This window comes from Plectropomus leopardus, chromosome 1 (assembly GCF_008729295.1).
Source record: "Plectropomus leopardus isolate mb chromosome 1, YSFRI_Pleo_2.0, whole genome shotgun sequence".
Taxonomy (NCBI): Eukaryota; Metazoa; Chordata; class Actinopteri; order Perciformes; family Serranidae; genus Plectropomus; species Plectropomus leopardus.
The window spans coordinates 26,744,305-26,888,483 of record NC_056463.1 but is presented as its reverse complement, the minus strand read 5'-3'; the positions used below and the strand labels follow the sequence as shown (position 1 = coordinate 26,888,483).

The 144,179-nt window shown below is 39.5% G+C and overlaps 4 protein-coding genes across 10 annotated transcripts in view; all 4 read right to left on the bottom strand.

Moving 5' to 3' along the window:
- Nucleotides 1–5,581, bottom strand: part of fbxo22 (F-box protein 22) — a 9,060-nt gene extending 3,479 nt beyond the window's left edge. Inside the window, exons 1-4 of the mRNA XM_042485997.1 lie at nucleotides 5,405–5,581; nucleotides 5,003–5,135; nucleotides 3,715–3,802; nucleotides 2,220–2,318 (exon numbers count right to left, since the gene is read on the bottom strand). Of these exons, the coding sequence (XP_042341931.1) occupies nucleotides 2,220–2,318; nucleotides 3,715–3,802; nucleotides 5,003–5,135; nucleotides 5,405–5,535 (451 nt within the window). The 5' untranslated portion in view covers nucleotides 5,536–5,581. The remainder of the gene's footprint in view (nucleotides 1–2,219; nucleotides 2,319–3,714; nucleotides 3,803–5,002; nucleotides 5,136–5,404) is intronic.
- A 2,020-nt stretch (nucleotides 5,582–7,601) lies between these two features.
- Nucleotides 7,602–21,370, bottom strand: LOC121960605 (tropomyosin alpha-1 chain-like). Of its 6 annotated transcripts, XM_042510666.1 has the most exons (10): nucleotides 21,046–21,367; nucleotides 20,427–20,552; nucleotides 16,689–16,822; nucleotides 14,685–14,802; nucleotides 14,412–14,482; nucleotides 14,194–14,269; nucleotides 14,016–14,078; nucleotides 13,276–13,345; nucleotides 12,532–12,610; nucleotides 11,907–11,992 (listed from the first exon to the last, which is right to left on the bottom strand). In XM_042510666.1, exons 1-10 carry the CDS (start codon nucleotides 21,157–21,159, stop codon nucleotides 11,989–11,991), a joined length of 855 nt encoding a protein of 284 aa, XP_042366600.1. In that variant the 5' UTR covers nucleotides 21,160–21,367; the 3' UTR covers nucleotides 11,907–11,988. The 6 variants fall into 6 exon arrangements, with proteins under 6 accessions (XP_042366527.1, XP_042366679.1, XP_042366364.1 ...); XM_042510593.1 differs by lacking the exons at nucleotides 11,907–11,992; nucleotides 12,532–12,610 and adding an exon at nucleotides 7,602–8,295 and having other exon boundaries at nucleotides 21,046–21,368; XM_042510430.1 differs by lacking the exon at nucleotides 12,532–12,610 and having other exon boundaries at nucleotides 8,304–11,992; nucleotides 21,046–21,370.
- A 5,088-nt stretch (nucleotides 21,371–26,458) lies between these two features.
- tln2a (talin 2a) lies at nucleotides 26,459–134,951 on the bottom strand. 2 transcript variants are annotated; one of them, XM_042510228.1, is made up of 59 exons: nucleotides 134,823–134,951; nucleotides 106,052–106,099; nucleotides 86,819–86,990; nucleotides 85,898–85,995; nucleotides 84,938–85,067; nucleotides 84,023–84,175; nucleotides 82,129–82,271; nucleotides 81,700–81,827; nucleotides 81,339–81,402; nucleotides 81,123–81,227; nucleotides 76,900–77,055; nucleotides 75,310–75,411; nucleotides 74,702–74,778; nucleotides 71,272–71,452; nucleotides 70,977–71,090; nucleotides 70,650–70,758; nucleotides 69,791–69,999; nucleotides 68,423–68,521; nucleotides 67,536–67,703; nucleotides 65,787–65,921; nucleotides 65,282–65,441; nucleotides 63,100–63,266; nucleotides 59,840–59,968; nucleotides 58,582–58,695; nucleotides 58,206–58,319; nucleotides 57,616–57,750; nucleotides 57,063–57,191; nucleotides 56,807–56,909; nucleotides 55,181–55,389; nucleotides 54,060–54,179; nucleotides 53,292–53,489; nucleotides 52,995–53,134; nucleotides 52,246–52,339; nucleotides 51,938–52,027; nucleotides 51,685–51,807; nucleotides 51,444–51,587; nucleotides 50,289–50,450; nucleotides 49,899–50,039; nucleotides 49,582–49,763; nucleotides 48,070–48,202; nucleotides 47,337–47,438; nucleotides 46,758–46,928; nucleotides 45,586–45,732; nucleotides 43,243–43,344; nucleotides 42,734–42,853; nucleotides 42,279–42,425; nucleotides 40,668–40,834; nucleotides 39,568–39,751; nucleotides 39,277–39,402; nucleotides 37,623–37,739; nucleotides 36,805–36,990; nucleotides 36,581–36,688; nucleotides 35,811–35,916; nucleotides 34,805–34,810; nucleotides 34,287–34,411; nucleotides 31,537–31,725; nucleotides 31,261–31,443; nucleotides 30,980–31,105; nucleotides 26,459–29,356 (listed from the first exon to the last, which is right to left on the bottom strand). In XM_042510228.1, exons 3-59 carry the CDS (start codon nucleotides 86,952–86,954, stop codon nucleotides 29,228–29,230), a joined length of 7,635 nt encoding a protein of 2,544 aa, XP_042366162.1. In that variant the 5' UTR covers nucleotides 86,955–86,990; nucleotides 106,052–106,099; nucleotides 134,823–134,951; the 3' UTR covers nucleotides 26,459–29,227. The 2 variants fall into 2 exon arrangements, with proteins under 2 accessions (XP_042366162.1, XP_042366248.1); XM_042510314.1 differs by lacking the exon at nucleotides 34,805–34,810.
- Nucleotides 134,952–139,246: 4,295 nt separating this feature from the next.
- ddx28 (DEAD (Asp-Glu-Ala-Asp) box polypeptide 28) lies at nucleotides 139,247–141,353 on the bottom strand. Its single transcript, XM_042488211.1, has one exon. The coding sequence runs from the start codon at nucleotides 141,174–141,176 to the stop codon at nucleotides 139,476–139,478; it is 1,701 nt and encodes a 566-aa protein (XP_042344145.1). The 5' UTR covers nucleotides 141,177–141,353; the 3' UTR covers nucleotides 139,247–139,475.
- Nucleotides 141,354–144,179: the final 2,826 nt, after the last annotated feature.

Sequence of the window (144,179 nt, the reverse complement as noted above, 5' to 3'; positions counted from 1 at the left end):
TAAGTATGCAGATTAAAAACTAAACACTCGAAATACTGAAATCAGGTTAACTGTTTAAGGTAACCACACGTTTCCAGAGTTTACATTAACTGTTTTGACAACTAGTTGAGTTATCGCTGCAGGGAGGATGTGACCTTTGTTTGGTTTGTTTTTTTTATACTTACTTTTTTTTTAATTTATTACACTTGAAGCAATCGCTATTGGTTATTGCTTCTAGTGTTAGTTACAACCACAGAAAGCAGACAAAATGTCTGAGGCATCACTCTAGTTTCCAGACAGTACTGTTGCTTTACTGTTGCTGCCATCTTGGAACCAGAACATTTTAATTTGACCGAAGCAGATCAAACCAGACGTGACAGGAGGACCAAGGCAACTACTGCTGCTTAAAGTGATACTTTCCATGAAGAAGAATGTTTTACATGTCAAACAGGAAAGCATAGGTGTAAATGATAAAATGGATAATGAAGACTTTCATTTAACTATAGTTTTAGTGTCCTGGTACTGTGAGTGTTGTCTTACTGTCGTACTGTCATGGCTTACAGGGGCGCTTAAGGATCCACTGTTTTCCTACTTATTGGAACGTGTCTACACAGTTCTTTTACGGCGTTAATATCTTCTGAAGAGCCGTGATTCTTGTTAACTTTTATCATATTACTATGTTTGACTTTGATGTCATATTTTTCGTTTTGTTTTTTTTAGTCTGGCTTTGGCATTTACTTGGGAAGCGGCATCCAGTGGCCATGGCAGAAACTGCAGCTCAAGGCACAATCATGTCAGCCTCGCTAATAAACCACAGTTGACTGACGCTGGGTTAGATACAATTTTTCAAAACTCAGGACAGCATTCTTATTTTTTTAATTCTTTAACTATATTTTTATTTTGCTAAATTATCTATGACCTATATAGATACACCTAAAATACCAAACAAAACTACAGGCAAGATGGTGAATATAATTGTATAGGTTGCTGAAATTGAAATTAAAACTGAAAAGAAAAAAAAACTCAGGTTAGCAATGCTACAGAAAAACTTCCGCAAGAGGAACAGGTCACTGGTGAAACCTCACCAACACTAACTGGAAAACACCTAATTTGATCTTTGCTTATGATACAAAACTACAATCTCAGTAACCTCAGTAAGAGCAGCAAAAGCATCAGAAACATCAGCCAGGTATGACTGCACTACCTTCAACACACGGCACTGAAGGCATTTCTAAATGTGCTCAGCTGAGAGAATTTAGGAGACGGATGAGCTACTGTGCAGATGAGAAAACATTTTGTGCTGTCAAATTTATAGGATCATGAGAGAGGCCTAAAAACCGTACACCTTATAGATGTTATCGTTACATTTTTGCTGAGCTGGCGTGCAACTGAATTTGTGCATTACAGAAACTTTTTACTGTATCCAAAATGAGCATATACACCGCATTAGTATCTCATTCATCAAACTCCTCCACTGTTTCAGTTTATGAAATTCATATAAAGCTCTGCAGATGTACTTTTCTGAGGTGTATCACAAGTCATCATTTTAAAACTGCGCAGCCCCACTACCGACATGCAGAAATAATTAGATGTGCCCGCAGCTATATGGCAGACTTATCACAAGTAATCTAAGGACTCAACCTTATCCACCTTACATAAAGGTTTCATTCAATTGAATTTGATGTACGTGGTGACCTTGTGGTGACCCACAGCTGCAATATCACAAAATGAGTGTTATCACAAACAGCTGAGGCTGCCATTAAAGCTGATAGACGACGGGAGCCTGATAAGCCATCATCTTGAGGAAAGAGAACATGGCTGATGGAGAGTCACATCTCCGCAGGGTTGTGATTATATGGAGAAATGGGGAGCACAGCACCAGGGAGACTAGGCAATCTATCAGAGGCAGAGGCAGGGAAGTGCCAGCCACCACTGGTGCTTTCCAACGAGGCAGCAGCGGTGGGGATTAATGCGTACGCCTCTATGCTGAGGTGAACTGTTCCTCTTTGATACACCCGAGACACCTGGTTAGCTTTCATATTTTTCTACCTTAGTACTTGAACATGCTAAGGCCCCATATTTGTACCTGCATACATTTGAAGCTCATTTAATTTTAGTATTGAATTAAATGATTCCCTGTATGCGGCTATCCATGCTTTCATCACAGGGTGAGGTGCGGATTTGACCTACGTCTCAATGAATAAGGAAATGTAAGAGAGTCAGAGAAGAGGAACACTTACAGACTATGCCTGGTGTAGAGACACCCATGATGTCACAGCCTTTTGGGAAGAGCAGGTTCAGTTCTTCAACTATGTCTGAACTGTGGCGACTCCTTTTCGCTTTAGGGTGGTTAAAAAAAAAAAACATGTTAACAAAAGCAGAAATGGGATACACAGAAGACAATAGAACAACAGAAAGCCAAGCAGCCCTACAGAACAAAAGCAAGACGAAACTAGGTTAGAGTTAGGATCAAATTAGCACAAGAGGACAAATAATGCAAAATGCCAACATAGAGTAATACAAACAATCATACCAAAAAGGAAATAAAATAAATAAAACATAAATATGACAGGTGATTTTTTTTAAATGATGACATCACATCAAAGCAGGTCTATTAACATGGGTTTTAAGAAGTGATTTAAAAGAAGTCACTGGTTCTGTAAGCCTTATCTCCTCAGGCAGGTCAGTCCAAAGCCAAGAGGCTCTTATGGCATAATTAGTGTGGAGGATATATTAAACTGCAGGTGGCCAAAGCAACTAAAACAAAAACAAAGACTTATGAAAATGACTAACATCTTCAACACATCTTTTCTTGTTTTTAAGTAAACTTCAATGACATAAGTGCCATGATCCTCTCTAAAGGGGAATTTGTGTTAAAAGTGCAGGTGATCAGTCATAACAATAACTGCAGAATCATTTTAATGTGTCACAACGACACATGCTTCTAAAGCTGCAGTGACAAACAGGAACAATCGCCACAAGATGAAACTGACCAACAAGGTACAGATCATGAGCATGACCTAAGTTCTCAGTTCTGCTTTTGGGTTGTCTAACGGAATTCAGCATTGATCTTGATTTTGAATGTGAGTGTCTGCGATAAACTGAAGGTTAAAGAGTTTCCCTTGTGTGGAATGAGAAAATTCTCCTGCTTCTTAGGCTCAATAAACTCTTAAAAACCATCGTGGATCAGATGAAAGTGCATCATCACAAAGCTTAAAACAGCTGTTTTTCGTGACAGCCATGCTACAAACATATGATTTTTTTCTAGAATGACTTACTGCCATAGATTAAACTACCCAACAATAAATAAAGTGATTAAAATTAGCACAGCTTACCAAGCCTTCCATCTACGGCAGTATGATGCAACATAGACATTAATGCAGCAGCTTATTGATCCCAAGCATCATATATAATAGTAAAACACTGTCAGGGAACACTTTATTGCAAAATGAGTACTATAACTCTCATACTTTCAGTAAAAGTTGCCAATAATACAAACTTTTAATACAGTAAGGCTTTGGATGCAGGACTTTTACTTCTGGTGGATTATTTTCACAGTGTGGTATTAATACTTTTTCTAAAGTAAAGGAACTGAATACTGCTTCCAACACTACTTTCCACTATCACAATTTGAACAATTATGTTTGAGAAAGATGGGCACTGAGTGGGCATACTGTCTCTAACAAACACAATATAACAGTGTCTAAAAGCACTGAGGACCAATATCATACCAACCTTTATTCTGTCTGTAGCAATAAGCTTGTCCATTGAATGCCTCACAATCCACTAACGCTAGAACTGTTTTGGGCAGGAGGAACACTTTCTAAAAAAAAAATCAGAGGAAAAGAACATGGGTTAGAGATTCTGCTAATTGCAATCTGGCCACAATACATTACCCAACAATAAACCACACCTTACTCGTCATTTTATTTAAAAATGCATAATAATTTTTTTTTTTTTTTTTTATCAACTCCTGAACACATTTTCAGGTTTTTACTGTTGAGCTAGAAGAAGGATCATTTCTGGATTAGCAAGTGGGGGGACAGGTTAGACTTGTTATTTGTTTTGTCTTTAAGTCATAACCAAAAACCACCCAGGCACTCTTTTGCAAAACAGTGTGCCTTGGTATTTTTTGGTTAAGACTTACTGACAAAACCAATAAAAAGTCTAACCCCTTCCTCCTTTTTGTTGATTTTTGTCCTTGGATCCAAAGAACGCCTATTTATGAGACCTACATATGTGAAGTAGCACTCCTCAGACGACATACTTTATAGTAGGGGTCAACAGATTAATGGCCTGGCCGATTATTGGGGCTGATATTTGGCATTTTGCTGATTATCTGTACCAGTATTTAATTTTAATGAATACCAATAAAATGCATTTATTAAAAGGTGCAAAGTAAGTGTCAGCATGGGAGGAACTTTTACTTTGTTTACCTAAGGGAGATTTTTTTCTTTAATTTTCACTTGACTTTATAAACACAAAACAAAATACATTAGCTAACAATATACCACACCTTATTAGTCATTTTATTCATAAATGCATGATAATACATTTTTTTAGTCATCTCCTGAACTCATTTTCAGTTTTTACCGTTGAGCTACAAGGGAGATCATTTCTAGATGAGCAAGTGTGGTAAGCATATGACCAAAAGAGGAGGAAGTGGATTGACTTAAAAAAAAAATAATAACAAGGCACACTTTTGCAAAATAGTGTGCCTTGGTATTTTTCGGTTATAACATACTGCAAAAAATTAAGAAAATAAAAATAAAAAGTCTAACCTCTCCCTGCTTTTTTGGTGATTTTTGTGTCCAAAGAGCACCTGTTTTTGAAACTTTTATATTATAAAGTAGCACTCCTCAGCCAAAGTAAATAAGTTAAGCAGATTTTTAAAACAAATACTATCGTCAGGCTATTTAGAATACAAATTTTAGTCAATATTTTCCACATCAACTCTGACCGACACATTCGCCAGGTGACGTTTCAGGTCTTTTAATGTCTTAAACAGTCTCCCGTGCTTTACCTCCACTTCGTCAGCCAGGATGCTGCTGAGGACATGGGCGTCTGTGCTGGACGGTCCACGGGCTGACACCCAGGTGAGCTGCTGCTGAGTCCTCAGCACTCTGCGCGCACAGTTTCTCCACAGTCTGCACACACTGATGACAAACACAAACAAACACTCGGCTTCACCAGCTAGCTCCGCAGAAACTTGTCAACAGAGTTAGCTATTAGCTTCTGTCAGAGAAACAGGGCCGGGTAGCTGAACGCAATTACACACTTTGAGTAAAACAACTCCTAAAATACTCTGGCTGCCATATTAGCTTTCTAACTGTCCAAAATGTTTTTAAGAAGTAGTTTCACTTCCAATCGACAGCCTTAGTGTTAGCTAAGTTAGCTGTTTAGCATAAACATGTTTCTACTATACCTTGCGATCCGGAGAAGCGACTTGGTTGGTACGAACGTCAGAATTCGCTCAACCACTTCTGCAACATTGCTGAGTATGTATGCAGCCTTGCTGTCTTGTATAGAAACGGTAAAATCTTGATTTTCACCCATATTTTGCTCTCAAGTCGTGTCGAGTCTTCCAGCACGGCTGCCCAGCTGTGAACTTTCACCTCTGCTGTTCTTCCGCTGCTGCCGTTGTGACACAGCGCCCCCCTGCGGCGAGGATGAACCACTGCAGTTTCTAGTTTACCCCTGCTGTAGTTTCTTGTTCATTGTTTTGGCTGGTAGTAATGTAAGAAAGAACATATCTCTGTCACACGCTATGTCTATTTCTGCTGATCGATATTTTAGGAATTATAGGAGAACTGTGTTTGTATATTATGGAAACTGTGTAATCAGGGTCAAAGGGTTCAGATGACTTCCCCTCAAGGCCCGTGCAAAGGTCTATGCTGCACTGGCCATGTTGGAGTCTGATCAAGGACACGATTTGGAAGATTTTTTCCCCCTGTCAGTGATATCTAATGGCTGGCCAGGGTGTAAGAATTAAATATATACCTGGGTTAAAGTAAAAACCGGGTAGGTAAATCATCAGATATCTTTTTTTTTTTTTTTGGAATTAAACAGGTGAAAGTACAGAATGGATAATATGGGATTCACGGTCAGACAATGATTTATGTTCATTAAGAATTATTTGTATAAAACTCAAAGTCTAGTGTCTGCTATGAATTTGTTGGAAATGTGATTGAATCATTCAGTGGTGAACAATTTTATGTTAAGGTTCATTTCTATTAATAGGATGACCATTTTGTTTCTTCACCATGTTCAGTTATACCATCAAGATTAACTGTTTGTTGTTATGTTTATCTGTGGTATTGTCAGTGTGAAATGTAAAATGCTCAAACATTTACCTCTTTAGCACTTTTAAAGTTCTTTAAAAAAAATAAATGATTTCAGAGAGGAATCCCTATTGGTTTAACAGGTTACAAATCATGTCCACACTGAGACCATAACCTGTGATAAGAGGTCATAAGTAGACATTGTTTCATGTTAAAGCATCACAAGCACAAAAAGGCTGGGAACAACTGCCTAATGATACATTAGAGTCAGGTTTCACCGCACTGGTGGTGATCTGCATAAAAATAAGTTTATAGTTCAAGTTGTCCACAGCACCATGGTATAGCTCTTATTTAAAATACAAGTGACAATACCACTGTGAAAGTTTAGTGCTTTATTTTGCATTGCCTAAATAAATGATTAGCTTTTGACATCGTTCATTCACCCCTATTTTGTCTTTACAGATTAAAAGTAGAATTACTGTCTTGGGGTTGTATGCCTCCGTGAATCACTCATGTTGCAGTTACTGTTTACATCCTTGTCGATCCAGACTCTTATGTAGCCATGACAGAGGTCCTAATACGGATGTTGCTGCAAACTAACTTCTAACTTCTTAAAAAAGGATGCTGACATACACTTTTAATCCAGCAGCACAGTTCTTTTTATTTCTTGATATTGTAGGATTCCATGTTTTTTTATAATCCATTTTAAAGTGAGATTCTCTCATAAGCCTCTAGGGTTTTTCTGTATCTAACCTGCACAATCTGCCTCTGTTTTAATGTTGTTGTTCTGTTTTGTTTTTACTGCGCAAATAAAAGAGAAAAAGAAAAAGAATCTATAACAATCAGTTCAGTTTCAGTTTCATCAACTAGCATCCAAATGTCTCCCCTTCTGTTCCTGAGTTATGATGTTGAAAAATGCTCAGGAAAGTATTATATAACATCATTTCACAGTGAAGTTGATCTTTGACCTTTTAGAAATAAAATTTCACCACTTCAATATTTTATCCTGTTAGACATTAATAAAATGTTTTCAAAATTAGCACATGAATTCTAGAGTTATGGCCAAATACATGTTTTTTGAGGTCACAGTGACCACCTTTGACCACCAAAATCTAATTAGTTCATCCTCGAGTCCTGGTGGACATTTGCAAAACATTTTAGAAATTCCCTCAAGGCATTCTTGTAATATCATATTCAGGAGCATTGGATGAGGGACAGACAGACATTCATGCATACGAACAGACAACCCAAAAACATCATGCCTCTAGCCACAACTGTTGACGGCATAGAGATATAAAGATACCAAAGAAATATTTGCAATGAAGCCAGACTAGAAATAAATTGTACTAGATCCAACCGTTTATTCATGATCTTTACATTTCCGAGATAAAATGGGAGAGACAAAATCAAACAAAACGGTTTCTCTACATGAACAGAAAGGTGAGTACAGCGTGCACACGTTTTTACTTTGCTGATTCAAACAGTACATTTAAGCGAATGTGCTAAACTGCAAGTGTACAACATTACTGACACTGAATAAATGTTTACCATACAGAAGAAACAAAGACACACAAGCAACTTTACAAATGTACACATAATAAAAGTCCCTTTAATATAACCATGTCTAAACTTATGGCTTTGCTGACGAAGATTATGTGCTGTACGTTTCCCCCAAAGAAAGTGCAAATTGTCCCAACATGTACATGTAAACTTATTTAAGATGTGCAGTGAATTTTAACTGACCTCTGATTACAGTGTGTAACAAAAACAGTGTAGTTTAACTGTAGCTCGCCGAAGCCACGTGTGCTACCTTGGAGAGCTCATTTCTTCATGATGACAAGGTCAGAGGACTCGTACAAACATAAGGCCCAATGTTATCTGCAGCAGCCGTATATGGGAGCCAGCCATATTCAGAGCAGATGAGTCAAGGCAGGGAGAGGAGCAGAGCTGGGTCAAATGTTAACCATCTCCATTAGAGTCTGATCCAGCATCTGCTTTAAGCTCAGGCCCTCTTCTTTAGCTTGTGTGAGTTTATCTGTTAATACAGTATTGCATCGGTTAAAAATCATAACAGCTCAAAGATGCACAGAATATAAAACAGACAAAGCTCTAGCCCAGGAAAACAGTGTTAGACGTGTGCTGGATGTTGTTAAAAACCATATGAGTGTGAGAAAACTCACCGTAATATATTCGATAACAGCAGTTTGCATTCTTTAAGTATGCACATATCTACTACTCTGATAGTGTGAGCCAACTCACTGTAAATATTAAACTCAAGCTATAGACAGGGCTGTAGTCAAGACTGTGTGAGCCGGTTTTAGGACAAAGGAATTGTGCTTTGCCAGGTCTGCGGTTTGGAAATGGTTCTAAACATTGCTCATGTCTGAGAGTATCAAGTCGAAGCATCCTCTTCAAGCAGTGTCAGGTCATTCAAGAAAAGAACTGTGAGCACCGATTTAACTCCAAACTAGAGATCTCTATGGAAACTCTCCCCATTAATATTTCACAGGTTATTTCCCTCCACAACTACCCCTGATGATGTTTGTCCGATCACAACTCTGTTATCAAACAGGCACATTTTCATTTACGACTACAACCTATCCTATCTCTAACAACTAGCCAGCTCGTATAAATAAATATGGCGTGTGAATTCCCTCAAAATGTCCCAGTAGTCTGCTCTGCATCCTTGTGGCTTCACACCAAAATATACTCCTTCACCCTGTGTTTCTATTTCAACTGAAGTGAAGGTTTGTTCAGCGTGTTCATACTCACTGCGAGATCAGGGGCAGTCTATCAAGAAAATTACATCTATTATTTATTTTTTAAAAAAGGTGAAAACATTGGCGTGTCCTGACTGAAATGCTACAGATAGAAAAACTCCAACAAGCAACAAGAGAGCAAATCAAATCTGCATGAGCACTGAAATAAAGGGCAGTTTGGTTTCAGACTCCCATCTTATAACCTACAGCTTAAGGCAACTTAGATTTAAGACTTTTTAAGACATTTTTAATTCCACTGCTAATTAAATTTAAAACTAATTTTGCAATAACCAACACTGAGAGAAAAAAACATGAACAAATTACTCAGGGTTAGGGACAATTTCAGCCAAAGGTTAATGCAACATAAAGCACGACTTCTTTTGGTAAAGTTAAAAGGTCAAACTTGGCGTGGTTCTTCTTCTATCCTGATCTGTGTGACATTAATGTGAGAGGCGAGTAAATTATTTAAAAAACAGATATTACCATTTTTTGGTTTTTTTGGGGGGAGGATTTTCAATGATTCATAGTATCCTTCTCCTATGTCTTAGCATTTTTAACACTCTTTAAAGATTGATTTAAGACATTTTTATGCCAATTGAGGACTTTTTTTTTTTTTTTTTAGATGGATTTATTTAATGCCTTTAAGACTTTTTAAGGATTCATACTCGTCCTTTTTTAAGACTCATTAGCAATTATAACATCACAGAGAGGGATTCGAGGATTTTCAACGCATTCTCTGGACCCCTTGCAGCACACTCAGCCTTCTCCAGCTGTTGGTCAGAGGTGACCTCACAGCCTTCATCCCATGAGCAACAGCAGCATGCCGATTTCAACTGAAGTGCTACAGCCCTGTCCATATCTGAGTAAACACACCAGCTTTTCATATAGCGAGGCTGTCCGACCTCCCGTCTGAAACTGCAGTTGGAGCATGCATAATGTGAAAATCTTACATTGTATTCCCATTTTGTTGAAACCATTACTTGGTTTAAGCTTTGTGTCATAGACACTGTTGTCTATACTTTTTCTATATCACAGCATTAGACAATATGCCTGGACATTTGAGATTCAGAAGAATGGAAGCGTACGAGAGCCCTTTCCAGCTTAGGCCTCGTTTAAGGCTACTCTCAGTTCATTGGTCAGAAGGCGGTTTTTCTCAAGCTGCTTGTATAGATGGTCTTGACAGTCAGAAAGCAGGTAAAGAGAAAAGGGAAAGAGACAGAAGGCAGGTTAGTACAAAAGACAAAAAGAGTTAGTGCTGCTTTAAAGTGAATCACAGAAGCGTCAACTTTGTACTCAAGCTGTTGAACTGCTGATCTCATGGACGCCAAACTAAAGCAATAACTTACTCCATTTTTCTTTCATTTACATTTCCAAAAGGTCTTACAAGTGGTCATCAACCTGCTTTCCTGGTTACCATGGCAACATCGCCTACTAATTATTCTTTTGGTTGCTTTTGAGCTTGCGGTAGCCTTTACTGAAATCACTGTTCTGTTCCCCTGATATGAAGGACAGCCTGAAGATAAGACTATACGTAAATGACCAATTCATAATCCGGACTCAGAGACAACGACTTTCTGCGTAGCGACTGAGGTTACGCTAATCATTCTGGAAACTGCAAAGCTAAAATTAATTTCAAAGGAGGTATAGCCAAAATTAAAATGGAGCTTCCGTTCTTTAATGAAGCAGTGTGAGAGATTTCGTGGCATCTAGTGGAGAGAACTGCAGATTGCAACCAGCTGAAACTTCTCCCATGAGCCCAGCGTCAACTCCTGGTTAGAATTCCTTTGGTGTTGATTGTTCAGGAGGTTTTTACTACTTTTTCACATTAAAAAACTGTGTTTTCTCTGATGCAGTTTGACATGGCAGACAGGCTGTTAGCCCAGCACCTAATAATGTGTGTTCACCTTTCTTTGATAATTTAAGATTAGGATGTTCAGGAGGGTTGTGAGCCTCTTCCTTTACGAAATAAATGGACCCGTAAACACACTGAGTCAAGCAGTTTCACCGTTTTAAAAATCAAGTGTTTTTTCAACACTCATCATGGAAAGGCTACTAACTACGGTGGCTGACATGAAAATGCAAACTGCCCTATCTAGAGCCGTTGTTTGCTTTGTTCAATTTTGGGCTACGGTAGAAACATAGTGGCCCTATGTAGATATAAACAGCTCATTCCAAGGTAAATAAAGCAATAATATTCCTATCTCTAGGTGATTATACACAAAAAACAAACGCATTTTATAGTCCATTGCTGCCAATATATCCATCCAAATCCTACACATTGAATCTTTCAGGGAGGATGAGCCACTAAAGATCACCGTTAAGAGGTTTGAGTCAGTGTCTCTGGTGACGCAGTTCATCATTTTAGCTACCAAAGTGTGCTCAAGCTATTAGCTTGTGAAACTTTCAATTACAAAACATAAAGCAGCTGCACAAATGGCCGAATAAACTGTCTATCAAAGCGGGTAACCTATCACAACAGCTGCTTATTTTACCATATTCTTCTAATTTGAAAGGACAACAGAGGACACCTGTTGTATTTCCCGTGATCACTAGACGGTTAAAAAATAAGAGAATTAACACCCTAATACTGCCATTATAACAAATCTGTCCTCTCAACAGAAAAAGGAACAGTGAATGGGAGGGGAGCCTTAAGAGTTTATTCAAAAGCTACTCAACAAAACAAATTAAAAAGACATAAGACAAAAAAAAAAGATAGGACAAATGGAAATGAAGAAACATTGCAGGAGAAAGGGGGAAGGGCTGGCATAGATGGAAGAATGTTTATTTTAAACAAAGCAATACGGCTCAAAAGTCTGTATGAGAGATGAACAAATGGATGGCGGCAGCGACAGCCCAGTGTGCAGAAGTGACGGGGCAGTAAGGAAATACAGAGACAGAAAGTCGGGCTGCGCTGCACAGGAGAGAGATGATGACGTTCAACCAGCTTCTGAGGTGAGGGGTGTAAAAATTTAGCTGTGAAAAAAAAGGAGACAACAAAAGTGTTGGAGATATAAAAAGGAGGAATGGAAGATAAATGTCACACACAACAAAGAAGGAAAAAAGGATACAGAAATGAGAAAAAAAAGCTAGAGAAAGTGAATCTTAAGAACAAAGTGGCAGTCTATCGGGAGGGTGAGAGAACAATGTTACTATGAAGTGTGGTTAGTAGGCAACGAAAAGAAACCTAGCCTAAGAAGCAAGTCAAAATATATCCAAAACACCTTAAGTTCTCACAGACAGACAGACAGACAGACAGACACACACAGACACACAGACAGACACACAGACACACACACAGACACACACACACACACACACACACACACACACACACAAGGTTAGACCAGCAGGAAAGGAGAATTTGTTGTTGAAGTCAGCCCGTCTACAATTTGGCCAAATACAAATCACTGCACTCAAACATGCCACAAGAGGGAGCTATTGTACATTGGTAACAGTGGTTAGTGGGGTTGAGCTCTAAGGCACAACACAAAAACAAGCATATGGTGAATTACATGGAGGTCATGTCGTTGAGGGCGTGGTCCAGCTCCTCGCTGATGGCCTTGTACTTCAGTTTCTGGGCATACAGCTCATCTATTGTGTGGTAATAATTGTGAGGTGGCAGTGAAGGATTTGAAAGTCAAACGCAAAGACAACAGAAAAACAATAGTGTCAGAGAACAGCAGCCAAAAAAGGGGAAAACACAAATAGAGAAACTGAAAGAAGCAGGACAGAAATAGGAAGTGCACATGAACAGCTGCTGATGTTGTGTCAGATTCCTGAGGAGTCACTGAGAAACGGCATCACATGTTCCATGACCCTGAGAGGACTGCTAGGGACGAGCTGGCCTTGAACAGTCACTACACCAGAATGCCAAACAGCATTGTGGTGAGAAATGTTGCCAACATGAATAATATCACGCCGGCTTCTGTGGATCACTGCTTTGTTTTTTCCCCCCCAATAGACGACTGACAGTGAAGATATTTGTCCTGAGGTCTATTTAACACTCTGTTGCCCTGATAAATAACCTCACATGGCACCAGTGTTTACAAAAGAGGCACTCTTTCTTTTACGAGCATCCCCTTAAGAAATTAGAGAAAACTGGTGTTTATTGTATTATACTGTAAGAAGACTTTACAAGGAAAGCTGAAAACTGCCTGACAAAGATTTCTTTATGTTTATGTAGACACCCCTACATTTCTTAAGAACTTTATCTAATGCCAAAAAAAAAAAAAAAATCAAGTGGAAACGATTCATACCTTCCAAGTCATCAATGGTCTTCTCAAGCTTGGCGACTGATCTCTCAGCGAACTCAGCACGAGTCTCAGCCTGAGTGGAGGAACACAGTCAAACATTAACAAGTCACATTATGCATTTACATTAACAATTCACATTAAGAGCTTTACATTACTAGGCACAGCCCTACAAGCATAAAAGACGCTTCACTGCTGTAAAAAGAAAACATAATATCACTTCTAATATTTTAAATCATCAGTGTCAAGCTCTGCAAAACTGCAGAATACCTACATTAAAAAGTGCAGGATGATATATATATATATTTATGTATTTATTTATTAATTTGTTCAGAAGTCTCACTAGTATATTTATATTTAGATAGGAACGTAGCTATTTGTAAATATGTAGTTTGATCAAATGAATGTACATGAGTATATGAGTATATTTATATTTTGTACATTTAAAGATATATTATTGTATATCAGATGTATTGAAACAGGTAGTATATGTATACATCAGTACATATATGACATGATTAGGATAACTTAATTATTGAGTAAAGGGGCAGGATTAAATAAGTTTACACTTACTCCTACTCATTTTCACATTTAAATTGAGGCACTTTGTGGATGGAATTTAATATGTTTATCTTCATTTTTTTCCTTTTGTTATTCATATGCTTTGAATGGCTGCTTTTGTTGTATTTTCATGTTAAAAATAAAGACATCAATCAATCAGTTTTGCAGACTGAAGTTTAACTCACCTCCTTCAACTTGTCTGTAAGAACCTTGATCTCCTCCTCGTACTTGTCCTCCTTCTGTGAGTACTGTGGTTGTATACAAAGGCCAGAGTGAGACACATATACACGAGAGTTTTGAACACATTTCAAAGGTTTATACTGTGGATTATTTGTAGTGTATCGTCCTGGGCAGCCACCTTACCTTCTCTGCCTGAGCCTCCAGAGACTTCAGGTTGTTCTGTACGGTTTTCAGCTCCTCCTCAAGCTCAGAGCATTTGCTATCGATTTATGGTCCCATTGAACAAGCGGGAAGATGCCACAGATAAACAAAGAAAAAATACAAACTGTTTGTCTGCAATATATCTTTAAAAGTTTGGACTTAGAGGAACAGATGTAGAGGAAGGGGAAGGAAGTGGTTACCTCTCAGACAGCTCAGCGCGCTCCTCTGTACGTTCCAAGTCACTCTCAATGATCACCAGCTTACGGGCCACCTGAATTCACAACACAGACTTTAGTTAAACGATCAGCAGTCGGACGGAATTTCATTTCTTCTACAACCGTTACTTTTATTGATGGCTCATGGCAATAATATGTAGCTGACTGAAAGTGTCCATTGTTGTCAGCTGTTACATTTAGCTAAAAGAATGTGGAAAATGCAGAGCCCAAAGTTCAGTGAACAGCTGAGAAACATGCCTCCTCGTATTTGCGGTCAGCCTCCTCTGCAATGTGTTTGGCCTCCTTCAGCTGGATCTCCTGCAGCTCCATCTTCTCCTCGTCCTTCATTGCCCTGTTCTCAATGACCTTCATGCCTCTGAGGGGAAGAAAAGAGTATGGCAAAAATAGTAAGGCACAACAGCGGGCCAAAATGTTTTGAGAAATCCCTGATAATAACAATAATAATACAATTATGACCGACAAAGATAAGAAACTCCATTTTAAGTGGCTTAAAATAAAGTTTTCACAAAGCACATGGTTCCTACTGACGCCACACATTGGTTAGAAAGTGGTCTGAGTTTTAAGACTGCATACACTTTAACATACATTCACACATCTGGACAATCTGTCTGGATACTTAACAGACACAGCAGCGTGCCATTTTGTAAATCAAAGTTTCATCCTGATACATTATTATATGGATTCTTCGTACAACAATGTGATATTTGCTGATATTACAAAAGTTTGCCATGATACAATTTCAATTCAATTTATTCAGGGGCCTGGGGTCAATATTACATGATTTTCTTGGCTGGCATCATCTGCCACGTTATAATGTTTAGGAAGGAAGGACACTGTGACCAAAGATGTACCACGAGAATTAACAAATGAAGGCGTATCTTTAAGATGACTTTATGTTTCAATGTTTTTACTATTATATTATCATTACACCCCAAGTGGACTACACTATGTACATGATGACTATGTGTAGGCAGTCATGTTTGAATAAACACCAAATACTGCATGACACACACCCATAGCGAGGAGTTTGACTGTATTATTCCTGCTGCAAGAGCTTGCAGTTGTCGTAAATCTTTAAGTTACTATCAGAATGCTACAGCTCTGCTTTCCAGTATTGGTCGGGATGAGTTTAACTGCAGAAATGTGGATATCTAAAATTATGCAAACATGTTATTATGCAAAACATCATCTAAGAAAACTAATTTTCTATCCTCGTTGCTATTCAGTGCCACACCTCTGAGCATTAGTGCAATATGACTTCTAGCCACCAGTGGCAGCACTGACTGCAATGTTAGGGGTGGTACTCCAACAGCATGAATCAGGTGCAAATTGTGATTTTTTCTTTTTTTTAAGCAAACAGTAGTTTAGCAGAATCTAACATGTCAGAGCTAGAGTAATAAATCTTGCTTTCTTATTTGTTTTAAAGGCATTTAGAGGCAGCATGATCACTCTGCTCCAAAAGTTTGAAAGGGCATGTGAACTGATGCAGTGGAGTGACTGAGGACTGGATGTCAAAATCCTGTCCTAACCCCTCACTCTTCAATGAACAGTGCTATACAAATGTCTTAGGCCACCTTAAACTATGTTATTTTAGTAAGGTTACAATGATCGCACATATTTATTTCTCAGTAGTCTCTTTACTAAAATACACTCAGAACATACAGGAAATATGTATTCAGTATTTAAAATGCAAATATTCCACAATAAAACAGCTTCATCAGGCTAAAGTTGCAAGTATTTAGTGCAACCTCCCTTTCCACTTAGCATGTCATGAACTCTCTTGAGCAGATAATATGAGATTTACAATAATAATCTTCCGGTGTATTTAAAACATAACGTTTTTCTATGGTTTATGATTCCATGTGCCAAACTAAATATCAACTGCAGTCTGAAGAGGCCATTTTGTTCCACCGTTTTTGGTGGTTTAATGCACTGTATATGTTCTCTGTATTTTTTTTTTTTGAATAAAGATACTGAGAAATAAATATGTATATACCCCCATTAGAACTTTACAAAAACAACAAATCTATGGTAGCCTAAGACTTTTGCACAGTACTGTATATTTCACACAAACACTGTGAGATGATGGAGAACAAAAAACCTGACAAAATGCGAGGTTCTGTATATGAAGACTACAACCGTGACTTTCCTGTATAACACCAAGCATTGACAGAGGGGCTGGCTCATGAGCAGACTGTGTTGACCAAGACACGTCTGTTTTCCAGGTGCAAAGGTACCCACCTCTCGCTCTCATCAGCAGCCTTCTCGGCCTCCTCCAGCTTGGTCAGTGCCGTGGCCAGACGCTCCTGAGCACGGTCCAACTCCTCCTCAACCAGCTGGATACGTCTGTTCAGGGAAGCTACATCACCCTCAGCCTAGGGAGAACACAACACCACAATCATACAGTCAAATCAAGTTCATTTGGATAGGCCAAAATCACGTTTGAACTGGCTCACAACACCATCCCATACTCTCCAAGGAGGGGCCTGGGCTGGGTCAGAGACAAGCCCCAAGGGAGAGATGCAGGCTCTGGTGTCCATTTTTTATATACAGACTGAGAGAGGGTGGCATTGTTCCTCTTTTAACACACATTTTAATCTTAATACATGTTAGCAGTGCCTGTAAAAACAATTTTAGACCAATTTATCAACCCTTATTTACAGTCGAGCCTGAAATATCCTATCACTTTGTTACAGTATCTTGACCCAAGAATAAATTGACCGCAAAACATGGTTACAATTTTGTATTTTGAAGAGAGAAAAAGCAGCTTCCCTGTGCTCCTACTAGCTAGTAGCTGCGGGAGTTTTTGGTGTCAGGAGCTGAGGTGCTGCAGCAACATTAGCCTCATGATACTTGTTAACAGAGCTGTTTGTTTATTCGGGGCGAGTCCGGGTGGTGTCCTTTCATCAACACAGCGTTTACTCGCATCCCACAGTGGGCTAATCTCAAGCGTGCATGCATTTGAGCATAAACCGTCGCTGTCTGGGCCTAGCAGCCACGCTTTTTGACCAGATTTACGCCTAATGCCGTCGACAGCCTGGGGACTAATTGCCTTAAATAATTAGCAGGGCGGCTTACTGCTTCCCTCGCGCTCCGCTCCTGGTTCAGGTCCCGCTGTAGTAACGCTGCCCGGTCCTCCGCCGCATCGGCCTGGTCCTGCAGCGACTTGATTTTCTTTTTCACAGCTTCCAGAGAGCTCCCACCGGCCATTTTTTGCTCGTTTTTTTGTGTCTCAGCTAAGCTACTTTTCCCTCGGGTCGGTGTCGGCTGTCTGCTTCAGCGCAGACACACACGCACACACACACACACACACACTTGGAGATGCGGCGCGTTTGATCCCTGCCCCCACCGCCTTTAATCAACCGCTGATGAGGATTGGGACGTGCCATCCATCCCGGAAGTACTTGATTTTACACGCAAGTAATAAAATGTATCATATGAATAAAAACAATGTATCAGTTGTGTTTATTTCCAGTTTTTTTTTCCTTTTCAAAGTAGGTATTATCATTTTTTTTATTCTTTCTATCTGTTAGGTTGTGTAAACTCATGACGGGTTTTGAGGGCATCCCCTCCTGGTAAATTGAGCTGACCCTATCAAAATTACAGCCCCAAACATTTCTGATTCAGCTAGTGAGCCAAGTTTCTACCCTCCTCATGTAATGTTGTCAAGATTTCTTGACTTGGATGAAAAATGTGCATTTTGATTTAACCCTTTTGAAACGTTAGTTTTATTGTACTGCTTTCAGATGCCTTTCAAAGATAATTAGACCTTTAAACACCAGGCAAATTGGTTTGATTTCTTTCAAACACATGGGGGGGAAAGGCAATAAGCAACGTGACAACATGACTCACACAAATTCCACGAAATTAGTAGATTTTGGAATTCATTCAAAAAAAGATAGGGAAAAAATAATTTTACAGAACTATTATATTTTTATGATTTTAATTCAGTTGATTTCTTGTTTCATTTTATTTTTTTTTAAATTCATTTATTTATTTGCTAATTTTCAGGTGATTTTAATGTTCTTTTTACTAATTTCTTCTTAAGTTGCTCATTGCTTTTTGACCCATGTTTTTGAAAGAAATCAAACCAAATTTCACAGGTTTCAAAGGGTTAATAAATCTGTGACATTTGTTATAGAGACTGTTCATTATTCATGAGAGGAGATGGGTTGTGCGAAACTGGAGAGGCACTCCAATTTTTGTTTGTTTGTTCGAAGCACTGGGGAGGTAGACTGTAAATGGTCATATAATATATATATTTTTAAATATCCTCAGAACCCCCAAAACATGCAAGTGGGTTTTAAAAGCTTTTTTTCTTTACAAATCTCCAAAATCACACCATTTATCACAGCCATAAACTGTGAAATATGGTTATTCATGGTAAAGGGAGGGTCATGCAATTTCCCTCAGTCACCCAGGGAGGCTCGAGGCAGGGTCATGTTGTTAAAATAAAAAAGTCACACTGCTGCCACCCACCTATGCAGATAAATTAAGTACAGTCTGGTTGAGTTTTTCACATTCTATTCAATTTTAGACAGATTTGGAAATATATATTTTAAAGAATACTGGTCACGCTGAGAAATCAATCTCAAAGATTTTTTTTTTTGAAAGCAAACATTTCATATAAACAAATCTACACATAATCTAAACAAATCTAAATTTGCCAAATCATCCCCCTGTTGACAAGTAGTTTTTTCGGATAGATTTAGTCTAATGCAGTCTTTGAAACATGTAAATAATATATATGTATCTATCATATATCATTATAACCCCCCATTCATGAACCTGTCTACATGATTTTAAAATACTGTCTCTGTCTTGTTGTTTGTGTGTGTGTGCGTGCATGTGTTTTATTTCCTTATTTTTCAATTTTTGTCTGTCACTATTGTGTCATTGTATTATTTATTTGATAAAGTTTACTTTAAAAAATAATAAAGTCATGAGCTAAATTACAACTGTGTACACACAATTAATAGTCTTATTAATAAACACAACATAAATCTTCTTCTCTCTAATAGTAATAATAATTATGTTCCCCAACTGTTCTGTCCTGCCCTCTTTGAACCTCACCCACTTTGTTTTCCTGCTACAAATGCAATACATGTACATCGTGCTGCTAACACTGCTGTCTGCAGACACAAGACACTTTATCTACCATTATTAAATTCCAGTGCATTTGTTTGTATTTATCTATTTATGAATTGCAATTTAATTATGTTTCACTTGTATTTGGGATTCCAAGTTATTGAATAGAGGCGCTTCTGTACTTACTATTTGTCCATGGTGTACTTTGTACCTCTGTTTAACTGAATGTGTTTCATTTTGTATATGTACTCAAAATGTATATTAAGTCTAATTTTTAGGCTTCTTCTCTGATCTGTGGTATGCATCTGTTTTTGTACTTGTTTCCTTTTCTGTACGTTTCCCTGTCAAACACTCAAACAACAAAGTCCATATTGGGAAACAAAGTTTATGTTATGTCATCTTGTACTTAATTCATCAGTTACTATCAATCAAGTGTAACTGAGGCGTAATTGGTGTAACATTAAACTAATTCAATAAAGTGGTAACTATATCAGGATCAGACATAACTGCCAACTGAAACCAGAACAACCACAAATCTGTCGAGGATTGAACACACCAGAATATTCTTGTAAAATGCCCCAGTGAAACCCTACACTGGTCCTCAGATTCATCCAAATGGCTGTGGAATGCACTGGTAAGCCAGTGAGCAGTGACCTGACCATATACAGCACAAGAGCTAAATTTAACTATCCATATTTTCCTCTTATACTGCCCATTGGTCTCCTCTAATTGATTATTGCATAATTTAATCATCAGTGTTAATCTGTATGGGGGCTGGCAATCTTAATTTCCTGAGGGGACCCAAGAGGTGGTTCAAGGTCAAAACATTAAGTAATGTGTGACTCATTGGGGCTTCTCCACCAGACACTGGTACTGTCAGCCCAAACTCACATCTGTGGCTTTCTTCTCAGCCAGTTCCAGTTTCTCCTGGGCATCCTTCAAGGCTTCAGAGTACTTGTCCAACTCATCCTCAGTTGACTTCAGCTTCTTCTGCAGTGCGACCAGGTCATCCTCAAGCTTGATTACAGAGAAACGAGAGGAGATTTACGAACACATAGACAGCCAGTCATCATTACTCTCAGACTCAATCACACCAGGTATGTAACACCTCGCAGTACCAGTAAACAATCTCTAAGGCGAGAAAATAAGAAACGTTTGCTTTGCATAATAAACTCTATGTAATCCATCAAGAAATACAATCATTATAAGTTGTCAGAACATGCGTATTATTAGGCATTACGGCTAAATCATGAGGAATTCAACAATAATTGTAACATATTCCCCTTTTGTTGCCAACTTCGTGCAGCCCGATTATGATTTAAAATTAAAAAAAATAAAACAAGCACATTATTAAGACTTTCAAAAGTTAATATAATTACATGAAGACAAATGTTTTAGCTTTTCAGTCACCAGACAGGGGACATGCAGGGACCCCGTAGCGCCAGGCGCACCGTGCCACTAGGCACCGGTGCGTAAAAACACCAGAGCGCGTTTCACACTGGATGCCTACCTGTTTGCTCCTGTCCTCAGCTGCTTTCTTGTCTGACTCGGCCTGCTCAGCTCTATCCAAGGCGTTCTCCTTGTCGAGCTTGAGCATCTGCATCTTCTTCTTGATGGCATCCATGGCTGCTTAGTGTCGGCGGTGTCCGCGCAAAACCAAAAACAAAAGAAACTGAAAGAAACGATGGGAGCGTCTGAACCACACTGAACGCCAAGCTGGAGTGCGAGCTCGCCTGGATTGTAGTGAGTCAAATATGTAGTTTGGCTCGGCAGTTACTGGATACCCAATACTTTTTTGGAAACAACTGCAGCTGTTTGTCAACGTGGGATCTGTCTTTTTTCTGGATCTCTTCAGTGATTCGCCCTTTCATGACATTTGACTACTTCTATGACCAAACATGGGTTATAGACGTCAGGAGGGCACACCCCCCTCACAACAGGACTTCTCAGTCCACTCCTATTTCTAACACCATCCAAGTGACAGGCAGGAAGAGGAGTGTCAAGACCTCAAAGAAGTAGTAGCTCTTCTGAGGGGGTCTATTTGGGAGAGACATGTTGATATTTGTGACCTTATTATCACCCTGGAAAATAAACTAGAGAACACGTGAGAACAACAGGCATAATTTGAGTATTGTCTTACAATAATTTATACTTTTTACATCTAACTGTGCCAGAACAAACATTAGACACTAATAAATCATGCGCTGATAACAAATTTCAGCATTTCAACAGAGCTAACAGACAGAATTGTAAAAGCACTCCATGCATCAGAGCTATTCATACAAAACAAATATATCTGATTAGATAAGCCCCTGTGAAAGTTTTTCTCCCTCTGTGGGGTGTCATATTAGCCAGTATGGCTTGTTTGTCTTCCAGGGATCATTTCAGCAGCTCCCCTCTCAGCATACTTCAACATCCGAACAGCAATCAGATAGGCTTTGCTGTCTGTAGAGGTATATCATCAAGCTCGTCCTGCTCCCATCTGAGCAATGAGAAATACATCTCAAGTGGGCCGCAGTGGATATAGTGGCGTGCACAGTGGAAGATACAGAAGCTGTGGCATTTCGACAGCCCCCCTCACTGCACCTCTGCGATAGTTCACAGGGTCACTGGCACAGCCGCAGCTGTCACACACAACCTGTGGTCAGGACGAGTAGACAGTTGCTCAATAATAGTTTACAATTGAATACAGTAGTACATGTTTATACATGTTGGGGAAATTGTACTTTGAGAAGAAGAATCAAGCTCCAAGTATGGCTAAATATGAGTTAATGGGCGAAATTAAGATACATGATGTACACACACACACACAGTGTTATGTAATACTATATGTAAAAGCTGTGTCTTCTTGTCCATGAGGCAAAACAACCCACACTAACAGCATTTTGTTGTTCTCTACAGAGCCTCCTTTAGCTTCCACCCTCTCCACCCTCGTCTCCACTGTTCTGCTTGTGTTATGTTGAGAGTGTATTTTTGGGATCTTGCTGTTTGAGGGCCACCTGCTTGACTCTGTCCATGGCCCTTATAGCGACTCCCACCCTCACTGAGCCTGATTTTTACAATGGGGGCATTAGCTTTCTTTAACAGCATATCAGTGTGGTTCCTTTGTGAAATTAATTTTTGGGGAAAAGAAGAAAAACAAGCAAAGTAAACAATATATCAAACCAAAACACATCATTACTCCATAAGTTTTGATCAATCACACATCAAAATAAATCTCGAGGTAACAATAAATGTTTCTTGGTTAGAACAGCTGATACAGAAACACTCTTGGAGGATCTAACAAATTGGTCTCAAAGTGTTTTTGTAACTAATGTTTTTTTGTTTTAAGATTATTTATTCATAACATCGACTTTTTACATGAAGTTTTTTATGCCTTTATTCTGTGTTTTTTTTCTCCTACAGTTTATTTCTTTGGTGGTCCAGCCCAATGGAGCTTTTTAAGGCAGTCAGCTGTCACTGTGTTGTCATCCCACCATGTGTTTTGTGAAGTATTAAGCAGCCAGCCAGGCATGCCTGTCATATGCAGAGATCAGAGAGGCTCATGGCGCAATCCATGTCACCCTAGCACCCTGGATAGATAGAGAGATGAACATCGACACATTGTATCTGTCCAACAATTAATGATATACTCAGATTTAGATTTAGGGCTTTAATTCAGGGGTCTGTAAGTAATTCTGAAATATTTAGGCCTCGAGTTCTCTATTGTGCAAACAGAGGTCTTTTTTATTTTTTTATTATAACTCAGTTTGTGATTTTTACAGTCTCTTCCCATGGCCATTGTTCATCGACAACATGTTTACAGTATTTTTGGCTGCAGTAAAGACTGAGTGGTCATTTTCATGGCTTCCTCTGAGCTTTTTATCACATTGCTTTATTCACATGTATGCAGGGGAATGTGGCATTCTAAAATCTATTAAAAATGAGCTCCTTTTTTCGCTTTTAATTTCCAGACTTGAGACATCAGTGTTTTAATTGGTCCTTTCATTGAAGAAATTTTTCACTTTGTATCAAATTTATGCTGATGGGTGCCGTAACTGAAACAACTCTCAGAATTCCCACTATTCCCATCATGCAGGGAAGTATGAGCCCTGTAACAATGATGTTACAGCTTTTTTAATAGCCACTGTCGAAGTTTAAAGACCTTTGAGGTTTTATTTCATTAGGTGACCATTGTCTGTTGATGGCTCTGTATGCATTACTGATTTATGTTGTGAACAGAGCTCATGAATCTAAATACAGTCTTTGTGTTTCTGTGGTGTTTCACAGCTCATAGTTTGGTTTCTCTTCTGTAATTGAGTGACTGCTATCATTCAAGCTTTATTTTGACAGAATTTTATCAGTTTCTAGACCAAACAGAGAAAGCACAGTTGAGTCAAACCTTGCTGCTGTGGTGTCAGGCCGCAAATAAAGCCCAGAGCTGTTCATTATAGATGTGTTGAGACAGCTGGGTGAGCAGCTCCCAGACAAAAATGGGAGTGCTGTGATGATTTCATTGTTAGTGTCTAGACTGGAATTCCTCACTTCTTCCTCAATAATTAAAGCATCGAGGAGGAAGTATGTTGTTCTATGTAATCCATCTGAGTCAAACTTCATCTCTTACTGTAATTCAACCTAATGATGCTCAGAAGGGTTTAGATGTGCGGAGCTTATTGGTGAGGTCATGTAAAAATATCATGATGAGTGTGTTTAGTCACTGTGCACCGTCCTTGTTACAGCATGTCATTGGTGTGTCATTTTCCATCGGTGGAGTAACACAGCAAACGTGTGTTGTGACAGTGGTGTTTTTCATTGAAAAGAAAAAGTAAAAATTTGGCAGTGACCATGAGAACACAGAATCAACGGGCTGTTTGCGCCTGTGGCGCCTACAAGTCCAGGCAGGTAATCTTAGAATGAATACACTTGTCTTCAGTGGATGAAGCCTGTAACCTTGCTATGTAGCATGCCGCAGTCATCAGTAACTGTACCCGCTTTCTGACTTTTATTATAATTAGATTTAGGGCATTAAAAAAAATGGATGAGCTGTCTTCTATCAGCTGCTTGTCCACATTAAATTAAATGCCCTCGTCCCTTTAGCCAGGGTTTTTGCTGTCTCCCCTGCAGCCAAGTTGGTGTAACATGCTTCTTGTTAAGACTCACATCTGATACTAACTGGAAAAAGTTGAAAGAGTTACTGAGAGTGCTATAACTTGGAAGAGCACATTCGTGGTAGCCGAAAGAACTAACTTTAGGAGAAAAATGCAGAAAAAGGATACCAGGTTTAGAAGCAGCGTTGGTAACAGCTGTGACACAGTAATTGACATTGCCGCCTCAAATTTTAGTGCCAGACAAATTTAGCACGGCTCTCACTTCATAGCACGGACTCAATATAGCTTCAGGTTTAGTGCTGACTCAGAAATACCATCTTGTCCTGACACTTAAAGAGACCTTGTTCGGTTGCCAGCACACACCTCTCTGTTATTCACAGGGACTAGAGAACTTATAGTTCTGCATCCTGGGACTACTGATCCTATTGTGAGAGGATGTAACAGACACACAGAGACTTGCAGGTTTCATATTTTAGCTATTTGGCCAACTGTCAAATTTTACTTTCTGTAAGTTCTATTTGCCAACATAAAAGTCTGAATTCTTTAGGATGCCCCAAAACTAACATTAATGAGTAGAGAACTGTGTCCCTCTTGGTCTGGGTATTGAACCTGAATACATTTTACCAACTAACACTGACGGCTTCATCACATTGATCTATATTGTTGGTTGTTGTCAGGTTGCTAAAACCCCACAAATTTGCAAAGGAAAAACATGTGGACATGACCCTAATGTCCTTATGGTAGCTACGGCCATCAGTGTGGTTACAGATATCTGAGCTTGTGAGGAATGTGTTTCAGATTATGTGCTCCAAATAATGTTTGAGTTTGATCGTCATATTTTTTTATTTTTTTTAATTTTTTTTATAACTTTTATTTATAAAGGACAAGTCAACAATATTCAGTGTATATAAGAGTGTGTACAATTCCTTTTTCCCCCTTTTTTTTTTTTTTTTATAGATCGTCATATTTTTAATGACTTTAGGCTCAACTTGACAAAATATAAAGACTTACATCTTCACTTGGATTTTAACACCAATGACACAGGACATCATTTGGACCTGAGCCTTTTGACTTGAAAGTACTTGAAACATTCCCTCAAGCTAGTTTGGGAGGATAAAGTTACAGACAAGACACGGTTCCCTGCACTTCAACCCAGCAGCATGCAGCTACATCAGCTCAAAGACAGAGGACTGAAGACATTTTTACAGTATGAGATGAGTTGAGCCCAAGAAGACATGACAAAAAACATACAAAATCAATTCTGTTGTAGCACTTGTTAAACATACTTTATGCTGTGAAACTGCAGTGTCAGCACGACTTTTTAAATTTAAGATCAGTTGCACTTTTTTTAACAATAAATATAAATGAAATAAAAGTGATTTTTGCAAATGCAATATGTTATTTCTGGCATTGCATTTGTTGAAGAGCGCATTATGACTCATTTAGGACTTAAAACTCAAAGTTTAGGACTTGGGACTTGTCTTAGGACTTGAGACTTAGTTGTAACTTGCAAAACAGTGACTTGGTTTCACCTCTGGTATAAAGTTGGATTCTTTATTTAAAAAAATGAAGTGTTTGATTTTTCAGGTTGATTGCATTATAAGTAATTTTTATACTAAAGGGGATTAATGATATTTCTGAGTTCAAATTTACATTCACAAGATTCAGTGCGGAGGAGGACCTCACACAGGAAAATGATGAACAGGAATGCAGATCTAAAATCTGAAAAAGCATCTATAAACCAAAAAGGATGTATGAAGGATGTAAATAACAGCCTGTGTAAAATGCACACACATTTCCGTCTCTGCTACACAAAAGGAAACTTGACACCCAAAGTTACATTGAAATGTTTTATTTTCAGTGAATACAAAAAATAGTTTTATCGAGGCCAGATAAATATCTTTTACATCGTAAGTTATCGCTTATCTTTATTGTAGTAACTTCATAATTTGATTTTAGTTGAGGGAGGGAAAAACATACAGACCACTTCAATTACTCCACATTATTGAAATGCGTCACAACATTTTAATGGTGACAGATATATATCAAAATGTTCTCAACACATTTATTTTTTTAATAGAGGCTTAAAAGCACGAGGAGAAAAAAAAAAAAAAACGCCAATCCTTAAAATTTCAGTGACTTCATAGCGTACAATAAAGCAGTTGACAGACCAAAATCTCCAGTCTGTCGTAGTTTAGAAGCACTGTGGTACATGCCCATGGAATGCAGTACAAAAATGTGTCCATATATATATAATATACATACTTATATATACTGTATAGTGATGGTACATTTTAAACAGCAACACATTTTTTTGACTGGCGAACAGTTCCTCTGTCATCCCCAAAAGGCCTTACATGTGGCAGAGAGAGTTAAAGAGAGAGATAGAGGGGATGCATATGATTTAGCACTTAGAGGAACAGCACTTTAACAAGTGGGACAACTAATGTTAGAAAGCTCCCCATGGACATGAACCTACATTCCCAAACAATTGCTCGTCCAGTACCTTCTACTGACTGATGAGGTGAAGCTGTCACTCAAGCAGACCAGACAATGTATGGGCTACGGACTAAGGCACTAATAATAACACTACAGACTTGACTGATGAGTAGTGGACCCCTCCCTCCCTCTCACGCTCACACACAAAATACAATGTGAGAAAACACCTGCATTCAAACCCAACTGTTAAAAAAAAATCTGAAAGTGACCGTCTTTATCCATTTGCTATACTGTCTGGAGGTCAGGATCACTCAGTGCATCATTACAAGTTTAACTCTGTCGCTGTATAAACAAAGAGATGCATCTGAAGCACAAAGCCATGCATTTTCACAGCAGGACCTAATCTTACTATATACTGTAGTTTAATATTGAAACACAGCTCCTCAAGTAAGATAAGGGAAGCAAACACACTACAATCAAACTCGGTAAACAAAAGGGCTTCTTCTATTGCAGCAAGTGGTATATTCAGTAAAGTTGCACAGAGTACACATAAATCCAGAGACTGATGGACCAAAATAAAAAGCGATGAACTGCAGTGATTAGTATTGCAGTCATTTCATTTTGACTTCTTATTTTAAGATCAATTCTGAAAAAGCTTTTATTAATTACATCTCGCTTATTGCCAAGTTATTTGCAGATTTAGAATTTTGCTTCTCTCTGAATTTACAGAATCTGAAATGAAAGGACTCAAAATAAATCCCTGGCAGTGATTTAGTATTGCTGGAAAAATCATCAGTAATGGTGGGACAGAAAATCATAAAGGAACGAGCCTAGGGAGCCGTAACCATCAGACAAAGCACAGACGCAGCACTGCAAGGCATTTAGTTGATTCAAGACGTCTGAGGTATTTACATGTGTTTTTAATTTGCATGTAGCCAATCAACCTGCCCAGTTACTCTAACCACATATACCTTTACTTAAAAGCAAAATGAGCACACAGTTATACAATATCACCTCCTGTATTATTACTATAAGTTTGCATGGTGTAAGGGAAACCTATACTGCCCCCTAAAGCACCTTTCATGTTATTGCATCACGATCAAATTCTGTTTATAGTGAAAGTAAGTCTGATTACCTGAAAAGATGAGGAATAAAAAAGATGTTTGAAGGATTGGGGAAACACTCTATACACAGGTGAGACCACTTGTGACCCCTCTCTGCTAAAAATACTTGGGAGTAGTTAATATTCCTTCTATGGTAGTATGTCGTCCCGTGTTCACATGGTAATGTAAAACATTGTACTTGAGTCTGAGCAGCTGTACGCAATGACACAAGAGCATAGATGAACATGTAGAATTTTTGCACTTTAAAAAGACATTAGAGGCCATCAATATCCTCTAAAAAAATGACAAGAAAGAGAGTAAAGATGCTTATATCACTGTCTACTTTAAAGAAATTCCCCCAAAACAATATGTCTGTAAATGAAATTTACAGTATGAAACACTATTTTGCACCATCCTTCCTTAGTCTTAATGTCCACTGAATTTAAGTCAAGACACATTACAGGATTTAAACAGACAGTAAGGTGCCAAATTGGAGCATAAAGGTCAACATTCACACAAAATCAGAGTGCTGTGCTGAAATCCTTTTGCTCTCTGAGTGGCGCTGCAGTTGAACGGCTATATCACATGACTGGCAATACAATCATTCCTTCATCTTAGAAGTTTATGAACTAGAGCTGCAATCTGCAAAACAACAACAAAAAACAAACAAACTGTAGCTTATGGGCAAACAAAGCATGTGAGCTGTGCTGTTTGTCCCGAGCGTGTCACATTCTGGATCAGATTGGATCATTCAAAGTAGTTTTAATGCTATACATGAGGACAAAACGCAGTTCTTCAGTCGAACTGCCGCAATCTTTATGTTGTTTCCAGAAAGTAGTCAGTTCCATACAGTAGTATTTCAAACTTGCAAGTAGTTGACTTTGAGATTTTTCCATGTGATGTGGACTCACTGCAGACTTGGGCATTACTGGTTTGTTAAATCAGTCACAACATTTCTGAAGTCGCTTTAGGCCACATACCTGTTCAAGTGTGCCATTAAAAGGACACAAACTTGCAACATAAACCTTCGGACGTATGCAGCAGTGACAGTAAGCTTGAAGATTTAGTTGTCGTCCTCTCGTAGTTCGGTGGGCAGGAACTTGTACTGCTGCTGCCTGATCTGAGCCAGTTTCTTTCTGGCTTCTTCCAGCTCTCTCTCCTTTCTCAGCATCTCCTCCTGGGCTGCAATGATCTAAACAGACAAAATAATAATAATAATCAAAAGCATTTAACATTTAAAATTTTATTTTTATATTCAAATCTTAATTTTAAAAACTGTCTTAGTTCATGTAGTCTGAACATGCCAGTGGCAAAAACAAGCACTTCTGTGCATTCTGTGAACGTGCCCCAAGTGATTACACTGCAGCCTGTTTCGCTGCTGCTGTCTGCAGCACTCTCACTCAGTGCTGGATCAATTTCAAAATTTGTTCTGCCCGTTAGTCATTTAGACACAAAATATGGGAAAATATGGACTAGGTTGGAAAATACAGAATGTACGCTTAAGTGACAATATTTGATTTATGGTAAATATTAACACATTAAAGTCTGCTTGCCATCTCTCAGTGAGTGTGTTTGTGTATGCATGCATGCAGTTTACTAAGCTTTAATTCCCACATTTCTAAAGTTACAGATGCAGTATGGAGTACTGGATAATGTATTTTCTGAGAACATGAAGAGACAAGAGGAGAAACAAATTAATCTAGGAGCCGCAGGTGTTTCAAAAGTTGATATACTTTTTCAGAGGAATTCAATCAATGCTGCTAAATGTCAGTGCACAAATAAGTGTGACAGCGTGGCAAAGGCAATTCAAGAATGTGAGAAACTGTTTGAGCATATATTTGAGGACAGACAATATTTCAGATAGTATGTTGTTTAACTATGTGCAATCTGGTGCTAATAAATCTAAATAAAGATTACAATACACCTGATAATACATCAGCACTAACCAGTGGTGGACGAAGTACACAACTCGCTTACTTTAGTCAACGTATAGATACTCTTGGTCAAATGGTACTCAAATATATATGAAAGTTGCTGAGTCAGATTATTACTTGAGTTAAATTAATGTGATACTTTCTTACAAAAAAAACTTAAGCAATCAAAGTTTTTTTTTTTAATCTCGAAGCACTGTTGTATACTGTCACAATGCATGTGCAGATCCTAATGACTGTAAAACAACACTTTGAATTCACTGACGTTCGTGTAGAATCTGTAGAATAAAAAGCTTGTTGAAAATAGATACCAAATTCTTGTGGGCCATGATGAAGTTTCTGTGTGGTAAAAAGAGCAAACATTTAAAAAGATACAAATCATTTTTCATCTCATAATCAAATCTGAGGTATGACCATGTGTGATCCAGTGGGGAGTCTTCAGCTCCATCTGCTGCTGAAGCCATGATTAACAACACATAACTAAATACAGCTGCCTGCTGATGACCTCTCCTCTCTACCTGTCTCTACAGACCAGCGGCTCAATCTGGGTAGTGCATGTACTAGGTAGATGTACGGGGACACCACTTCGACAAACAAACCATGTGCAGAACTGCATGATCACAGTTTATGACCCTTCTCATTTTAGAAAAGAAAAAAAAATCATCTGCTGACTCCACAGCAAATTTAACTTGTAACTGAAGTCTTTATAGAAATGTAGTGGAGTCAAAAGTACAATATTTGTCTTTCAAATGTAGTGGATTCAACGTAATAATTTTACAAAAGTACTACTCTAGCAAAGTACAGATAGTCAAAAACTGTACTTAAGTACAGTACCTAAGTAAATGTACTTCATTACATGGGCTGATGCTGCACAGTGTTCTTACCTGTGCTATTCCACCCACAAACTTCGTCTTGACCACCACGTTGTCTTCATCCGCTTTGTCAAATGCTGCCTTCTGAGCGGCACGCACCAAGTTGTCTGATGCCTTCTTTACTGCGTTGCCAGCAATCTATAAGAGGAGGTCAGTTGAGAATAGCTTATAGCAGCATATAATGAGAAAGACTATGAACAAGAACACTGAACCTGCTCCACATCGTGACACTTCTTTATTAAAGCAGCTGAACTGGACGGTGGTATCTTGTCTGGAGTGTGTCTGTACTGTACCTGTAGTCTCCTCATGGCCTCAGAGTCCTGGTCAGCCTTCACCTTACAGGCCACCAGCAGCTGGGCAGTGGAGGCTGCCACCTGTTTGGCTGAAGAGATGAGCTTCTCCTCGCTTGCGTGACCTTGCACCGAGGCGTTGGCTGCCTCGCACAGGTTGCTGGTCGCTGCTGCAACCATACGTGCCTGGAGAAGAAAAGGGCAGAAAGAAAACTTTTGTTGGTAAAATTGTGGCTAAAATTATAAGCTAAGAAAAATGAACTTTGACTACACACTTACAGCAGAGATGAGCCCCTGGGACCACTGTCCGTCATCCACAGCATTGGCAGGGATGAGGCCCACTTTGCCCTGAGCCACTAGCTCTCTCTGAGCAGCTGAGGCTGATTTGACCAAAGCGCTTGTGGCTGCTGCAATGGACTTGGCTGCCTCCAGGATCTGCTCCTCGAAGTTCAGTGTCTCATCTGCTTGCTGAGGGGGAAGGAGACCAATCAGTCAGACAGGATCCCTCAGAAGGCTAAAGTTTGTTAATTTTACTAGGATTTAAAGTGAAAATCCACATCAAATCATCACTGATTGCTCTGAGATGTGACTGGTCAACTCAATTTGTTGTCACTGAGAGTGATTTTACTTTGGGATATAAAAAGCTGCATTTAATCTATGATATACTGACACATTTGGTGACTAAAAGAAATAAAAGATAACTTCCAAACAGTCAGATACAAAAAATCTTTATAACTAAGCCGATAAGGAGCCAGATGCAACTGAAGACGACACAAGACTCTGCACGAAGATTATCTGTCAGTATTACACATTCAGTCATACCTAATTCTGCCTGTTTACACACACACGCACACACACACACACACACACACACACACACACACACACACACACTTTCACACACAAACACATTCATACCACAAGTCTGTAGACAGAGCGGGACACTGTAGGAATATGTTTGATATATAGTTGGGACTGAATAACAACCTAATATATCAAACATATCAGACAGAGCCCTGCAGAGAAGGCCTCCGGTGGTGGGGGCAGGAAGGGAAGGAGGGGAGGGTTTAACTGGGAGCCAGAGGACATATACTGGGACAGGCTTTAGCTAGTACTACCACAGATGGACGGATGACTGGAGGTGGAGGGGGACACATGATAGATGTTTTGTATGGAAGAAGGAATCATAATGGGTTAAAAGGTGAGCGATTGTTACGGGAAGCTCAAATTAAGAGATTCTGGTGATGTCTTATTCTTAAATCGAGGTCAAAGAAAATTTGATGGGAAAATGTAAACAGGGAGGAGACGGCACAAGACACAGAGCACCCTTTCTGTGAATGTCAAAAATGTTTCATTTTGTTACTGTGAAAACGCATTCTTAACATTAACACCAAAAACTGAATATAAAAACCACAAAAAACAACATAGATGTTTACCAACAAGCACAGAACACTGATCAAGTCATGCTTCAAAGCATTCTAACAAAGGAAAAATCATCAAATTTATACATTATATTCAGGGTTTGTCACATTTTCATGGACAAAATTTCAAGGATAAACTTTTCAAGGGCCTATAATAAAGATTTTTTTCTTGCCCTACTTGCCTGGCATTTTTTTTTAAACACACCAGATTTACAATCTATTTAAACATTAGTTCAGCTGGCTGGCATACAGTACAGGAGCGACAAAACCAGGGAGTAAATAATGAAACCTACAAAACATCATATGTTACATTACTTTGAAGATAATCCATAGTAGTTTACATAGTTTACTGTAACAATTTCATTACATACAACAAAATTATATGATTTTTCCAAAATTTTCAATGAATTTTGACTAATTCCATTACTTTTCCAGGCCTGGAAAATAAGATTGTGAAATTCCATGACTTTTCCATGTTTTCCATGAACCCTGAGAACCCTGTTTATTTATCTAATTTCCTCAAGTTAATTTCTGAAAGCTGGAATTTTACTTGTAATATATTTTTACATGAATTTGTATTAACAATAACTCCCTGATAAAGCACTAATAAAATATCACATAAAGGAAGCCATCTTGCAAAATCTTTTTTTTTTTTTTTTTTTTAAATTTTTTATACTTCAAGTATATTTTGCAAATGATACATTTAGACTTCTGTACTACATCTGTATTGATGTGAAATGCTGAGTGTAGGACTTTATCTTGTAATAGAGTTTCTACACTGTGGTGTCGGTACTTTCACTAAAGGATCGGATTAATTTTGGGATAAATCAAGTTGTCTGAATCTGAATCTAATTATTTCACTGGGGCCTACCATCTATATATTTTTATTAACCATTGTAATGAGAGCTTGTGTTTTAGGAGTCATAATCTCATGTTATATACTCTTTCATAACAAACATTTTTCTTCTGTAGTTAGGAAAGCCTCTAACACAGAGTCCTAGCCTAGTTCACCCTTAAATCAAATACACTTTATTTTCAGCTCTTATCTGTAGTACTTTTTTATCAATCCATATTGTTTTTGTGTGAGCTGTGGAGGTGTCTAACGTAGAGATGTCTGTCTTCTTTACCTGTAATGCAACTAGATGGAACTCCGCTTGTGGTGCTATATGTTGCATTGTCACAAGCACAAGCCTCTTGTCCATGAGTAGATGCATGGTTCACTCTGCATGGTGACATGGTTGGTGGGTGTAATTTGGTAAAAAGAAAATAGTTCCTACATGAGAATGCTTATAACAAAGTCTGTGGGTTATCTTGAGTAACCGTGTTGTGATTTTTTGAAAGAGACACTACTGTTGAGCTTTTCAAATGTATTTTTTGGTGCTTTGAGCACCACAAGTCGAGAAGCATTTAGTTTCATTATACTGGAGAGAAGGCAGACATCTCTGTGGCCGATATCTCCAGTACTTGGTCATTTAGACCAAAACAATCTACACTGGTACATAGCACTACAGGTAGGGGGAAAATTTGTATTTTTGATGTTGTTGTGTACTGTCCCGTCTCCAAACACTGACAAATACGCAGATAGTTATCAGCCATGTGGTCACCCACCTTGGGTTTGGCTCGGGGTTTGAGCTGCTCCAGCTTCTTAGCTGCCGCTTCAATAGATGCTGCTGCTCCGAGCAGCTCATTTTCTGCAATCACTGTCGGATCTTCGGGATCCACCCACTCTGAACCTGAGATGTGCATGCAAACACGCAATTAAGATTTGAACTAGGATTTCAAAAAATACTTCACAAACTGGTCTGTCAAAAGATCATGCCACACAACAACAACAACAACATCACTGTGATCACACAGAAAATAAAGAGTGCCACATTTCACTGCATCCCATGCATAGCTGATGAAGATCACAAACTGCCATTCACTGCAATGAAGATGGAGTGATTTATTCAAAATAAGACAGCACATGAAACGAAGCGCAATGGATGAAACTGACTCAATGTACTTGAGAAGCCTGACAGCAGCTGGATTTCAAAATGAATCAATGTTAGTGCTGAGGAGAGAAGGTGTCAAACAGCTCACAACTGGTGGAATAAGTCACAGGTCAGAAAACAATGCTAACTTACCTCCATCTGTAGCAAGAGAAAGAGGACAGGGGTATTACTAAAGGTTTGTTTAAAAGAAAGGTTTAGCTCTTATTTTGGGAAATAAAGCTTATTAAAGATGTGGTAGCCTCCTACTGGGGGATTATAATAATGAGTGTTTTTGTTTGAAGTTTCATTAGTGAAGAAATAAAAGTTATTGATGTACACTGAAAAAAATATGAACCCAATACTTTTGTTTTTGTTCACATTTTTCTTAAATTTAAATTAAAAAAATCTAAGACTTGCACACAAAATCTGAATAAACAAAAGCCTTATTTCTCTCAAATTTAATTACAAATCTGTTAAAATCTGTTTTACTGAGCACTTCTGAGCAGCTGCCCACTCAAGTTAATTACAATAATGAACTGCTGTCAAGTCAAGACCCTGAAGATAACGCAGAGCATGCAGATGAGCCCCCCCTTAAATGCTTTCTACAAAAATTCTTTGGTTGTTAAAACCAGCTGTTACATCATCTGTTTGGGTGGCTGGTTTCAGATGATCTTGTAGGTAAGATGCTGGATGTGGAGGTCCTGGACTCCTGTGGTTATAAGTGGTCGGTAGTTGTAAGGTTGGGAAGGTTGGATGTACTGACACATTTTCGGTAATAACTTTGGAGACAGTTTACAGGAAAACAAAACTTGATAAAAGTCAAAACTTGTGACACCTGCAGCACTGTGTGTGATCAAACTGTATATTTTAGAGTGGCCTTTAACTGTGACCATCGCAAGGCACATCTGTGGAAGTAATAATGCTGCTTAATCAGTATCTTGATATGCCACACCTCTCAGGTGGATGGATCATCTTGAAAAATAAGAAGTGCTAACTGACATGAGTTTATAACAAATTTGTGACCAAAATCTGAGAGAAATAAGTCTTTTTGGAGCATAACAAAAGTGTTGCCTTCATATTTTTGTTCAGAGTAGATTTGATTCCATCAGGTAAAACACTGTGAAAGGAGTCAGTGTGTGAAGTGTGTGTGAGCCATTACCTTTCATGGCCTCAGCGGTCTGGATGAGCTCTGTGACAGCTCCTGCTACTCGTTTGGAGCAAACTGCCAGCTGCTGCTTCTGATCTGCAGTGGGCTTCTGCAGGACCTACACACACAAAAACAAACACATAAATGACACACTATTCTGAGACAACAGTCGTCTCAGTCTGAGGAAGTGGTTTCCACTGAATTAATCATATTGCATTTTTATTAGCCCCCAAAACTCTACTAGATCCACAGTTGACTCTAATCTTAAAAACTCTTTGTGGCCAAGCATTTTTTCAAACCAAAACACTTTACCAACGGCTACCTTAATGTCCCAAAATTCCTCAAGATACCAAATGAGTTAGGCTGAACAGCAGAGAAATGAATATAAAATGATCCGGATGGAAAATCTAGTATGTTTCCAGTTTATGTAATAGGAACACCTTAAAATAAAAGGCATCTTGGGTTAAATTATGATTTAATTTCAATGAGAGCATCATACTGTTTCAAAGAGAAGTCAAAAATATCAGATAAAAAAAATATGTGCAACATATCTGATAACATTCATACAAAGTGTACCGTCAAATTTGTTCTATAATTGAAAGAAACGTAAAGAGAAATGAAAGGGGAGAATAACAATTTAATGATCAAAACCAATCAATAAGCCATTATGACCACATAATATATAGTATGTCTCAAACTGTCTTACTCACGAATGCTTACAAAGCACAACATAAAAGCCTCTTACTCTCTCACTGACAATACCGACACAATGTTCAACCTACCATTAGCACTTGTTCCAGTAATTCGATGTATCCAGTTGTACACTCTGATCCAAACATGAGTGCTCTGTTCTTCACCTCCTCACCGACCTCTGGATGGTAGGCTGCTTGCTAAAAAAAACAGGAACATGTACGCTCCACATTTAACAGGGATGTTAAACATCAGGTAACCACATTAAGACATCACACATGTATGTTTTTATCTACTGGTACGGTGATAAAAGAACCTTGCAGGTGGTGAGCATGTCTGAGATAGCTTTGCGACTGAGGTTGGCTGTATGGATGATGTCCTCCTGCCGTGCAGAGTTCCCTGCAGCTACTGCTTTAGCAGTTGCCATGGTGATGCCCTTAGTCATGCGAATGAACTCCTCAGGTGTGGTTGTCTTGTTGGGAGCATCCCTGGATTGAAACACCTGGGGATGACAAAGTGTGTGGGAATCATTTGAGACTGGTAAAAGCATAGCTCCAGAAGAACAAAAACGCATCACTTTGCTGTGTCTACCCCTTCACATTTTCATGATCAGATCAGTTTTAGACGAAAAGCCAAAATATTGCTCTTGAATCAAGCCCTATACTCATCGGACTAGTATCAGCAGAGTATGCCCTGTAATTTAGAAATCACCCCCCCATGTCTCTGTTACATGTGGCACATTAACAGGAGATAAGCAAACTCTGACTTGTCCCCTAAAAGCTGGATCATCTGTGAAGAATGTGCCATGACAGCCTAAAAAAAACAATAAGAAGACTGGATTAGACCTTATTAGGTGTCCTTATTTTAATTAACCGGATCCCATCTAGGTAAAGTAATTGACAAAACCAGTCTGATGCTCCTCTGACAGATGTGAGTGTGCTCTATATGTGAATGGTTCTCCCTGCTGTGTAGCTGTGTATTACTAGAGGTCTACAGGTAATACCTAACCTGTGCGATAAGGGTTTAAGACATCATTAAGCGTCAATAACTCATATGTAATCCTTGTAAAACTAGTGTCACTTCTTTGCTGATATCCAGCATCTATCCATGCACATGCCCTCTGCCTGTTCTCACCGCCAATTCCTGTTTGATGCACTCAATTGTGGCCTCCAGCGCTCTGGTGCCACGAGTGGCCTCGTCCTCTACGGCTTTTACTGTCTTCAGCAGGGACGTCACGTTGGTCACCATCACCTGACAGGAAAAATCCCCAAACACAAATAGTAAAAATAAAATAAGATAATTTACATTAAGTGCATTCTGATAGGTGGAAAAACCTTATTATGTCCTGAATTTAGGAGATTCACTAAAAAAGGGATGAAAGACTTTTTATACCTATTTAGGTATCTCCTCCTAAATTTAGGAACCCTGCAGCATCTACCTGTAACCCCCCACATCACTTTCACTGCTGTGTGGAAAAGTCTGTTTATTTGTGATTTTAACTTGACTGAGAAATGACCAAACCACCCTGAGATTTTGTACCCTGATATACACTCTATCACAGCATGATAAAATAACATGATTACCCTATGTCCAACCCCAAACACCCTGAGTCTATGAAAGCAAAGATGTTCATTCACATTGACATTTCACAGCAATGAGGATGGAGCACTGGAGCATGTTTATAGGTCATCACCAGTGCCACTAAATTCTGCGTATCAGAGTAGATGACCTGGTAAGTCTAGTTAAATTAAGTTTAATAGAATGGAAAAAATGGCAGTTAATATCTGTAATACTAAGGCCATAAAAATGAGAGAATAAAAAAAGGAAGACTTGGGCAATAACAACTGTATATTGCCAAATCCAGTCATGGTTTAAACTGCAACACAATAAGACAGTGGCTCCCGCTAAAAATGTCTTACATTGTTAACATATTTAGCAAATCTTGCCCTTCCATGCTTGATCATAAGCCCCTAATGTTTTCCTCTGTGGTTGGAGCATTGCACACAGGAATATGAGAGTGCATAACATCAAACTCATAGATAGGGGGCGCACAGCACTCATGCAAAAAAAACACTCTCAAGACTTGAAGCTAAAATCTTACAAAAGACTGACAAGAATCTTTATTCATCTAAGGTCCTAAAATGCATGTGAGGCATGTTGTTATCTCTCCATGACTCCATGACACACTGAGCTGCCACAGACTGTGAAACTGACATTTTTTTTCTTTTTTTTTTATAAACTTCACAGCTCGAGGTGATAATGAACACTCAGCAGTGTGTCATTGGTGGATTATGCAGCTTTGAAAATTTACACTACATACTGTATGTGCTGAAGCCAAGAAGGATTCAGATGGTTTATATTGGACAAAAATATCCCAGTTTCCTGTTACCCGGAACATCAATTTCTTAGCTATTTACATTACTGAGACACAGTGTACAGTTTTACTGATGTGGACAGGTTTCAAAATGACAGGGGGTGGGTGCTTTAGCTGATTAATGGCGCTGCCCGAGGAAGAGGAGGATGTCTGCTATGCATACATACAGAATGTGAAATTTTTTTAATAGACCTTTTTCATATCAGGTGCAGGAGAAAATAAGACTTTTATTATCAGTGGGGAAAAAGAAAATAACAGCCTATCAGAAAACAAATTAGTATAGCTGATTATGCTTTCAGCTTTCTAAATCTGAGAATGACACACACACCATATTTAACAGTTTTCCAGCCCACTGGAGGCCCTCAAATTAGATGACATAGTTTCAGGACTTGTAGACTCCCTGATGCCCCTCACCTTGGCAGCGCTCTTCAGCTGGTACATGGATGGATCATCTGCTGCCTTGCCAGAGGCACACTTGGTGGCACTAATGAGCTCAGCCAGTGCCTTGGCTACATCCTTGACAGCATTTATCAGAACCACCTAGTGAAAGGACACACAGATAGGCACCAATTTATTACAACGCAGCCCGGGAAAGAGAGAAAATTGCCATTCACAACTCAGTCTTCCATATCTCTGATAACAGGCACGGTGAGTAAAGGACAAACAGAAAGCTGAGGGAAGAAAAACAAGACAAGACTGACTAACCTGCGTCTCCGGATCATCAGAGCCAATACTGGCAGCTCCCAGTTTGACCACATCTGTGAGCTGGGTAATGGTTTTGGCAGAAGACTGGGCGGCCTGAGCCAGCTTGTCCTGACCGGAAGCCGCGCCGGACACCAGCATCTTTGTGTCCTCCACCAAAGCTTTAGCTGTCTTCAAAATGTTTTCCCTGAAAGAGAAGATGAGGAGGCAGAAATGAAGGAAGGAAGAGAAGAAGACAAAAGATATTCTTTGATGAATGAAGCCCTGATCGGAAGAAATAATATAAATGTGTGAATCACAGTCATGAAAATGATGCGCAGTGGTGCACATCTATTGTCATATCAAAGACATTTGTACATCAAAGCTGTAGCGGTAAGATTGTGTCATGAGTCAAGTCTGTTATTCCTCTAAAATTGACAAGAGAAATTGAAGGAAACTGGTGCCAACTTTGGTCTTGATTTTTAAGCGAGCTGCGTGACATAATCTGAGATAAAAAGTGATTCTATTCCCTTTCATCCTTCCCCTGCAGGGCTTCTCTATATTTCTGCTTTCATGGTTCTTCAGTGAGGTACAGTAAAATTTCACTAACTATTATCTGTAAGGATCTAGGTTAATAACGTTTGGTCGTAGCTGCATGTAATGCATCAGGCCCTGTCTTGGGTCATTAGATATGCAACTCTTTGAACTTTATTAATCAAAACTCAATTTATCACAAGTCAGACAAGAGATTATGGACAATTTTACTAAACATTTGCACAATAATGTGGGATATCGTAGAAGGAAACCAGAATTATTTCATACTTTTGTATTTGGCACCACAGGAATCCTGCCTCTGAGTGGTGTCTTTAGTCTAACAGCAAGAAGGGTAAGAGATGTGACACTTCCTCTATCTCTCAAACCCTTGGGGTAATTTGTAGTTTCTAACTCCGGAGTCTTCATGCCCTCCGTTCACCAGCTAATATGTCATTGTGTCAGTTTCAGATGAAAGATATCAACAGGGCAAGTCTTAGACTCCAGTCACATTTTGTACTTGTAGACTGAGTGATGATCCAAACAATTGTATTTACATGCAAACACAATCGGGCAACATTTCCAGCTCTAACCTGTGGTCAGCGAAGGACTCATCATTTTCTGCATTGAGCGTGCCGGCAGAGGCGAACATGATGGTGGTGTCCAGATCGGCGATGATGCCAGACACTGCGCTGGCTGCCGTGATGCAAGCCTGAGTGCCTTTGTTGCCTGCCTGCAGAGCCGAGAGCACCAAGGACACCTGAGGACACACACAGACATCACACCCTATAATCAAACAGGTGGGGATGTACGGGTATCTTGACCTAAGACAGAGAGTGCATTTGACATACCTTAACTGTTAGATATAATATTTCAATCAGGCTGCTTTTCAATTTCTGAATTAGTTTCTTACTGTAAAGAAGTATTATTATGTTTTAGTCAGCTCACGTGGAGGTAAACACATCTTCACTGGTCAAAACTGGGCGAAAAATAAAAACCACGCTGCTATAGATGAACACTTCCATTTTGCATTGTATGCATCTCCTTGGAATGTGATAAATAATGCATTCAACTGAGAGGCCCGAACCACCAGTCGCTAGAGGATTTAAAATTTGCTGTGACAGCAAAACAGCATGTCAGAGCAGAGCAATGCACACTGCACCACATCACTCACTCGGTGAAATGAGTACGTGTCACACTGGTTTCGACTCCATTTGTTTTCCTCGCAGATGCCTGAGTGGCAGTAGAAATTGATTAACTGATGTTTCCGGACTCCTGCTACTAAAGGAAAAAAATGACTTGAATTCTAACATAAAAGAAATGATGGGTTAGGAGATTGAAACAGAACAAGTATAACATTTTACACAAACAACTCTGTTGCTTTCTTGTCATGAACAAAAAAAATATAAACCCTTGCTTTATGATAAAAAAATGGTCTTAGTTTGAGAGTAGTATTCATGCAGCAAATTTCAGGAGATTCCACACTAGTAGTACCTTCAGAGAAATGTTTGTATGCACAGGCCACATCTGTACGAAGTTGCTAGACTGCCTGGATATGATTGGTGCAATACTTAACCACGAAGTATTAAAACAGTCCGCAGAGTTATGTATTTTGCCATGGACTACAAATTAAACAGTCAGCCTGTATAACTATAACTGTCAAGTATTTATTTTTTGTACTTGTGTTTTTCTGGATATACACTGTTTTATGTATTTGTACATACTGTATATATTGTGTGATGTATTTGAAGGAACTTTGCTTTTTTTTACACCTGTAATACCACAAGACTATTTTGTGATCCCACCCTGCTATTTAAAGATGGTGCAATGTTACACCAAACTAAGTGTAAAGAAGAGCATGAGCTTGAAACGTCACTTGTGGATTTGTCAATAAAGTGCACATAAGGGAGCTACAGTGTGCTGACTTTTTTTGATGTTTTTTTACTGTTACTCTTGCGGCCCAGCACCTGCATTACACATTTTTTGACGTGCAAGATTACTATGCTACTATCTTTTTCATGTCGAGCAGGAAAACCTCCCTTAGTGATTTGGTATTAACATAATTAAGAAAAGATAGAAGATCAAAAACTCAATATAGGGTACAAATAAATTAATTAGACATTAAATGAAACAGCTAGGTACATTTCTTAAAAATAAAAGACAACAAAATTGAAACCCAAATGTTTTAATGAACAAGACGATACCTTCTCTGTGACTGCACGGGCACATTCAATGAGCTCTCGTTTGGTGAAACCGTCAGAGGGCGTGATCTGCAGAGCCCCCGCCTTTTGCACAAGGAAGATGCAGCCATGTCCGAGCTCCTGCACTCGAGTCTTGATCTGGAAACCGATCTGGATAACGGCACACACAGCACGATAGAAATTCACTGAGCAATAATAATTTTTTTAAAAAAAGAGAAATCCAGTTTGTAAGAAATAATTAAGATAAAAATCAAAGACCGTAATATAAACAGTTACAGAAAAAAATGTGTCTCAGCGCAACCGTGACATATTCGCTGTGTGCTAATCGTTCACAAACCATTTTATTTAATAAGCATGCAGCTATAAGAGTTAAAATGACAAATCCGACACACTGACATTGCAGAGCTGTTTAACGAGAAAGACAATTTGTGTTTGGGTGACACCCAGGCCATCCTCACCTCTTCTGGCTCAGCTGTGTGAGCAGCCAGTCGGCCCTGAACGGCCAGCTGGCTGTAGTCCGCCGTGACATGAGAGGCCAGGCCTCCCAGCTCTTCTGGACATGTCACTGATTTGGTCATCTGAGGTATAAACACACACAGACTGTCTGTCCAAACTGACACACCTTCACTTTCAATAAACTGAACACACAGCAGCTGCCTATACTATAAGAATGTGCTAAATGTGTTCTTTATCAAACAAAAAACACAGTACAAAATACACAAAATTAGCAGTTAAGAAATCTTCGACAAAGAGGTGGTAATGAACACAATTTCAGCCAACAGCCGTGACACCATCCACCTCTTTGTTCTACTTCACATAGGAAAGATTTATTTTGATTTCTTTGACTATTCTAAAAAATAAAACATTGCGTTTTAGAAGTTTTTCCATCTAATCAACAATAACATATTCACAAGTCATGGCCATATTTCCAAAATATCACACTGAAACAATTATTTTGAAAGCTTACCATTTCCTGAGCAGTGACAGCAATAGCCTTTGAGTGTTTCACCATACTGGTCTGATAATCCACAAATGAGCCGTCAGGTTCAGGCGGTGTACCTTCATCCAACTAAGAAAAGACACACACACACACACACACACACACACACACACACACACACACACACACACACAGAGTTAAATTTTTATCTAACGAATTATTGGTTTGTCCTTTACAAAAGGTAAAAATATCTCAAAACATGAAGGCAATCCATCATTCAGCTCTGAAATTACAGCGTCATATTCAGTCTAATCTAACCCTCAATTAGAATAATTCTGCCAGGTGCACAGGCATCAGTTCATCTGCAAACCAACATTAATGTAATTTTACATTCAAATAAACACTCGGCATGAACAATAAACACTCATTATAAATTATCCATCAAATCCACTCTGTAATTACAGCTTTAAAATAGCATCAACTATAAAAACATTTGATCACCAGCTTGCAGTGCATACATTTTGTTTCCAGCATTTCTCAGCAGTCAGCGTCAGGGCAAAGCTGAGGAGACAAGAGATGACGCCATATGGGGAAGAGCATGCTGGCGCTGAAATCAGTCTACAATATCGCAAGTACATGATGTTCGCTTAATGCTTTGAACCCTTAGTAAAACATTGGCTTGATTTATTTCAAAAACATGGGAAGAGGCTCCAGGTTTCAAAGGGTTAACCCACTGAGTGAGATAACACCTGAGACTGTGCGGTCTTGAGTAAGTGACTAAAAGTTCAGCAGAAAACCCTCTAAATCACCTCTGCAGAGAATGACCGTTGTGTTGACGGATTATCTCCTTTTAATCACCTACTGACATGCACGCACTGACTGACACGTTGACAAAATACACACAGAGATCCAAAATGAACCACTTTCATTAATTATTCATGGCGTGCCACAGAAAGGTGATGCAGAGATGCTGTTCCCTCTGGTGACCCACACCTGAGGCACTTTTTCAACCCTGTGATAAGTCTCACTGAGAGAGGTGATGAGGATTTTAATTAGTTGATGCTATTCTGTCTGTACTTGAGATAAAAAGTTTTTTTTCTTGCTTCACACCTTCTGTGTTTGCCAATAGTTTGACTGTTAATTGGAGAGATGGTCTAAAGGCCTAACACTGGCTGTGTTGACAGTCAATTTCCCTCCGCTTCCATGGCTCGTGTTTTTTATTCACATGCTAATCAGTGACTTTTTTATGGTGCCTAGAAAACACTGAGGTTATAATCAAGACGTTACACGCAGGAACAGGAAATCATGAGTTTAAAAAAAAGGAGAAAAAAGGAAATCTATAAAATCAGTTCCTCTGTACTCACTATCAACTTACACCACATTTGTCACACTTGTTTTCTCGACAGTATTTTTTGGCTCTTTCCATCATGTCCTGTGCCAAAGCAAGATATTTTCCGCTATGCAATTTTGCCAACTCAATAAGATTATGCTGAAATGATAATGTGGTGTGTAGTTGCAGGCAAACAAAACATTGTCCTCACTTCATTTCAGCAGTCTGCGTAGCAAGAAGTTGGAAAGGAAAACCAGAAAAGCATGTCGGAGATTTTCTGCTCAGCCAGATGCCACAAGGTGGGTTTATGGAGGAGATGACTGCCTGTAGCTAGCTTAAAAAAAGTATTTTTCTGCTGAGAAGATGGTATTTTAACAAAAAATGTAATGCAAAGACTACTTGAAATTCATTCATCATGACCAGAGAAGCCAGAGGAAAAGGGTTTCAGCATTAGCTTTTGATCAAGATTTGAAACCGACAACTGCCAGAATGCACCATGCCACAACTGACCGATAAACGCTCCTGCTATTGACACCGGTGGCACCAAAACATGTTTCTGAAAACATTTTTAGGCAAGAAATAGAAAATGCAGTAATAGAGACGTTTTGATCAGAGTTTGGTCAGAGTTTGAGAGACAGAGGGGGGGCAGCTTTCTCTCTTGATCCGCTTCTATACTCTTTGTGTTCATGGTGGCGGTGGCCATTCAAAAATGAGTAAATACAATCTCTGTTTGAGTAACAGACCTAGATCAATTCTGCAGATTTTTGCTGGCAAACAAACAGAGAGATCTTGGCGCTGGTAAGACATGGTTCATTTATACAAGCTACCTGCATTGTTATAATACAGAACTCTTTGAAAATTTGCAAAGTATCCATTTAAATTTTTTTAAGAACCACGCAGTGTGAGTTGATTTACCCAGTCACAAACCTGGTATCCAGGATAAAGTGACAGCCATGTCCCAGTGCGTTATAAGCACCAGTGTTTGCCCTGAAGCTGAGCATCCAACATCCTGTGAGACACACCGGCCCAGCAGCTCTCACCTTGGCCATGGCCTCAGCGATGGACTCCACCATTCCTCCCACCATTCCCACTTCACTGGCAGCCTCATTCAGCGTTACCATGATGTCATCAACCGCCTCCTTCATGAGCTGGGCTGCCTCCGCTATGGCATCATGGGTATGGGATGCCTATGAAGTGTGAAACCATGACACAATTAAATATAATATATTAGTAGTATTATTGTTATGCACCATAACACCAAGGCAAATTCCTTCAGTGGAGGAAGAAGTATACAGATCCTTTTCTAGGTAAAAGTTCTAATACTACACTGTAAAAATACTCTGTTACACGTTAAAGTCTTGCAGTCTGAAAATGTCAATTCAGTATAGTATGCAAGTAGAATCAGGAAAATTCACTAAAAGTAAATGGAATTAATACAAAAAAATGCCCACTGTAAGTGTAGTACTTTTATAAATTATGTCATTAGATGATTATTACTTATGCATTAATTTAAAAGCAGGATTTTACTGTTGTATCAGCTCATGTTGAACTAACTACTTTCTATTTTCTTTATGGATTATTCAGCTAGACATTTTGTCCATTAATCGATTAATTGATTCCTTGTAAAAACAGTGAAAATAGTGAGAAATTCCATCACAATTACTGCAGTCAAAGTAACTCCTTCAAAATGTTTATTTTGTCCAACCAAGATACCAAACCTTAACATAAGTACTAAAAAATTACAGGTATTAATTATTTAAAAATGATGCAGCAAATCCTCACATTTGTGAAGCTGGAATCATATGTTTGTTTGATTTTGTTAGTTTGTTTTTTGCATGAAAAATCACTAAAATGCTCATCAAAATGTTGCTGTACTGTTATAAACTGTTGGGTAGTTAAACCTTTAACAAAACATTTTAATTCCTTATCTCTTTGTGAGCAAAAATCTTATTTTTTAATTTTACTGTGGCTCAAGATATACATTTCCCTCTGATATGTAGTAGAAAAAACTATAAAGTGAAATCTGTATATTAGTACACAGCTTGAGTAAATGTACTTAGTTACATTCCACCACTGAATCCCTTCTAAGCAAAAACCTACTTGGCAATAAACCTGAAATAAAACAGTTAAATAAATAAATAAATACACAACATAAAATAAGAATGCCCAAATAACTCTCCTTGGGGTGGAGCAGTAAGCAAAATAGCCCTACCTTTGGGTTTCCTCCACCCTCCTTAGCAGCGTAGAGCATCTGCAGGGCAGACTCAGCCAGGGTCTTAGTTTGGTCCAGGAAAGTCATCTGTTGCTGGTGGTCCATCAGCTTGGATGCCACGCCCACAGAGGCCTTGATCAGCGGTTCAAAGTAACGAGCCAACTGAGTTACCTGAGGCAAAGGGTGAGAGTTTTTAATGAGGTCTGTGAGAACACCACAGTTCCTCAATTACAGCAAATGCCGCATTTTCAATGGGCAAGAAAAATAACAGTAAGTTAATGAACACCATCACTGATTAATTTTGGAGAGAATAGAACTTTTAGAGATATCAACTGATTTAAGAAACAGCATTGCCTACTATATAAAAAATACATATACATATATACATATAATAATATATAATACTGGTAAGATATTGGTAGAGACCTTACTGTAACAATTATCACAATCCTAATTTGTCCAGACGACCCAATACTAACATGTCAAAATGTGTGATACTGCTGCCCAAAAAAAAGGATGAATGTGCTGCTCCACAGCAACAGTATTTAAGTAAAGTAATTAAGTCCCTGCCCTATATACCTTATGTCCTAGTTGGGAAGCTTCGCCCCTGGCAGCAGTGGAAACAGGGTCAATTAAATGGCCAATTTCCTGCACAGTGGACGTCAGCTGCTCTTGCAGCGCCTGAAGAGAGGAAATAAAAAGAAATTAGTCTTTATCTTGCTTTTTTCATGTGAGACAGAGGTACATTCAAATTAGTCATCTGCTAAAAAGCACCAGGAAGGGAACTAAACAGGAAAAGATTTGCCCCAAACTGCTCTAGCTTCAAATATGTGAGCTAGAACTCTTCATAATGCAACAAAACTGGTGCAAGTGCCAAATACTGCTCTGCGTCAAAGTATACCATTCTCAGGTATAGGGGCATACAGATACAGTGGGATCTATACTGTACTGCACGTCTGCTGCTAGAAGCACCAATAAAAGTACTTGTTTTCACTGCAGATAGTTTTTGTTTTTAATGAAAATCAAATCCCTAATATCTTTCTAATGAGACATGTGTGACCTAGAATGGACAGAAATCTAATTAAAACCACCAATAATAGATCCATAATTTAACAGAGAGACACAAAAAGCAACACAAGGACTAGAAAAAGAAAAATCAAAAACTGTAAAACTGAAAGAGGAAAAAAAATAAAACAAGTGACAAGATAAACAACCAGACAAGGACTTACAAATAGAGACAAATGGAAACAGAAAAGGATACTGGCAGTTGTCTGTGGAAAATGTCAAGATTTTTTTTCTGGTGGTTGCTTACCTCCAGTGAGATGTCGTCCCTGCTGGGTAAGTTCTGGCTGACTGCTGCCAGAGAGGCCTGCTCAATGTCCCGGATACATTTGTTGATGTTATCAATTGACGAGTCGCACTCCCGCTGGCCTGGGGCCTTGTCCCTGAGAATAAAACAGGAACAGGAAAAGCAATAAAATGGTTGGAAATAGAAATGAGAACATAAATAAAAAGATTATATATAGGGGAAAAAATGGAAAGAGAGGGCAACAAAGAAAGGAATAGAGATACAATGGAAGACAAAAGTGCAAATGTTAACATAACACTTATTAAAACACAGACAGGTTCCGGGATGTCTCTGTAACATCTTCTCTGCTGGCTCCCTCATCTCATTGCTGCTCAGGTCACACAACTGAAATGTGGCCTGTAGGGTCTCGTCACTACACAGGGAGATCAAGCTGGGCAGCCAAATTAGCTTTGAAGCCTCTGAGTCGTCTGGGGCACCGGCCACATGGGCTGAATAAGTTAAGTTAAACATCCATTTCCATGCATGGCAGCACACTGAAAGTGAAACTAAAATAAAACCTCATCTGTGTGTTTAATGACACTAACAGAGTTATGAGGACAGCTATTGTGGGATGGAGTGCGTTCCTATTTGTGTTATTTGGCACAGTGTGTCACTGAATGCTATTAAACCAGCTCTAGTACTTAATTTGCAGTCTAAAAGGGAAGACTGTGATAAGGACATCGACATCAGAATTCAAGATGCTATGCTGGCTGTGTGTGAATGCCAACGTGCAGATGTTCTGAGCCGAGCAGGGACCTTAAAATTCAGTGCGTTTGACACCGGGAATTAGTTCCTCATGGGCATCAGTTTTGTTCTGATCAAGGTCAGGTACAAAAGCTATGAAAGAGGAGATTAAAAATTTAAGCTGTGGAGGTAAAAGAACAAGCATTTGTCACGCCATGGCACAGTATTTGGGCATCCTGTCTCAAGGACACTGCATTAGTCTCAGAGACATTTATAGAGCAATATATGAACACTGAAATTAATCAAAACTTAATTATAATTTACACCTCCCATAATCCCCTTTGTGTCTCCAGAAATAACTTCACTTCACTTTCAAGGAAATAGAGTACAGTGGTTTAAAGATGGAGTCATGAAAATTATATTTTGGTAATTTCCCACAGTCACAAAAACAAGAGTACTCAACAAAATCACCATCTCTTCAGTCACTGCTCTTACGTAACTACCAGTGAAAGGTTAAATAAACAAAATATAACAGCATACTAGTTCATGAGATTTCAAAATGCAGGTAGGAGGATTTTGTCGCCTTTGACAGTCATGCGAGCTGTTTTCCCTTTCCCTTTCCAGTCTTAATGCTAGGATATATTGACCATACTAACAAAACAGTGGTATATATTTTCTCATAAATGCAATTTCCCGAAATGTTAACCTATTCCTTTAGATACTGTATTTTTGTCACAAATTTCTTTCTTTGGCGCTCATTTATCAGATGTAAATACATTTTCGCTCACTAACCGGATGGCTGTGATGAGACTCTTGATGGAGTCGGACACAGTGCGAGAGTGACCAGCCAGAACAGACCAGGTGGGTGGGTCTTTGGGGTTGATAACCAATGAGCGTGCAGTCTTCAACAGGTAGGTGGAGCTGTCAAGCATGGAGCGTGCTGATTGGAGGATGGGCTCCTGTGCCGCAGAGCCCTATATAAAAATAAAATGAACATCAGTAAGACTGTAGAAATTATTGTGTTTTTTTATTCTTTATTTTTTTTTGGTACAGTATTTGGGTTTTTTTTCCAGTGTATACAGCCAAAATTAATGTTAAAGTGGCCATACCTCGTTGCTGATTTGAGCTGGCATGCTGGCAAACTCTGGGTTGGACGCAAATGTTGTCAGGTTTTCCACAGCCTCAATAAGTGGAGCGGTGGCAACTCGACACTTGTTTCTGTTCTCATCTGAGAAATCACCATCTAAAGCCTAGAGAGTAAAAGAGATGGAATATGAAGGTTCATGACAAAAATCTGATTAAATATCTAACCCAAAAGTCAAGAGTTAAACAAATCCCTGACATTTAACAGAAATTATTTGTGGGAACAAATATGAGCTGATATGAATCATTCAGGTTTCAGAATTCATCAAAATCAAAACTACGTCCAAATCTATACTATGACGACCCAATTAGGGTACAGAGCCAACCTTTAGGCAAGACAGGGAAAGAAATCCTACCTTGATGGTTTTGACCAAGTTGGCAGTGCTGTTGGCGACCTCTTTGGCAGACTGGACAAAGTGCCTCTTGGCAACTGGGTTGGTTGTCTTGGAGGAAGCCAGACGGCAGGCGTTGCACAGTGCCGAGGTGTGCTTAGCGACTATGGTGGCTGCAGAGAGCACCTGCCACATTACACACAACAAGATGTAACACAGCCATGTTAAGTCCAGCGTTTGTGCCAAAGACATTTCCACGTATAAAGAAATTTACTCTTTTAGCATGCACCTCCTGTTAAAGAGTAACTTCTGTTTTTTTGTAACCTGACCCAATTTTCCCCTTGGTTTTGTCTCTGAGTGACTGATGCAGACAACAGTTCTTGAAATTGTAACAGTTTTGGGGCGAGAAGGCTGCAGCTGGGCAAACCAGGCTGCAATATAAACACTCACGGCATTTGTGCACTGTCAATTTACTTCCCTTGAAAGTGCTTGTTTTCATCACTGACAAGTTAAGATTATTATTTAAAGGGCCTGACAACATTATGGAAAGGATCCTAATAACGACAGACTTTTTTGTTAAAGAGTAACATCCTTTTTGTTTAAGCAAAATTGCCATCCATAAACACTATAATTAGGCAAAAAAGTGTTGGCCTTTAGCAAATAATGTTGAAGAAAACAAAGGTGATAACAAGTTGAATATTGTACTTTCAGACCTTTCAGACTACACAAATTCGGGTGCTATAAAAACATTGCTTTGTCAGCTTTAATTGTTTGAAGACATTTTAATTCTGTTCTGTTGTTATGGATTATTTTCTTTTTGAACTCTTCCATGTAACACAAGAAGTACAGCTGATTTAAATGTGCAACATGTCAAAAGATGTAGCAGCATGAGAGAAGGATTCAAGCTTATTTCCATATAAAACCAACATGATGAGAAATCTGATTTTTTGCTGGGCAATAAAACAGCCAATAATCATAGCTATATAAAATTCTTAAGGTTTTACCATTCATCCATACAACACTCCTGACCTGATAATGAATCATACTCTGGAACATCTCTGCAGAAAAGCTAAGAAACTCATCTGATGATACTGCCAACACCTAAACCTGTTATATTGTAGATGAGACTGACAGGTTTTTGGATGCTTGCTATGATGAAAACATTGTAAGAGCATGTACCTGTGAGGGACTGCTGTCTGGATCGACAAGATTCTGACAGGCCATCTGGATCGCCTGGTTGGCTTTGGCAAACTGGATGGGATCCACCAATCCCTGGTGCCCTGCCTGACTGTTAGGATCAGACACACCCACCAGGTAGGAGGCCTGAGGGGGAAAAATAATCAGCATTCACACAACCAACAAAAGGTATTATGATTTGATAGTTCATGTACTGTGAAAGTTGTTTCTCAACATTCTGTACCTGTCCCGCAGCTTCAGTGAGGCCACACAGAGCTTTAGAAGCTGATCCGACACAGTCTCCAAATGCCGGCACATCTCCAGTCTTGCAGTTCTGAGAAATACCTGCCATAGACTCTCCCAGGACCTGGACCGAACAGAGGAGCAGGTCAGCAGAACAGAGAAGAAAGCGAGGAATGCAACGGATGCTAAGCTCTCTGTGTGTGTGCAGAGAGCTCGGCTGTTTGATCAATAGGCTGTGTGATTTGCAGGCCTACCTTGGAGTTCTCCATAACGCTCTCTATGCAGTCGAAGTAGGAGAGGTCACTGACCGGCTCGTTGGGATTGTCCAGCATCCCTCTGACAGCCTGGGAGATGAGCAAGGAGTTTGAGTCTTAGATCGTATTCGACATTTTCTTTTTTTTTTCCCCCACAAAATCCTCCCTGGCTATTGAGTGAATTAGAAATTTATTTGGGTATTACTCAGATAGACCATAGGTAAATAAACCTAGATTAAAACTCCCCTCAGTCCTCTGTTGATGTGATTGCTGATTGTTTAATCACAAGCTTGTAAAGTTGTATTTACCTCCAACTCTCTCAGGGCGTTGTCACATTCCTTCTGGCCAGGAGCCTGCTGCGTACACAGCGTGATCAGCTGGTTAATGCTGTCAGTCACTGCCCTGAAACAAACACATGAACAGAAAAATAAATAAATCACACCCTAGTCATTGAAGGTGAGAAGAGTTGGTGAATATGCAGACTTGGACATGTGTGAGCACTTTTACTGGAGGTGTGTGTGTGTGTGTGTGTGTGTGTGTGTGTGTGTGTGTTAATAACGAGGCCTGTGCATCCATCAAGAATCTGTATGCATGTGTTTGTGTGTGCAAGATTATGCAGTTTGTCAGCAAATGTTTGAAATTCTTATTAGAACTTTAACAAGTCTTTTTGAACATTTTGAGGCTGGCAGCTGCAATCAGAACCAAGCCTTTTATAAAGTTATAACTTTCATCTTCAGTCGATGACTGGACGCATTTTGCTGACAACATCAATATCATAACAATTCACACTTTCTTTGATAAATAATATTACCATAGCTCGATATGGTGAATAAGTTGTTCACTGCCTAGTGGTGTAAAACTACTGTTTAAACATAGAAATGGATTAAAATATTACAAATAATATAATATAAAACATTGTTTAAATATTCCATTTACAGTTGTAGCTTGTTTTTATATAATACATGGAGTAATCTACATATAATCTATGGACATTTTGGATAAAGGAATAACAAAAAAATAATGTGTATGTTTGTGTTTATGTGGCTATTTGTGTTACCTTGCAGCAGCAGCTAGCAGGTTCTTGGCATTTGCTGCTGCAGGGTCCACAGACAGACTCTTGGCTGCCAGCAGCAGCTTGCTTGAAGCCATCGAGATGTTCTTCAGGTTACCAATCACCTGCACCTGGTCGTCTTTTTTCTAAAAAGACAGAATTATAACGTCATAGCAATTTGTGAAGTGACATGCGTTTGAAAAGTTCTCCTGCTGTCTCAACTGAATGGAAAGGCTGATATGTCTGTTAGAGCACTTTTAAAAGACTTTGATGTTCTCGTAAAACCGATATAACGAGACTGACCTGGGTGTGACCGGCCATTTCTATACCAGCGTCCAGGAACTCATCAAAGTCTTCGCTGAACTTTCCAGAGGCCACTGCCAGCTGGCTGCTGGAGCCTCTGGAGGCATGTACCACCTCGCCTGCTGACTGGTTCAGGTCTGCTGCTGTCTGGTTAAGCTCGCTTTGGGCCTCCTGAAAGGACTTGGAGGCTGGAGGGATCTAAACCAAAGGTACAGAGAAGGAGTCCACGATGGAAGAGAGACACTTAACTATAGGTTAAAAAAAGCTAGATAGCAATTACATAAATAGCAGGTGTGACAGCAGCCACAACTGCAGTTCATTGTAAACTGTGTATAAGCACTCAAGTTATCTAAAATAAAACAGAAAAAAATGGTACAATTAAAAAAAACAACCATATCAAAGCTCTGTTAAAATTGTTGCAATAATGCTGAGTATAATAATGACTGTGTCTGAGCTCAGAAATTTGTGAGCTGCGTAAATTTTTTAAACAATATAAAATAAAATCAGGACACTGCCCCTATGTGTATACCAATGATAAAATGTTAGTATCCCCGCCTTGTCAGACTGTGACCTTGCTTAACAATGCGCTTGAAAATAATAAAATAATACCTGAATTTTTTTCTTTCTAGCAGTCAACTTTATTTTCAGCTTTTATGTCTCATTAATTTTGATACATCCCTTAAGGATCGTTTTGCTGGGGGGCATTTACAGACATACATGGTGCTATTTTCGCTGGCAGAGGTTTGCCGAGTCACGGACCAAACTCACAGTCTCAATCAGCAGCTTCTTGCTGGCCTCCCCGATGCTCTTGAGAGCCATGTCCACGTCCTTCTGGCCGGGCAGACAGTTGACGCAGTTATTCAGGGAGTGAGACACAGCCTTAGCCACCTGGAACACACAGCAGGTTCAAAGAAGACTGAGTTAGAGAGGTATCATCTATATGCAGCATCTACCGTATATGCAGCAAACCAGGCTGAGCTAGAAATCTGAAATTTGCAACTTTTTTCTTTAATTTTTATCAGCCTGTATGTTTGTGTGACATCGTAAAGGCTGAAACAGAAGCACAAAACAACATGACAGGGACTTCAGTGAAGGCTTAGAGCCCATATGTTAAAAAAGCAGCACAGGCTTCAGTTAGTCTTATATCCCATTGCACTTTCAAATGACAAAGTAGTATTATATTAGTTTTTGTTTTTTTTTCTAAAAAGCCTTATTTGTGTTTTCTCTGCATTACAATTTAGTATTCCTAAGCCAGCTAAGATATTGTCCATGAGAAAATATTTGCCAAAATATATTTAGCAAAGAAAAAAGTCAGGCAAAAGAGCTGATGTTTCTTTACAGTTTACATTGCTGCATGTTTAATATCTCATAAATAAACCAATTCAGTTTAGCCACCTTTAAAAGTCACTTTTTAAAAAAAAAAAAAAAAAAGTTTGACAATTCAAAGGGCTCTATAAAATGTTTAGCATCATTAAACTTTCTGTTTTAGTGGAAATTCAGGCTTCCAAGTTAAAACAGTGTATTTGATGTGTAATGAATTGAAGATGAAACCACAATAATTAAACATTCATCAAACTATATGTGGTGAGCAAAACATTATTTCCTTTACTGAACTTTTTGAGGGTGGAGATAAGGTTAAAGAATATGAAAAATGACAGTTCAGTTGCAAATGAATCAGTGCAAACAAAAGTCTCGCAGACTCAAGTTGCAAGACTTTTGTTTTGACAGCTGGCAGGAATGTCTTTGTAGTGGCCGGTGCTTTAGTCTGACAGAAAGATGAAGGCTGGACTGATCCTCCAGCCTGCAGCATAAAGACTTACTCGATGCGTTAAAAAGGACAGACATGCAGAATAGACTCCATAGTCCCAAGCGATCCTGAATCATCTCACCTGTGCCAGCCTCTGCTGACTCTCGGCGTCTCCGGGGGAAATCAGTGCCTGCTTGGCCTCATGAATGAGAAGTGCAGAGCCCTCCATAACGTCACGAGCTGAGTCCAACATGGCGGCAGCAGCTTTGGGGTCTGTGGTGGAGGCAGCAACGCCGCGGGCTGCCTGAGCCAGTGTTTTCAGGGCCTGAGCTGTCTCCCTGGCTGCTATTCCTACACACAGGATCACAGGTAACAAAAAGTACAGATGTAACTGATGACAACTACCATCAGGAAAGTAGCTCAGCAGAGACAGAACTCAGAGATCATTTATACATATATGACACTTTTTTACAAGATGATGTCACTAGCATGTACTCATTTCAAAATCTCAAAGACTAACATCCATACTTCTAAACAGAGTATTTACTCATTAATGACAAATATGTGTCAATAAGAAACAGAGAAAATGTAATTTAGTCCAAAAGGAAACAACAACAAATGTCTCATAAGAAATTGGACATCCTAACTACAACTCACCAGCTGAATGGGATAAAACTATTGGAATGAAGCCATATTATATGTAGCAGTGAACATCTATAAAAAACATTGAAGTAATACTTCAGCCACGAAATAATCATTTGTATACACATTTCTCACCCTGTGTTACATTGAATTCTTGAGGAAAACTTTATTTTTCTGGCATGCCTCTGTGGTGAACGAGGAATCCAAACATGGTGATCATTCTTGATGAATTGCAGTTAAAAGGGGCCGAGTTAAAAAATAGTAGAACTATATCAAAACGTTAGTTTACAAATGTCACACAACTTGTGCAGTCTCTTTTATCCAGTCTTTTGCTGAGGACACATGCATTTTTACTAAAACATTACTATCTTTACCAAAACATTACTATTTGAATAACTTCAGCACACAAGTAGAGCGTCTGCTTACTTCATCAAGAATTTGATCAGTTTTTAGATTCTTTATTCACCTTAGAGGCATGCGAGAAAAGACGTTTTCTTTATTAATTCAACGTAATAGATCGAGTAATTGCATACAAATTTACATTTACATTACAATTTACATTTTGTGGGTGAAGAATTCCTCCTTTAATTGATGAGTTGTATTTCACTCATCACTTTAAAAAGATGATGAAAAGTCTTTGAAAAGCAGTTTTACCACTGAAAATAACAAAAGCATTCAAGGTTAATGTGTTAAAAATGGCCTTACTCTATTGTACCACACAAAGCAGCATGTGAGTTTTGACACTGAATACTGGATAATTGGATTGTTTCATCACAAGTCAAGCAGTTCAAATATTTCAGTCTGATATAAAAAAAGAGAAAGAAGCTTTGAGCAGTGTATACTGCAAAGCAAAAGATGCTGATAACAAAAAGCATTTGAAGCAGCGACCACACTTTTAACCCACAGATCAAGGATTTTTTAAAATTAAAACTGGCAGCTATGCTCATGTTGGCTGTTGAGGTTGTGATGTTTACAGCAAAAGAAACGCTAAATACTAAATACTCAGGAGATGCGTATGTTGTGTGTATGTATTCGAAAACTAAAGGTTGGTGGATAGATATGATTACATGACCTCTGCTCCTTAGTAAAAGTTTTCAAGAAGTCAAAGTGTGTCAGCAAAACCAACCTGTGTAGTGTTCATTCCCTTGTGCTGCACAGGTGAGCAGCTGAGCCATGGAGGATCCCACTGACTTAGAGGTGCTGCCCAGATCCTGAGCACACTTCTCCATCTAAGGCAGAGGAAAAATGGAAAATAAAGCAGCAGCTTTACATACAACTTACAAAATATTGGGCTGCAAACCTGACAGACCGCGCTTCAGACATGAGTTGCTGGTAGTCAATATCGTTTGTAAAACTGAGCTTACAAGTCTAAAAAAGCTTACTGATTCTCCGGGTAGTGGTTTCAGTTGGGCATTAACAGCAGCCAGCATGGCATCTTGCAGCTCACTTCTCAGGGTCTGGATGGCTGTGAGCGCAGAGTCGATCTCCATGGGGCCGCAGGCTTCATGAGCCTAGAAAATAAAGGAGGTCTGCTGTCACTCACAATCCACATGGTTCCAAGAGTTTTACTACATTATAAGTAGTGATACTTTCACAAAAATGAATTTTGTTGTCAGTTTCAGGTAGTTACAAATGGCTAGTTATACACAAAACATACACTTGCTCCAAATCCTGCACCTGGAGCGAATTAAACAGATCAACTGATGTGATAAGTATGTAATTTAAAAGCTTCTACTACAGCAGCTCACTTCTGATGTGGAATAAAAAAAAAACAAATTTAAACTCATTGATGTTATTTTGTTCATGCGGTGGTTTAAACCATAGAGCAGCCACAGTGTCTCTCTTGGATGATTTAAGTCTATTAGGTTTGTTTTTGCATGTATTTGCATATGAAATATGAATTTATGCGAGTGCCTCTGTGTGTCTGCGCTCTACCTTCTGTGCAGACGTCCTCAGCTCAGCCAGGCAGGTGGCCAGGTTCTTGGCACACTGACCCAGTTGCATGGCTGCAGCCTGATCCGTCACCGTGGGAACAGATGACTTGGCCGAGGTCACCATCTTACTACCAGGCTGCAGAGAGGAAAAGAAAAGGGTAAAGAAAATACTTTTATCCTTAAAAAAAAATCAATAAAACTTGTATTTTCCCTTAGAGCATTAAGGAACTGCCTAGAAAAGTAAATGTTGCTTTGAGCAAAAACAAGGAACAAAGGTTAAATTATGTGTTGGTATTTTTGTAGAGCCCACGGTACTCCATCATCTGTAAAAAAGCAACTGAGGCATTAAAGACGTAATCCCACCACACCACTGCTTCTTTAACTGCCTGCTTACACCAAAAAGAGGTTACAGGCCTATTTTCAATGGATCCCCATATGGCAGAAAAGCTATTTATACTTTGTTCAGCCTGGTTCCCAATATAGGACTGAAGTTTCAGAATCTGAGTACATAATGTTTTAACATTCTCCCTTCCAGCAAAGGTGAGAAATAGTAAGGTTGTACGTGTGTTTGTGTGTTTGTGTGTGCTGCACCTGTAAGAAGTTCTGGCTGGCAATAATGAGAGCCAGTTGTGCACTGAGGTCCTCTGTTTTGGCCTGACTGCCGCGCACCCCCTGGACAAGTTGTGGGATGTGGTCTGCCACTGCCTATACACACACAGCACACATACACATACACATACATATACACAGGCTTAAATAAAGTCAAAATGGAGACTTCTCTCTATTATACTATTCTATAAATCATCAAGCAAGCAATTTAATGCACACAATACATCAAACAGTTGATGTTATTAGTTATGAATGAAAAATATTGTGAAGTAGACATTTTTAATACTCCATTTAACAGGAGGGGGAATGGAACAAACCCAACAGTAAGTGGCACCCTGCTGTCAGCACATATCCTCACCTTGCAGCTCTGCACCAGCTGCTGGTGAGCAGCGGTGTTCTTGTTGGAGGCGGCGGCGTTTTGAGCAGCAGCGATGGTCTGTGTGGCTGCAGCAGCAGCTTGTTTGGCAGCATTCTGAGGAATAAAAAGACCCATAAAAACATCCACATGTAAATTACGGTCAACAGCAGCTCTCTGTCTGTCTCTATGTAGGTCTGTCCTCTCTTCACAAAATGATAAGCTGAAACCTTAAGAATAGCATATTGTAATGCATTTGAGTGTAAATATCCTATAATTGGTCCTATTGGTCCTTAAATTTTCAAGTTCAATTTAAGGTCTTACATCTTGTTTATACAAAATAAATAAACTGTTGTAGATAATAAATATCCCAATATTACAACTAATATTTTATCACAACTACCTAATAATCATGAACTAAATGCACATATAACTGCTCATCAAGACACATTATGAAAGTGCAAAGGACTACGCAACTTGTAACGCATGTAACAAAAGCTGTGAAATTCATTAACTCTGTTTATGAGTTAAATATTAAATTGAGCTGTAAGTTAACTAAGCTTGAGGCAAATGAGCTTCTGATCCCATTTGATGACAAATGACTCCTTTTCCCATTTCAGGGCCATTTAAACAGAGTAACAACAAACTGAATCTGCCTAAAGCGCTGACATTTAAAAGTGAACGACATGCTGCTGAAATTAACACTGAATATTCACTTATTTAATTAACAGAATCAAAAATTGCTGTTTTAATGTCAAATTTTATTGTTGACATTTTCAGAATCCTCATCCTAAAGTAGCAGTTTCTCAGCCAGTGTGTTAAAGGTTAGGCTTGAACTGCATCTCTTTTTTCATACTTTCCTAATATTTCACAATACCATAAAATTTTCCAACTGGCGACGGCTGACATATTCCCGCGGGTGTGTGTAGATGTGAAAACATGCTCGCTTTACACTGTGTGGCCCAGCTCGCCTTCTCTGCTGTTGCTGGCAGGCATTTGCTAGTCTTGTAATGTTATCCCCAGCACTTGCAGTCGCCATTTTTCTCAGCTCAGCTGCCTGTTTCATGGGCAGTGACTGACATCTGGTGGTGAGTGCTGTGCACTAAATTGCCTCAATGCAGCATCTCCGTATCAGTTTAACAGAAAGAGGAGTGTCTATATTTTTGACAGTACTGAAAATCATACCTTTGGGATATCTAAATACCACTTTATACTGTAATACCCTGACATCACTCAAGCCTTATGAAGGTGAAACACTGACCTCCAGTCTGTTAATGAGTTTCTTCTTAATGGCATTCTGAGCAGCAGCGTTGGTGGCCACACGCAGGCCCTCTGCAGCCTCCCTCAGTCTCTGCTGCTGGTCCTCATTTTCTGGGTATGCCGCCGCGCCCTGAGAACACACATACACACGCACACACAAACACACACAGAGTGAGCAGGATGGTAAATAGCTGGTAAAATGGTGGGAAGACAAAAAAAATCAAGACTGAATGATCTGTCCAAAATTCCCCTGACTTCCTACAATCTGTAAAAATATAATTTTCTTTTGCACTGCTGTTTTTTAAAGCATTATCATTCCTGAATGACATGTCAGCACTCATCGCATCACACACACCTACTTAGACACACCCACGCAACTGCCATCAGCGCATAGAAGTCATCTTGGAATATCCACTCAGTGTAGTCAGACCTTTGAAAATGCCGCAGATTTAAATGACTGCACTTAAACTCCGCTGTAGCTCATCTTCATCACTTCTTTGTTGATGGCTAAATATCAAGAGATGCTGTTTATTCATGTAAGAGAGCTGCTCTTTTTATCTTCCCATTTATATGAATCCAGCAGAGAAAGTTAACTGGGTTCTGGGCAGACCAATGTCACTCAACACCGCCGTGTCCCCTGCTGTTGCAGAGAAAGTTAAGCCTGCTGCCATTAGGTTAATTAATTGGGAACTCTGTAGCTTCACCTGCAGCTACACAGAGAGGTGAGAGTGTGAGTGTGTGTGTGTGTGTGTGTGTGTGTGTGCGTGTGTGTGTGTGTGTGTACACTGAAAACCTGTGTCATTAAGGTGATGTTATCCCCCCCTGATGCTGCTGACAGAAGTTACCATAGACACAGATATCACTATGAACAAGAGACACATATGTACAAACAGAAAAAAAGGTTTTTGATGTTAATTTCTAGTAATTTCACGGGTTGAAAATATTTTTTCAACATTTGACTTTATTAATGCCAGTAAAATGATGTTAGTGACCAGCTTCAAATCAGTGTTTGCAGCTGACATCTGCCTGTTGGCAACTGCTGACACAGTTTAAATTTAACAGCCAATTTGCATAATTATTAAAAAGTGCTGATTTCCAGAGGAAGTAGCAAGATATCACATGCATGAATTCATTATGGGGAACGAGCCCTCTAAAAGCAGGATCTGTTTTACAGTGATACAATACCATGCACAATATGTGTCTCGCTCAAACAAATCATTACCTGACAAGGGATTAAAACAAACAAAAAAACTGAGCATAATCACAGTGAGCTGCAAAACATATGGTCCAAAACCTAAACTGTACAAGCTATATCAATCAGTTACCAAGGCAACACCGGGCTGAGGTCTCATCCTCCATTGACACAGATAAATGTACAGCTGCGACAGTGATAAGTCTGGCATCAAACTCAACCATCAAACCAGCCGGAGGGCGTCATTTAATTTTCACGGTGAAAGTGGAGAGTTATTAATATCAGTGTGTGATTCTGCAGACAGATAATGAGAGTGATGGAGAGAGATAGCAGATAAATGGTTTGGATAGTGGAAGATGGGATGAGTGGCAAATCTAAGCTTGCCCTACAGCAGTCAGGGAAGAAAGAGTTTGATGTCCTCTTACTGTTAATCATGTTATGCCGGAAAGTTGAGGTGTGAGGACAACTGGACGGTTAATTTAAAACACCGTGTGGATTAAAATTTTTCAGCCCAATAATTGTGTATTTATAAAATTATTCATTTTGTGCACGGGTGTCTTCATGGGCTAATTTTAGCTGTTAACTGCACTTCCAAAAACACAGCAATTAAACCAAAGGATTAGACCAGACTGTGTCCAATCTATGTACTACACAGGAATTTGTTTAGTTCCAATTAATTAAAACTGTCCACTACAATATTTACACTGCATATTCAATATGGTGCATAGTCTTAACAATGTTCTTTTATTTGGTCATCTTATGAAACGTTTTGATGCAACAGCTAATGTTGATGTTTATTTGACATTAAATAGAGAAGAAATTGTGCCATAGAGCATCCCAAGTTGCATTCAGTATCATAAAGTAAGGATTGTAACAACTCCAATAGTAATTCTATGACAATTAAAGCAACAAAATTAAAACCAAAGATCATCAGAGAGGCACTGAGCCCTGGTTGAGTGTTGCAAAGCCTAAATATGTGTTGACCCATTCACACTAAAAACAAGCACATTTTATTTGTGGTGTGAAAGGGGAATGAGACACACCGTGCAGCTGCTACAAAGGGTAAATAATTAAATCAGACCTAGAGCTTAAGGCAAGTTAGATTTAAGCCTTTTTAAAACTTAGTTATACTATTCAGTATAATTTCAGGCCAAATTTACAGTAACTACAGCTAAAAAGAGAAAGGTAAAATATTTTTCAAAAATAGATGTTATCAATTAATTCATTAATTTTATTTATTTATTTTTTAAAATAAATTATTTTTATTCATACACCTCCTTTATTATTTCATTCATAAAAACCTCCTTTTCATGTCTTAGCATTTTAGATTGATTTAAGTCATTTTAGTACAAATTAATGCCTTACTTTCTAATTATTTCTAGACTTTTTAAGGATCTGCAGAACCCTGAATTGAATAATTAAAGCACACAAAGTGTTTTAACTGGGGCAATAACACATTTTCTAATTCAAAACTTAGATATCTTAATTCAGACATACAAATAGATAGAAAAATACTGAAAACACATGAAACCAGACACTACTAGTGTCTGTGGACCAACATAACCACATTTTCAGATGTTGACTTTACCATCCAAAACCTTTGAGAGAGAGAAGAAAAAAAATGTGTGTCCCCAAATTAAATATTTTTTTATGGAAGAAAATTTAAAGGGAATCTCTTATTAATCAAAACAACGTCTTAAATTCCAATTTTGCACAAACACGCACACTCACACTTCTCTTAGGGCTTCTGGCCCAGCTTCTTTCCCCTCAGCTGTCACTGAAAACGTCATCCTTAATGTACAAGTAGATAAAACCCAGCCTGGTACATTTTCATATAAGCTACTGCTCTTAAAAATATACCTGTGCTTTGATTACAACCAAAAATTTGCCCAAAAGATTACTTTGGGTGAACTGTTTTGGTGAATTATGCATGGACTAAAGCTTGTTTTACAGCTGCTCCTAAATTCAGTGGATTTACTGCTTTTGATGACTTAGTATATAAATGCTAAACTACAAGAAAATAAATGCAATAAATATCATCATCATGTTTTGTCTCACATAGTGCTTACCTTTGCTGCCTCCACCATCCTTGCGGTGGCGTCTGCCAGCAACTTAGCAGCTGCCAGCAACTTCTTAGAATTGTCAACGTCCACCTCGGCCTCGGCGTCAGACCTCATGGCATTCACCAGGTCTGACGTGGCCTGTGCCAAAACCCGAGCTTGACGAACCATCTCCCCTGAGACGTGATTAGAGAGGTACAGAGGTGGTGTGGAGGTGGGAGGAAGCATAGAGAGAGAAAATTGGAGAAATGAATTAATGTATGAGTCACTCTAATGAGAGACTGAGAATGAGCATGAGTTTTTTTTGTCATGAATAATTTAGATTATTTTAATTTTTTTTAAAAACATATCTTTGACCATTTGCAATAATAATCAAATTTGATGGCTGCTTTCTTTTGCATTGAGAATAATGATGCACATATAGGATAATGATGCAATGCTGGCAATCCTTGAAGCAGATAAATATTTCAAGAAACTGCACTGACTTTTAATTTGACATAATTTCATTTTGAATCAGAAACGATAGTAACTTGTTTGAAGTCATAATCAACAGTGAGCTTTTTATACAGAAAGTTCAACATCAGCATCATAAAAAAGCACCTGGCAGGAAACAAGATATGAAACAAACATCTTTGTCTCAGCTCAGTGTAGTTGCATTTCTTGCACAGTTGTATTGCTCTCCCTGATCAGACATGCAGAATGTTTTAACACCTGTAGGTGACTTGTGAAGACACATTTAGATGCAACTGTCCCTGCAGCCCTGGTGTTTTTGATTCCTTCAGAAATATTCTTAGATTCAGACTAACGAGACAACAGGGATAAGAAAAGGATTGTTGTCTATATTCTCCCTATCACAGCAGACCTGGCATACCCCGCAAGCTATTTGGCGATAATTCTTGTGAATGCATCAGTTGATCTGCCAACACTCCACTACAGAAGGATTCAGTCGTTTTTTTTCTCCAGGTGTGACACCACCTGACACATTTGACAGCGGTTTCTGACACATTTTTGACACCGGTTCTAAGGTTGTATTCTCCAACTAGCTGCATGTTTTCAAGCTTCAGCAGAACAAACAGAAATTCTGCTTGTCTATCAAACCAATCAATTCTGTTAAGCTGACCGCCGGCCCGGGACATTCCCTGTGAATCTCCTTCTATCCGTCTGTCTTTCTCTGCTGTCAGATTTGCTAACGCTGCTGTCAGCTTTTCTCTGTGGCTTCACCACGGCTGACAGTGCTTCCATTCAAACCTGCCATCATGCCATTCTCTCTGAGGAGAAGATGGGATAAAGCACGAGCCCAATACACCATGAGACATCTACTCGGAAAAGAGAAACCTGCTGTGGAAAGCAGGTTTCGAAGCTTAGATAATACATAGTTGAAGTGCTTTGTCATCACTTATTTAAAAACAAGATATCTGGCTAAGTAAGGTCAAGTCTAGCCTCATTTAAAGGCTGAAGTTCACGTCAAGTCAAGTCAAGTCAAGTCAATTTATTTATAAAGCCCATTAAACATGGTTTGCCTCAGAGGGCTTTACAGCATACGACATCCCTCTGTCCTTAGACCCTCACATTGCCTAAGGAAAGACTGCCAAAAAGAAACCCTGAAAAGGGGGGAAAAAATGGAGGATGGCAGAGGATGATGAGGGATCCCTTTTCCAGGACGGACAGACGTGCAAAACTGTTCAAAGCATGACAGTAGCAAAAACTGCGTTGTAATCATTTGGAAATCACAAAGACAATAGAGGAAAAGTCAGAGACTCGCCATAGTCATTAGGTCTTACCCTCTGGTCACCATGAATTTCTGTACAATATTTCATGGTAACCCATCCAATGATTGTATGGATGCATTAGTTTGAATTAAAGTGTTGGACTGATTGTCGTCCCTAGATCTGTGTGGCTAGCATGACTAATAAAAACTTAAACCCTCGCTGAAAGTAGCTGGCTGTGGGTTGTACTTTCCTGCTGATGACTGCTTAATTTTCAGTTAAAGGGCAATTAATCAACCTCTTCTTTAATCTAAGTGCTGTACATAATCACAAAAAAAGTGCATTCATTCAAACATGTTAAACTTTTTTTGTTTTTTTAGCATATTAGAAAAAGTCCCCCTCAAAGCTGAACTGATGCAGAAGCACAGTTATGACTAATTTTCTCAGCTTTCAGCTCCAAGTATCATATCATATTCTGGACTCACCTGCGTCTCCCATTGAGCTGAAGATACTCTCTGTGACGGTCATGATGGTGTCTGTGGCCTGGTCATAACGCCCGATAGGCTCTCCCCTCGAGGTGTACTGACGAACATGCTGCAGGAGATCTCCCAGAGCCTGACTCACCACGCTGGCTGCTGCGCTCACCTTCAACACAGGAGATGCAAGTCATTAACGTTATTGCTGTGTTTCTTAAGCTGCATTATTGCCTGCTTCTTATTCCATCAGGCCGGGGAGACGCACACTGACTCATTATCTTCATTGTTTCTTAAGCCGGGGGATAGCACACAAACTGAATACCCTGAATAAGAATTTCCAGTGTGGTTTATAGGGGAAAAAAGCAAGAATCAGAGATTCTAGGGAACTCATTTGTTGCCAATTAGTATTTTCTAGGTCAAACTTGTGATGTATCTTGTTATCTTAAGAGACAAAACAAAAAAGATAGATGGAACATTACAGAGCACCCTTAGTCTAGAGATTAATCAAGCTGACCTGTTTGAGGAGCTCCCCATCCTCTGTGGCTGAGAGGCAAGCCTGGACGCAGCTTTCCACGGAGCGATCCACCAGCTTTCCAGCTTCAATTAATTGCTCCTGGCAAACCGGGGAACTGATGGTGGGACTCACAACCTATAATAACAAGGTGAAAGTGTAGAAAAATAATAGTGAAAGAGGAAAGGACATAACAAAGAAAAAGTGAAGTCTATTTCATCCTTATTGTAAAATTAAAAAAAAAAAAAAGAGTCAAGTTGCAATTATAGGTTAGATCCATGTCTGTTTAAACTCACATGTAGCCAAGACACTTAACAATGCTTCAAATATAGAAGTTGCTAATGCACGGATGCTTCACAAATGTCTTCAGCCCGGGCAGCACGAAGATATACAAAATCAGTACAGTTTCAAGGTGGACACCCAAGATTAATGTCACTAATGCAGAATCCAACCAACTGTCTCCCCTTCTGTTCCTGAGATATGGCGTGGAATAATGGTTGGCAGAGTGTTTCTGCAATGTTCACATTCGCATACTTTTGGAGTGCCTGGATTTCCCTCTCAGCTTATCCTGTTTCTGCAATATAGTTAAAATCGCAGCGAAATTGACCTTGATTTGAATATAACATGGCATCACTCCATCATTACATCGTATCAGACATTTGTGTGAAATTTTGTCATGGTTAGTGCATGATTTTAAAACCAAAAATAGATTTTTTGTTAGGTCACAGTGACCTCAACCTTTGACATTTGACCACCAAATTCTAATCAGTTCATTACTGAGTCCAAGTGAGATTTGTGCCAGATCTGAAGAAAATACCTCAAGGCGTTCTTGATATATCACTTTCACAAGAATGGGACAAACGGACAAACAGAAAGACAGACGCACAAACAGAAATCATTTACATCATATGGCACTAAAGTTATAATGATGTGAAAGATCAGATCCAGTTTAAATTTCTCAGTGGTAAAGAAAGAAAAGAAATATTGCCAAAGTAATCTCCATCTTACCTCCCTAATGCGACTTAGACATAAACGTCAAACATATTTTAAATTGTAATAGAACCATCTCTCTAAGTCTTTAGATCATTAAATCACATTTCATAGATAACAGAGGACACAGAAAAGGGAGAGAGGGGAAAAAATGACTTAAAAGGGATTCAGCAGATGGTTCTCATCACATTGCCATGCAGAGAGGTGAGGATTTGTTTAGTAAATGCAACTATTCTGATTGGGAGCCAGGAGGGCATTTAAACTAATTAGAGGCATGTGGGTTGTACAATTAAAGATGTGCAAATACGATGCGGGCATGGGGTATTTAACGGCGCCTCAGTGCATCCTGATATATTCACTCTCTAAAAACACTTTTTTTAGCTTCAGATAAATAGGAGACTTTTTTGAGTACATGAAAAACCTCTATTTACCAAACTTCACTGTGCGGTCTACTTATGAGTGGAGATGCATAACAAATGGAGAGTTATCTAATGCACTCAACCAAAAAGATTTAACAATAGCTTCCCAAAAGACATCCACTGTGCAAGTGTAACATTCAAATCCGAGACAGATCTGACACAATAAATGGTAAAACATCACACCACCAGTGCATCATATTCAAAGTATTTGCATAATATCCACTGAATTTACTTTTTGGGAATTGAGTGCATATTATACAAATACCGATATGATGCGAGTCATTTAGTACAAAGACTCTCTGCTACTAAGCATGAAATGTGAGTCTTAAACATATTCTTGTACCTTGGCACAAGCCACCAGCTGGGAGGTGGAAAGGGCACACTGGGTGGCGGCAGCGATGACCCGGTTCTGAAGCACAGTGTCTTCTGCAACCTGGGCCACGTTCTTGGCCTTCAGCACCAACATGGCTGCAGCGTTGGCCACTGCTTTGGCCAGATTCATCAGGATGTCCTATACCACCGGGCGGCAAAGATGAAAAAAACCAAACAACTTATCACCAACATCATACACCTGCACAGTCTTTCTTCTAATGCATTTATATCATTGCATTTGGATATTGCAGATAAAGGTTAAATTATGATTCATTATGTTCTGTGTCATAGGATTATATCTGTAGTTGTGTGTAATTGTGCTGAAGAGCAGAAGAACAGAACAGAAATAGGACATCTAACTGCCATCACATTTAATTTTTCAAAAGTTTGTTTATTGTATATTATATACTCAACTATATAATCGCATTGATGGCAGTATCAGCAGTCTAATCTAATTTTTTTTAAAAAGCACATTTACCCACTGCCCACATATACAACTCATAATTGCTGAATTACTGTAAAACTCTGAAATACACTCCAGTGCTTTGCAACAGGCAGGTTAAAAGAAAAGTTGTGCTGATATGATCTTCTGTATGTATAACTTCAACAATCATTGTATTACAATAACAATCATGATTCAGCCAAGTAAGAGCTACATGAAGGAAAAACACAAGCTTAACAGTTAGAGTAGTATTCTACTCAAACAAAAACATCTAGCTAAAGTACGGAAATATCCTCTCCATATTCCCCTGGTTGCAATGTGGTTTTGATTAACTGAGTTCCTGAGGACTGAGTTTTCTTTGAATATTGCACAGACTGTGGTGATGACGATGATAAATGGATGGGGTGCAGCGTTACCTGGAACCTCTCGTCTGTTTCGTTCTCTCCAATCTGGCGAAGGAGGTCTCCACTGGCTTGGCCAATGCTGCCTGCTGCTGTCAGCACAGTCTGTCTGGGCTGCGTACACAAACGCACACACGCAAGCACACGCAGGCGTGCACACATACACACACAGAGAAAGACATCAGGATGTTAAACTGAATTTGGAAGTCTGATTGGAAACTGCATCATCTTACATCTTGAAATATGGTTTCTAAGTAACCTCTGGTGTGTTTTATTGTGCTGTATGCTGCATCGAAAAAAAACATTAGTGCCATTTGAGTACTGCAAACTGCGTAACACATTGTGAGTTATTTAATCAAAGCGATACATCATATTTCTACACCAAGTCAACTCTAACAAACAGCCCACATCTCTTTGTCTAACTAGCCTGCAGGCTATGAGTTATCTTTCCAACTACTTGCATGCATAATGCACAAGTGTATATAGCTCAGGGTTGTCCCACAGCTAAATAAACCTGTGCATTATGCAGATTACCAGCCAACAACTGTACAGTACATTACCCTCTGAATGATACTTCCACAACAAAACAACAAATTCTTAATAGACCTCAGTGAGAACATTACAGGTACACAAAGTGTCCTTTGCAGAGGTTTTAAGCAAGTTCAGTTTCCATAAAGGCACAAAATGACATTCAGCCTCAGTCTGAGGTCTTTATTAAGACCGACGTGGACAATTAAGTTAGCTGAGGCTGGCCAGCAGAAAAAGGACGTTAATAGAATCAGGTGCAGTTTGGAGGAGCAGGAGAGCATCTGTATAACATACAGATCATACATTGTCTCAGAGTAGAGCTGCTCCGTGGCAAATTTGATTAACTTTTTCGGTTGTCAATTTGGACAGAAAAAAATCACTGTGTAGACAACCAAATACACACACAAAATCTGGCATGTCAAGAAACACAAATGGTGGAAAGTTTGCTTGCTTGCATGGGCTCAAATCCAGCGTCAGGCTTCACTTTCACACCTAATTCTCCATTTTCTGTCTCTTCTTATCTACCGTCTCTATCCATGTGCCCTCACTCTCCACTTGGTTTGGGCTTTACATTTCAGTTTTTACACTAATATCTCCCATTTTGTCCATCAGAGTTTATTTGCCATGTTGAACTTTAACATTAAAACAGTGCATTTGCCATCTTCAACATGCAAGATAGATAAACAGAGGGGATGGAGGGAAGGGAAGAATATCACAAAAAGCTGGTTTCAAAAGCAGAATGAATGGAGGAATGTTACAGTACAATACTAAATCTACAGTTTGGGTTTTTTTAAACACTGTTTTTACAATACATACAGTATGATATTTTGTGGGTGTGGGGTTTCCTTTGCTTACCTCTCCAGAGGCTGGTTCTACAGCCTTCAGCAGGTCAGACACGGCCCCTGCTAGTGTCCTGGCGGCCCTCATCAGGTCATTACCTCCACCCACGTCGTCCTCCATCAGTGCAGCCAGCAGCTTCACACCCTTTGACATTTCTGTCAGGTTGGAGGAGATGGTGGTGATGGCGCAGCCCACGGCCGTGTAGTCTGTGTCAGTTGGATCACCTAAGTATAGGGACAGAAGACAGAATAATAAAGGCCATCAGATAAATAGAGTCCCGGAGAAGTGAATAAACCAAAGCTTATCCGGGCACAAACAGAGAAAAAATGCCACTGTTCTCTGGTGCGTCTTTTTAAGATTCACCGACTCTTGTAAACAGCCAAAAATTCAACCAAGAGACCAAAATATTTTGTTTTAACTGAGGTTAGAGACTGCATAAAATAAAGTTCATTTTATCCAAGGGGAAAAAATTCAACTTGGCATGGTTCAGAATGGCACTGAGCCAAAAGACAACTTCACCAGTCCATATTCATCAAGCCACAGCAGGAAGTAGGAGAACTATTAGACTTCATACAGGCTCTACAATGATGTTAATGAACACCAGACTCATGGAAATTATCTGCTTTGAAGTCACTAATTGGCCAGATAATTTTAACTCAGCAGAAAACCCCCTAAAATGTGCTCATAAAACTGCGGGCTCGACTTAACACTATCGCTGGTTTCATTAAGCATTCCTAAAAGGCTTAAAAAGTCTATACAACAACATATAATGCAACCTTGCTCAGCTATCAAGACATTTGCATTGATTTTTTAATTTCTATTTGGTAGCAGACAAACAGAACACAATCTGCTTAGTCATGCCAGCGCCACTGACCAGCTGTGAGGTTGACAACAGAGGCTGTTCCTGCGGTGATGGCGTCGACCTGGGAGTGGATCTCATGTTTTGATTCATCCATCTTGTTCTGAACCCACACCTTGGATGCCTATGTACACACAGGGGGACAGCATAAGTCAAACTTTGCATGCATAAAATGCACCTTAACGTGACTGTTATTCTGCATACAGCACTATTATTTATCTCTTAGTATCACTATGATTTTGTTTGATGGCTGTTTTACTGCATTGGAAGTGATATATTACCATAATATGCGTACAGAGTATGTGAGGGTTTCATATTAACTGTATGTGCATTGTACAGTACCATGTCCTGTCCTAGCGGCGGCAGGTTGTCGACCTCCCCCAGGTCAATCTGGGCCTTCTGTACAGCCTGCATACTGGTGTTGATGGTTCCCATCAGAGCCTGTTGTGCTGAACTCTACACATAAAAGAAGACAAACAGGTGAATTTCTCACAGAATGCAGTCTATAGGGATGCTTAAAGAAACCTTACAAAAGGTCTTTGATTGGCGAATTTTACGAATGGCACCTCTAACAGGACTTCATCACTGAATGGAAACTACACAAACATCACACTGAGATCCATTTTACTGTTCTTACAAGCGGTGGCATGTGTCCACGGTGCATCTGACCCATTGTGATCTGCTGTTGAGCAGATGGCATGGTGCCCATGCTGAGGGACTCTGTGCCAATGGAGCCGGAGCGGATCACCCCTGGCAGCGCCACTGAGCCATGCTCCACCCGGCCCACACGATTAAACTGCTGCTGAAGGATGGTTGACCTGCAGGCACACAAACAGGAAGTAAGAGCAACATTGTGTTTTTCAAATGAAGTTCTGTCAAGTTTAAGCAGAAGATACACTCAGCATGAAAACAATTCAGGAATGTCTTTCAGAGAGTGAATCTGGCAAATTTTAGATTCAGATCACACCGTCATTGAAGTTTTCAACTCAAGCTGAGAAAATCTCAGTAATGTATGCTTGGTTGATAAAGCCTGAGGAGTCACAGGGATCCATTTAAATTGTGCAGTGACCAGCGCAGAGAATGAGAGCTTTACAAAGCACACCTGCTAATTTTATTCATATACACACACTGGCATTTATCATCAAAGGGAGTGAGGTGAAAAATAAATCAGGGGGAGTGGTGATTAATTATTATCCTCTAAGCCACTCAAATTACTCATCTCAGAGCGTTAAAGAAAGCTGTGTCAATCATGGCAGAGCATTAAGATTAAAAAATGCCTCACCAGATGTAGAAAACAGACCAGAACAAGATCTCCAAGTAGGAAAATGAAATGGCTGTCTGGATGCAAAGTAGCTGCATATTTGTATGGTGATGTAACGAAAGACATATGGTGAAGATTCTAAATATGAAATTTACATTGGTGTATGTCATCCAAGTACTAAGCTATTATACCCTTCAAGGAAAAAAACCCAATGGGGAACCCCAGTAAGGAGTCTTAAAACCCAGAAATCTGTGAGCATTTCAGCACCTCCTGTTTCCTCGCCTCAAAGACAAAGGGTTTTTGAATGGGTTTTCATTAGAAGCCTTTAATAAGGTCTGTGGTTAACACAAGCTAATGAGACTTTCACGTTTTGTTCCACAACATAAAATATGTCGGTAGATACCCCACTTGCAAACTTTGAAGCTTTAACTTGTCTTATAGGGCAGTTGCTAACAAGTGGCTACATGAGATGAGTGAGCCTACACTTAGGCTTCAAAAATCCCCAAAGTTGTGTTCATTAGTGAAGATTATCTTTCTGAATAAAACATGTGGGTATCATACATGTTTATTTATCATTTCCTGCAGCAACCCAAAATCCAATGGAAAAATCCCATGGAAACCAGGGTGATACTAACTAACGCGCTGACCCACAAATAGATAAATGCTTGAAGTCCTCTTGTCTTTTTAAAGCTAGTTTTGTTTCTTCAAGACTCATTTCACTCATCTGATATAAAAAAATAGTCATTAAAAGCAAAACAAGATCAATAAATAACCTATCCAACATCTAACTAAAAACCAGAGCAAATGCATAGGCTACTCCAACATGCACACAGAAACATGATATACAGATGCAAACACAAAGACATCATCAGCCAAACAGCCTGCTAATGGAGCAGAAGACAAAGAAAAGTGCAAAACACAGCAGCGTTGTATTCATATATCCAAGACAAGCTGAAACAATGGCAAAACACATGCAAGTTTCTAGTTCTTTACTGTGTGTGAGTGTGTTCAGAGAGGAGATTTTACACCAAGAAATGTGGTTGTGTTGGTTTGTGACAGTGGGCCACTAACACAAAGCAGGCCGACACTGCAGAGTCTTCCCACTGTGTACTTGTGGAAGACAAAGCTTTGTTTTGTTTTTCCTCAGATAAGGCCTTCCAGAGTTTGGCTTGCTATGTGTTTGCAGTATTAAAGACTTCTGCCTTCGGCCTTGCGTGCACGCCCAGATAAAAAGAAAAAGGAGAGGAAAATACAATAACAATTGCAGCAAATCCTCTCCCCCTTTTAAAGCAGGAAAGCAATATCAATTGAGGCTGAACAGGAAAAAAAGGGCCTTCAGTTACGCATGGCAAGTCCACTGTGGATAAATGAAGTAATACACATCTAATCAGGAAATGTTCAGATAAGGCCTTTGCTTGTCCAGTGCCGCAAAATTTCCTCACATAATGATTATCTCTCAGGATAAAGTCGAGCTGAGGAGGTGTTCATGTGGTGAAATGAGGTCCTGGAAGATGGATGTGTGAGCTGTAGTCAAGGGCGGTGGTGAGAAGGAAATTGAAAAAGGACCCAGTCTGATATTGTGTTTTGAGCAAATAATATGCAATAACTTTGCGTGCTGCTTTGAGCTCCTGTACAAACCATCATTATACCTCAGTTTGTGCTGGAATATAGGACAATCATATGGGAATGACACTGTAAAGATTAATTAATACAACCACAAGATGGTTGTCCGTTCGAGTTATTTCCAGTTTTCTTATTTTTATAAAGCTTTAGCCAGTGCTTGAAATTAAGGCTGATCCGTTGTCCCCGGGGACAATGGAAATAGCACCTGAGACACATGAATACAGTGTCTGGGACAATTCTGGGACATTAAAAATATCAATCAGTATAAATGAAATTCTTACATTCATGTCCCAATGAATATATATCGTTTAAATTGTTATGTGTTTAAATTCCAAAAAATGTATCTACATCACACAGGCGCTTAGACACAAAATAGACCTATGTGCGGTACAGTAAGAAATAAACAAGAAACAGTAACTCAACCAATGACTAAAAGAAAAATGAAAACTGATTGTGGCCAAACACCTATGCTATGGGGATTTCTTTTTTTTTTTTTTTTTTAATTTATTTAGATATAAGTGCAGAGAACAACTACTAAAACTTCAATGGTGGACCAGAGTCAGTCAATGCAGTGAGTTGAGTTAACTCACATTATTATAAATAGTTTATATAATTATGTAGAATAAAAATAAAACCATCAATTTGGGTCATTTGTTGTTGAATTTAGGACAGGTGAAAGTAGAATAAGGGATAGTTGAGTAAAAAAGTTAATTTCAAGCCCTAGCTTTCTCCATGCAAGTATACGGTGTTTTACAGCATTTTTTTTGTCTCAGAGTAACAAGAAGCCCTGCTGGCCCTTACTGAGGCTGCGCCTCAGCACAGTGTTGCTTTGAACTAAATGCTAACGTTAGCGTGACAACCCACTTGACATGACACTGCTAAAATGCTAATGTTTTGCAGTTATAACATCTTTTATCCCAGCTTAGCATGCATGCATAACATTTAATATTTAGCACTAAACACGAAGTACAGCTTAGGCTTGATAAAAATGTCAAGTTTTGCCGGCCATGAACCAAAACATTGGACAGATTGAGTTATTCCAGTTCAGAACACAAATCTTTGCACCATATTTCATGGCAATCCATCCAAGAGTCCACCGACTCATATCCTCTGAGTCATGCTGCCTACATGGCTGAAAAAAGTCAAAGCACTTCTACTAGTTATAAGTTACTAATTCACATACTTTTTCGGGGACACGGATTCCTCAAGCATCGTCGACTCCTCATCACCTTCCAGTCCAAAGCGATCCTTGCTTTGCTTCTGCAGCAGAGAAAAAAAATGCACCAAATTTATTAGTACAAAATTAGTTTCAAAAAGGACCATAGTGATTTTTTTTTAAAGCAGCCTGGAACTTAAATGTCGGATTAAGTGCCACTTAAAGAAAACCTCAGCCCAAATTCATCAAGTCATTCAGTGAGGGACATTGGTCTCAAACTGACACATATTAAATTCTATTTTAAGGCTCTGGATACACCAGATGAAGGACATTTACACTAAAATGTCATATAAAATAGGCCAAAAAAAGCAAAAGTGTGCAAAAATATCTTTTCAGTATTCTGAAGGCATTAGGCAATGAAATTACATATTTGTGTCAACTTTCTCAACTGAGGGAGGAAGAATGAAGAGTCAAGTTACAATGTACTTGTACCACATGAGCCCAGCTGTCCCTTCCTGCTTTTTATTTAATGGCAGCTCTACAACACAGAAGCTTGAACTTCTCAAGCATCAACAGATCTGAGAACGTATCGATTTGTTATGATTCATCTGTGTCTCCAGAGAAATATGCCTCACCTTTTTGAGGATGATGTCGATGTAACCGGCAATGAGCTGAGAGATCTGTTCCCCTTCAGTGGTCTGCACCGAGTAGTAGCTCTCCTGGTACTCCCCAAAGTCCTACACACACACACACACACACACACACAGTCCAATCTTAGACATGTATTTTACCCTGGGCTGTAAGGAAAGTAACCACTGTAGTGCTTGTACTTCACACAGGCGGAGGATTTACTGCGAGGATTAATGTGAAGCCACGGAGCCAGCTAGTGTCAGATAAAAACTACACATTTTGTTGGGTGCCATAAAACTGCTCCAACATGCAGAGAGTCAGATTAACCAAAGAAGCATCTCGGAGAAGATTTCATGTAGGAAACCCAGCAGAAATAAAAAATCTTAAGTACAGATCTATACACATCATATGGTAACACTTTCATCACAACTCAATGGGGTGTCATAGTGACCCCATCCTGTCACCAACAGATCAAAAACTCCTTCAGCGTGTGAAGGACAAATCACTCCTTTGAAACCATTTCGAATCCCAGTGTCACAAAAACCCGAACCACAAAACACTGCTGAATTAACAGCAGGAGAGAGAGTGTTAATTTAATAGAGACAGTACATCTACCAGATTTGCAAGATTAAATCCATGTTGCTCATTGACTCTGGGTGCTGACACAAAGGAGGGATATTGACAGGGAAGACAAAAGAGTCTGTTCAATAACTGAAGTGCACAAGGGAATGAAAGGACAGGCAGACTGAGCACTACAGTGATTGTTTTATGGCCACTGCAGAGCACAGTTGGGTTTACTGTGAGCATGTCCTTCTGATTTACAACCAGGAATATACATGCTGAAAGATAGAAAGGCTGAAAGAAAAAAGTCAGCAGTACCAAAACCTTTGCAAATGCTGGTGAAACTGATCTCTGACCTTTTGGACATAAATTACATTGCGCTATTACTATATCCTGTTAGACATCTGCATGACATTTTGCCATAGTAAGCTTATGCATTTTTGAGTTTTGATCAAAAACATGTTTTGTGAGGTCACAGTGACCTTGACCTTTGACCACCAGATTTCGAATCTGTTCATTTTTCAGTCAAAAGTGGACATCTGTGCCAAATTTTGAAGATATTCCCTCTAGGTGCTCTTGAGAAAACACAGCACCAACAAAGACACAGATGCAAGGTCACAGTGACCTTAACCTTAACCACCAAAATCTAATCAGTTAATCGCTGAGTGCAGGTCAATGTTTGTGCCAAATTTGAAGAAATTCCCTCAAGATGTTCTTGAGATATCATGTTCACAAGAATGAGACACATAGTGACCTTTACCTTTGACCTATTGCCACCTAAATCTAATCAATTCATTGTTGAGTCCAAGTGGAGGTTTGCGCCAAATTTAAGGCGAGTCCCTCAAGGTATTCTTGTGATATCACATTTATGAGAATGTCACAGACGGATAACCTGAAAACATAATGCAGCTGGCCTCGGCTATCACTAGCGTGGAGGCATAAAAATGTCACGATGCCTCTGTGATAAATCCTGGTGTAAGACTGGATCACCGTCCACTCAGATATACTGTATGTTCTCTGCATGTGTGTCTTACCAGAGTGAAGCTCTTGGGTGACGCTGCCCACCTCTTCACAGTGGTGAGCGGCCACTCCTGAACCACATCTTTGGTCTTTTCATCCACTCTCATCACAGACTCTTTGGTGATCCCCAGGAGCCGTGGCACCAGCTTGTTCTTACTCTTCATCTTTTCCTGCAAAACATGGCAGATTTAATCCTTCTAAACTTTTAAAATCTAAGTTACATAATTTTGCAACTACTGTTGGATGAAAATACTGACAACACATCATCTGGCAATGGTGGACGACGAGAGAAAAAGTGGCGTTAAAGTAAGTGCCAACACTGAACAGGTGTCATCCTATTATCTCGAGCTTTGGTTCGTATTGTGATAGTTTTTCTCGTACAGTCAGGCAGCATCTAGTTGATTGTATATCTCATCAGTGCTGGACCATGGGTATTATTTTCAGTCACAATTTTAGATCACAGTGGTCTGAAATTAGAAATAGAGTTAAGCAAAGCTCTAGTACACTTGAACAAAAGTGAGATGCCCTTTGCACTTAGTTGGAAGAGATCTGCCCTCCTTACTGTACATAAGAAGAACTGGTGTGTTTTTTTATCTTTCAACACGTCTGCACATAAAGAATGCTGCATAAATACTGCATAAATTAACTTTTTCACACATGCCTCTGGTGAACAAAGAATCCAAACACACAAGGGAACTCTTGATTATTTGAAGTAAGTTTGTGTTTAACAACAGTAAAACTATACCAAAACATCTGTTTACGTACACTGACATAACTCGTGCAGTAAAATCCAAGTCTCCCTTATCTAGTCGTATGCTCTATACTTCCTAAACACGTTTTTTTTTTTTGTAGATGTTTTTAGTAACACCTTACTATTTAAAATTGAACTCTCAGTGAATCTAATCTATTGTCTCTTCAAAGACAGACTCCATAGACAAAAATAGTCATATCTGGCTGAGCAAAGGAGCCTCTGGCCTACCACTGCCCCAGCTTGTTTGTGTTATTGTGTGACTTTGATTAATCCAAACTAACCCTTTTAAACACCAAAGTCACACAATAACAGATATATCTAGGCAGTGGTAGACCAGCAGCTCCTGAGAGTTCAGCGAGTGAGTGTTTAATACTGTTTTTGTCAATATAGTCTGGCTTTGAAGAGAGCATAGGTAAGTTTACCTCAGTTCAGTTTAAATACCATTTCAGCCTAAAATTCATGTGCTTGAGAAGTACTGAGCATACCAATGGATAAATGAGACTTGGATTATACTGCATGAATTGTGTGAAAGTTTGTAAACGAGTTTGTTTTGATATAGTTTTACTGTTGTTAAAGGTTCTCTCTTAATTAAGTAGGCAATAAAGCAAGTACACACTTTGCTCCATCAGATGGATTAAGCCTTATTTCTTTTTCCTCATTTGACCTTCTTTAAATGACATTTTAGGTTTGCATAAACATTTAATCCACACTTTGTATTTCATTATTTATTACTGTTTTGATGTCTTTTTTTATCCTTTTAACCGTCACTATCACTTATCATAATCCTGCATACTTCTTCTGGCGACGGTCTGATGCAATTGGTGCTCATAACACTGCCTGCATTAGTGATAGGACCATCATTACTCACCATAGTGGTACAGCTACTCTCAGTTTGACTGCTGGTGACAATGCAATGCTCCCTTACATTCACTATTTTCAACTGAAGCTTTGTGTCTGAAGTTTTAATGTCAGTTTTTCTTATCTCTATATGTATTATAGCATAATGTAATATCTCCTTTTTATTTGCTAATGTATGCAGGACACTTGCAGCAGGGCCTCCCCTCTATTGGACCACTCTGTATAAATTAAAGGAGAATAAACAAACCAACAAGACACCAGCCCCCGCCATGCAAACAAACCATTTTAAATGTCAATTTTATTCCCTTCGGTGAACAATTCATCATCTTTCATTTTCATATTTGCCTGCCTGCTGAGGGTATTACTTGAATAAAAGGCATTTAGAGAAAAGGCAGATTAACAGTTCAAGAAACAAAATTTAAATTCAGAGGCCTGCCAGCTTGAAACTCTAATTTTGCCGTCACACTGATCTGCCAAGATGGGTATTCATCTGTCTAACCAGTTAAAAAAAAAAAAAAACTTTTTTCAGTTACTAATTAAAGCATTATGTTTTAATCATGTCTTTATCTGTCTGTCAAAAACTCTCAACCTCCGCCTTGTATTCACTAAGCCACTAATGTCATACTCCAGTCGCTCTCTGAGCCCACAAAACAGCTGACTTGTCTTTCTTTTTCCTTGCATGGACAGAGAGAGCGTTTCTTCAGGAGCTGCAGTCGGCGAGCAGATGGACGGACTGTGATGGGCTGTGACGTGAGGGCAAAGAGGTGAGTTGTGTAAAAGTCCTGGAGGGCCTGTAAACCTGCTGGGGCCTCCAGGGGTTATGGGTTAGGGACTATAGGCTGCATTTTTTCCAGGGTTATTTTTAAGATGTTTCTGCTCCACTGGATTACACTCGAGGATGACAGAAATGACAAAGGTGAGCGGAGAAGATGTCAAGCTGATCAAGGAGAACACGGATCCAAGGCCGGGAGGTTAGACACAGTTTAAGATTTGTGTGTTTAACGCTTATGAGGAATAAAAGGCGAGGAACAGTGTGGACTCGCAGCACTGTGTAATGTGTGAGCTACTGCAAATGATGATTTGATGAGGTGAGCTCCGATCTAATAGAGAGTTTGTGTTTTTTTATACTTCATCTCTACCCTTATCCTCTGGTGCTGAAAGCTACTGATGAAAAGCCAGGAACTGTCTGGCAGAGAGTCAGCACCAGTGACTTTTTTTCCTAAGCAATTACCAGAAATGATCTCATTTTCTACGAGAGCTTGGCGATGAAGTCAGAACAGGTGACAACCGGAAAGCAATTTATCGATGCAGACAGTGAGCTTCCCATGACTTTATGCAGTATGTCCTCATGGCGACATGATGTGAGGTTAAAAAAAAAAAATTCAGCAAATTGCTCATTTCAGCAGACATCTTTCTGGCAGTTGGACTTATTTGGTAGGGTAAGTATCCCAGGTTTGCCTGTGCGAAGTCTAGTTTCCCTCATTCACTCCACTTGCTCCCCACTCGCTCTGAAATAATCTTCAGTGGCACACTCGGCTGCACAGACAACGTTTGGTTTCCTTTCCGGAGCATGCTGAACAACTCCCAGCAGACGAGGTGCATTTGTATGTGCGTGTTAGTGAATGAGAGAGAATATGTAAAAGATGTATATGTGGCATGTAAATACCCAAGTGTTCCTTCCTTTGTGTACTTTTGTCTGTTTCTGTGTTTGTAGAGAAAATGCTTCTGTAAATGAATGGTTTGGTGGTCCATCAAAAAAGCTCCGCTAAATGGTTGGTTTTAAGTTGCTATTGTTTTCTGTTTTAAAAATGATTATTTTTTCCTCTTAATTAAATAGTACAGCCAAAGATAGACAAGAACGGGGGTAGAGAGAGAGAGGGGGATGACACGCAGCAAAAGGCCCCAGGTCAGAATCGAATCTGCGCCGCTGCTGAAGGTCTTATCTGTTCACACTACAAGCGACAAAGCTACATCTTGGCCATGGTATTGCTCAAGCGCACGTAGACTTATTCTTCAGCCCACCAGTGAAAGCTGGTGGGCTGAACACAACAGAAAGCAACGCTCTGCAAACATATGATTGGTTAACACCTCACTGCATCATTGGTGTGTTGTGGGTGACTGTAGAAATGTGGCAGCACAACACGGCGGCCTATGTGGAAGAGGATCCATTTTCTATGTAGATAAAAACGGCTCGTTCCAAGGTAACGAAAATACAATGGTTTTCATACTAATTATATTACATTCAATTTATGCCAATATATTCCCCTAAATCCTACACACTGGACCGTCAAAACATAATGTTTTATGAAAGAAATGCCCTTCTCACACATTTTAGGGCATTGTTCCTCTTAGTTCAGATGACATGAAAAGCTTTAAAAGGTGGACACAGACAATTTCCCCACCTGCTCTGTACTGCCCTCAGCCTCTTTATCCAGTTAACACCAAGACCAAAGAATAGATTTCACACTCAGGAGAGATAAAAGGCTCTGACTACATTTTCTTGAGGCTGGATATTTCACTTTTTGTGTGTAGATCGTCTTTTTATTGAATAAACGGGCATAGTGGGACTCCTTAAAAAAACGGTATTTTTGTGAAGTGACAAAGATTAATGTATGTGTTACAGCTTACCTTGACCAGGAAGAAGGAGACACCGTATGTCCGCAAAGACCGTGCCAGTTTGACATATTTCACCTTTGCTTCAATTTCTGTCATTTCCCCACAGTTTTTGTGATCCTGCAGGTTGGATCATACATGTTTTCAGCAACTGATCAATGAGTGCAAAACTGTCAGATGAGTCAAAAAAATTCAATATCTTCATTTTATAAAAGGAAAAGATGACCACACCTGAAATATCTTCTTCTCCGCTCCTCTCTGCTTTATGTATTCTTTGGGTAGAAACTCCTTCAGGCTAAGAAAAAAACAAAAAACAGAAGAAGTTGAAGTTCATACAAAAACAAAACGTGAACTCAGTTTATCTTCTACAGCCTTAAACCATAAGGAAATATCAATTCCATAAACTCCCAAAGCTGGATCAACAAAAGGTGGATCTCTAAGAATTTTAGTTAACTTTATTCAAATCAAATGAATTCCACAGTTAATATTTGGTCAAAAATCTGAGTAAAAAAGGCATAGTTTCTTTAAAATGCAAAATTATTGAATAGGAATCAACAACACTGAGAAATCCTCCTGTGGGGTAGATGCTTACTCCAAGAATCCAGGTTTGTGTTTGTGTTCTATGTGAGGTCCAAACTGGATCTGGGCCTGAATGCCTCCAAACTCACAGGCCTTGTCAAATGATACCGGGTGAGAACCATTTAGGATGTCATCTCGAGCCTAAAATACAAATAAAACCATTCATTAAATAAATAAATAAATAATAAAACCAATAAATCAGTTATCGGGAATAACTAAAGAAGCCTTATATCATAGCTTCAAGTCAAAAAATCTATGATCAAGTAATCCTAATCAGGATTAAAGATTAAAAATGTTTTACAAGAAACACACAGTTCTTTATAATGTATCCAAAAGTTATCTGTCACTGCACATTTTGGTAGCTACTTGTCACCATCAGGCGATGCAGTAGAAGTGGATGGTATTGTTTATCCTCTGATGGTAAAAAGAGTGAGGGTCAGACCTGCACATAGAGCAGGTTGAGTTGGACAGGGTCCCTGGAGTCCACGTTCTGGTCAGAGTAGAAGAACTTGCGTCTGAGCAGAAGGGTCTCGCTCTCGTCCACCCCCTGCTCTCTGAACGTTCTGCTGTGGTCCAGCCAGTTCACTGATAACACAAAACACAGCACAGGGATCATTTTAAAAAAACAAAAATCAAGATATGAATATCATTTAAGTACAGAGAAAGAAAAAATGTAAAAGCAATCAGAGATAAAATAATAATTGTAGGTTTGTGTGTGATTGATACACCGTGTGTAGGATCTGTCAATTTAAGCAATACTTTAGTTTGATTACATGAATATCAACTACAAGCCATTTCCATTAGTCCTTCACTCTCTCTCTGTCTGTTTGCTTTTCTAGTTTACTATGACAGCCAACTCTCTGAAAAGTAAGACAGGTTAAAAAACTTTATACTGTGAAAGGTGTAATGTTATGTGTGGACGTGTATGCTTTCCCAAATCATGTCTAATGAGTGGAACTGTCATACTACACTCCAGTAGCTCCAGTCAGGATCTACAGATTTCTGTAGGTTGACGAAGGGAACTATTTTCTTCAACCTTTGCTGTCAAAAATGCCCAATGCTTTCAGTTTTTTTTGTCTACTTTGGCACAGGGCTCAATGTGGGACTTACTGGTGTTTTTCTTTTCTTTTTTTAAGATTATTTTTTGGCCTTTTTGCCTTTATTTGATAGGACAGCTTAAGCATAAAGGTACACACGCAGTTAAAGGCCGAGGTTGGAATGGATCCCGCGGCCCCTCGGCTCGGACATAGCCTCTATTAATGGGGCACCTGCTCTACCAACTGAGCTACTGGGAACCCTGGATTCACTGGTGTTGATAATGTCGTATCTGGGCTGAGCGCATCATAAGGTGAGGTCAGGTCAAATGTGTTTTCACTAGGGCTGCAACGGTATGAGATTTTCACGGCACAATACCTGTCTCGGAAAATACTGGGGTTTCATGGTATCACAGTATTACAGAATTATCATTATCAGTCAGAATGATGCTTAAAGGAATAAAAAAAAAGGTTTAGTTTGTTTGAACAAATGTTTTTTCACTATAATTAAGACTTAAAACCGTTTTTTAATGTATGAATGTGAAGTACTACAACTTATGCAGTAATGGAAATGATCGAGAAAATAACAGAAGCAGTTGAGAATAATACATTTTCTATAGATTTACATAAGGATTTTGATACTATTGAACATCACAAATTACTTAAAAAGCTTGACAAGTGTGGAATAAGAGGCATAGCTCATTTTTGATTGAAAAGCTATTTGGAAAATAAAAAACAATGTGTGCAAATTAATGACACTGTGTCAGGATTTAGGGAGGTCACTTGTGGAGTACCGCAGGGTTGGGTGATTGGTCCAAAACTATTTATACTTTATATTAATGAAATCTGTAATCTTACAGACTTGATGTTGGTTTGATGTTAATAAATTGTCTCTCAATATAACGAAAACTAAATTTATGTTTTTTAGAAATAGAAAGGAAATAAGTGGGAATATTGAATTAAAGATCAGTGATGATAAAATTGAAAGAGTTTTTGAGATTAAATTCCTCGGGGTAGTGATAGACGATAAATTAACAAGGAGACAATATACTGAGTATATAAAAGGTAAAATATCAAAATCAATAGCAATCATAAACAAATCTAAAGGTGTATTAAATCACAAATCTTGTATATTATTTAAAATTCACTTTTACTTCCATGTATGTTGTACTGTGTAGAATTGTGGGGATCAACTTTTAAAACAGCAATTAATTCAGTAATATTGTTACAAAAATAAATTATACATCTAATCCATAAGGCTGGCTATTATGATCACACAAACCCTTTTTTTACTGAACTCACAGTCGTCGTCTGTGTGCAGTTTGGCTTTCAGCTTCTCCATTTTTCTCTCATCTCGCAGCAGTGTCCTGTCTTTCTTCAGTGTGCCCATCCCGTCGTCCTTTTTCTCCTCCACTGTCTCCTGGATCAGAGAGTATTCCTCATAGTTTGTGATGCCTAGGATTAAAAGAGAGGAAAGAATAAAGATTTTAACTTTAACAAATGCATTTAGAAGGATTTCTCTTTTAAAAAGGATCTATTATGCTCATTTTCAGGTTTATGCTTGTATTTTGGGTTTCTTTTAGATCATGATTAGTGCTCAAAAACACTTTATTTTTCTCATACTGTCTGTTTCCCTGAAGTTAGCATTTAGCAGTGTAGGCTGTGTAATGTAAATACTTGCAGGAGCATGCCTGGAGCAGATGACCATATAAAGAAAGCCATCAAGAGCTAACATCAGCTTGTAGTCAAAGTAAAAGAAAAAAAAAAAAAAAAAAATTCAAAACGGATATTAAGGACAGTCTGCAGCTTAAAGGTTTTTGTTCACAGGCAATACTTTCATGTTACTTGTCATGTTTAATATGAACATCTGACACTATAACATTAATTACACGAAAGAAAATAAAAGGAAAGCATAACAGGTCACCTAATGCTTTATAATTATCTGTTTTCAACATTCAGTTTTGAGTGTGTTTTGAATAACAAAAGCAATTGAAACTGTTCATTTAGTGTATTTACATTATATTTATTACTCATTGATAGACTGGTCAATCTGCATACATTCAAAGAATGTTTTAACACTTCATAACCCTGAATTTTAATGCATATGTCTGTTAAGAGTTAATAAAAAGGGCAAGTTAATAGTTTGAAAATGTGAAACCTGTACAGCACACCTCAAAAGCAATTGAGAAAAAGGGCTAGTAAAATAAAACTTTGTACCTATTCTACTGCATATAGTCACAAGCAGCTCTCCCACTGTTTTGGAGTCGTCCACCATGATGGTTTTAACGGCTCCGTCCAACATTTTGATTTTCTGGGGCCTCTGCTTCTTCTTGTATTCAAGGATGTCCTGCTCAAAGACAAAAGACGAAGAGAAAAGAACAGAGGAAAAAAGTGAAAGAGAGGAAAGAGGAATGCAGGAAATTAAATGTAAGAGAGAAGACAGAGAGACAGGGGCCAAGAAAGTCCCCGCTGAGAAAATGATCAAATGCATCCAGGTTGCGTGGAGAGAGGGGAGAATATAGGCCAGAAAACCTTATTTAACGGCTGCCTATCACAGCCCACCGCTCCCCTTCCAATCACAACAATGAGGAGAGATTTGGTTCAGAATAATTGGTCACAGTCATGCCTTCTACCTGGGTTGCCTTTGGTGGATGTGAGGTGGAGAAACCATTTAGAGCTGCAAAACCAAACCCACAGATGTACTGAGAGGCAGCACTACACGACAAACCAGAGTCGCTCAGGCGTTTGGCTGCAGGGATCAGAGACTGTCGGAGGATCTACAGATGGCTGGGGCACTTCTTTAAAGTCACTTTTAAAAGCTTCCTTTGATGTGACCATTTTTTTTCTTGATATCCAATTTTATCTAATTTATTCTCTCAATCTGAGTCAGTGTTTTCATACTGCTGTGTGTGATCTAGGCATACATTTCATTGTACACGGTCTTGTTAATTATTAAGTATTTTAAAATGAATTAAATTGTTTATATTTTCTCCATCATAAAGCGCGTTGTCAATGATCTATTCATATCAATATTATCAAATTGTGCTGTACTAAACATTTGCAATCGGAGGTTAGTAAAATATCAACTACACATAATCTGCACATAAATGCAAATTTGTTTAGGATATAGAGAGTGCTTGTATGTGTGTGTTGTGTTAAACTGCTTGATATATTTACCCCATTGCGGAGCATGTAGTAGTCCAGCGTTCTTCCAGATTCCAGCCAGATGCCTTTTCTGGGGTCTTCATCAGACAGAAACAGACCATAGTCTGAAGCTGGACAAGTGAGGAGAAATATCAGCATTTTTGAGACTTTTTGTGATGGAAGTTACTCCTTGTTGGGATCATTGTCCTCCACATCAGCTCCATCATGACCCCAACATGACAGACTCACTGCAGTGTGCCAGAGTGGGGAAAAATGGCAGGAGCATCTCACACACCCAGTTCAACGTCACGTGAAAAAGCATGTCAGTTTATGTTTGCCTTCTCACAAGCCATTATAAATGCTGACACAAATGAAAATGTTGACACCGTCAGGTGGAAAAGTTGGAAAGATGGTAAGTTGATCAGGGTCCAACATCATGGGTCTTGGTCAGGTCATGTTAAAAATGTATGACTCTGTGGTCACCTAAATAATCAAAAATATCATGCATTCTGATCTCTGCATTGGTTTCTCAAACAATAATACACATTACACAAGACAGAGAAGAAAATGGGAATCTGAAGGTCATGACAAATCTGTTTCACAAGGACTCAAATGTTACTATTTATACTATTTAACTGTTTTTAAAGCTTTAAGACAATTAAAAGTGCTTTTATATGAGTTTTTGAGCGTGTGAACATCCTAACCCCCCTAAATCAAGCTGAAGTATTAATCTAGAAATCAGATTTAACATAGAGCTGGATACAGTCCTTAATTGTTGTATTTAATTGTTAAGTTCACAGATATGTGAATAACAACATCAAACACATTGATTTTTAGCATTGAAAAGTGACTAACCTGAGCACACACACTGCCTTCCTCCTCTTGCATCATTCCTTTGCCTCTCTGTTTCTTTTACAGTTTAAACCCCATCCAATGTCCTTTAATCATTCTCACCCTGTCCAGTCTGAGCTTCAGGGACCCTCTCTCTGATTATCCTGCAGGCATCATAGACGGCTGTGGAGGGCTCAAATTGCATCGTCTTCACAACATTGCACTGGCGAACACAGATCTTCAGCGACAGCACCACCATCTTGGCAGGCGGTGTGGGCGGGGGCTGCAGCTACACCTGCGCAAAACAAGGAGGAACAAGAGGGGAAGGACAGAGCAGCAGAGTTTATTGCATGGCACAAGTCCAGGAGATCCAAAACTTGAACACAGTGATGAAACTCATTGACTGTGATGAATGAGCCAGATGTTGGAGGAGACTTTCCTGTTTTAATAGAGGGGGCGTGAACACTTTACACCCAGTCTGATACACATTTCTATTACAAATGGGATAAATCTGATTTTGGAATTAGAAGATACTCAAAGTTTCAATTATCCATGGTGGCGTCGCTGTTATGCTTGATAAAACAGGTAACATCTTTTTTTATTTTTCCCATTAGAAAAAGTCCTTATTCCTATTTGCACATCTGCGGTCTCTTGTAGTGAGGCACGATGTTATGATACACACACACACACACACACACACACACACACACACACACACACACACACACATAAACAATGAAATTTTATGAATGTGAAGAAAGTGCTAATTTGTGCACAGTGAAACCATTGTTATGCTTCATAAACCAAAAAGAGACGACAACAAATGTATCACTTTTTGAAAACGGCCATCTGGTCCCTGCTGGGGACAAAGAAAAGACACTGAATTCCCTGAGCAAAGAAAATTTAAAGGTCAAATAAAGCAACAAAGCTGCCCACAACAACTGGAGCTGAAGAGGCAACTCTCAACAATCATTTTCATACAAGATGTGTAAAACAAACCACTTCTTAAAACATTGTGCTTCTAAAATCTGTTTCTTTGCCAGCGACCAAAACATCAACAAGAGTCTGAACACGTCATCATCATTTTCACATGTGCAGAGGCAGCAAAGCAATCTGAATCTTATCTTCAAAGTTGAAGTCAGTAAGGGTCCATGCTCCATAGTCTCTTACCACATATAAAGTCAACCACAAAAATATCATACTGTGTTTCAAAAAAAAAAAAGCTATATGTTGAGCTGTCTGTCAGCCTGTCACTCCATCTGCTCATTGTTATGTAATTTCTGCGTCTCACTGCATGAAACAGAAAAATAAAATTGTGCTTCATGCATTGAAACTATAGCTAAAAGAAACAATGACAGTATTTTTAATAATGTATCAAATGACAATGTTAAAACAATGTGACAATGTAAAAGGGGTCACACGTAGTGATGAACCTACAGAGACTTATTACCCAAATGTGCACCAAATTAACTCACTAATAGGTGAACAGGCATGCATTTGTCAGCAAAAGAGCCAGAGTATATAGAGACCAAAAACAGAGCAGACAGAAACATGACTCTGAATGAGGCTTGGGTGCTATAATCTATTTTCTGTATGCATTCATACCAGACATTTTATCGGGATATACAGTATATGACACTACTTGTGTTAAAAAATGTAAAGGCTGAACTACTGGTGACAGAAGTTATTGTAGCATGTCATCTAGCCTACAATGCTGTGTTTCTAATATGCAGTTAACCTACTTAGACAAGTCTTGCTAGGTTTACGGCCCACAGAATAATGAACAGATGGGAAAAATGCACGCTTTTTTTCTGACCTTTATTGATAGGACAGCTGTAGACAGATAAGAAATGTAGGAGAGAGAGGGGGAATAACAGCAAGGGGGAACAGGTTGGTACCAAACCTGGGCCGCTGTAGAGGCCTCAGCCTATATGGGGCACACACTCTGCAAAGTGAGCTGGAGGTCGCCCCTGCTAAGTGCCCTTTTTGTTGGAGGCCTCTTCACACCTGCTGCCGCAGTGTTTATCGACACATCAGCAGACTAAATGACGATGATGTTTTTAAAAATAGAAAATGCAAAAAAAAATATATTTGATGATAAATTTATATGCCAATATTCCCAAACAAGGCCAGAGGCTTTTTTTTTTTTTTTACCCATCCTATAACATTATCCCCACCACTCACAGTCGTCATCTTTCTCAGCTAAGCTGCATGTTCCCAGAGGCTGACCTCTGGTGGTGTGTGCTGTGCACTTCAATACACAGCTTAGCATATTGTAATGCCATGATACCACCCAAGCCTACTCCAAATAAATTATATTGCTGTCCTGTAACAGCTGAATGTGTAGATAAGCAACTGTTAGCAAAGAAGTTCACCATATCAACTTAAAAATTATACTTCAATGCTGTGTTCACAACTTATGTCTGCTGATCTCAAGTGGCCAAAAATAAAAATATGAATAAAAATATGATTTGACACTGCTGTGGTTCACAGAGATAAAATGCAGGAAGAAGAAGAAGGAGAAAGCTGTGGCCCCACAAACAGAGCACCTCCTGTCTGGGATAAAAAGGAACAGAGGGCTTTTCTGTGCCAGGGGGTCAAGGGTGAGGGGTCAGTTGGGGCCATGGCTGAAGCACACAGACGGCCCCTCATCTGCTATGCAAGCTTCTGACCCTGACTCAGACGTTCAGAATCTGGTTCCTATGTGAGATATGTTCACATACAGGAGCAAAGGTGTTTGTCTGGGATAAAATGTTGACACTCCTCTGCAGTATCCTGAAGCTACTGTGGTAACAGGACAACTAGACATTACCTACGGTTATACAATAAGTTCATGCTGATTTAAATATATTATTAACAAACCAAACATTTTAGGCAGCCTTTCAAAGTGGCCTCTGAAGCAGTGTATTTTTTTTTCTATAGTAATAAAATATTGTTTTGAGCTCTGTAACTGCCTTCATTGGTGTACTTCAGTGCAGCCTGTTAATTTGTCTCAGTTATTGCTTTGGGCTCCATCTCAATCAGTCATGCACTTCCACAAACCTCCTGTTGATAGCAGTTGGACCAAAGCCAAATGCTTTCTTGCAAAACTCACACTGCTCTGGCCTGACTGAGCTTTAAGAACAAACACCTTCCTAAAAAAAGAAATGACTTGTTATTCTAGTGATCCCACGCTGTTAAACCTAACCTGTCACAATGACACGTTCTCACAAAGGAAGGATGATGACTGAAGAAAACTCTTAGTGATGCCCTCAAAAGACCAGCTCAAGAGCTATTTTAGTGAATGAAAGCAACAAGAGTGACTTTGCAGAAATGCGGATGAAGCTGGGGGTGATTTACAAGTATATAAACACATTTTATAAAAACAAAAAATCTTGTATCACCCTCTGAATCCATGAAGCATCACCACCTGGTTCACTCATTCCCTTTTTCTGTTTTGATTTGATAACAGACTGGAGCCTCAGTGGTCTGGCGCTTACCTTTGGGGTGGTGTTTGTTCGCCTCCACAAACAGACTGTTTAAAACCACAGCAATAATGTCATATTCCTCTTTTAGACTGTAATCGCTGCAGCAAACAGCCTCTACAAGTCTGAAGAATGAGCAGACAAGCAGAAGGAAGAAGTAAAGAGATAAGAAGAAGCAATGAGGAAAGAAGATGATAAACCAATAATATGATGAAATGGTTATCAGTGGAACCACCAGCAGACTCAGCAGGACTACAGAGTACAGAGAAAGCTTATTTATGGCAGTGTAACTACAAACACAGAAATCACTTTGGATTTCAACATTATGCCACATCATGGTTCAATATTTTTAACTCTGCTGCAATCCACTGCACCCTGAAGTGCCTTTCAATTTCACTGTAATTGTATTTTTGATGTGAAACCAGCAGGTCTACAGTGCTGAAGCTTAATGAATGTTCCCCCGCCCTGGTTCCATTGCAGTCACGTCACTACATCGCTGTTGCTTGAAGCACAAGTGGTTGCCAGTTTCCTGTCCACACGACCATGAAATATGCAGGTTGTGCAAACAGACTTAATCATGTCAAGTGATGAATCTTTTGTAGTAGAGTAATGAATTTATTATGCAACATGTACTATAAATCTGCCTTAGATATTGTGCAGTGGTGTTTCGAAATAACTGTAATGTAATTTTAGGATATAGCTAGCGTTAGGTGACTCCAGGTAACAACATGCCATGAAATAATGAAAATGTCTTATCATATTTAGAAGAAAGAAAGGCCACTGATTTATATTGCAGGCAAAGAAAGACAAAGCTGTTTTATTTTGAAAGGCTACACCCCTTCTTTGATTTCTGGTACCGGCCCATAGTAACACTATTCCCATGACTTTCCGTTCTCTCTGTTTCTCTGTCTCTCTCTCTCTCTCTCTCTCTCTATACCCCTGCAGTCCCTCAGTCTCCCATATTGGGGACTACTGCTGTGAGTGTGAGCTCCACACGCAGGACACAGTTGGTCAAAGTCTGCCTGCCTCACGCACACAATAACAAGGCTTTCTGCTAGCATCAGAAGGCTAGCATTACAGATACTGAAGGGTTTAACGACGTAGACAACTTTTTGGTGTTGGCGTGAGTTTTTTGGATCTTTAAGAGCTCAGTATTTGACGCTAGATGTTGCAAATACATTACATTTGCACATACATTTCATAAATGTCACATCAGCGTTTCTAAAGTGATGTAGTATATCAGCTGTTTTTGTCATTGGGAGCTAGAGGGGTGGATGGATGGCGTGTCACCTATAAGTGAGACGGATTACAAGCTGCTGACCACTGTTTATGACCAACTACAAACAAAACTAGTTGTGATTTATCAGGTCATTGCTGCGTTTCCAGCTGCTGATGGGCTCTAAACGTGGGTATTTTGTAGCAACCCGTCCCTGTTTTTCCAGCAGGGATAGTGCCACCAAAATCATGTATTTTATGCCAAAATCTTTTCCTAACCATAACTAAACATTTTCTTTTGTCTAAACGACATTCATCACCCACACTGTTGTTGAAATTTTAAGTTTCAGTGTGTCTGCTTCATTATAACATGCACCCATCATTTTTGGTTATGTCACACACTATGGTTTATTTATCCTTCCTTTAACCATGTTGTCCTGATGTGAATCATATTTTTTCTTTCACTGCACAGAAACAACACATTTACAATAAAGACTTATTTGTTTCCCAAACAAACACAGCTGAAAACTTGAATCTTTAACTTGTTTAACATCAAACTTTTAAATTTATTAAATACAATCACGCTTCACAAAACAAATTATGAGCATGATTGTGAGCGTGACACTCTAATAAAGCCAATTTAAAAAATGGAGGTAAATCTCTCCTTCATCCTCACAAAGCAGAGTCTCCGTCAAAGCTGGATTACCACAAAAGCATCCCATCATACATTTTCCCTTCACTGCGATGAGAAAGGATTTGCTGAGATCAAATGTGATTGTAAAGCCCCCAAAACACTTGAGCACAACCAACTCATTAGGCTGCTACCAAATCCAGCAGGGGAATATGGCTTCAGTGTGCATAAAGCAGCAGTAACAAACTCACCTTCATAAATATCATGGATAGACCTAATGCAATTTAACAGACAGCTCTCTCCATTTAAAAGTTAAATGTTTTTGTTAAAAAAAAACAGTGCAGATGGTGATCACAATTATGCGTGCATATGTGTATATATAAACCAACTTTATAGACAGTGACTTTTTACCAAACAGTGTCTCTTAGGATCATGTTAACAGAGAAGAACAATCTTCACTATCAGGCACAATCAGGGCTCAACTATGAGGATTGCCTGACTTGTCCAGGGCAAGTAAAATGCAACGTTGTATTAGTAAATCCAGCATACAGACAAGTAAAAATTGTCTTTGGGTAAGTAGATTACTGTTTTTTTCTTTACGTTGAACCCTGACAACATGATCCATCAAAAATGTCTGTGTAGGATTTTTATGAAGAAAACAATGAATGTCTGAACCAAACTTTATGGCACACCAACCACTAGTTGTTGAAACATATCAGTCAGAACCACTGTGTCACTAGCATGGCTACTAATACATTTAAAGGGAATATTGTTAGTGATACTCAAATTTTAAATCATATCCAAACCAGTAATCCAATCCCGGATTTGGCATTGTATGTGCTATAACAGCCTATTCAGGCCAATTAAGGCTAATGACTTGATAAGATTACAGATGCAAATCCAGAAGCACAATGTTTTAGCATTTAACTTTACAATTGTGCACAGCAAGGAACAGATAAAACAGGCAGAAATACTAGATGAGAGGTGTAAAAAAAAAAAAAAAAAAAAAAGCTGCATTTTCAGAGATGACTACAGCAGTGCAGTATCACCTACAGCAACCTACTCCATCACTCTTGTCTCTATCTCTCTCTCCATGCTGGTAAATCCATCTGGATGCAGGCCCATCTGTTTGCCTTCATGCTTTATTTACCTGTCTGTCGTATCTGACTGCAAGACCCCATCCACCTGCTGCACCAGGTTGCTGTCAGTCTGCAGCTTTCAATGTCTCCTTTACTCCTCTACCTCTCAGCTTTTTTCCTGACTATCAATGCCAAATAAGAGAGGAGCAGAGATACTCTTCACAACATCAAGAACCTTTGGCTGTCATCAGTTTTAAGAAATCAATGCCATTTTATTCACAAATTAAACAAAGACAAAGCCTTCAATAAGAGAAAAAAGGATCAACTGGCCACGCACACTGGACCTACTCGACCACCAATGCATGTAAAAATAACACACAGACAGAGGACACGCAAATCCATAATCATTAATACGCTGTGCACTCCCACACTGTAATACATAAGCACAAAGCATCTCTCCCCCTCCTGACTTTAAACCCAGCTGCACCAGTTACACCTACACGCCTTTGATCTACTGCAGGGCTCACATAACAAAGAATATTCAACAGTACCACTCTGCTGTAAGCAACATTTTTCATGTGGTTTACACCACTGGCTGCAGAAGCCCATTCAGGGCCAATTATATCATAGTGGACTGGACTTTTGTTAATTAAATAGGGATTTTCAGGAAATATGTGTGCATGTGAAAGCTTGAGATAAACCAAGGGGGCTTGAGCTAATCATTTTTAGCTGTGTTAGCAGCATGGCTCTATGGACAGCAACATTCGTCTGTCTGTCAGTCCAGCATTTTGGCCCAGACTGAAATATTTCAACGACTATTGAATGGATTGAAAGTCTTTGTGCAGACATTGATCAGTCTGACACCATCTGATTAAATAGCAAGTCTGAGTTTGTCTGGAACCTCATTTTCAATTTCCAAGGGGCGTTACTGACAGCTATAGATGAAAATGCCTCTGAATGCAATTGGATAGACCTTCAACCAGTCATAGTAATGGAACAGGTGACGAAGCACTGAGCAACAGACACATGTAAACATACACAGCATGTAGAGATGAGCTGTGATGGTGTCACATCTTTATGTCTGTAAATGAGTGTTGCTATTTCTGCCATCAGAATTTGATAATTAGTACTTCAACAGGAAGTTCCAAGTCAGCTGCTTACATCTTGGTTGTTTTTGAAAATGGCTCATTGTTTCTTTACAAAGCTAGGTTTATCCTCACCGTAATGTCCTCAGCATAAGGATGCGTGAGCCTTCACAAATTTCTCGCAAAATGCAAAGGCCTGGCAAGTTGTCAGTCGTCATCTGAAACATGCCCCATAGTAGATAAACACTTGTGACTGGTCTGACCCAGGACAGGTAGGGTGGAAATCTGCCAGAATGGGACAGGTGGGAACAGTTGATTAGCCAGAGCAAATAAAAAAAGATGTTCCCTTTAGCATTGCCATGAAGTAGATGTTATTATTTTATAAAAAACAAAAACTGGCACATGCTTGTACCATTAGCATAATTAGCACATTTGTGGTCACCCAGGCCCCCAAGAAAGCTGCTCAGCCTTGCTGTCAGGCCATACGATATTACAGTGGAGAAATCCCCTGAAGCACAAAAAGCATTTCCTCCATAGAGACCCCCAGTAATGAGTCCTAAAACCCAGAAATAAATTAGCATCAAATTGAGGCGTGCCGAACACAGTTTCACAGCCTCGTAGCAGTGGCGATGCAACCATAGTGTAGTTCCTTTAAGCTTCACAATAGCTTTTTACTTCAGGCGACTGCATTTAGACTTAAAAAAAATCCTGAAAGCGGTGTTCATTTGTGAAGATTATCCTGCTGAACAAAATGAGCAGGTATCATAAATGTTTGTTTACCAGATGGGATTCATTTTTGCAATGATCCAAAATCCAACGCAAAAATCCCACAGGCTTTTTGATGAAGGAACCAGCATAGCGTTAGCTCCTTGGTTGGCCTACAGAAAAAGATCATCCCTGAGGCACTCTATAGACCACCACCTAAAAAGACACGTCTGCCAGTTAGCACGCCAACTTGCTAAACTTCCTCAGTGAAAATGATTAACAATATACATAAATATGGTAGCATTGTCACTGTGAGCATGGTTACATGGTGACATTAGTATTTAGCTCAAAGCACGACTGTGCCTTAGAGCAGCCTCACAGAGCCACCAGCATGGATGCAGACTCTTAGTCATATTTTGTCAAACTATCATTTTCATGTCACAGTTAACTTTCACATGTTTCTGAAAAGGAAAAAAAACTTGATGCAAAGCCCCAAATCACAGTTCAGCTGGAATCTAGCACATGTAAAGATGGCACCAAGTTCGCCTACAATAAACAGAAAGCATAGCCAGTGATTATGAGAAGCATTGCATACAAGCCACCGAGCCCTGAAGGTGCTTTTAGCCGTGTATCATATTGATCCCACAACAAAAGAACACGCTGAAGATGTACATCTACCTGCTGCCAAGGACATTGTGGAGGTGAGGCCACTAGGGAAGCTGATACTGTAACTACTACTCAACAACAGAGTGGCCTGGAGCAGATGTAAAGGTAATCTGGATGTGTCATTTTCAAAGTTTCAACCATTTTACATGATTGTGTGACTGAGCAGGTTACCTGTGTGGTAAAAAGTCCTTACAAACCTATTCCCTTGTTTCAGGATGAGGCTGTAGCCCCACACTGAAGCTGGAAAATAGACATCCAAGAGGGCGAGTGTTGACAGATGTCAACGGTATCATTTATGTTCAGCATTGTAGCGTTTGGGTCAGTGACTACGAGAAATGAGCTTTAACACAGATGCAGTAAATTCAGACATCACACCAGAGGAAGACAGTGGCAGCACATGGCAAACACAAAAGATTCAGGAGAAAGCAGGATATGTTTTGCGCACAAAATCTGATTTCTTTTGGCGAAAAAAGGCCATCCAAAGAGTCGGAAAAAGGCTCATAAGATAAAAGGAAAATGAGACTGAGCACTGGAACATGTAGCTATTGTTCAATAGATCGATGAGGCAGAGCAGTGCCTGCTGGGAATGCCCAGGCCCTGTTACAGTAACACGGCCTCTAATCCAATAATAGAACAGCCCACAAGTGAATCAGGCCAATCCTAGAGGAGCTCTGGACCAGGGAACATATTAAATATTTGGCCAGAGTATGTTGGTAGCCTCGTTTAGACGCTGGGGCCAAACTGGGCTAACACAGGTGTGGTAATTAGTTCATCTGCTTTCTTTGGTTCACCCTGGATTAGCATTTCTGTTTAAAGTATAACAGAAAATGCCTTTTATAAAAAGGTACAACTAAATGTGATTGAAGTTGGACTTAAATTTAGACACTTGTAGCCTTCAGAGATTTTTTTTTTCATTTGTGCTTAAAAGCACATAGTTCCTGACCCAAAGCAATGCCCTTTGGCCTTGCAATGGAAAACAGCACAGCGCAGCACAATACAACCTTATCATATGACAGTGGCTTTCACTCTGACACCACACACAGCCTCAGGAGAGGCAGTGAGGCTGAGAGCTGCTGGAAAGTCAATGGAGTTGCTGTCAATAAAAAAAAAAATGACTGTAGAGAAACCCCACTTCAAAAGAGAAGATACATGATTAAGGAGAACCTTGATGGAAAGTTTCAATGAGATTATTAGATATCTGCTCGTGTATTACACAGGTAAAATTCTTCCTGGTTACGTTGAGCTCACTTCAGGACTTAAATTACTGCTTTGCACCACTACAAACCTTTTTGTACAATTTTGACCCAAAAACCAACGTTGCATATATAAATTGTGTATTTGTTTGGATTAATATTTAGATTTGCAACTTCAACAAAAACACAGTTCAATCCATTCCTTAAACATTTGTTGTGTTGATGTTTATGTCAAAGCTCTTGAAAAAAAGACACCACACTCCAAACTACAGAATATCACTGTTTTTCAGAGACCTGTGCACAGCTGACGGCTTGCTGACCTGTTCTATTGTTACTGATCTCTTTTGACCTTTCAATGGTTTAAATACATTTAATCAGAGTCTTCTCCGCTGCAAAGGACCCCCCTCCCACATACATACACGGTTGGAAGGCTTGACTATTAGTCCATGATGAATCAGTTTAAAACAGTTTTCCCGGAGCAAGTCAGCCTTTTCTCTGAAATAACCTCAGCTGCCAGTATTTAGCACCACTGCAATCATTTCTGTGCAAACACAGCCTAAACAACACATTAGTGACTCTCTCTCTCTATGACTAGTCATCGGGCAGAAATGGATCTGATCTAAAGCATACACGTGAGCCGACGCAGTTCAGAATGAGGTCATCACCATCCAGCCGGCTGAATGGGGAGGCAGTGGCCAAGAGGTTAAAAGAGTACACTGGGTAAATATTGCTCTGCCGGATATTTAGGCTGATTGAATGCTGCAAGTCTTTCAGATCTGTCAAAGAGTGTAGTACAAAGAGAGTCTACAGCAATGAATTTGGATGCGCATGCATTCATCAGGATTTAAGATAAACTTGCCAATGAATACTTATGATTGGTTACTATCAGAGTAAAACATGCTGATCATTAGAGTTCCAGTGTTTTGCAGCCTACAAGGTTTCAATAATGCTTGTGTGTGAGCAAGGGAGGGGCTGGGTGGCACAAATGTGTCCGCAAATCACATTTTTATCCGCCTCTCAAAATGGCATGAGGCCAGACTGAGCTGATAAAATAAAACGTCTACAAACTACATTCTTTTACAATTTGTTTCTGCAGAAATGTAAAGACAAATTTAATTAATAGGAGGTGCAGGAGGTAAGTGAAATACTTACAGATAAAAACTCCACTCCAATTGCGCTTCAGTGTGGCACAAGACACATCTGACACACATGTACACAAATGCAAGGGGATACACACACCTCTTCACACCACTCTAGTTGAAAAGGAAGCTACTTGTGAGGAAAAATAAAGCCTGTTAGCATAATTATCCACCTGGTTGGTGGTGGAGTCTGGTGACAGACTGCATACCCCCCGAGTGACAGAAACTACATATCTGCCTGTGTTTTTGCACGTGCACATTTGCATGTGTGTGTACAAGTGAGAAAGAGACTGCTGCAGCCAGGTGATGCCTCTCTGTCTGCAGTAGCACCACCGCAGGTGTCAAATTTCGACCAGAGAAGGAGAGGCAAACAGTCAGCTAGCACTCCCCCAAATCCAACAGAGAGCCTGTCGTTAATGCCTCATTCAACATAATACAGTATAGAGGCGCATAAAACGTGGTGATTTATTTTTATAACCTTGTTGTTGTTTTTATGAGGCCATTAAAAGCAAAGAGGAGTTGCTAGAAAAGGGCTTTTTTTGTATTCTCCTTCTTGTCTATTTTTTTAAGTGTCTCCAAGCTGAAAGGAAACCATGAGAGGGTTGGACCAGGGATCAATTCAACCTCTTCACCAGAGGAGGGAATCAATTTGAAATCTGAAGCCAAACCAGTCACCCTCATCTTTTGGCACATATCAACTTCGATGGGTACTTGAAAACACAGGGGGGCTGTGTGGGCATTTTATGAGCCACCACTCAGATTTAATCTTGTATTACAACCCTCACTCACACCCTGGACATAGCTTTTGTTTTCCATTTCAAGTATAGATCCAGCCTTTAACATTACTCCGACTTTTCTATTGCCACTTGAAGATGTGTTCAAATACCGGTTGCCATGGTTACAAAGGCTGGTTGTGGCCTGACTAATATCTGATCCATTGTATAAGGCACTGAAATGAAGAAAAAAAAACACAAGAGTTCAACTGATATTTGTTGCTTGATATATTTATGGAGTCTCTTAGCTGGTATGTTGTGCTTGTAATAATGTTTTTTTCTCTCAAGATAAAGCACCACATTGTTGCGTGGCCTTTCTTGTCACCATCCCAAGGCACAACTTTGTAGTGATGATGCTGTTTTATCAACACCTTGATATGCCACACCTGTAAGGTGGATGGATTTTCTTGGCAAAGGTGCTCACTTAAACAGATTTTAAAGAATTTGAAAAGTAAGCCTTTTGTGTGCATTCAAAAACATTTAGGATCTTTTATTTCATATTGTGGATAATGGTAGCAAAAACAAGTGTTGCAGTTGTATTTTTTTGTTCAGCGTATATGCAGCACCTAAAAACCAAACCACATTTATGGCGAAAACAAAAATGTCCAATTATTTAATGTTTACTGGAGAACTTTGCTGTTGTAAGAAGAGGCTGAGGCTGTGTTCTGACCGGAACGGGGCACTAAATGTTCCACTACATCATAGACAAATAAAAATTTTTGTTTGGATTTGTAGCTCCTAGAAATCAGAGTGAATCAGCTTTCATTGCACTTTTAACAGACTGACTGAAGTTACTATTTTCTGCAACTAACAACATTGTCTTAAATCCCTTCCCAGTTGTTGCCTCAACCCAAGATTAAGTATGAAAACATCACGTCCCCACTATGCAAAGACACTATCGCTTCACATAAGGAGCACTGCATGAAATGACAAAAATATACACATGAATCTACTGAGTGACACATCCTTTCTAAGTGCAAACCTGCAATCACTTTCAAGAGGTTAATCATCCACTCACGTAACAGCATGACTAGATCAAACATATGACCAGCAAGCATAAAGACCACCATGACTAAATGACTGGTTAGGGGTCAAGTTTGGCCAACTTTCATAAAACTCTTGACACAAACTACTTTCACTTCTTAATACATAAAATGTATAAAGATACAGTCACACATGAGCAAAATTAATAATTTTGAGTATTAACCTCATATTCACTTCCATTCAATGTGAGTGAAGTGGTATATAAAAAATATTGCCCTCTTAGTAGCGAAGCAAATTCACATCTTCGCATTGCATGTTTAAATTTGGTGACCGATGAAGTCGCAGCCTTAACCAATAGAAAATAAGTATGTGTTGAGGAGACTGTGATTGTTGCTGTGTCTAACCAGCTGATATTGGATAATATTGGCCATGAAAAATACATATTGCCTACTTAGGCAAAATTATGAGTGGATAATAGTTTTAAATGTAATACAGTGTGTTAGTTATTTAAAAGGTATGTCTTCCTTTCTGTTCTCTCCCCTTTGTTAATGTGCTAATCAAAGATCCTACAGTCCTCCAGTATGACAAGCGTATATTTCAGTGTTTTTGTGTCTTATATAGTGGATCACTAAGGGCTGAGTCAGAGATGTTTGTTGGGTTATCCCCGGTCAGGACTTTTTGGTCATCTGTGCCCATGTCACATAAACGCCTTCCAATCCCAAAGTTGCATGGGCAAATCATAAAGAGATGGGGAATCAATAAAACCTGCCATGTACTAAAGGTCCACATAATCTCCGTGCTTTGGTGTGCATTTAACAGTTATTGAGGGGATTGTCTTTCTTGTGGTCTTTTCTGATGTAGTTAAAGGCCAGGGATTATTCTGGCTGTCAGACAAAGATTTAGTCTGAGCTGTTTCCTCAATAATAATTCCACTGCCTTCTGCTGCATGAAGACAGATTTGAATACTTTATGGATGAATCAAATTTGTTTTAAAAATCTATTATGATCAGAGGTGAGAATCAGATGGTGAGAACAGCACCTGACGCTGGTCTTTAATTGCTGCCACATTACAGTATTGACATTGTTGCAGGTGTAATGAATATAGTCTGGTCTCACTCTCAGGTCATCAGATACTGACACTTTGTCAGGAGTTCCAATGCAAACCCATATGCAGCACTTTTAGACGCTTAGAGCAAAAGCTATAAAGACTAACAAAAGCCTGGAGGTCAGAGTGGCTGGATGGGTCAAACAAACACAGGACTTTCACCCCAGAGACCACTATTCATGTCCTGTTAGACCAAAAATTAAATTGTTTTCACATCATGTTACGTAAGTTATGCAAGTAAATCACATTAATGCGTCATATAGTTATGACACACTACGTCTGACCATAACCACAAGCAAACTTGGGCCTACCTCTTCTGAGCCGGGCCATTATCTTCTTTCTAAACCCAACCTAGTAGTCTTTATGCCCAAACCTAAATGCAGCAGTTTCATTTTAGTCACATTACAACGTAACAGCTGTGAATCTCATACAGAATCTAAACGGTACCATGTGCGTTACCATCAGACGATGAGGGGTGTGACAAAGAGTCAGTATTTGACCTTGGCATAAGAACGGGTTCATGACAATGAAACGTGATAGTATGACTGCATGTTGAAAAGAAAAAGGAAATGACTGGGGTTCAATCAATAGTCCGTGAACAGCATTTGAGGGTCAACAGCAAATAAGTACATGCAACCTTTTTGATTTCGCTGGGGTGAAAGTGGTTACATTTACTGAACAACATTAAAAACATGCCAGGGCCAGCCTGTTTAAATCAATAAACACATAAACACAGACATCATTTGAGGGGAGACCCATGGTTGCTGCCTAGATTTGAATGCCAGGGAGGGCAAAGGGTTTCTGGACACTACATCCCATTCTATTTGGCAGTGATGCAACTGGAGTTACACAACCCTCTGGATGGGACAGCCACCCTGCTTGTAATAAACAGGTGATTCACCACGGCGGTGCCAGCCAGCTGCTGTGGCAATGGCCTCAGTCTATGGCCTTGGTCACCCCCCCCACCAGGAGGTATGATCACTGCTTGCCAGTAAAATGTCTGTTGGTGGAAGGAATGCAGCAATAGCATGGAAGAGTCAGAGTGTAAGATGTGGTCAAGAGCTAGTCATGTTCCAGGCTTAGTAAGAGGCAATGTTCTCATAAAATGAATGAAGTTTACAAACTAAAATCATTAGTCACATCACAGCACTGAGGGCTCGCTTCTCTTGCCATGACTGATACCTCTAATCCAACTATGATCTGCACCGAATAATTGGTTTGCCATTTTTTTCTCATGATTAATTGGCATAGCCCTGCATACTTGAACTGATATATGTAAAATAGTCAAGAATCCAGAATCTTAAAAGGAAAAGCATAACAGTCTCTAGCAAAAAGGTTTTTCTAGGTTTTGTTCAACTGAGTGTGACATCATCTCCTTGTTTACCAAGTGCAGAGCAGCAGAGCTTGTTTAGAGAACACTTGACAGACTAACCACATCCTCTAAGTCCATACACAGTCAGCACAGAGAGCTGAGTAACAGACCCGGTTGTCATCACTTCTGATAAATTGACCTTTTTTTAATAGCAGGTAACAATGCTGCTACATGATGCTGATGTTCTGACTCAATAATTCCACAACAGATGTGACCACTGCCTTTACACTCATCTTAGTAAACAAAGCTTGGGTCGACCAGGACCTCTTGTGAATAGGAGGGTTCAAGCAATAGTTCAGCACACTGCAGCTAACGATTTTTAGGGACCAGTTTTATGTATGATCTTAAATGTCCACACTGGCAACAGTTGAGACTACCCAGTACAAAATATTCATAATGAAAATGTGCAATGATCTGTTAACCAGATCGTTATCCTCTTGCAGCCCCTCTGAGTTTGAAGCTGGGTGCAGTCGCAGTCTATGAAGAATAACTGCAGAGTCGATCCTGGCTGGGGCCCACTGGCCCAGGTCCAGAGGAATACACTCTGTGAAGAACGTCTAAACATGAGATCCGTCAGGCTGGGAAAGGACCTCTTTAGCCATCTTCGGCACAGAAATCTCTCTCTTTATAGAAAACGAACATGGCAGAGCTGTTTCACTTAAAAGTCTGTGATCAAGCTAGCAACAAAGTGGCACCCAGGAAAAAATACCCAATTAGAACAACCATTCAAGGCTACGGCATGAGGAAAAGTTGGGATGTTTAAAATGTAATAAACCTACTTACATAGTAACTATACTCGCTACAATAAGAGATACAAACGTGCCAGTTCCAATTAAATGTTTTATTCTTCTTGGTCAAGTAAATAAGCTTAAAATTATGCCTGCAATGGCAAAAAAAGAAGAAAAAAAAGATTAGTTTTATTAAATATCCAAATTAGGCTTGTAGCTGCCAAATCAATAGCAGATCTCTTAGTCACTTTTTTTAAATGTCAAAAACGAGGCGCCACAGCATGTGTGACTGTAATTTAATTTCTTCCAAAATGGGTAAATTATAGAAAGCTGATTTGCGACCAGGTCAGACTGCTTTCTCTTCTACTGAAGCAAATGTCCTCAATAAAAAGTTAAGTAGGCAGTGCTTCCAAAGCATAATATGGATTATTCATTGATGGACAAAGGCAATGGGAAAGGTGGCAGATGTCTTGAGCTAGAGTTATCCAGGGTAGTCCAAGTACAAAGTATGGAAAAAGAGTACTGGACAGCTATTGTAAATTATGCATTTCAACAAAAATAGTTTATGCCTCTTAATAGCTTTAAATAGAATGACTGTTCTATAGCATATTTAGATAAAAGAAACTATAATGTAAATATTGTATCCAGAACAACAACTGGTGTTTTGTCTCACCATGGTTCTATAAACTTAGGCACTGCTTGACAAATCAGCTGTGAGAAAACAGACTGGACAAATGACACTAGTTGAGTAGAGCCACAACAGAAAGAGGGGTAAAGCTAAATATGTACAAGACGGACTTCCACTTTTATGGAAAAATTAAGATACGTTTATTAAAGCAGCTGTATGCAATATTCAGAGCATATCTGTGATTTAAAGTCTGAGCCAAGATTGCCTCCATAAGGCTCTCAACATGAAGATTGCTAAGCCAGTCAGCAGTGCTAACAGCGCTAACAACAGCAACAGCTCTGACAGAGCTAACAGCGTTAACATGTGGGGACATCGTTCTGCGGCTGGCAGGGCATGATCAGCGGTAACCGCCATAAAAGTGCAATGCAGTGTGGCGGTGACTGGCTCACCAGTAGGATACACACACAAACACTATCATGCACACACAGCTAGACCATCTACCACAACAAAAAACAGAGAAGCTCAGAGCACACATAAAGATACTGCAACTTTTCGTTACTGAGCGAATAATTGCTTGCTGCTATATTAATGCCCCAAATGTAATGACAGCACTTTTAAACTGAGAGCACAGCAACCTTTTAAAATGCACTGTGAAATGTTTAAATACACAGGTATAATGGGGGAAGCTTAACACAAGTGCTATCAGAATTACAGTCGTTGTGGGAATTTTTTTGTTTGTTTTTTTACAAAAAACACAGTGTGTTTGGTTTTGATCACTGATTTGTTTTCTGCCCTGCACTTTCCACACCACCTGCAGTGGTGCTGAACGCTGTCAAAGCCAAAGGGAAAAGGAGCTCTTTTGAGCAGATGGACAAACCAGAGGATCGCTTACATTTTCCAAAAACCAAAATTTAACCTGACATCTCATTGTATTTCAGCTTTGGACTCAACACACATCTAATTAAGTTGGGAGCTGGCTGTTTATCGAAGCATGGAATGAGACAAATCAACATTAGAGGTCATTATTCATTGGGAAACTAAAATTTATAGCAACTGTGAACCTCATTTGTGGAGCAGATCATGGTTACAGTGAGAGGCTGGGCACCAGATGCTGCCAGTTACTGTAATTGCCCTCTAAAAGAAGCTCATTGAGTCAGCTTAAAAATGTCCATTATTGTATAGTGCCATGGAGAGATGCAGATGTTCAGGCACAAACACCTAACAAATTCAAGTGACTTCCGTTAATTATCTAAAAGTAATTAGCAACTCCTTTTGTGTCCACAGAAGAAATCTCATGGTAATCAATACAGTGCACCTGACAAGCAGCTATAGACCAGGTCTGTCTGGCTAACATACACTCAGCCTTGCTGGGTAAACACAAATGCACAGGAAGTAGACAGTTTAGTCTAAACAGCTCCTCGGGCCAATAGGATGTATCATACTTCAGAATGAGTTGTAGAGGTGAGGTACATCCTGTGTGACACAGGTTCAGTGCCCTGCTTTCACTGCATTTTGTGTGATTGTGTAAGCAAAGAGAGTGAATCATAAAGACAGAAAAAAGGGAAACGGACAAAACATCAGACTATAAGTGTGAGAAAACACAGAGAAACTGTAGCTGCTGCTGCAATTATGAGCAGCAGATGAAAAGCAAAGAGCCTGCAGGACAAAAACTATCATGAAGAAAGATTCCCAGCTTTAACGCCTTCACAGCATGAGTCCATATGGTGCCCTGGCAGCTAGAAACTACTCCTTATCCCAATGAGTCTTGCCAAGATAAATATGCAGAGGATGAAAGAGCAGTCACATGGATGGAATCGCACACCAACACAGACCAACTGTTTTATTCTGTGTTTTTACCTGTTTAAATCATGAGGTTGGTTTGTTTTCAAGAGGAAGAGACTTCTAGATAATTCAGCTCCTGGTGGAAACGCCCTGAACGTCTGAAGTCATCAAACAGGTGCTGGGCTAGTGGCCTGTCTGCGTCGTGCCAAACAGCACAGGAGAAACACTGATTTATAATGTGAAACTGCGTTATTTACTGTTTTTCCCAATTTGAATCCCCAGGTCCATTTGTTTTGGAATCAACGAGATCTCTGAGGATAAATCAGCTCCCAGTAAAAACCTCCTGAATAATGAACACTGACAGAAATATAACCAGGAGAAGTTTTAGCTGGTTTTAATCTGTAATCCTAGATGCCACTAAATCCCTCTAAATCTTACACAATGGGCCTTTAATGTAACCTAACTATCAAAATGTGCATATACAGTGTATGCAAAACAATATGATTTTCTATGAGCCACAAAATAGTAAAATAGCGTCATAGCATCAACAAGTGCTGGAAAATGGGAAGATTGAACAGGCTCAGAGTCTGTGTCAACACGAGGTGCATCATAACATTTATAGTGCAATGTTTCCATTACATTTGTTAAAATGTGTGATTTCACAGTTTAATTCAGTTTAATAAAAATCCAACTCCAATATTTCCTGCTCCCTCTCTTTCATACATAAGTGTTGCTGCACACCATCTGTTGTGCTGAGATCACACAGATACATGTATGTTGTAGTGTCCACCATTATCAGCTTCTTACCTTATTGCTGAGGAAATTGCAGCCTTGGATGTCTGCTGATCTTCACAGCTGAAAAGACAAATGGTGGACATGTGTGAGACAAATGTATATGTATATACCAGTTGACATACAAAGATAATTACAATATTTCCTCTAAATAGGAATTTAACGAATGGATCCCCTATAGGAGTGTAGAGATCTCCAGGCACAAAATGCTCAGCATTATATTTTAAGATATTCGTAATAGGCTATGCCATATGTGGCAGCACATGAGGATACCTCGAGGCAAAACAAAATGAAGATATGCAAATTCATTAGAATCTTCCTGTCAAGAATAAGGAGACAATTACAGCTGGTTAAGTGCATGACTGCAAATTCAAAATGGCATGTTGCTTATGTTCATTAAACACAGAAAACACATCTAAGTTCAGCTGCTTTCCAAATGCACCAATGCAAATAATGTTTCTCTGAGCACACTGAAACATGCAGTATAAGGTGAATACAAGTTATTAAATAGTAAAATAGCATAATAGGATTACATTGTTAGATAAGGAATTACACACAAATGACACTGAACATTTCTACCTTGCTATTGGTGGTTGAACTTCGGAGTTCCTACTCAGTGGAGGCCAAGTCAAATATTTACACAAAGATTTTCTACAGCAATTATACAGGCCGCTCAGAGCATTTTGTGGTAGATCATGTCGGCTACATTTAGCTCGATCAACCCCAAATCTTGTACTTGTTGTGACCCATTGCGCTCCAGGTGTGGCAGCACCCCCCACTGTGCTCTAAAACACTCTAAACCTGCCTTAGGCATGCAGTGTTTTAACAACCACATAGTGGCAGAAACAAATAAACAGCCGTCAGCACTTTTATCAAAAGATATCCAGCTGAAAGCATTCACTGAGAAGTGACCAGAGCAGATCCTTTTGGAGTTTAAGATTTAGTCACTTTATGCCAACGCTGGATATTTCGCACCGCACACTGAAAGTGTTACTGCTTGTTGATTTATATCAAAACAGCTGCTGTTATACAGGTTCCTTGGTATTATCAGCCACTGCCTGACCACAACATTCAGGACAATGGACTTGCAAACCTGAAGAAGGAAACTAGGCTGCATAAAAACTGTTGCAGCAAAGTCCGTGCTCTCCATATATGATGTCCCTCTTTGGACCTTACATCTGAGTCAGTTCTGCTTTATGGGGCATGTGCCTTAGAAATGTAAATATCTCAGGGGATGTTTTGGAAACTGCCGATGTCAAGAAGAAATACATAGCACTAACAGCAACAAATCATTGCTATGGAGAACAGTAAAATAGTTAAAAATGTTAAAAATCTAAGCGCTTTATGTAAATAATTAGAAACAGCAACCCAGTTTTTGAACTGTGAGATTCTGACTCCACAAACCAGCAGCTGTGGCCCCTTTAACTAACGAGCTGCGAGCTACATGTCAGTAATCAGCTTGTTTATGAAGAGAAAGATCCATCACACTGTTGGTTTTAGAAAACCATAAAAAATAACACTCCACCGTCTTGTCTTTTTTAACATGACAATAATAGAGTGGCGTTTCTTTCCTGTTTTGGTCATTTTCCAGCAAAAATTTCAAACATTTGCTGGTTCCAGCCTCTTGAGTGCAATAATTTTCTGCTTTTCTTCATTATTTATGAAAGTAAACAGTGTCGTACCTAGGTGACTCAGTGCTCCAAACAAGCGTACCTTGAGATTTTAACTGTTTAACAGTTTTGGACAAAAGAAGCAATCAGAGGATATCACTTTGGGCCTTTTGACATTTTATAGACTCAATGATTAATCAATTCAGTCAGTGTTTCCCACAGAAAGAGAGTGTATGTGTGGTGATAGCTGAAGATGAAATAATTGGCAGATTAATCAACTGATTGATTTAAATAATCATTAGCTGCAGCCCTCGTATACTTTTAGTTCCAAAAATGCATAATACATTGTGTAGTCACAACTTTACCAACACAACACAAAACAAAACCAAAAAACACCATTAGGCTGACATAATTACAATCAAATCACTAGGATATGTGGGATCAATTTCAGTGTTATTAATTAGGTATACGGAAGTTGAGTTCAAGACTGACTGCCATATGTTAAGAAATAAGAAATTTTCAGAGGAGGTTTTTGTTAAGACCTCCTTATACCGATGGTCTGCTGCAGGGATGTCCTTACAGTTGAGAGATTCTTGATGTCCATTATAGCTTCTCAAAACTGCCGCTCTTGCACTCTTTCAGTTACCATCCTAACTTCTACAAGCCAGTAAAAAGCCAAAGTCTGCTCTATCTAGTGTGCAGTGAACATCTGCAAGTTTATAGCAAACCAGTGACAAAAGTAGTTGAGTAAAGCACGTTGTGCAGTCGGTTTGGTATAAATGTGGTATTTTTCTGCAGTTTAAGTTCCTCAAAGTTTTGGACTGGAATAATCCACAGCAGGACAACTATAATATTTCACAATATGCAGTGTTGATTATTACGCCTGTCCAGGCTGAACAGTATCATGCCCACAGCCAGAGTTAATGACACGGGCTGCAGGCACTGACAGGCTGGAGACTGATGGGGGACAAGTGAGATACACTCTGAAGGTGGATCACTAGAGGGAAAAGCTGCAGGCTCTCACTGTCCTGCAGGTCCTCACTCCCTCGGGAGGTTTTGCACACACTGCAGATACATCAACGCTCACAGACACATTCAACAAGACTGTGCTGAAAGCAATGAAGTGTCAGCCATGCAAACATACACACAGGTAGCGTGATGTGTTTCACACACAGCACAGGTGTGATAAGATTAAGTATTTCTCACAGGAAAACGAAACAGCGGCATCTTAATTCCACAATGAATCATCCAGGAGAAAAGCATTACAAACAACATGGGTCAAATCCAAACAGCCATACTGTGATGAAAGCAAACACTGGACGGAGCCACTAACAATCTCTATCCGGCTTCAGATAACCTGCTTACTCATTAGACTCCAGCTAAGTGTTAGCTCAGGCAGCTAGCAGCACCGACCTGTCCCTTGAGTGTCATTGACTCACTGACATTGGCAGGGAGCAGGGAAAGGTTTTGGGTTTCTTGCTGGGAGATGACTGATTCAACAAAGTGACTCACTTTCAAATTCCACCGCAAAGGTCAAAAAACAGTTAGTTCCAGTGGTGTATATCCACTAAGAACAACAATTAAAAGGAAAGGGTTAATGATGTGTCCTGTAACATTGTCAGTTTTTAAAAAAAAAAGGCTAAAAACTGGTGATTACCTACACTGCAACTTGACCGCCGACACTTCAGACAGAGATTCAGGTGCACTATGCTAGTATGCTAGCCTCAGGCAAAAATGTGGAGCGGGCTAATGAAACCTGGTAGTCTCATTCCTTTTAAACTCCACAACATGGATGTATAACGAGAACTGAAAAGAGCGCAAGTTGCTCAGTGGCACATGAAGCCAAAAAGAGTTGAATTTCCTGGGTATAAAATTACCCAGATCTTTTGCATTGTTGGGCCTATAGAGAAGGCACATTAGAGACTTCTGCCGGCCAGGCAGCTAATTTCCCGGTTGGCCCTCCTCTAACTTGAACAGGGATGAAATGATTTAATCGTGTGGCTGCTCCAGACTTTTGAAATGTTTTTGGACTGAATGGCTCAAATTTCGATACTGAAACAAGTCATTTTGCGAGGTTGTGAGGCTAAAAAGATGTGTCCACAAATTTACAGATAGCTCTTTCACAATGTAAGTCTATGATGAATAGTCTTTTTGGGCCCAATGGCATCACATGATGGACCTGGAAGTTGTAATTCCACTGTTTGTTTGCACACGTCACATTGGCTGCCTGGGAAACAGCTTCACTTTTTTTGGTAGTCTTCAGCTCCAACTGATGTTGCCTCAAATTACATCACTTTAGGCAGAACATTTTTTTTTTTTTTACACATGAGGTTTTACTCTACAGGACTTGTTAATAGATTTTTCTATGTGTTGTAATGTCATGGTGGAGTTCTCCTTTAATTTGAAGACAAAAGGAACTGACATTTCATGAAATCAGTTTGCTTAAACTGTCAGAGTAATACGACATTTGATCCAGTGTAACATTTAAATGATATTGTTATACGTCAAATGTCACTTCAACTGTATTCTACAATGTTTACACTCCATAATAATAAGTGGGTATTAGGAGAGTCAAGTTGCAGGAACACATATTATATTAAACCCACAACATAATATTAGAGGGAAACTTTCCTCATAGATCAAACAACATAATAGAGAAGGAGACTCTGCAAAGAAAATACTGTAACAAAGGAAAAATGCTAAGCATTTTGCCTCCAGGAAAATAAACTTGAGCACCCAATTTAAACAAAAAAGGCTGAAGGAGAGAGAAACCTTATCTCACACATCTTAGGAGACATTTGCATTTCTGTAATAGTCTTCTCAGAGCCTAAGGGAGATTGCTTTGAGCAAAATTCAACATGCTTAGTTTAGGAAACACCACCTAGGGCTGTGAGATATCTCAGAAACCATAGTAACTTTGTGCTTAAAGATCCAAATGAATTCTCAGTATTTTGCTAGATTAACTCTTGTCAAATCTGTCAAGACCAAAAAAAATTACAGGAAATAGGCCTGGTGAAACACTGAATGAGAAAGGAAACTCCTCTGGCCCCCTGGGGCTTCCAGAGGTGGAGCGCAGGGGCACATCACAACTGGCAATCTTAAAAGCACAATATGCCACTGGAGAGTTTATTGTTCCGTCCGTCCTGCAGTTTCATTAATCACACACTGCAGAGGAGGACAGAGTGGGGACAGGTCAGACAATGTGGTGCCTGCCTGAAAAACACCTCACTTCAGCCCCCCCAAAAATGAGGCTTTAATAAAGCAGCCCACTATGACTTCTGAACATCTCACACCATCAACGCAGCTGGATTACACACAGGTCACAGTGGCAAATGGTGTTATTTACCAAGGTTGTGTGTGTGTGTGTGTGTGTGTGTGTGTGTGTGTGTGTGTGTGTGTGTGAGGGAGAGAAAATCACAGCATAGCCAGCAAGCAAAGACATGAACATGAATTCACCATATTAACCTGATTTATTGCACTCACAGTTGGTGGCACTGAGCAGCTCTGATTGAACTAATGGGGGCTGGGTGCTAACTTCCTTGCTGTAGGCCACCTCAAAAACACCAGCAGCTGCTCACTGAGGGGAAAGCATTACTCATTCACAACCATAGTTGTCCTTAAACTCTTCAAAGATTTGCACAAACAACCTTTAGTAAACTTGCCTCTCTGAAAGGAATAGTTTGACATTTAGGAAAGCATAATTATTCTCTTTCTTGCTGAAAATCAGATGAGAGGATTGATAGCAGTCTCCTGTTTTTCCACTACAGGGTCTGTGTGTGACACAACAGTAACAGACCACTATTTGCTCTGTAAAGGTAAAGTGGAGTAATGGCGTCCTGAGCAGAAAATGAAGTCACGCTACCTCTGTGTGTGTTGTAATCCAAGCTTCTCTGTGGGTCCAGCCACAAGTATAAGTAAGTGCACATGTGTATCTCACTGGCTAGCTCATCGTCGCCACTTTGCACTGCGCACATACAGCGGTTACTGCTGATTTTTGCATTTTGTCATTGCTGAAATGTAGCGCCCAACCACCAGTTCCCCTATGCTTGCAGCTCAGTCACCATAAGAAAATCTGGAATACGTCATATTTGCATGTTTAATATGTAATAAATCAACATTTCTGAAGAGACATAGTGTATGAGCTGACTTTGTCATCGGGAAGTGAAGAGCACTGTAGATGGTGTGTCATCTAGGCAGTGTTGTAATGTAACACTTGTAACACTTTGTTACCAAGTGATTTTTGTGCCTAAATCTAACCACCTTAACCGCAGTGTTGTTGAAGAGTGAAGTTTCAATGTATGTGCAAAATATCATAAATGATATAAATGTATTTGTCATTGGCAAAAACGTACACATTTTTTTCTGGCCATTGGGTTGCTGTTAACATGGTTAACATCGTCAGCACTGTTGCCATTGTTTAGCAATGTTTATGGAGGTAGCACCATTGGCTGCTAGCCACTAGCCACCAGCTTAGCCACCTCCATGTTAAGAGCCATATCCAGACAACTGTAATGCTCTGGATATGGCATAGAGCCCCTTTAAATAAGAAGCTATAGCCAGGATAAACTTAGCGTTGCTTAGCATGGAGACTGGTAACATGGGGAAATAGCCAGCCTGGTTCAGTCCAAAGATACGGAGAGAAATAAATTTAAAACCGTACTGTGTTGTTTTAACAGGTCGGGGGTTTTTTCTAAAAAAGATACAAGTTATTCAGTGAAATTTAGAGGTGTTGGTGGGTGGATTATTGTTGTTTTTCTTCGGGCAGAGTCCAAACTTTTGTTGTCAATTTGTTGTCAAATGTCAATCTATTCCTTTTACTTTTTTAATCCACTGACCCCTAATTATAACATCAAAGCCAGTTTAAATTTCAAAATGATGCATTACATCAGGGGAAAATCCTGTATCACATACCTGAAGGCTGAATAAGAACTAACAGATATAATACCTTCTCAAACACATTCAAGCTTATAATCATCTACAATCCATCCAAAATGTGAATTTGGTAGAACATTTCTTAATTTAATACACTTTAGGATGACAACTGGCTCAGCGCAGCCATTTTGCTGGAACATAACCGTTTCCGTGACCATGTCCTTGGGCATTAAACATTAGTATCAAGGGCAGTACAATCATTTCACTCCTCCCCAACATCCGCACATCTCTCCCCCTTCAGCTTTACCACACGGCATCATAGAAATACAGAAGCTTGAAATTTGAGGAAGAGAAAAACAAACCGAGGAATATGCTTCTGCTTCCCAATTGTCTCTTTAGCAAGGGATTAAAAGTCCTAAATCATGGCAAACATCACAGCTCAGCCTTGCAGCCGGACTGACCAAAGCCCACTGACTAATTCTCTGGTGTGTTCCGCTGATCTCATGGATAAGTAGCAGACCCAGATATGCAATTAGCTAAATGGGTCCATGGGATCTGGGCTTAATAAATGTAGGTGGGGGGGTTCCTTGTGTGGAAGGGGACTCATTACCCACCGCCCTCTCACTGGGAGCCACCTGTCTTGAGCTGCAATCATCATATAGTGCTTATTACCTGCTAGAAAAATGACACTCACAGAAAAGGCACCGCACCATAACTAATTAATGTGCATAATACCTGGGGAAAAAAAATGCAAAATATAAATAGTTGTATTATAAGTAAGCAAACATTCATATTTCCTACCACCTGTGTGAAGCAGATAACCTTTCAGTGTAAAAATCAGCTAGAATTTCACTAATGTAACAGAGAGAGAGAGAGAGTTAATGACACCAGTTTTCAGCAGCATCCAGCAGTGCACTGCTTCCAATAACAGTAATATAAACACAAACCATCTGCCTTTGCTGTGTTTGTGTGCGTTTGAGTGAGCAATATATTTTCAACAGCAATGCAGACTGTGGGGAACTTAGTCCTGCAGCAATGATCCCATCCGACAAGAACGAGGGGGTTCAGCCCGAAAGAAAATCAAAGAGAAGTCATTCACTGACCTGGAAAACAAAAAATTGATGTTGTTTTCCAATTCAAAAAAGAAATATCATTTGATCAATACCTAATGGCTGCTGTGGAAAAAATAATCGGAACATCTTTGTAGGCATCAACCCATGCAGTTAGTTTTGTTTTTATCATCATTTATTCATTATAGTTTTTAAATATATTCCTCGCATATATGCTGCTCATATGAGGTTTTGTTTAAGGTGTTCAGAGCATTAACAATTTGCAAAGCTTGCACTGAACACTGATCATTTCACTTGATCTCTATAAACATATACCTGCATATAAATACAGATACATTTTAATTTTAAAATTCAATTTAATTAATTTTTAATTAATTTAACCACACCCTCAAATGTAATTTGTAAACACTGCTCAGACTGCACGTGAACTACAAGAGCAAAATGATCCCAACCCCAATATCTTGCTTACAGATTCTGCATACATTGCAGATATCTGTTTGGATTGTTTCCCCATGAACACCTTCAAGTGGTACACATTTCTATAGAAAAAAATGTTTCTATGTAAACTTTATGTAACTGTCCTGACACTAAATGGACACTTTATGTGTCCCCCAATTAAATATTCCAAATACATAATGCTGTGGTAAATGTTATCAAAAAGCTTATTTTGTCTATCCAAAACACAAAGATATTTAGATTATTAACACATAGACAATTAAATTAGTCATTCACCTCTAGGTTTAATAAAGTAGTAATATTATGTATATATTCTAAAAACGCTGCACACTCAAAATATTAATATCCCTATACACCAACAGCAAACAGCACATCACACTTGTTAACACCCACACACAGTGTAACAAACAGCGCATGAGTCCTGTATGAATTAACCTCATGCACTCACAAATAAATGAATAACTATCGTAAATATTCCCTGAGCCTCATTTATACCTTGGTAGGGTTTGGTTTCTCTTTCCTTACTTCTTTTTTCCCCTTTTTTGTGGGGGGTTATTGAAGACATCTGGAGAACAGCTGCTGCTTTGCATCACATGCGAACACACACACATAGACATACACACATGCAGTTGTTACATAGCCTCCCCATCAGAGGTTAAGGGGTCAGGAGCCCTGTGTCCAGACGCACCATTTAATCTGCTCTAGGTATAGACAATCTCTGGAAATCAAACACCACGCAGCCACATTTACACACAAAAATAGGCACCGATGCACACACACACACACACACATAAAAAGACACACACGGCAGACAGAGCCCCTCTGGTCTCTCTTCTATACAAGGCAACTATTCGACCCTCTCTTGGGAGGGCAGAGATTCTCAATGATTAGTCCTGCCCTCCCAGTGAAGGGGGGGGGCACAGCTACTAATTCAATTACACAGACCCTCGTCCCTCCTCAGGCCAACTCCCAACTCCATGAATGGAATCAAACCCATCCAGCCAAGTTGGGGGTGGGAGTAAAAAGGCAACAATGTGTTTACATTTGGTTTACACTTTTCTTTTTCTTGTGACAGCGCCCCGTGTGAGTGTGCATGCAACTGTGTGTCCTATTGCCCTTCGGCTGAGCACTGTAAACTAATGTGAGACAAAATGAAGTGAGAGAGTTTCCTAGGCTCTCTGACAAGCATATAAAAAGGTGGAAACCACAATTTTTCAAGGTTTTGCTAGAAGAGTCTGTCGTCAAGTGCTGTTATTGCAGAACATCAGCACTGGAACTCAGTATGAAAGATGTTTTTGTTTTTTGGGTTTTTTTGCAGGACAACTTATTTTCATACCACAATGTAAGAAAAGACTGGCAAAAGCATAAACCCTGAATGCTAAAATTCAGTGGCATATGAGGCAACAGAGACTGGGGCTGCAAGACACAGTGCAAAAGGCGAAACATCATCGGAAATGAGGGGATTATCTGAGCTGTTCCTTACAGCCTTAAAACAAATTCCAATACCATTTGAAGTGATAGCTCTCTGAAGACCACATTCTGCACTATTCATCCAAGAAAACTGCAGTTACAATGTTCCTCTCCTTTGTAGCAGTAAATGAAGTGATGGCAAGTGTGCCCTGCATCCTCTAAGGATGGGCCATACAATAACATCTGAGAATGCCAAAAACATTCCCCAAACTGACAATTTAATTGCAACCAAGACTACATTAAGTATAAGAATTAGGGAGGAAACTGAAATTTACTGATAAAAAAAAAATCCATTAACCATTGACCAGATTCACATTAACATGAACACTTTTTTCAGAATACATAAGCAGGATTTCAGGGCAGCTGTACAATTCTAAACATCATTAAAGGGATAGTTCGGGATTTTTAAGTGGGGTTGTAGAAGATGCTTATCTATTTTCAGGCTATTACTTACAGAAGCTGACCGTCTGTGTGCTCCCTGTTTGGTGGAACAGGCGGTACAATCACCCCAGGGTTGACAGCAAAATATATTTTAACAACTTTTAAAAAGGCCTACCTAAAAAAACAAAAAACAAAACAATATCAGTCTAAGTGGATGCTGTATGGAGAATATTTTCACTGCTTTACCTCGTTGTCACACAGCCCTTTCCTTTGGTGCTACATTTTTTCAACCTAATAACTTTTGTATCCCTACGCAGAAGCCCAACTCCGCCATGCACTGTATTACACTGCTGGTCAGTTATTTGGGTCAGAAAGTGCTGTAACCAGCTGTTAAAAGATCCAATTGAAACAAAACTTTTCTAAGGATTTCACATGCTTGTTTTTCAGCAGAGTGTTCAAACAATAATTTAGTTATTTATTTATAGTCGTTTTTTAAGCAGCTAAAAAAAACATCTTACTATCAACCCAGCCCTACAGCAATGTAATGCTGAGCTTCTGGGGGTGTGAGAAAGGGAGCGTGTCTACCACCATCTATTGTATGTAATACACTAAGTATCTCACTCCAAAAATCCCAAGCTATGCCTTTAAAGCCAGTATTTTCAACCCGAATGTTTCACTGACTGTGTGCATTTTCAGACGTATACTTTTTGTTACTCATTAACCAGCACTCATCCCGAGTTGGGAGAAATGTTGCCCTGGAGAATTCCCTTAGAATGTCTGTCTGACCCTGTAAGGCAGGGTCATGTCAGAAAAGTCCTTCTCTCTTCCACCATCATAAGAGCTGAACAGACAGAGAGCTGGGAGATAAGGGGCTAAACTGGAACTGTCATCACCAGGGCGGATGTCACGCAGCAGGATGAGGTTTAAATGACACTGAACACAGCCAGCAACTGCGCTCTCACTGAGGTCAAACAATCTACCCCGAACAAGGTTTCCAGGGAAGCCTACCGAGGTTCAGAGCTGAAAGGTTGGGACCTCGTCCAGTGTTTCCGTCGGGCGGTGCTGGTCCTAGAGACACCAGTTGCCAAGCAGACGTGGCATAGCAGAGCAGCTTGAATCGAATCCCACTATCATGCTACATGGCAGAGTATGATAGATACTGTGCTCCGGTTACACCGTCCGGTCAGTTTACGTGAACCCAACACCCCCTGAGTCGAGATCTTCAGTGATCCTAATGTACATTGTGTAATGTGTGAGTTAACAATCTTTAAGTTCTGACTTTACCCCATTTCTGCTGATAAAGGCTCAACCACAACAAAAAAAAATGTAATGCAAGAAAAGAAATGTTAGTACATTCCTTTATGAGTGTGTTTTTGATCGATAAAGACATCATTACAATTATTTATTCATTTATTTACTTAATCTAATTTGATATCTATTCGTTTATTTTATCATTTTATTATTATTTTACTGATTTATATAAAGTAACATTTACCTGTGTAATATTATTTTATCAAGCTCAGGCCTGTATCAAAAAGGAGGATCTTATAATTCTCATAATTCTCTAAAAAAAATAATAAATTCATTAAATTAAATTATCATAATCAAATGGCAACACAGGGAATGAGAACCAGCCATGGGGAGTATTTTGATATTTTGCTTGGCAATAATGTATTGGTTATGGATGCCTTTTATACATTTTTTATTATTTAAATTCTTAATATTGTAAAAACATATTAAACTTTTAGTACCCTAATACAATAATAAATACATTTCAGTTTTTTCATTCCACTAGATACATTTTGCCCCAATATAAATGACTGAAGTGAGATGAACAGGCTGAAATTTTTAACTTTAAGTTAATAGAGATGTTATGAAAACATTGAAATCACAATAATATGGTATCATGGGGCCTCGTGTAGGAATGTAAAATATGGAAAAAAAAAAAAAAAAAAAGATACTGTGATCATTTTGACAGATATCATGATTGCAATATGAGCTGATTTTAGTGGGAAGGGTCTTTCTGCACGGGGTCTGTCCCAAACAAGCATGTTCCTTTACATCTGGAATATGATTTACAGGCCTGCGCATCTCTGTCGCACCACAATGCTTCATTCATAATGCTATGGACCCACAGTTTTACCTTTAGCAAAAAAAATGCAGTGCAAGTGATTTGGATCTTGCACTTGGCCATATTGCACTTTTTGATAATAATTTGATTATTTCTGCAGCCCTAGCCTCCAGTGATTTCCACAACTAATGCTGCAAAAGTTACTTCAAGAAAGTACTAATAGTAACTGACTTGAACAGACGGAACTGTTCTGTACAATTTTGACCACGTTTTACTACACAATGGGTTGTTTCTCATGTGGGCTGCCGATGTCCTCACTCTTAAACTTATCCCAACAAATGACTCTTAAAAAAAACACATAGGCAGCCACAGAGGCAAGTACATCATTTTTAAGATACAATAAATCATCAAAGCCCAGTTTAAAAAAGGCAGAGTCTCACTCTGGCAGTCCTGCAGATTAGGACGGGCTGGCTCTCTTCATGAGCTACCGACCTAATCTTCTTTTGCATCTCAGCCGCAGAGATATGGGAGTCCTCTAATCCGCTCATTGGGTGGACAGCTGTGAACAGACGTTTAACTGTCTGCTACTGTAGCTCCAGCCGCTTTAGCTTCTAAAACCTGATTCAGTCAACAGCTATATGGATTGACATACATTTTAATTAGGATAAGCACTGCTGTGCCGTTCCTTATCTTCTCCATTAGCAGTTTTGCAGTCAAGGTTTTTTTTTAATAGATGAGTGCCTTTCTAAGTGTGACACTTTCCAAACCCATTTTCAAAAGTCCACTGTAATTCCAAGGCAAGTAGATGTGATAACAATTGCAGGCAGGTAAGCCAAGCGGCAGGCCAGGAGAACCAATTAAAAAGCAGGCTGGTGGCTGTCGGGTGGAGGCTCAGGGACACTGGAGAAGTAGAAAAACATGACATGGGAGGTAAACTGCCTCACAGGGCTGCGGCTGCCTATTGTGGGGGAACAATCCAACGACTCCAAGCCTGTTTTTTTCGTGCTGTCTGCAAAGTGAAAGCCTGGCCCCTTGCTTGTCAGTTCTATTGTTAGGAGCAGGCAGGAGCCGCTCCCCATTCACCTCATACACATTAAATACTCTGCATTGTTTGGAGAGTCAAATGGCAATGGCAGGCACACATGCTCAAGAATGTGCACACACACAGCTCTTGCTTTTAAGATCCCATCATGTGAAGACTGAGAGCGTGGAGATGATTTGAAAAACCCTATTTAAATGGTAAATTGCTTCACTTTGCATCTGAAGAAACGGTATTTAAAAATAAAGAACCTGATCATCAGTGAAGGATTGGAGGCATTAAAGCACACAGTGGAAGCACCATCAGACTGTTTAGGACAGATTACAATCAAGATGCCAACAAGCCCAAAAGCACATTTCACATTTATGTTCAACAGGTGCTTGTCTCTGTCAATCCATTATCTGCTAAACATTATATATCCCCTACTGTGAAACTGCTTGCACTCTCCTTTTTAGCTTATAGCCTAAAATATGAATGCAATCATTTTGTGGTCCTCTCACTGATTTCTTCCTTCATGCTTTGTGTAACAAAACACACTTTCTCTTTCCTTCCTGAAATCAGGTCTTGGTCTGACATTTTAATAACCCAAAACTGGGTAATAGGCTTAACTACATGACAAATTATCTGTGTCAAAACAACTTTTCACAACTGCAAAATGTTATTATCTGATTAGTCTAATAATCTAATGTACCTAAGTGTAACAGAGACAAACACATGGCACAAAATATAGGTTACAGAATTTACAGGGTAAAAGAATTAAAGAGAAAAACCTCTTACAGTTGATTTTTCCTCTTATGGCATTATAGTAAACTGACACAAACAATCCCAAGCCAATTACTGCTTGATGTTTCCTTGCAGGCAAGTGACAGTGATACTAAACTCCAGTGATACTTACTCCTATTTTACAGTCATCACAAATCATGGACGAGGAGTCAATTTTTTAGATACCCAGACGAACGCTATGAAAAAAATTCAAAATGTCAAGCAGGTAGTGTGAATATCCTGTCCATCAATACACAGCCCGTCAGCTATTTACCAGATGTGTGTGTGCTGATTTACAGCCCACAGCGAAGCAACCTGTGTCATTTCATCCCTGTGACTGGGATGCAGCCGAGGTGTTGACATGCCTGCTAGCCGCAGGGTTGAGAAGAGAACGGGCAGGGTGGTGAAAGAAAGATAGGGGTGAGAGACACTAAGAGAGGGGTAGATTCAGGTGGCAGAAAAAGAAAGTGAGCGAGATAGAGCGGAGCATGAGTGGTGGTGGTGGATTGAGTTGAGGTTTGGGAGGAGGAGGAGGAGGAGGAGGAGGAGGAGGAGGAGGAGGAGGAGGAGGAGGAGATGGGGAGGCGGGGGGATGGCTGCTACTGTTTCCTGCTAGGTCAGCAGAATGGGGTTGATTCCAGGACGGCTTATCTTTCAACAGGAATACCACAACCGCACCAAAGGCAGGGACAGGAGGGAAGGAGGAGACCAGCACTATGGGTTCAACGCATGCTGCAGAATGCTGGGATTACAACAATCAAGACAGCAAACTCAACTTTTAAGAATTTTACTTCTAAGGAGGGACTTTAACACCAACAAATCCCAAAAAGTGCTGCCCAAAAAGTGACAGCAAACCGTATATTTAATGTGCTATGGTCTGTGTTTAAACTACACTTCCAACGATGAGGTTTTTAATGCTAGAATTACTACCCCGCAGATGTATGCCTCTGTGAACTAGTCAAGTTGCAGTTACATTTTCACATATTCATATCTGTCCAGATTTATACGGAGCTATGACAGTTGACAATATTTCAGATATGGATGTTGCTACGAAGGAGCTGCATACTCAAAAAAATCAATGACCCCCCCCCCCAGAAGCACAGATCTGTACAATCAGCAGTTTCAAGGTGAACACCCAAGATTAGTGTCACTAATTCGGGACCTGACAAAATGTCTCCCCTTCTGTCCCTGAGATATGATGTTGAATAACAGCCTGAAGAGTGTTTTTGCAGATCATTATAATGTCACATTGAAGATGACCTTTGACCTTTTCAGCATAAAATGTCATTACTTCATCATTTTATTTTATTAGACATTTGCATGAACTTTTGCTATTATTAGCATATAAATTATTGAGTTAGGGCACAAAAATAATGTTTTGGATGCGACAGAAACCTTGTCCTTTGACCACCAAAATCCAACCAGTTCATCGTTGAGCCTAAGTGGCCATCTGTGCCAAATTTAAGGAAATTCCCTCCAGGCCTTCTAGAGATAACACGAGAATGAAAAGAACACAAGGTCACAGTGACTTTTGATCATCCAAACCTAGAAAGTGTCGTTTAGACCAACAGGACATTTGTTTCAAATTTGAAGACATTTCTTCAAGGTTTTCTTGAGATATCGCATCCAGGAGAATGGGATGTTAGGACAGACAACCTGAAAACATAATGCCTCTGGCCACAGCTATCGCTGGTGTGGAGCCATAAAAACAAAACAATAAGAAAAACCCTATAAAACTCGAGCTGATAAGGGTTCATCGCTACATGCAACCCCTTTTACACTGAAGTAGTGTTACAATCCATCATGACTATATATTGATAATAGCCACTTTTAAGGAGATGTGAGTATATCAATCTACTAATCTAACGCTCACAAACAAAGAAAAAAGGCTTAAAATCAAAATATTTTCTGTTCCTTTAAATAGCTGTCTACCTGCCAATTATATAAAGAAGTGGAATGTGAGGCAGTCCAAACCAAGCAGGGATGCCAGGTTTCTCAGGAGCACTCACCTGCTCCCACAGCTGCATGAAAGTAACAGGCTTGGCAGCACAGTTAACAGAGCTCCAATCAGGGAACAAGCTGCACTTGACATCCGGGAAAACAGATCAAAAACAAAAAATCCCATTTCCCATCTGCCACTTGTAACTGGCATTTAAATCCACCATCCTACCAGCGCCTGTTGCCAATTCAAAATCAGCACCAAGTCTCTGCATGACCATTCCCTGAAGAGTGGCCAGCAGTATATTTCCCACCTAGTGTTTGCCTACCAACCTTACAAACAGATAATCTTGTAGCAAAATTAGACTTTAACAGCTTAAGTAACAAACAGGGAATTCAGTCCAAGGAGAAAGAGACATCATTCAATCATGTTGTCGAGGAGGTGAAGGGGTGGGTGGGGATGCCCCTCAAGTAATTTCCCTGAGGGTGTGTACTGCACCGGGGAGATAAGTAACCCAACAGAGGACAAGGCTGGCATTCTACCCCGAGTCCAAAAAACAAAAAAGCCAGAGTCCATCTAAAGAGAGGAATCTGACAATGCAGTATTTGTCTCGTTGCCAGCTGGAGAACAAGCTCCCCATAGACATGTCAATATGAAACACTGTGTGCACCAACTTTAAGCTCAGATGATTACTATAAACAATTTTATTTCAAATTGGCAGAGCAGAAAACACTGATATTGGATTATCTCAGTTAAATTCAAACTGGGACAGAAGTGATTATGCAACTGTTTGCAGACAGCAGCCTCGGAAAATAAGCATATAGTACTTGTGAAGAAATCCTGTACTTTGCATTAATCCTGCACAAAGTAAAACACCAAAAAGTTGAAGGTAAGGCCTTTTTTTTAACAATGAACAGCATGCAGTTCATGCAGAGTGCATTCAATGAACAATCTGAGTTTGTGGCAAACTGTGTAGCCATGCTGATTATACAAAACTGACCTGAATCTGAGCATTTTTAACTTAATGGTTAGCACCATCTCCACTGCTGAGGTCTACAATCCAAACGACAACTGTACTACAAGTGAAGAACTTGTTCAGATGCAGCTCCATAGTAAATCAGCTAATTAAAAAAATATCTCCTCATCACCTTCACATTGAGTCCACTGGAGACATGTCTCTGGAGACACAGGAGCACTTTACATTTAATAATGTTCACAGATGCAGGTTATAAATAATCCAACACACACAGCTCTTGAGCAACTTAACAGTCATCTAACATCTGCAAAAAATGGCCATCATCAGCACACTCTAGCAACCATCTTAACCGAGTGGCTTACTGATGTCTTACTGGCTCACGTTCTCATTCATGTGAGGAGCAGGGCATAAAAAAGGCATTAATTCTAAAATCAGAAAATGTTTTGTAAGCAGGCCTTGTTTGCCAGTCTCTTTAATGCAGTGAAGCTACAACCAAGACATGGATGTACATGGGCGCTGGACCACTCTTAGGGAGCACTTTTAGAATAAAATCACAAATATAAGATTCTCTTCACAAACCACCATCTTCTAGTAGAAATATAATCTGAAATCAGTGAGAATTAACATCAGAAACCAAGATTTCATGTTTCTTTGATGTTAGCATTTAGGTGCAGATGACCATTTACACATTCATTTATTTGTGGCACCCCACCATGATAAAAACATCTGGTGACACATTTTGATTTGATACTTTTGGTGCTGGACCATTCTCTAGGAGCACTGTTAAATTATATAAACCGTTGGTCATGCATGGTGCCATGATGGAAGTGCAAAGCTCACTTTGGGCACACATCAAGCAGCAGAACGTCAGGTGCAGTCAAAGAGAAACTTTAACATTGCTGGTTCTAAAAGTTTGCATTCACCGCCTCTGTAGCAACTGTTTCTTTCATCCATGGATGTGATCTGATCTGAATTATCGGAATTATCTACACAACATGATTAAAACACCACAAACTACTGCTGAGGGGGGAAAAAAACAAAATTCATGACAAGTTCCACTTGCGCTGCGTTCATTAACCCACAAAAATGTTCAAATTTTTTGTCAGCTGATGCAGAAGTTAGCTCCAACCCAGTTTCCTCAATAAAAAGGCAATGGGATTTTCCATTGGGTTTGGGATTAAAACTAAAGAGCAAGGCTATAAACAAACTACAACATGGTCATTACTTCATCACTGCCATCAAAACAAAGGCTCATGTTCGGCATGATGATGTTCTTTAGTCTCCTTTAGCCACTTGCTAGCGAACATCTTATTAAAGACACCTAAAAGCTTTAAAATCAAAGAGTGGGGTATCTACTGATGTATTCTATGACACAGAACAAAATGTCAAAATCTCTCAAGCTTGTGTTAACCACAGACCTTACTTCAGGTATATAACTAAAAGCACATTTATAAAAACTAGACTTGGACACAAGAGAACCAGGAGTGCTAAAGTGCTAACTCATGTGGCCCCTGGCTCAATGGATAGAGTGGGCGCCCCATGTACAGAGGCTGTGTCCTCGCCGCAGCGGCCGCGGGTTTGATTCCGGCCTTATCTTTTTGCTGCATGTCGCCCCCCTCCACCCACCCTTTCACACTTAAAACTGTCCTATTAATTAAAGGTAAAAATAGCCAAAAAAATCATCTTTAAAATGCTAACTCATATTCAGGTTTTAGGAATCATTCCTGCAGCACTCCTGCTTTGCTACACATGAAGCCAGCAGCAGGTGGGAGGCCTCTCTCCAACAATCTCCACTGCTCATAACTCTACTGACAATGTCCACCAAACAAAGTCACTGGGAGTGGGCTAATGTACCCATGCACTGTATCCTTGTGGCTTGCTGCATTAGCACACACTGCCCATAGCACAGTGCACAGATAAAAGGCTATTTTCAGCCACTTCATTAACACTGAGCTTTCCACACGTAATGTAAGCCAGCTGCCACGCTCATAACGCTGCCTTTAAAAAATGGAGCAATGTTTACAGCTCCACATAGCACAAGACACTCTGTTTGAGTGGTGTTTCGTCTTCTTCTTTCTGTCCCCTTTTTCTACTCTGAGAGTCCTGGCAGCACTCCCATGTACTCTCCCTTAACTAATAAACAAAGAATGGTTTCCCTTATATAGCTCTATTCAAACTCTACAGCCTCCACAAACAACATCAGAGGCTCGCGGGGAGGTGGGGAGTGCAAGCAAGTCTGTTCCAGACAGAGGGATTTCGGCCAAGGGCAAGGAGCACGGATGGTGCAATTGTGTAACAGTCGTACATTAACAGCCACTTTAAGCGCTATTTCTGGTGTCATCATCTGCAGAATTCTGCAGTGTCAGCTTGGATATGTTTGAGAAGAGAGCTGCAAAGTGCAACACATCCAGCACAAAACAATCTTTAAAAAGCAAAGTATCACACATCAAGAAAAGGGAACTAAACACATTTTCTTGTACTGGGTCTAAAAAGAAGGAGAATACCAGAACTGAGAGGTGAGGCTCATCCAGCCTGTTCGAAGTGTGTGTTAAAACCTTTTCAGCTGTTTGTGGTCATGTATCGCTATGTGTGATCGTGCCAACAGTTTGCACCCTGGTACACTGTATGACAAAAGGGAGAACTCGATACTAATCACCGTGAATAAAGCAAGCTTGAAGCATGAGAAAGAAAAATAAAGCAGAACGCATCCGTCAGATCTGTCATGTTAGATCTGAATGGGCTTAAAGCAAACACTGACACCCAACTGAACTGTCTTTTCACAGAACAATATAATCTGTGCTTGAATTTTTCATTTTCAATTATCAGGCAAAATAATGACCTGTCAAACAAATTTAGAAACAGAGAATTACAAAATCTTGCCATTGTAGATGCTGCCTGACTAACAGATTTAAATTGGCTTAAAGGAACAGTTGCAAAAAATGAAAAATGAAAAAAAAAAAAATGAAATGTTAAAAATGCATAGTTTATCTCTTACCTGTAGTGCTATTTATCAGTCTAGATTGTTTTGGTGTGAGGTGCAGAGTGTTGAAAATATCGTCCGTAGAGATTTCTTCCTTCTCTCAAAATATAACTATATGGCACTTGGCTTCTGATGTTCAATGTACCAAAAAATAATTTAAAAAAATAATAATTAAATAATTTAAAAAACTCAACAGCGATGTCTCTGTCTCTCAATCATGACACGGTTACTCAAGATAATCACAGACCTTGTTGTATGCAGTTTCATGTAAGAACTATTTGTTTTCTACCAAACTACACCTGCTCACTGTATCAGAAGGAAGTGTGCATCTACTCATTGAGGACGAGCTCAGGCAAAGACATTAACAGCGTCCTCCTCTACTGAGCTGTAATGTTAGCTAGCTCAGTGGTACGAGGTGGGCTAAAACATCACTAGGCTGTCTATTTGTCAACAGGGTTATGCTTTGTTTTTATGAAACATGGGCCAGAGAAGAACTCATTCAACTTTGGAGTGAAGATACATTCATTGTTTTTCACTTTCATTTACATTGTAAGACAGGGTATTTGGCCAAGTGTCCCTCTAATTTGACATGTCATTTAACATTCCACACACGATTAGCCAAAAACACAAATTCTTTTCTGGTCATTGACTGAAAGCCTATTCCGTCCAGCACACATACACCCTGGATTATAACAATCTGTTCACCACACTCACATCTCCATAATATTTCTATTCTGCAACACTGGGACCATTTCAGCCCCGTCTGCCTTTGGGGTGGCCTTATACAGCGGGGTCACTCCCCATGCAAGTTAGCTACCAAACATTTGCAGCAAGAATTTATCCTTATGAGAAAACCAAGAATAGATGCCCCAGGCTGCAGGAGGGCTGAGGAGGAGTGAAGGGGTGGGATACATTTCCAGCACTCCCAGAGTGTTCACTCACTCCTGCTCTACAAAGCTACGAGCTGCTCTGCACTCACTTCCTGGGGAATTCCGAAGCAGGATCATTTTCACAAACCACAGCGTCACAGGGACTAAAATAATTTGATGAGTGGTACAAATGTTGAAATTTGTCAACAAAAAACAAACATGTTGAGTAATGAGAAGACCATTTGTTCGTGACTTTGGGAATAGATACAGTTACAGCCAACTGTTAACGGACCTTCAAAGCAGCAAAGGAAATTTAGATGCAGTCGTGCTTGCTCTAATCTTTAAAATACAAGGATGGGCTGAAGTTTTCATTGGCAGAATCATCAAAGCTGCATGCATTCATCCTCTTATTATTATTTTGGTTGTAGATCCAACTGATATCCTGTCTTCTTCAAATGCTAAGCCTCCTCTCACAATATCAGCAGTATAGACATTGGTTTAAACTGCACACTTGTATAAAAAGACAACTTTTTATAGTGTTTACCTCCACATATTTGATATTTTATGATTTATTTGCGATGTTTGAAGCAAAGCATGCAAACACACTTTGCATAAGATACCAAAAATAACCACAACACGCAGCATTTGGCATCGAGTAGTTCACTCAGTGAATCTAAAAAAAAGCACTTAGCTTTTGTTGTGGAGAGGGTGTTACATGGTTCACTTACTAGCTGCATGCTCTCTGACTTGGCCTGGGGAAGCAAACCATCTACAGCCTTTAGGCAGCTACTCCATTTCCTAGTTACTCTGGAAAGATCAAAAAGGGGACTGCATAAGAAATATGAATTTCACTGCCCAAAGCAATATAATTGTTAATAAGGAATCCAAGTGACGTGTGACGATTACAGGGTGTCATAGAGTGACATGGTGCACAAGGGTGCTTGTGCCTTGTGTAGTTTGGTACAAAACAGCCAACTCTGTTCGCAGTACGGTGTGCTTATGTACTGAGAGCAGCAGACACCTGATTAGGTTACATTTCTGCCCTGGTGACTAAGAGGCATGAGCCTCGAGGTGGCAACCATGGCAGCAGGGATTTCTGCCAGAGATGCACTCCAGTAATAGCTGAAGAGCTCAGCTGCAACCTGAAACACATTTCAGAGCAGATCCACTTTCAGCCAGGGGTCGAGATGACGGCTCGCTTTAACCAAAACTCCTAAAATTACAAACTCAAGTTTCAAATTGAACCTGGATTCGGCCCAACGAGTAGGCTAGTTGATGTTTGCGTAACTTCGTGTCCTAACTGATTTTTCTATTAGATTATGTAAATAAATCAACTCAGATCACAACTAACCAAAGCTACATGTTACAGTGGTCCCCATGGAAAAAGACGGGTAAAAGTCAAAAGGTAAACAACAGTCACACCAAAAAGAGCATTTTTGCATAATAGTGCTATATAGGCAATATAGTAAGTATAGGAAAAAGAGCTAAGTAAACAGCTATAAAAATCCTATGATGAGCAGTTCTGGGGAGCTAATAAGGCCTTTTTTTTTTAGCTGATATTCATTTCAAAGAGTCAAACTTAAACAGCAGGAATTCACCTGATTTCTCCAGTGATCTTTCAAGTTTTTGTAACATATTTAGTCTTATCTTAGTATGACAATTAATAAGTACATAACATGGTACACACACAACTCTTAAGTTCTCTTTAAACTTACAACCATGTGTGCATTATATGTAAAGGCTGTGATGTTTTGAGCTGTTGTTTTGGGAAATTTTGGCACAGACAATCACTGCATTGAAAGTGGAAGGTTACTTAAGACAAACATTTTCATACAACAATGGTAAAACCTCTTAGACCCGACTTTATTAAGATAATGAATTGAAGGGACATCTTTAACTTAATAATTTTTTTTCCCTCTTGAATTCTTTTCTGTCTCCAAATATCTATATGTAACACGTGCAAATGTGTGAAGCCAATTACTGCTACAAGCATGTTAATATATTTCATTTTTAGCCTTCACCTCTCTCTCTGCAGGTTTGTATAGTTATTTTCAGCTCTTTATTCATTGTATTGAAAATGGAAAGAAATAAGGCTGAGACATTTGTTTAAAATTCTTGACTTTTTTCCCTCACTCTTGGCTCTAAAAAAAATATTTTGTGTTGTATATTTATTGTACTGAATAGGGATACCATGACTCTGCATCTCAAAATAAAAAATAAAATAAATACATTTTTTTTAAAAAAAGAAAAGAAAATGGAAGCTCCAATCACCAAATGCCAGTTTACCTTGTGTTCATAGCGCATATAACCTACACAATACTGTGAAACTTGAACATGCAAAATTATCCATTTAAAACATGAACATTTGTGGTCATGACAAATTTCATGCTCTTCTACTGAGGTAACTCTTCAAATGAACAACTCAATTCAAAATGCCTACTAAGTAGTAGGCAACATGAGTTTTCATCCCCCGTCACTATGACAACCACACAGGCTCCTGCTGCTCCAGACTGCTCTGCATGACCAAAATACTGTATTTTTAAACCAGACTGGGGGTCCACTGACTTATAGCACATCACAGCACACATGTAACCTCATATGCAGACTGCTGCAGGGCACTGGTTGATCAGACAGACTGCTCCTCCTGAAATGCACTTCATGTTTAATTATAGACCCAAAAAAAACAGCCAACATTTCCTATCCTTGAGTCATACAGGGTATTTAAAACCAATCAATTAGCAAAGGCCACTTGTGCAGAAATAGTACTTGTGTTACTGGCAGGCAACCACTGTACTGGCATGTATGTGTGATGCAATGTAAATTGGATGGTGGACTGAGTGGGAAGCAGGCATACCAGAGCTTAGTGGGAGGTGGGAAAAAACAGAAAGTATATGAGATGTGCCAAAAAGACTCTGCTGCATCCACCAAACAATGACCAGCATTGAGAACTTACACATCACAACATTTCCACTAAGAACAACTTTGATTGCATGCTGCACTGCTGATGCTGTAGACAGAATCTCAAATGATTGCTATATTTTCACATAGGTACATCAACCTCTTAACTGACATTCATTTTGTTTTTTGACACTGTGCATGTTTTTTTTTCATCATTTGACCTTCACAATAAATAAAAGTTTGGATCAAAACTATGACTCATTATTGTTTTGTAAATCTGCTGCCTGTTGTTAATTTTAACCCTCCTAATATAAGTTTGTGGTTAGGACAAAGGAGCACAGAAAGTGATTCAACGTGTTTTCCGTTTTAAACTTAAAAGGCACATTTGGAAGGGCCAGGCACAGGGGCCCTCTTTCTCACAGGAAGCCCTGCTTGGAATCTTGTGATTTGACTCTTATGTTTAAGGTTACGCATGCCTTGGCTTGGTCACAACGAAGTGTGAAATTCTGTGATATTGTTAACTTGAACTCGGCCAGACATTCCTCTGCATCCATTCAGACCGTTTCCCCCTCACACTGCAGAACTCCACACATTCAGCACATCACCTCAACACAGCATTCCTAAAAATGTGTGTTAGCTGCAGTTTGTAAGGTATTAAACTATGCAAATACTGCCACTCAGCTGTAGTATAAAACTTGAAGTTGTACTCCTCAAAATTTCAGTCTTAGTTGATTTGGCAACAACTGTGGTTGCCATAGTAACAGCAAGTGGGGTTTAATACTACAGCAGCTACTCAAAAACAGCATAACAGCAACAGTTTATATGTCTACAGTGCAACAAACAAACACACATTGCACATATATGTAGGTGGGCAAACCGTATTAGGACAGGAATGGTGGACTCCATCACTAACAACTAACAACACTAAAACTACTGTAAGGGTATTTAAAGGGATGTTTTGCCCATTTTCAACCAGTTTTCTATCAAAACAATAGTTTGTGTAAAATGAACTGTGGTAAACTTCACTACATCTAACCAGTGCCTAGATCTCGTATTGCCCACCGCCCATGCCACCACTGCAGAGACAAGAAGCGGACCAAGAGACAGAACCCCTCCCCTCAAACTCAGACAGAACTCCAATTAAATGATAAAACTATGCTGTGCTGATTGAATATAAACCAAGACTATGTTACTGCATTGTCTATTTCTCACCTAAAATATTTTCAGAAACATATTTTAGCACCCTGTTTAGCTGTATAAGCTAGGGTTTGTGAGCAAGAAGTAGGTGCCATATTGCTTCCTGCACAGTGAAAACGGAGGCTGAAAAAAATGGAGATCAAACTGTAAAACTAAGATGAGAATATTGGTCAAATTAGTCAATTGGTCAAATATTGTTCTGTTACTGTGTTGCCTAGTTCTCGCCTCAAATGTTTCCAGAAACATGTTTTAGCTTACAGTTGAACTCTAATATGAGATTGATTGTTACTCGCTGGCGGCCATTGTTTCGTACAGAAATGTTTGCATTATGCCATCCACCAAGAGGAGGATTTCTTGGTCCTGTGTGGCACAGTGCATTCTGGTAGTTGTAGGATTTCTACCACTTAAGCAAAATCAACAGCCCTTTCGCTCTGTTTTCTCTTCTTTCAAAAGTATTTGCATCTTTCATCTGCGGAGACACCCTAGTTTTTTTAAAAGACCATTTTCTAAGCAGAGAAATACTTCTTTAAAGAATGTAAATACATTGACTGGCTACTTCAGAAAACACGCTGAATATAAAGTATCAAAAATGGGGTCTGACTTCATAAAAGTATTAAGATGATGTGTGCATCTAGGAACAGCTCTGGTTCCCGAATCACAATAATCATAAGCATCTTTTTCACTCCGTGACCGAGAGAGATGAAAGTGTGAAGGAAGAGGAGGATGACAATCCACCCTACATACTGGAAATAAAATACCAACACTCAGGGGAGCATTTTATTAAAATTATGCAAAATTATACCATCAGCCCTGCATGGCTAACATATGCTTTATCAATGATAGGGCTACTTTGTTCATTCAAGAAAGGAGGTAGAGTGGGTCATCAGATGCCAGAAGTCAAAGCTGTAAGATATCATGCTTCTAAATATGAATGCTACAAATCCTAGCTGAACCTGTTCACTGCATTCACACCATTAAAAAAATTTCATTTCAACTCCAGATCATGGGAAACTCCAATTTGACATACTACACATGTGATGCTCACATTATGTCACAATTCAGCCTTTTGACAAGTGGCCTGCTAAATAATAAGCAATATCTTACAAACGTGTAGTCTAAATGTTCTAATGATTGACTTTAATTGTGAAATCACAACCATCATCAGTCAAATAAACTAACCTATGGCAATTACACTTGCCCTCAGCTTTCCGTTGCCAATTTGGCAGCTGATGCTTGTTACCAACCTGGCAACAACTTCCAGACATTTGTTTCAGGCTCTAGGATCCATAAAAAACACGAATGCGTTCCAGGTGACCAACTGGGAGCTGTACTGGGAAACAGCAGAGCAGACACAGATTGTTCAGCCGGTTATTTCTGCATTAGCAGCAGATTATGTTCATTTCAGAACAACTGTGAAGAAGGGATGCTGTTAGTCAGAGATTCTGCCATTCAGGTCTTTTGCAAATGTAATTTAACCAGCCATTCTCTGTTCAGCTCAAATTCTGTCCCCTCCACTGAAGCTTCCTTTCACCCGCATGAAAAAAGTCTTTCCGTCATCACATCTTAAGCATAAAAAGGCATACAGATTACCAGCGGTGTTTTTCTTTCTCTTGCAACAGCCCGTGAATTTTCTTTCAGAAAATTTGAATAAGAACTGTACTTGCTAACTGTTCCCCACAACTCTGATTGACACTTCCTGCACGCACAGCAGAGCTACCTGGCTGGCAGCAAACTGTTGGCTCCCTTCCCGTGGCCCAGTGCATTAACATTTGTGCCTCTTGAGATTAAAGTGTCATTACGGGTTGCTTATTACTTCCTCTCTGTGGTCACTGGTTGACAGCAAAGGCCTGTTGTCATGCAGATTATAGCTACGGATCAATAAATTAGCCATGTGCTGCTGATGAGTAACCCCTTCACTGCCGGAAGAGATTGGCCATGAAGGTTTTTACAAGCCAGATGCACATGGTCATTGAAGGTTAGTCCCCCATGGCTATACACCAATAGGCAGGACTTTGAAAATCAATTGTTTGCCTTGTGTTAGATGTTTCAATGACAACAGGGCTGTAGGTTATGCTGGAAGTCATTCACAGAATGATTTTAAGTTCTTCCACTAATGCAAAGCATAGCTGCTTTCAGCTTTCATTACGTGCAGACGTCATTTGCTGAAGATTCACTCTGCTTCTCCTTTCCTGCCACTGATTTCAGCACTGAATAACTGAACAGCTACGTGCAGTAAAGAGTGCAATTGTTGATCACTCTGCTTTCAGAAGATTGGTTTCAAACTATTAGCATAATGGACGCATAAACACATTCCCCAAAAAGGTCAGCGTAGTTGCTAATATAATGAAAAAGCTTTTGATTGCTGCTTTTATGTCAGTAAAGCCAGATAGAGTTTGGTCAGTTTAATAAATGATCAGTGTCTACGCTGGTGGCAGAGTTGCATACTAAGCAGCAGAAGCAGCTGATGGTACCGGTTAACTATGAGGCTTGAGAAAATGACATTTTCACCAAGATGAAACAGAGGCATAACTGATCAGTGCAGAAGAACGGGGGCTCATTAGGCAAGAGCTGCCATTTTGAAAGGACAGATTTTAACATAAGGCAACTTGAGGGGATGGGATGACATTCTCGTGCTGCTGTAATTTTCTTCACACTGTTATTAACTATAGATTTTTGGGGGGAAAATATATTTAATAAGTGCCAACCGTTCCCACAAGTATTGCTGTCCTAACACCCAACTGGATTTCAAGATCACAGACTGGACATGCCTTGAGGATGTGTAACAAACCAGTCAGAGGAGAGCACTCGTTGCTGAGGTATTACACACACATCGGAGCCTGCAGTCTATAAGGTCATGTGTCTTTTTCTGACAAGCCAAGGTCTCTGCAGCCAGTGGGGGAGTGGGGAATGGTGTGTGCGTGTGAGGGGAGGCTTCAGGGGACGATTTACTTTTGCCCATTAAACTGCCAGAGAAACTCACTTGCACATCAAACATCGCCTTGCTTCACCGGTGCCCCTCATCTCATATGACCTGTCACGTCTGCCCCCAAACCAGCACACAGTCCCACACAGGGCACCACTGACATTCATCGACTGCTCATTGATCCGCTAATTGCACTATGGAGTGTATTGATCCTTGAGCCCAAACTTGGCCCATAAACAAGTGATCATTCAACTCACTCCCTTGCCAGATGGGAGGACACATTTGAAAACATGAGATTTCCTGCAGCAATAATAACACATATAGCAGCATGTGACTGGAGTGGCAGTCTTTCTATGAAGGGGTGTGGCAGCGGAGCCAACACAGGCAACCATCCCCACAATCATGCAATATAATCTGGAAGGACAGCTGCTGATGCAGAGAAGCCATACAATATTCTACATGTCGCACTTTTCCCCCTCATGCTGCTCTCATTGTCACCTTGACTGTGGCAACCACATGCACAAATCACAGGAAACCATGCTAGAAATAACGCCCGCGGCTCATCACATTCACTGCATGCAGGCTATATGATGTTAAACGGTGTAGCGAAGCTATAACGTGTGCTCCTCTCACGAGCTGGTTCTTTAACACCATCGACAGCCACGCGCTTTACACAGGTGGCCGCCCTTAAATGTGCGCGTGACAGACATGGCAGTCTTGACGGCATGTTTAATTAAAATAAAAGTTGGGAACAATTGCCTGTGGCGTTAGAGGCGGCTTGAATGAAATGGTAACTTAACATGGCGGAGGCTGGTTCTCCCTGGCCGGTGCAATGTTACCGTGAACTCTCCGTGGCTCTTTGACTCTGCACACCCACCATACAACCCTCCCTCCGTTGTCCACATGCTGAATCCCAACAACCAAGAGAAAGACTCACCGGGTGACCCCCTGCAGCAGCCCCGTGCTCTCTGTAAAGTCGCCAAAACCCGGAGAAGTCGACAGAAAAGGCACCGCAAGTTTCGTTGGTTCAAATAAGCATCACAGCCTCTGAAACACAACTTAAGCAGCGGTCCATTCAGACCAGACGAAATATAAACGCGGCCACAGAGAGGCTCCCATCCAGCGGACTTGGACTCGCGCTGGGCTCGAGCACACACAGCGTGCGGGGTTTAATATAAAGCTTTGGTCGGAGAGAAGGTCAGACACATCTCTACACGTCTGCTGCGGGGGAGATGGGCAGCGGAATAAGCCGATTACAGGGTTGTGAACCTACCTTCAGATCCTTTACTGGGGCATTTCTAGCAAGGCAGCCCGGAGAAGATGCACATTAGCCGACAGTCCCGCTTCTCAGCAGTAAAATATCCTCCGCGTTGAGGGAAATTTCCAAGTGGCTGGACTGTGCGCGAGCAGCAGCGGCGGTACTATGTGTGTGTGTGTAAATGGGGAGGGGGGAGATAATCCCATGGTGGGGCAAAGAGGAAATGCGTCATTATTAATGGACCAAGCGCTTTGTAGTCCATTCACACCCTGCCAACCGCTACATGCAGAAATTTAAAAGAAGACATAAATACATCCTGCTCTTTTTGGGATGAACTCTTTGAAACTGTTTTACACATTTTTTTGGGCATTGAACTCACACAAAGAAATGTTGTATGGACGTGTGGAGATTCATCATGGACCATATCTCTGAAGACTTTGCATTATTTTGGGAAAATGTGGTGTTTGGCGTTCCCAATTACCCAAGAAAAAAGACAAAACCTTTATTGTAATTAATTTGGTAAAGATTTTTGCAAACGACATCATACATAATGTAAGTTTAGCAACAAATAACCTATTATTGTCGCTTTTTTAAAGGATATTGCACATTATATGAAAATACTCACCGATTTATATATGTTTTTCAATAGTTCTATAGTTCTATTTAATGTAATATCCCCCAGGGTTTTTGTTATTGTTTTATTTGTATATGCTTAATTGTTTACTGGATTTATGTTACACTTAGTTGTGTAAATAAAGAATGGAAATAAATAGCCTAGTTCATTCACACACACCCATTGCCCACGGGAACAAATGGAGGTAAATTAGTTCTTATTATTTCTATGATCTCATTAACTAATTAACAAATATTTAGTAATTATTAACTACAGCAATCCTGTGCAATTGTTCAAATGTACAATATTCTTTAAACTCTTGAATGTACGCTATATTTAACATGCCACAAATATTGTATATGTTGTATATAGTCTTGTTTTTCTTTCTTTTCATATATATCGGTTGTGCATTGTAGCATCATACACATATTTTATATTTTATACATCTTACTTTATATAATAGTTTTATACATGGCATTGTAGCATAGGGTACATAGTTTTGTATTTTTATACACCTACACACTCAGCACATTATGCGTTTTTATAATATTATATATATTCATATACTTGTGCAAATAGTTTCTTACTATTATTATTATTATTATTACTGTATTTTTATTCTGTCTTCTTACACACTTAACACAGTCAGTACATTACACATCTTTAGAATTTTAAATATTCCCAAACTTAGTTGGTTTTTATTATTACTGTATTTCTATTTTGTGTTTTCAAACATTTTGCGCTGCTACCTATTTCGACTTTCTATAATTCTCTATGCTTGCCACCAGAGCAATTGTAACAGTAACAAATCACAACGTCCCCCAGAGAACAATAAAGTATTTCTGATTCTTATTAAAACTGGGCAAATGTTGTATAGATACAAAGTTAATACCCTTTAAGTATTGGTTTCAAGCAAAAAAAAAAAAAAAAAAAAAAAAAAAAGATACAAAGTAAGAAACAAAGAAAGGAGAACTCCCTGTGGAAGGCATGCAAACATCACCACCTGCTCAAATATACTCATTGTTTGTTTTACTGTAGGCTCAGTGGTGAGAACAAGTGACCTCAAACCAGCCTACGCCATGCTCCTCCTTTGCTTTGCCTTTGTTTAACAAGCCAGGATCCAATTTTCTATGAGCATGCCAAGAGATAATCCAGAAATTAAGGGACTGTTTGTTATATATGAAGGGGTGGTGGGGTTGGCTTAGTGAGGGAACATTCATTTTTAAATGGTTGTTCACAGCAAGAGGGTCCCCGGTTCAAACCCGGGTTGGGGCAAGGTTTGGATTTTGGGCAAGGGGGACCTTCTGTGTGGAATTTGCCTGTTCTCCCCTGTGTCTGCATGGGTTTCTTCAGGTTTCTCCAACATTTCAAAGACATGCAGGTTAGGTTAATTTGTGACTCTTATTTACCTTTAGGTGTGAATGTGACTGAATGGTGGTGTGTCTCTATGTGTCAGCCCCGCAACAGTCTGGAGACCTGTCCACAGTGTGCCTCGCCTTTTGCCCAATTGACAGCTGGGACAGGCTTCCAGCCTCCCCATGACCCTTACGTGGACAAGCAGTTACAGACAATGAATAAATGAATGATTTTAAATATACAATTAAGAAAATGATAAAGTTTTCTAAACATTTTTCCCCTCATTCTTTATAACACCTAATAACACTCCACAGCCCCATCCCCCAGCTTCTTTTTTTCAGTTAATTTCCTTGTCACCTTATGCTTCTTTTTTGTAGTTTGTGGGACATTTCTTGCTCATTATGTTTCTTCTGTGTGTTTGAAAGAAATGAAACCAATTTTTGTATTGCGTAAATTGGTCATACATGAAATTGCTAGAGTGGCCCTTTAAGGGTAAGCGCTATGGTCTAAAATTATGTTAGCCATAAAATACTTAATGTGGCGCTTAGCAACTAACTGGAAGTGGGACATTTGATAGTATATTATTTTTGCAGGGGTCAGCTGAGGTGACACAGGACAAAAATATAAATTGAGGGATTGGAGGCATTTGCTCCACATGCTATAAGCGGACATGTTGTCGGGGTACAGTTGGGTGAAATGTGAACCTAAGGTGGGGGGTTGAAGCTTAAAGATGTTGACCCGAGCCGGAGCAGGACAATCTCAGCTAGATTCCAGACATTCTGATGGCAGCCCCTCGTTACTGTCAGAGCCATTAACACGTCTGTCCGACCCTCTGTCTGCCGCTATAATCTTTATACTTCCACAAACACTCCAGCATAAATCACCTGATGTGTAAAATGACTGACTGATAGACAGCTTTTTCAAAATAAGACTACACGCTGTTTCAAGGCAGAAATGTCTACTTGGAAGTTTGTCGTCATCTATCCATAATTCATGTAAAACCAAAAAGTTGCCTAAAGCAACACCCACTGAACCATGAAATTAGGGTTACAGGATAAGCCATTACCTTTGAAATAAGATCCAAAAGATTTTTCTTCACTGGCAGATTTTCATGTTGACACTTTTGCGGTTTCCTTTCAACAAGCACCCACAGGCACAGGAGAGGGAAAAAAATCCTTTCAACTACAGCGGACCTATCACATCAACAGTAGAAACATCAGGTTTTGGCATGTGTTCAACTTGACTGGAGATTAATGATTAGTGGTGTGACCTGATGGAGCGTTTCTGTACTGCAAACATGAAATGTACCCTACTGGAATTAGCAAAATCTTTTAGACACTGGCACCTTGTGACTGTACACATATGTTAATTGTACTGAGCACAAAAGTCTGTACACAAGTGTTGACCTGTCAACTGTGCAGCTCAAGTGCATGAGCTGAAAGAAGACGAATGGCACCACCTGGTGGCTAATTACATGCAGCACATATTTACAGAAAAAAATACACAACTATTGAAATTATGGTAAGGATGATTACAAAAGGATCTCCAGAAAATTCAATATTTGTCTGCATGATATTATCAATATAAAACATATTTTACACATTTTAAGAGGTAGATCGGGCAAAGTTGACTGCTGTTTTGTTTTTTTTCAAATTATTAAGGGTGCTGCGGTGTTGGAGAAATTATTTAAACTCTTAAACTCAGGTGGCCAACAGGTTTTGTTTTGTTAAAAGTCTACAGAAATGTCAGTCACAGTCATCACATTACTTCGTTGCACAGGTTTACATAAAAAATTACTCTACACTCACCAACCCAGACAGTTTCTGTTTTCAGTATCAAATCTATTTCAGGATGTTATTTTTGCATTCAAGAGAAGCCAAAACTGGACCAACACACCCTTAAAGGATCAAGAAAATCTTGTTTTTTGTCATAAAGAAAATGGCTAGTACATTTTTCAAAGATAACACATTTTTCCAAATTGCTCAATAGATTAACTGAGGTAAATAAAACAAGATTAGAGAAGTATACGATTTGATTTTACTTTGAAGTCCAACCATTTTTTAAAATAAATTACTGCATCAGCTGACTGCAAATAATGTAATCAGTATTTTAAGTCTAAATAAGCAGTTAATGAACAGATTAACCCTTTGAAACCTGGACTGACATCACTATACTTGTCCTGCTTTCAGATGCCTTTCACAAGTATTTAATCCTTTGAATCCTGAGCATATTGGTGGTATTGTATTTTTTTTTTTTTTTTTTTTTTTAGAAAACGAGGAAAAAAAGGCAACGAGCAACTTGGTAATAAATGTTTCACAAATTATCAATATCACAAAATAATCATAATTTTAATCACTTTTACGGGGTCAGTTACTTGTTTTTTTCAAGTAATTTTCCTGCATTTTTTCCCAATTGCTTGCTAGTTTAGTACCAAAAAAAGCAAATATGTTTGTAGAATTTTCTTCCAAAGCACGATCAAGCATAACTGGGCAATTTTATTCTTGATTTAAAAAATATATATACAATAAAGTGTTTTAGGCAAAGAAAAAAGAAAAACAGCCACCTATAATTCTGTTTTGAACAAATCTGTCTGATTAATTCTGCTGACAATGTTTTCTACATTTCAGTACCAACAAAACACATACAGTAACATTTTCACCAGAGGCTTTTCTATTTGCAAACATACAAAAAACACATTTCTACTCCTCCGCCTCTGCTACTTTGGGTTTTGGCACACGCATTTCAGATTCCATCCCTGGCAAACTACTTCTCCTACGTGCAGCAGTCTCAATCTTCTGCACCAGCTCCACATCCCACGCATGAGTGACAAAGCTGAGCACCTCCCCATCCTCCACCCCTCCTGCCCTCCCCACTCTCCCGGCTCTGTGGATGTAGTCTGTGTGAGATTCTGGGGCGTCATAGTTGACAACCAAGTGCACTCGGGATGTGTCCAGGCCTCGTGAAGCAATGTCAGTGCAGATCAGCACATCGACCAGGCCCTTCTGGAAGGATTTGAAGATTCCTGCACGCACAGCAGCGGGCATCTCCCCTTGCAGACGTGCGTGCTTCACCCCCATCTCTTCCAGCAGGTACCCCAGCCAGTTGACGGTGGCAGACTTGTTGCAGAACACCAGAGCAGCACCTCCTCCTTGTTTCTGTTGGAGCAGCTTCAATGCTTGGTTGAGCTCCAGGATCTTGTCAGAACCCTTTACCTTCAGGAACGTCTGCTTGACGTGTGGCATGAGGAAGTGCAGCATCTTGCTCTTGATGACCACCATGCTGCCAAGATCTGTCACCTGGCTGAGCACTTCCCCGACACCCCCGGGGAAGGTGGCCCCGACCACCAGCAGCTGGGCCTTACGGCTGAGGCCTTGTGTTTCCTTGGGATTACTAGCAATGTCTGTGTGGCTGAGGATGTTCTCTAGCATGTCAGAAAAGCTGGGGTCGAACATGGTGTCAGCCTCGTCTACCACAAAGAAGCTCAGCTGGCTCAAGTCCAAATAGCGTCTCCGCAGGGCCTTGACCAGCGCACCTGGTGTGGCCACTAAAATATCTGGATGATCCCTCTTGAAGACTTCCTTTATGTGACCAACACCTCGCCCCCCACCCACAGACCTCGTCACAAAGCCTAATGGAGCACACAGTGTCCTTGACACAGCCGCCACTTGCTCGGCGAGCTCTCTGGAAGGCACCAGAACCACAGCACGAATATTGTGTTCTTTTTCATCGTACATCTCTGGTTCCTTTTCAGCCTGCAGCCTGTGCACAATAGGCAGGAGGTAACTTAGTGTTTTCCCACTGCCCGTCTCTCCGGCACAGAGAACATTATGACCTTTCATGATTTTTGGGATGGTCTGCAGCTGCACCGTGGTGGGATGGGTAATGTTAATACTGTTCAAAGCTTCCACCAGCTCCTTGCAGATGCGGAGGTTATGAAATGTCATAGATGCTCTCTGTTCCTCGTCCTCATTCTGATTTTCAACCACAAAAGGTGCAACACTCTTGATGTTGTTTATGGTGAAATAGTCACCGAATGATTTGACATGTTTCCATCCTTTTGAGCACAAAACAGGCTGCTCAAACTTCCCCAGAGTGTATGCAGCAGACTGGTTCAGATCAGGGTTCTTGCTCTGGATCAGGAGCTTTCCGGCTTTGATGTTGTTGATCTTGTACTTGCCTCGAGTCTGTTTCACATTTTCAATGTGCTTCTGCATGTCGCGAGGAATACGGATAACTGTCACCTCTGGCGAGGCCGCTGAGCGACAAAAACGAGTCTGATTAGCAGAGCACTGACCATGAGAGCAAGCAGACACTTTAAGAAACTCACGACAGTGGACTCCACATGAGCTGAGAGCTCGCGATGCAGCCGAAGCCAAACAGCCGACCTTCACGGAGTGCATTTTGATGTTTAACTGTCGCGCGAGCAGCTAGGAGTCAACAGAAACGAAAACAAACGACTAAACTATGAAAACGGAACCAGTTTAAAGCGCTGGGAATCTTTAAAAGTCACTCTAAATATCCAAAAAACATTGCAAATCTCTTAGCATCCCGATCAATTTGACAGCTACATCGCCATGCTTTACTGGCGAATGTTGATGATGTCACATGGGCGTGGGGTGATGACGTATGCAGAAACGCAAAATACATATTTGTTTTTCTCATTTTATTCAAAATCGGCCACAAATACAAACATAAGAATATAAACACAACTGTAAAAGAAACAAAAATAAAACTTCCATGATAACTATACAAACAGTAATTGAAAAATTAAATATGATTGTTATTAAATATATTAAATAAACACAGAAATGCTGGCAACAGATAAAGTTTTGAAAGCCTTTCTTTGTCAGCGCAATATTTAATGATTTTAATTTAATATTCCGTGAAGAAAATATATTATGTACATACTATTTGGGTAGTTTACAAGGTAGGCTAATTATTTCTATACAGTGATGGAGGAAGTATTTAGGCCGACAACCATAAAAATAGGCTATTAATACCAAATTGTATTTTAAAAAAGAAAAAGAAAAAAAAACTACTCTGTTACTAGTAAAAACCCTGCATGGAAAATGGGACTTAAGTAAAAGTATGTATAAGTATGTAATTACACTCTGGAAATATGGAAACATATGTAATGTATTAGAAGTAGAAGTAGTCTTCAAATGCAGCGAAAAAATAATCAATTTTTTAAATCAAAATAATTAATTAAAATTTAAAGCAGCAAATCCTTATATTTGAGAAGTTGGAATCATCAAAAAAATTAAATTAAAGATCTTCTAAAAGATTATCAAAATAGTTGTCAATTACTTTCCTAATCAATCAGTCAATTGTCTCAGCTGCACTTGTAGCTATATGTTTGTATGGTATGAGCACAAAAGTCTTTTGTAAAGTAACTTGTGGGTAAAGAAGTGAACAAAAAATTATAGTGGAGTAAAAAGAGCAATATTTACTTTTACTTATATATTTTTTATATATTTACTTTACTTTTAAGTGTCATAGAGTAGAAGCAGAAAAAGGCATGAGATAAAAACGCTCAAGTAAAATAAAAGTACCTTAAATTTGTATTTAAGTAGAGTATTTATGATATGGACTTAGTTACATTTCACCATATTGTCTGCAAAAAAAAGAGTAAAAATAACAGTTTCAGACAAAAAAAAAATCAATGTACCATCAATAGACAAGTGTTCTTTTCCAGCCTGATTACTGTATTTATTTCGAAGCCTTGTACATGGTACGTCTGTTCTAATGGTAAATCAATCAGCTAATCATTGCCCTGGTGAATCAGCACTGCCTGCAGTACAGTAATGTCAGAGGTTGTAATAGATTAGAAGGGGGTGAAAAAAAGCGTTGTCATTGACTCAACAGTGACAGTCAATTGTTGTCAACATGACTGAGCTCTGGCAATTCCCCTCAGTGAAAACCAAACCCGAGGCGTTATAAGTTCATTTGTATTTATCTGAGAATTGACAAAGAAAGCAGAATGACATTTTTTTCTGAGCATTGTTGAAAGATTTATTAATCTTTTAAAGCATGCCTACATGGTACATGTTTACACTTACTACTTAAAGGCAGCAGACAGGAATAATTTTGTATGCCTGCCCCGGAGTTCTTAGGGGGATAATCCAGTGTTGCTGCCTCGCCACTGGGAGTGTAAGCTAATAAAAAGGAGACTAATCTAACCAGGCAGGCATCCAGAGAGGGTCCAAAGGGGGACATAAGCCTCTGCAGTTTGGCCTTGTCTCCCTCCAGTTGCCTGCAAGGAATGTTTTTATTTTTTTATTTGGGTTCACATATTTTATCTTCCCATCATATTATATTTCTGCAAAGGACATTTAGATTTATACCCTGCATAAAAAAAGGACAGCAGCTGTGTGCCTCAGTGTTGCTGTCACATGTAGCATTGATCGTACACCAGCTACCCTACCCATGTGCTGTGAATGAATCAGCTCACCGATTGATTAACTGTAGCTACAGAACATCACACACACTTTCAGTAATAGAGTCACATGTTGGACAAACCGATGCCGTGGAATCCCCAATGAACTGGGGGTGTTCCAAAACAAAAAAAAAAAAACAACACTGAACTGGGCATAATACTGGTTGCTTACATCTAAATGGCTTTCTGTAATGTACCTGCAATTTAAATTAATTAAACATTAAAATAAATAAAAATTCAGCTATATATATATATTTCATGATTAGACCATGTTCTTGTGATTGCATGTTGAGAAGCATTTGTCCAACTCGCTTATCACGTCACTCAGTCAACAGTTTCACAGACTAATCAACAGAGGGCAGCATAAATCAACAAGGAAGATTTCTGTCCCCATAAATGCCACTCGGAGCTCTGATGGCAAGTTTTTGCAAGTTTTCTCACAATTCAACGATATTTCTTTCAGATGGTTTCAAAATAAATAAAACATATTGTTTGTCTATAACCTCTTGTTCTGCAATAATCTGCATATCTCTCACTATTCTACTCTGTTGCATTAGTCTATAAATCAAATACAGATGAATTCAGTCATAAAATAAATAAAATGCAGAAATTACTTTTCAAATGCAGCAGAATGAATAAAAATAAGATTTTGTCTACAAAACATTGTAATTACCAAAGTGAGCCTTAAAACCTTTATCAGCTGACATTCTGTTGTTACAGGCCTGTGTGCAATGTGATATTTGATGACATTTAGTGAACATCTCGCGTGTTGCCAAGGTGCTGCGTTGCATTTCTGCAGTGTGTGCAAACCCCAATCCTTGAAAGAGTGACACCTCTCAAACAGGACCAGTGTGGGGGCAGATGCTGTTGATGTTTTTTTTTTTTTTCCTTCATAACTTTCTCTACAAGAACATAATATCACAAACCACATCTACAGCCTCCCACACAATTTGTTTTCTTTATCTCC

Bases quoted from the DNA above. Each gene is read 5' to 3' on its own strand.
- LOC121960605 (XM_042510430.1), bottom strand. From the start codon at position 21,159: ATGGATGCCATCAAGAAGAAGATGCAGATGCTCAAGCTCGACAAGGAG. The intron at 14,483-14,684 runs GCATGTTTCTCA...TTGTGAATTCAG, and splicing joins CTGACCGCAAATACGAGGAG to GTGGCCCGTAAGCTGGTGAT. The intron at 11,993-13,275 runs GTATGAATCGTT...TTTTTTTCACAG, and splicing joins GACCATTGATGACTTGGAAG to CTAAATTTTTACACCCCTCA.
- tln2a (XM_042510228.1), bottom strand. From the start codon at position 86,954: ATGGTGGTGCTGTCGCTGAAGATCTGTGTTCGCCAGTGCAATGTTGTG. The intron at 84,176-84,937 runs GTACAAAGTTTT...TTTTAATCCTAG, and splicing joins GACTATATGCAGTAGAATAG to GCATCACAAACTATGAGGAA. The intron at 65,922-67,535 runs GTACAAGAATAT...TTGTTATTATAG, and splicing joins AGCTGGTGGCTTGTGCCAAG to GTTGTGAGTCCCACCATCAG.
- ddx28 (XM_042488211.1), bottom strand. From the start codon at position 141,176: ATGCACTCCGTGAAGGTCGGCTGTTTGGCTTCGGCTGCATCGCGAGCT.